This window comes from Thalia democratica, chromosome 1 (assembly GCF_965202585.1).
Source record: "Thalia democratica chromosome 1, ktThaDemo2.hap1.1, whole genome shotgun sequence".
Classification (NCBI taxonomy): Eukaryota; Metazoa; Chordata; class Thaliacea; order Salpida; family Salpidae; genus Thalia; species Thalia democratica.
The window spans coordinates 23,208,441-23,352,619 of NC_139165.1; the positions used below are offsets into that span (position 1 = coordinate 23,208,441).

Genomic DNA, 144,179 nt, shown 5'->3' on the forward strand with positions numbered 1-144,179 from the left:
TTTAATGTATACTTTTTGATGAAAATAAATCATTTTAATCTTTTAAACTAATTTTGTCTTTTTGCTAAGGTGACCGCTCGTGCAAAAGCATATTCGTGCATATTTGCCCTTCCTGCATTTTAGACTACTAGCCGTTAAATGAGCTGACGTCAAATAAATAAAATGTATGGCAGTAAGACATAAATTTACTTGTAAGTTTTAAGGTCAATACTTTGTATACATATTTAGTTCAGAGCAAATTGCATTTTTTTGTAATATACTAAAATCTTTCTCAAATTGGATAATATCAAACTAATTAAATATGTCATAGTTAAAAGACTAAGATTAGAAGACCGGAACTGAAATTTTATTTAACTTATTTCAAACTACAGTTTTTTTTGTAGATGCGAAAATAAGGTATAATATAATAATGCATTATATCCTAAAAGTTTACACAAGTAGAATCCGTCGAAAAACCAAAACAAATGTTTTTTATCCGCAAAATATTTATTGATTTACAACGTTTTGATAATCATAAAGTTTCATCATTATAATTTATTCTTTGTTATTCACTTTACAAAAATACTTTTTCAAAAAAAAAGTTTTATATATTAATTTTTACTGCTATCTATTTCAGTGGTAGTTCTTGTTCGGTTATAATTTTATCGTTGTGGGAGTAAAGAACAGTTGTCTTCAATTAACAAACTGTTGACTAGAGGTGTTAAACCTAATAAATTACTTTATGTAGACTGTTTTTGTTTTTAATGGTTTAGTATATGTTTAAAATAACCTTTTTTTAATTCCTTGAATAATAATTGGTAAAATACAATTTAGTTTTTTGATATTTGAAATTTTATATAAACATAAAATTATAATAACGTACTCTTACCAAAAAGACCTTGTGTTGTCAATACTAGATACTTCTTTTATTATAATTATTGTTAACCTTTTGCTTTAAATACAAGCTAAATTAACTAGTTTATATTTTTTTCTTCTAGAAATAACTATATTAAAACTGTAAATGTTCTTCTTTACTTGAAAAATATAAACAAATTCGTTGTGTAGTATGTAACTACAATATAGTATAGTATTAATTCCAAATAATTTTAAAATTACTATTTTAGGTGTTTCATACATATTTAAAATATAAAAACTTATGCGAATTTTAATTAGCGTTTAGTTTTAAATAGAAATTAATTTAAAAATTCACTTCATTTGTGTTTTTTTTTCGTAATTATGTTTTAGTAGAACCACCGTAAACAATTGAAGACAATTTATCCAATTTTGGTGACTTTACAAATAAACACATATAAATTTTGTGGTAAAATTTAAGCAAATTAGTATCATGTATTAAGCTCTTGTTACACAGTTCCAATTAAGCTGCAACTGCTTTATACTCAATAAAAACTTCACTTAAACGTTTAAAAATTACAAAAAGTCTAAATCATTGTTTTTTAATTAAAAGTTTGTATCACTTTATCCTTTTAATCTTAAATGAGAAACAATCCTTACAGCACTTAATTAAAATATTAAAATCTGAGATAGAAAATTGAAGTTACATTTTTCTGTATATTATCAAATTAATAAAAAACAAAATAATATTTTGCTTCTTACAAACAAAAACAAGTTACCATTCGCATTAATAGGTTCTTTAGACGATTAAAGCAAATACTGTTCACGTTAAATTTAACTATTTGAAGAAATAGTACAAAAATTTAGTTTTTAGCCGTAAAGCAATATATGCTTTAAGGTTTGTTCAACTTGAATTAAAAAGCAGTATTTTCACGCTTATGATATATCACTCTTCATTTTATTTTAAATACTTTTAGAAACCAAAGCTCTTGTTGCAGATAGTTTAATTTGTAGTACAAACAAATATTTAACTTTTTTAAAGTGTTTTACAGCAAATATATATAGCTTGTAAAAAGTATTAAAAAAAAAGAAATTTTTCTTCTAACTTGTGTGTAAAAATTTCAAAATGTCAAAACGTCACAATGAGTTCTTTGTACTTATTTAGTGTTTGCTAAGTTGTAAACACTGCGGTTTAATTTACGGGTACTAATACACTTAACATTTTTAAAGGTTTGTATTTATGGTTGCTTCTTAAAACTTATATTTAAATTGTAAACCACTGCTACTTTTAAATGTTTAGCACAAGAATGTAGTGGTTGTAGCAACTCTTTCAAAAACAACTTGGAATTTGGTAATTGTAGTTTATAATCGTTATCTAATTTTAATTATATAAAGTATTAGAGGTTTTTTAAATGGTTACCTTTTCATTGATGTTCCCCCTTTAAAAATTTTTAGAAGTTATAAGTTTTTTGTAAATTATTTTATTTGATAAATACTTATATTTACATATATAAGTATCATAACGTTAACAAAAAACTACATAAATTGTTGTATATGTGTTAATTTTTTCAATTGATTTTCGAGTTTTTGACCAAAGAAAGTTAAAACCAGTTCTAAAATATGGCTATTTTTCGTAACTATAAATTTTATTTTTTGGTAAGCATTGAAAAATTTTATACCGCCATAATCTTTTTAATAGACCATCAGGTAAGTTTAATTTTTTTTTTGAAGTTTTTTTCAAGATGTGGCCTTTTAATTTTTATTTATAAATTTAAACTGTCATGTAACCAATGTTTTTACATTCTTTATTAAATTTTGCTCTAAGTAAACCAAATGAAATTAAATTACTTATTACTTGATATACAAGTAAAGTTATGATTTTTTTTAAGTTTTATAAATTATAAAAGCAACTTACTTATTTAGTCCTGGACAAGATGTCAAAAGGTATCTGTGGTTTGCAACTCGATACTATGTGCACCAGGTCCAAGAACCAAATGTATTAAGCGTTTTTTTTCGTCATTGAACAAACTTTAAACTATTTAGAGCCCCTTTGGTTAAGCTTTATGAAAATATTTAAATTATGAAACATACAGTTTTAGCAAAATTAAGGGTTTTATTGACTGTTTTATGAGCATCACATTCCTTACATTATCTAAAGTGTTTACTTAGTTGTAGTTGTTTATTTCAATACAAACTAACTTATAAAAACTTTAAAGCTACTATTTTAGAAATATAAACTCTTTTAAAATAACTTTAAAGCTTTATAACTACAAATAGTAATAAGTTAAAAATTAAAATTGTTTATATACAATAATGTATGAACATATTTACAAGAAAACAGTAAAGATAATTCTAAGGTTGAACAACTTTTTAAAATATTTTAGTTTTTTATATATAAATAATATATAAATAAATAAATATATATCATATAATATATATAAAACTAATAATAATAAAAGTTTTAGCCTAAGAAATGTTGTTGTAAAACTCCACTTTTTACACCTACTTACTAAGTTTAAGTAAATTTAACCTATAGTTTTAATTGACTGGTTTTATAAACATAATGTTTTTTAAAAATAAATACGGTAAAAAACTTTTTATAGAAATTGAAAATATATTTAAGTATTTTTTTAATAGAAATCAGCCCTTAAAAATGATAGCTTAATAAATCTTAAAAAGTACTTCCTGATGAATTTAAATAAACGTTCGTTTAAATTATTTAACCAATCTGTAGCAATTTTAAATATAACAAGCACTTAACTCAAAACTAATTTGATATTTCAGATTTTTATACTTAGAAAATATAAGGATTGCAACAAAACTTGAAAGTTTTTTTTACAAATTGAACAATAAGCATATAAAAGCTTGGTACTAAAATAAGAGTATAAGTAGAAATCAGATACTTAAGGTACATATATATGTTAAAAAATTTAACTTAACTATTTTCCTAAGCTAATAAAACTTGTTTAAGTAAAACATATGATATATGTAATATTTTTTTTGATACTTGAAAACTTAGTAGATTGCATTTAGTGAAACTATTAAAATGACAAGTATTTAAACTTATAAGTTGCAAGTTTTTGTGCAATATACAATTATCTGTGTAAAATGAGATAGCATCTAACCAATTTGGTACATGATAGTTATATACCTTCTTCAAAACGTTATAACTTTATACGTGTTTAGAACTAAAATCTAAAAAAAAAGTTTGAGTCACTACAATAATAAATAGTAGTACTTTTTGCATAAAAGTAACACTAAACAATGTTTTACTTGTGTTACTTATTAAATTACTAATATCATGATACTTTAGTTAATTATCTCACAATTTACTTTTAAACTTTATTTTGTTGTAATTTGTATTTTAATTTCAAATTATCAATAAGAACGACCGTCTACAAATAACCAATTAAGAATATATAAGTTTCTAAAAAAGATTAATATAATAGCACTTGCTTTTTAATCACTTAAAAAATCTTCTATATTTCACTTAGTTAAATAGATACAAGAACAGAATTTTTTAGGCATCTTTTAGATTAAAAAACATAGATTAAGATTTAATAAACACTCTAAAAGTAGTTAACATTTAATAAATTAAAAATTATTAAAAAATAATAAAAACTTTTATATACTACTACCTTAAACTGTTTTTTTTTTAGTTCCTTTTTTTTCGTCTTTAGGTAAAACATTTTTTTAAAACAAAACACTAATTAAGTACTTTAACATATTTTAACTTTAAACATCAAGCATAGCTAAACGTATGTTTAAGTTTGTATTAAAAAAAAAATTTAACAATTTTTTTATAAATGTATGGTACTCTTATTATTTTAATGAATTTTTAAGAAGATTAACAGTTTAAAAGTGAAAAATACATCAAATACTAAAAAATATTTCTTCCTTTATTTAGGTATCTTGATTCATATATTTTCTGCAGCATTTTAAGCTCTTACTTACAGTTTAGCTATTATCTTTTACTATAATATTTCTAAGCTTTTTATAATTTAATTTTACTGTTTTACAATTGTTTTTTTTTTACTTTTTATTGATTAGCTTAACTGTTTTTACCAATTGTTCATTTCTATCCTTAAACAAGATTTACTTGTTTTTAGGTCAAGAAAATCGTTTTATTAATACCAACGTTTTGTTGTAAAACGCGAGTAATTTTATCACGTTATTTAATTGCTTCAAAATATTTAACACCTTTTCTGACATTCATAAACAGAAGTCGAACTTTAGTGGCCTACCAAATAAAACTATACATTTTATTCCTATACCAAAAAAAAATTAAAAGCGCTGTTCAGTATTAAAAACTAAGTAGTAAACTTCTTTAAAACTATATAGTATCACATCTTGTGTATATAGAAAAATCAACATATAATCTTTTGATTTTACTATTTTCATTTTACTAATTTTGCTTAACTTAAGAGTTTATCTAGTTTTTAAAGGTAAACTAAGCTATAAATAATCCGACCAAAATGTGTATAAGTAAACTTAATACCAAAATTTATTTGCATTCTGTCATGATTTAAATAAAATATTTTTTAAAATCTTGCAGTTTATTTGAGTTAAAGTTTTTTTACTTCAAACATTATATTTTTCTGTAAGCTTAGGATAACTAGTAGTTCAAGGATTAAGTCATATAAATTTATTTATCGTTGAAAAATTAGTTTTTTGACATGAGACGTGTATTATTTTACTTAACTTTTCTCACAATTTTTACAATAAGTAGATTAAAATTCTCTACAGGAACTTTCCTTTTTTTAATAAAATGTTTTATTAGGAGTTAAAGAAACCAAAAGTTGTGTTTTGTTTATATTAGTTCCTCCCAATTTCTTAAAAAAATATTTTTAATGTTTTTTTTTTTACGTAATATTGTATAATATTAAAATCACACTTTTGTGACTAAGGTTTGAATACTGCTATTTAAGACAATGAAGTTATAAATAAATTTCTGTGAAAAACTTTATTTTCGTAAATCTAAACTAAACAAGTATATTTCCTTTTAAGTTTAGTAACTTATTTAGTTTACAAAACTGATATTTGATAATTTATTTTTTAACTAAATGAAGCAAAAGGAGTTAGTGAAAATATAACTATGTTTTTAAAAGTGAACAACAATAATTTATAATGCAGTTAAAACTAATTAGTAGAATTTTTAATAAAAAAAAGCCTAACTATGACATAAATAACAAAACTTATGAATTTAGTTTGTACTTTAGAGCATATAAGTTTCCTATGGTGCTAAATGATAAATGTGAAATGTGAATCTCTGTATAAAGTTTATTTATGGGAAAAATCCACTTATTTAAATCCCTAAGAACTACTTTGGAGTTTATGTAACTTATTCAAAGTAGGATATAAATTTTTATAGGATTAAACTCAATTTGTATAATGTAAGGAGATTAAATCTACAAATAGGTAATATTTGAACAAAATTAGTGTTTATCATCTTTAGTTAAAAATTCCAATGTAAGGCGTATAGAATATGTGAACCAAATCTAGTATTCGTTTTAAAAATTAAAATGTATCAATACTTAGTATTTGCGAGGATAGCTTATTACAATGAAACTATTAAAAATATTAAGATGTTTAAAAAACGTTTTTTTTCACATTTTATAGTTTAAAACACAAACTTGATAACTAAAAAACAATAGGTGCCTAAAATTAAATAGTTGTTAAAAACTTGTAGACTAAAACGTATAAAGTATCAAAACATTTTCGATTAAGCAACTTTTATTTACAAAACTGGTGTGAAACTTATAAGTATTTTTTAGTCATATGTTTTATGTATAAACGAAATATATGAGTTAAGCTTAAAACAAGTTTCAAAAAAAGCTAAAATCAAAAATATATGTCTACACGAAATTATTAACCTTTTTTATAATGATGTGGTTTATTTATAACAAATCACTATAAAACTAGCTTCACAACTCGATCAATTTTACTATGTAAAAGCACAAAAAAAATATTTAATTCAGAAAAGTAGTGAAATTTTTTGTACATTTATAATATAAACTTAATAAAAATTAAATATTCTTTTTAGTTTAAATCGTTTTTCAAACTTATTTATTTGTATTCTAAATGTTTTTTTTCAGTTGTACAAAATAAACTTAGTATTTGTAGTAGCTTAAAAACAAAAGTATTGCTAGCAAAATTAAAAACAAGATATGTAAATCACGAATTTTAAAAGAAAAACTTATAATAATGGTTTGCAACTTCAGTACTAATTTTGTTTTATCAGTAAAATCTTAAGATTTTATAAACTCGCTTCAAATGACTAATAATTTTTTAACTTTTTGTCAATGTCTTAAAAAGTAAATAAACCACATAACTACTTTTAAATTTTTGATTTTCAGAGATTAACACGTTTTTATAGTTTAACAACAAACACCTTTAAAATTATAACTTGTATAAAAATTTAATGTAAAATTTTAATAAATTTTATACCGGAAAAAATGAGATGCAGAACTTGAAAATTAAACTTTAATCTTAAGATTGGTGTAATTGAGAGAAAAAATTATTTCGACTTGTTACAAACGCTAAAAAATTGTTTGAAGTAGATTGCAAACTAGGTTAATATCATTTTAGCTGGTTTGTTTAAATATAAATCGTTTAGTTTTAAAATCTGTTTATTAAGTCTAATAAAATTAGCCTCTGATATTAACCATTCAAAATATAGATTTAATTGTTTGTTAGCAAAAGATCTTAGTGTAACAAGTTCACTGGAATATATAGTAAAAACAAACTATACAGTATCTTCTTTTATTGCACCGACATGAATTTTAAACTGTTTAAGAACCAAATTAATTTAATAACTAAAAGAGTATTTAAGTCTGAATAGACAATAAAAAATTGAACTTAATTTTAATGTAAGTAAATTGAAATTCGAATTTGTACAGAAAATACTTTCACTCTTTAGAGATTAAATTGTTTTGTACGTAAGTAAATTTCATGTTTTTTCGTAATTGAAATTATTTAAATTAATCTTTACGAAGTACTGCGATCAAGAATGTATTTTTTATAAATCTTGTAGTTCACAATGACAAACTAATTGATTATTTAGCGTATACTCAAAAACTCACATTAATTGTAACTGGTTGTTAGCTTATAAAAACTTTTTTATTGAAATACTGAAAACTCTATCTTTTTCATAAAAGTTAGTCTTCTTTAAAATATTACAATCGGGATGTTTTTTATAAGGCCTAACAACTAAATTTCAATATAATAATAAAAAGTAAGCCACTCTACATTTGGGACAAGTTTATATATCTCAATAACAATAATACCTATAACAAAAACTTAACCGAAAGTTATTGCTATACATACGTAATACTGATTGAAAAAGTTTAAAGTTAAACAAAATATTTAATTAATAAAACTGAAAAAATATATTTCGTATTTGTGTGTTATTTAAAAAAAAATAAACTTAAATGTCATTCAAGTATAAGTTTTTAGTTACCTCAATACAAAAAGGTGTGTAAAAGTGATGTGTGTAAAAACATTAATATTCAATAAACTGTTTATAATGGTAATTGTATAATATACCACGAAACACGTTCGAAACACGAAATAAAGTTTATTAAAATGAATTTAAGTTATGAAAAAACACTATTCAAACTTTAAAAGTCAGTTTTGTTGTTAAACAAAATTGTTATAGTTAAGGTTTAAAAAATTTTAAGCTATTGGGTTGTTGAATTTATTTATTTTGCAAGTTAAACTGGTGCAAAGTTTTAAATAAGTTATAAGATCTGTACAACTACTCAACAGTTAAGTTTATTAAGATTTACAATTTTTATTACATGTTTATAAATTATTTTGTTAATAAGGTGTTTTAAATTCTTTTTTAAAATAACGAAACTCTATGTTCGAATTAAAGAATGCAAAAACCACTACTTTACTTGCTTGTAGGCAAAACTAAAACACGTAGATTCATGTGCATATACTGTTGTGTGAGTTGGATAGTCACGTAATTAAAATTTATTATTACAACGTAAGTACTTAATTAAACTTTACAAAATATTTTTGTTTTAAGTGACTTACTGATAGTTTAATACAGCTGTTTAACATAGTTAACATGCTGTAAATTGCGTTTTAGATATGCACATTATGTGAAAATGTTTTATTTACTTAGCTTAAAACAAAGATTAATGGCTGCAATAAATCATACGAAAACACGAACTTGAAAGTCAAACAAACGTTCAATAAAAACAGGTAAAGTCTATTATTTTGCACATGTTTCAATTCACTTTAATAAACTTTCCTAAATTAGTTTGATACTTAACAACAAAGTTACTTAAGTAACAATTTAAGACAAATCTGAATATATGATTGAAATCTAGAACTTTTACCCTAACTTTTGCTAAAAAAAGGGCTGATTAATTACTTCCAAATAAATTCTATAAACACTAGACTACAAAAACAAAGCTACTTTTAATGGTAAATTGTAGGTGTCAGTTAAAAAGTAAGTTAGAACACAACCATAATGTCTCACTATTACACTTTTGATAAGATATAAGGTAACACAAAAGTATTTATGAAACCATATTACAGAACTAACAATTAATTTTATTTTACCTTATTTTTAAGTTTATATAATTAGTTTAATTACTAAATTTGTTAATAACTTTTAAAAATAATCGTTTTTACTTTAATATCAAAACAAGAAAATGTTTTTGTAACAGATTGTTCAAAAAGTTTTTTTTTGTGTTATTTAAGTTTTTTTTTTGCTAATTTCAAGGACAATATTTATATAAGACGGAAACATTTTTATGTTATTTTAACTCTTTCTGTGGTTAAAACAGTTTAATTGTTCAGTTTAAATAAAACAATCGATAAATAAAGTAAATATTTTTTGAGAAAACCTTTATTTACTTATAGTTTAAAAAAAAAAAAGACTAATTTATTAAAACATTTCTAAAGAAGTCTTTCAAACTGCTGACAAAACTTCAATAAAAACATTTTTTAAACCATGTTGTCCATGTTGTCAAATACAAGTTTTTCTAAAAAAATTAAGGAAAGCATGTTTAAAACTTAAAACGAATAGTTCATTTAGTATCTATATATATATATATATATATATATTGTTAAGTACAAATATTTAATTAAAAATCAATCTTTTCAAACCCACAATTTTTAATCACCCAATAAACGAATGGTTTCTTTAAAGGTGTAAACTTTTGGCATTTTAATTCATCATAAATGTCAATACATAAATTAAACAGGAATTTTTATAATTAGATTTTACATTCCGGAAAAGCTACCAAAAATTTTACAATCCAAAACAAAATGTACAAAATTATTTAAAAGTAAAGCGAATGCAATCAATAAAATGTATGAAAAGAGCGGTTAAAGCACATTTTCAGTTAGAAATTTCAGCTCCTACATAGTGAGGCGGTTAGAAAAGGCGCTTCGCACATCTCAACGGATTTCACTGACTTCGCCCCGGGGTGTGATCTGACTTGGTATAAAACGATTGCACGGGGGAGTTGGAACCAGTCGCGTTTCTAGCTAGCAACTAGATATTAGTGACATAAAACTCATACTTGCTAGAACAACGGTTTTCGGACTGTTAAAAATTTTTTTAGGAAATTTTCCACTCAAGACTAGTTTTCGAATCTGGTTTTGTTGGTGATTTTAGACCGTGCTATTGGAGCTGAAATTAGTAAATTGTGAGTTGGTTTTATTCTATAATTATATGTAACAATATTATCTGTAATTAATAAGTTTTTGAATTAGTTAAAATATTAGAATTTTGCTGATAAAAACTAATAAGTACGTTACGCGTGTGCTAGTTCTAAACTGATCGTGACTTGTTATTCCGTTTACTTTGCGCGGGAATATTTTTGAAAAAGATAAACTTATATACATAAACTTAAATACTTAACTGTTTAGAATTATATGTTATAAACTTGTTGTTTACAGTTAAGTTTAACATTTTTTTAATAAATTAAATTAGCTTTAAAGTATTCAAGGGAATATAAAAGTTTAAACAACAATTGTCAAACAACAATGTTAAAAATTTGTTTACATTATGTCAAACAAAGCTCTACGAAAATTATACTGTTATATGATTATGATAATGAAAAATATATTTAAACACAGTTTGTTATCATTAAAAAACTTAATTAACAGTTTCTTTTATAACTTATTTAAAAGCATGATTGTATTAAGTTCTGTAAGTTTAATTATACAGTACGGTATATATATTAATTTTGATTTATTGATAAAATAGAGCAAAATTTTAAAATTTAGGTTGGCATTAGTTTTAAGCTATACTTTAATTTGTAGAAATACAGTTGATGATTTTAGACCATTGAGAACTAAACATTAGCAATATCAGAAATATTATTATGTGTATCCGTTGAGGAATACCATTGAGAACTAAACATTAGCAATATTAAAAATATTTGTATGTGTATCCGTTAAATAAACTTTCAAATTTATTAAGATATATTTTTGAAACAAACTATTTTTAACTCAAAACTGAAAGTAAAATAATAATAAAGAATGCAAATGTTTATGTTAAAAAGTATAAAGATTTTTTAAATCGTGTACGTTTAGACTTAGATCACTATTTTATCAACTTTAACGTTCAAATCTAATTACGCTTGTTTTCGCTCAAAACAGCTTTGATCTTATTATCGTGCCTCACAATCGCTTTCCGAAAGTCAAATTAAATCTTTATCTCTTTTCTACGAATTTTAGAAAACATAAGTTTGCGCTTGTTCAGTAGAAAGCAAAAGTTGTGTGGTATAAAAACTGACAAGTAAAATAGTGTGATATTTTAGATTGTTCTGCTCAAAAAACTGAAGTTTTAGTAAACTAATTTAATGTGATACAAAATGGTGTTTAAATAATGAGCGTAAATTATTAATCAATTTCATTAAGTAAATTATAAAGTTTATAAAAACTATAAACAAAATAAAAAACAAGTATGTGAAAAATCTATATTTACCTAAAGAAAAACTTATTTTCAAAGACAAATAGTTTGAATTTTACAAGCTTCGTTAAAAAAGCACCATGTGTAAAAAAATTTAGAGATAAGATTTAAGATATCGAACTTTCTGTGTGTATTTACTAATGTTTGAATAAAGTGGACCATTCAGGCATATAGTCAACACTTTCAAGTAATTTTAATGTCAGTATTTTACATCAATGCGTCTAAATTTAGCTCGATCGCTGTTACACCTTACTCAAAACCTAGCCTTGGAGCAAGTCTACATAAGCACGACCAATAATAAACAAGGAAGCAAATAAAAAATTAATATGAAAACTGCGGCGCTCAAACAATTAATCGGATTACAGAAGGTACAAGTCATCATACTTGTAAATATTCGAGCTCGCATATGTGTGCGCTTGTGCTGAGCACTCTGCCGATTTGCCCCGGGGGCGTACTGGCTACCGTCGCCTCGTGCCTGCCTGATATCGGTTTCTGACCGCCAAAATATTGCCTTGCATATTGCGGTTATAATGAAAATTTCAATACACAAGAATTTCTGTATTGAATATTCAATAGACATAAAGTTTTATGTACGTTTTTAAAACACAAGAATTTATATATTGATCTTCGAAAAAAAGAGCCAGAAAGTTTGAAAGCGATATTACATGTGAAATAATTCATCTAGTTCTATTTTTAGCATCTTATTAAAATTTTGTGAAACTATTTGAAAGCGCTATTACATGTAATTTATTCATCTATTTCTATTTTTAGTCTCTTATTTAAAATTTTGCGAGGGACAATTAATTGTTTTAAATAAAACAAAAGAACACGTCGCTCTGAAAAATATTACTATTTTACATCGTACACGTTCTCATAAAAACTTTAATATTTTGAACTGAACTTTAGTCAACAACTTTATAAAGTCTTTCTTCAATATAGAATTTTTTTTATGATAAATATTTACTTTATACTTTTCAACAGTTTTCCATCATGGATACACCTGCTATGTCAGGATTATGCTTTATAGCAACCTTGCTATTACTGTCTCAGATTACAATTGCTGAACACAACGTAAGTTTAATTACTTAATTATTTTACTGTATTAGTGTTTAGTACTTTTAAATCATTTTTTACTTTATTTATAATACCATGAGTTTTAGTAAATAATAACAAACTAAATCTTTTTATTTAACTATTAAATTTTAATTTTCTACAGGATTTGGAGAGCAGAGATGGTATGTTACGTTTTATTTTTTAATAAAAAACTTAAATTAAAATAAAACATATGGTTTTGTAAAACTAAAAAAGTTAAAATGCATTAAAGATTTTCGGTTAAAACAAAAGTAATTAGAACAACCACAAAAACAATACAACAATGAAAGCGTAATTAATCCGATAATTTACACAATGGCGTTTTGTTCAATTGACGTAGGTTGTTGATTAAGCCTTCAAAGCTGTCAAGTTTTCATACACAAACTTCCATGGGAATTTAATTTATTTTTGTTTATTCATCACGTGCCTAGTAAAACGTGCTATTTGAAGTAATTTGTCACAGTTGTAATCTTAATCTCTTATGTTGTTAGTGTAATTGAAAGCAATTTAGTATGCTTTGATGTTTTAGTAATTTTTTTCTTTCGCTTAGAAATAAGAAATCTAAATTAATATTTTTAAAATTTAACCACATTAAGTCAAAGCTTTAAGTAAATATTAATAAATAAATAAATTATTGCATACTTAAAAAGATAAAATTGACGTATACAAACTTAAATTTAAAAAAAGTATATTAACTTTTCAGAACTTTACATTCAAACTGAAATTATTACTTTTATTTATTTAACGTGTAAAGTTACTCATTAATCAAGGAATTATTAAAGTGCGATACCTTTCCAATAACTTGTAATATTCAAAAAATTTGCAGTACTGATTTCTTTTTTTTACTTATATTATGTTTAGCAAAAGAAAGTACAGCAATGATAAAATTATACAAAGTTGAAATAAAGAACTTAACAGTTTGATTTTGGAAAAGTATAGCAAAAAACGAACATTTTTTAATTTAAAAATTTGTTCTTAATTGTTACTCAGAATGCTTTATTTTATCAGTATACTTTTAAATTTCAATGAACAACATGTAAATGAACACGACTATTAAAATTGTACTTGTTCACATTTGCATATATATATATATATATATAAATCTGTATTAGTTCACAAAAATATAAATACAAAAATATATATAAACCACCCTTACAGTACACGCGGTGCCGCGCAACAACTCCTACTTCATCCTGGACACGACCCGACTGACCTACGACGACGCCAGGAAGGCCTGCCAGTCCCAGGGAGACGACTCCGACCTTGCCGTCGTCAGGAGCGCGGAAGACCTCGCGGCTCTCAAGGAGGAGATGAAGAAGCTCCTCGACGGCGAGATCTCGTACGTGTGGAGGGACGTCTTCGACAACCCCTCCAACATCGGCTTCTGGGTCGGAGGAAGGTCCGACGACGACTCCGAGGAGTGGAACTGGGTCGACGAGATCGCGATCCCCATCCCTCAGAACAACGACAAGGTAAGTGCAATGATTTTACTTCTGTGTATAAACGTAATAATCTTGAAAGTTGAAGTTCAACTTGTGTGCGTTTTAACTATTTTTTTAATATTGGCTAATGAACTAGTTTGTTATATAAGCTAAAAAAAATTTGCTTATTTAATTCAACATACACGTAAATGAGTTCACACTTATATTGATATAATGACGTAATAATAAATAGAATTTTCAAATTGTGTGTTCATTTTAACTAATTTCTATGTTTTATTTATCTTATAAACCTGACTGATTACTAGTTTTTTAAAATCAATCATCCATTATATTTAGTTTAAAATATACAAAAGGGTTTCGACAACTGGTTCAAGATCCCTCAGTGGCACTACAGCAAGCCCAACCTGTACAAGAAGGAGGACCAGTGCATGTTCATGTCGATCAGGGACAACATGATGGGGTACGACTCGTTCGGAAGCTGGTTCGACGACTCTTGTGTCGAGGAGAAGTACTTCGTCTGCGAGAAGAAGATCACCGTGCAGAGTTTGTTTTTTTATTTGTATTTTTCTAGATAGATCTTACAACGTTTAAAAACTAAATAAAGATCTTGATATTAAAAGTTATTTTGTTGCAACCATTTAATTTCTTTTTGACAAACTTTCAATAATTTTTCGACCTTTATATCAATGTTTAACAAACTCAAAGCTAAACAATTAATTTAAAAATAACTCGTTCGTTTTAAGTAAAGTTTATTTATTTTACAAAGACTTTTTAATTCATCAGTATACTGTTATATTTTTTATAATTTTTAAAGTTCTATTTTAAAATTAATAACAACCACCAAACAGGAGACGAGATGTCCTCGGGTCTTGACTTGGAAACGAGGAACCTCGTGCTGGGTTGGACCCAGTGGAACGAGTACGGAGCTTGTTCGACCACCTGCGGCAACGGGTTCCAACTCAGGTTCCGCGCCTGCCCCAACGGAGTGCCCGGAATCGGTGCCTGCGCCGGATCCATGGTCGAAGTAAGTTGTTTGAACTTTAACTATTGGTTTAGTATTGCAAATAAAATAAACTGAAACTATATTCAGTTGATAAGTTGAAATTAATTTTCTTTGAAATAAATAATTCCATGTGATTTTAGTACGTAGTAAGATTTTCAGAGTTTAATTAGAAACTAACGCTTTTACTATTGATAAAAATTTTCAGAGACAACCATGCTTGTTATCACAATGCGGAGTCGGCTGGAAGGCGTGGGGAATGTTCTCCGCTTGCTCAGTCACCTGCGGTAACGGAATCAGATCAAGGTAAGATAAAAAAAAACATTTTTAAATTACTTATACATACACTTTAGATAAAAAACTGTATTAAAAGCTTTAGTTTATAACTCGCTGCAAAACAGTAAATATTTTTCTTACCAATTTTCATTTTCAGGATTCGTGAATGCACAAACGTGGCCGGTATCGGCTGTGAGGGAGACGCAGTTGAAACTGAACTCTGCCAGGAATCTCAGTGCGCGTACTTCGGAGAGTGGACCGCTTTCAGCCCCTGCTCTGCTTCCTGCGATGGAGGTATGTTTTAAGTTTTAGATGAAAGTATCATTTGATAGTTATTTTTTAGGAGAAAACGAAGGCTCACAACTTTTTCTATCTTATAAAAATAAAACATTCCATATATTTTTTTAGTCAAACAGTTATTTATTAAAAAGTATAACCTCACCTCCCTTTTAAAATGATTTATTAAGATATTTAACAAGTGTCAAAAGACCTCAATAGAACAAAAATTTATAATACATATAATGATAACTGATCATTAAACACATGCGAACATGAATATTTTATGATTCTAATTTCTACCAGGAGTGCAAGTAAGAGTAAGGAGGTGCGTGAACGGAAACGTCGGTGACGCCGGATGCCTCTCGGAGGACTCCACGGAAAGCGCCGCCTGCAACGTAAACGTTCCCTGCCCCGGTTGGTCCGGATGGTCCGCATACTCGCAGTGCTCGGTGTCTTGCGGAGGGGGAATCACCGTGAGGACGAGGACCTGCAACAACGGTGTGGGAGGAATCGACTGCCCCGGAGACGATACCAAAGTGAGATTATTTTTGAAAATAGCTGTTTAAAGTTTTAATTGTAAACCTTTATTATTTCTTTAAGCAAGCATTTAATGTGATATTTTTCCAAGTAGGAGATAAAATTAAAAATGTGTAAAAAAAATGTATTTACAAAATAGCATACTGATATAATTTAAATAAAATAAGCATCTTTAAAATTCAAAACTGCAGAATTAACACAGTAATTACCAAAAAAAAACTGTTTCAGACCGAAGAGTGCAACTCGCAAGCTTGCAACGTCGCCCAGTGGGGACCCTGGGGACCGCTGACCATGTGCTCCGTCACCTGCGGTGGGGGCATGGTGACCAGGACCAGGATCTGCATCAACGGCGAGATAGGCGAGCCCGGATGCGACTTGCTGGAGGACGCCATCGAGCAGCAGGTGTGCAACGCCCAGGAGTGCGAGAGGTGGTCCATGTGGTCGGGATTCGGAGCTTGCGGCGCCACTTGCGGTTTGAGCGCCAGGGTGAGTGGTTTATCATTGAAAACATATATCACCTATATATGAAATAAACTTAAAATGTTTGGATATTAAAATTTTTAATGATATTTAAAACTTGTAAACTAACAACCATCTATTAAACTTCAAATGTTTCATCTCCAAATATTTTTTCTTCTTTTCTTTAAACCCTTTTCCTCATTGCAGTCACAAACACGTACCTGCATCAACGGAGTGGCCGGCAGCAACGGGTGCCCCGGCTCGTCCGTCAACACCGAGCCGTGCAGCTTGGGCGCCTGCCCCTCGTGGACTCAGTGGTCGGATTTCTCGTCTTGCACCACCAGCTGCGGCGGCGGTCTTCAGACTAAAACAAGGTAAGTTTCATAAGTTTAAAGTGTTGATTACTCTGAGTAGCTTTCAATGAAACTAAAGTGATTTGTAGGGTAAAGTTTAAATATCTGTCTTTTTGTTAGCTGTTTCTAATACCCCTAAAACTACCCTAATAATTATTAAAGAAGAAAATTAAATCTTTATCGTCAACAGGACATGCCCTGGAGGAGTTGCTGGAGTCGATTGCGCCGGAGACAGCGACATGACTATTTCATGCAACGCTCAAGAGTGCGAGAGATGGTCCGAGTGGACCGACTTCAACGCCTGCTCGGTCACTTGCGGCGGTGGAGAGAGGTCGAGGACCAGAACCTGCATCGGAGGCGTAGCCGGCATGGCCGGTTGCTTCGGTGCTTCTGTTGATGTGAGTAGAAAAAAAATAATCATAAAGTGGTACTTAACATCATAAAAAGTTTTTTTTTCTCGAAAACTTGTCTGCTGATTAAGCTTTTAAAAACTGTTTTTATATTTTGCCGAAAGACAAGTTTACTTCAAAAAAAATCAGTTCGAGTTTCAACCTATTATTTTGTATTTAAAACTTTTTTATTACAGACCATCGGCTGCAACTTGCAAGCGTGCGCCTTCCTCGGCGAGTGGGGAGACTACAGCTCGTGCTCGGTAACCTGCGGGTTCGGAACCAAGACCAGGTCCAGGATGTGCCTCCCAATAGGAGTGAACCCCATGCTGTGCCCCGACGGACCACTCGTTGAGGAGATCGGGTGTTCGGATAGGGTCGACTGCCCGGCGTTCAGCGTGTGGTCAGACTACTCCGAGTGCAGTGTCAGCTGCGGAGGAGGAGTTCAGACCAGGAACAGGTTCTGCGTAGGTGAGTGGCTTTCATGTTTACGTTCATATGTAATATAGTTATAGTTTAACGAACAATGATTACATTACTTTGCGCAAGTTAAAAATACTAAAAATCTCTAAGATGTGTTTTCGAGTCGGGTGACATTATTTGATGTTTACATTTGGAATTTATGTAGCTAACAAATGAAATAGCCTATTTGAACAACTTGAAATAAATTATAGTCTACAAACTAGGCTCATATTCAAATAAACAAAAATAAACTTACCTAACTAAAATAAATGTTAAGGCGGACTACAACATACCAAAAATAATTTTAACTTAAAATGAATGTTAAGGCGGAACGGTCGGCGAAGGAGACTGCGTCGGAGCAACCAGCGAGTCGAGAGCCTGCAACGAGCAAGTCTGCCCCGCGTGGTCCGTCTGGGCCCGCGGCGAGTGCTCCGCCACCTGCGGCGCTTCTTTTGCCGTGGAAACGAGGACGTGCGTGAACGGAGACGTAGGACAGATCGGTTGCGAGGGAGAAGCGTCCAGAACCGTCGCTTGCTCAGTCAAAGTAAGTGCAGTTTCAATACAAAAAAAGTTATAAACAAAGTAATAGTTAACGTAATCAGTTTTTCTTCTACATTTTCTAATATGTTTCTTATTGTAAACAAAATTTTTAGGAATGCGAATACTGGGGACAATGGTCTGATTTCGGCGTCTGTTCAGAAACCTGCGGCGACGGTCTCAGGACCAGGTCCCGCATCTGCGTCAACGGAATGGCCGGCGACAACGGTTGCCAGGGAGATGCCATGGAAACTGACATCTGCGTTTCCAACGTGGCTTGCGGATCGTGGAGCGTCTACGTCAACGTAGGATTTTGCTCGTAAGTAGAAATAAAAACAATTAAATTCTAAACTGAGTTAAAACTGTTGATAATAATAATATGATTTGAACAAAACAACTAAAAATATATATATAAAAAATAAAAAAATAAAAACATTTTACCCTACAGAGCAACTTGCGGAGGAGGCACCATCTTCCAACGCCGCACTTGCTTGAACGGCGAGGCGGGGTTCGGAGGATGCCTCGGATCCGCCACCAGGAACCAGCCCTGCAACGTGCAGGCTTGCGAGTTCTGGGGACAGTGGAGCATGTACGGAGCTTGCAGCGAAGCTTGCGACGGCGGTATTCAGGTTTGTGATGAGTTTGAACTGTTGTTATGTAAACATAAAAAGATAATCAAAAGTACAGTAAAAAACCAATAAAAGTACTTTTATTAACAAAAAAAATTTTCTAGGTATGAAATTGATTTTACTTATTTCTTTTATCTTAATAAACAACCTAACTCATACAAAAATAACATATTATTTTTTAAACAGTCAAGGACAAGGGAGTGCGTGAACGGCAACCAGGGCATGGAAGGATGCCTCGGCAGCGCCACCGAGCTGCAGAACTGCAACGAGGTGCCTTGCCACACGTGGACCCTGTGGTCGGCGTACAGCGAGTGCTCCGTGTCGTGCGGAGAAGGTTTGAGGAGCAGGGAGAGGATCTGCAACCTCGCGGAAGGAGCTCCAGCTGGTGAGTTTAATTTATAATTCTTACTTAAAATCGCGTCATCTGGCCGGATCAATCAACAAGTTTTAAGTTGAAGAATTAAAAAAAAAAATTGAAAATAAAACTTCAAAAACCTTGATTAAAAACTGCTAACTAACTTAAAGCAATACTGACTTTCAGCCTTTTTACCAACAGACTCCTGCAAGGGAGAGGCTTTTGAAGTTCAGGCTTGCAACAACAAGGCCTGCTCCAGATGGGGACCTTTCAGCGAATACGGTGCCTGCACCAAGTCATGCGGAACCGGATTCCAGTTCAGAACCAGAAACTGCATTGACGGAAAGGTAAATAAGTTTAAAGAACAAAAATTGTACTAAACCAAAAGAAATATTTTTAAATGACCATTAGCTTAAATGACTTAGACTCAAGTAATCTACAAAAATATTTTCAACAGTTTTTACGAAGGTCATTTTATTTTTCCGAACAAAAATAAAAATTTTAATTATAATCTTTTAACTTCAGCCCGGCGACGAAGGATGCAAGGGCGCGACCTCGGACTTCCAGATGTGCAACGAGCAGCCGTGCCCCTTCTTCAGCCAGTGGTCCTCCTTCGGCGCGTGCTCGGTGAGCTGCGGCGGCGGCGTGCACGCCAGGAACAGGGAGTGCGTCAACGGCAACGTGGGCGACCTCGGCTGCACCGGCATCCTCCAGGAGGTCGAGTCGTGCAACGAGCAGCCGTGCCCGATGTGGTCCGTGTGGGCCGAGTGGGGCGAGTGCTCGCAGAGTTGCGACGGCGGGTTCATGACCAGGAGCAGGACGTGCGTCAACGGCGACCAGGGCATGATGGGCTGCATGGGAGACGCGTTCCAGACCAAGCCCTGCGTCAACAGACCTTGTGGTTGGTAGCAGAGTTTTTATACTCGTACATTTCACTTTTGATAATAAATAACCCATCAAAATTTTATGAGAAACTACTTGAAAATCAACCACAAAACTTAGATCTCGCCATCACAATTCTGAAACTAAGTTGAGATTTATATAAAGATTTTCAACTAAAATAAAAAATCTGAAAAAAACTATATATAACCACATAATATAAGCGAACCTTAAATATCCTTCTAGTTAATAATCATTTTCTACAGACGAGGCTTTCAGATGGACTGGGTGGAGCAGATGCTCTGTTACTTGCGGCCCGGGAGGCATGGAGACCAGATCTCGCCCGTGCATCATGAGTGAAATACTCGACGGATGCACCGAGCTCATCATCGAAACCAGACCTTGCATGAACACTGTAAGTAACTTACTATATTTAAAGTCAATAGTCTTTTTAACTACTGTTCTTTTCATATTTGTCAAAACTCGTGTTGTTTGTTTAAAAGACTAAGGTAATTAAAACTAAAAAACTACATATCTAGGAGCAATTGTATTTAACACAGTTTATAATAGATATTACAACTAAAATACAATTAAATACACCAGTGTGAGTAAAATTTTAAAGCATTGTATTAACTATTAAATGACGTCATAATCAACAAACAGCCGCCGATGTGCGCCCAATGGAGCATGTGGGGAGCGTTCGGCGACTGCTCGGTCACGTGCGGCCAGGGAACCCAGATGAGGACGAGGGTTTGCGACAACGGCATCGGAGGGGTGGACTGCCCGGGGTCGGCCAACAACTACCAGGCCTGCCAGCTTGCGGCGTGCGAATACTGGGGACAGTGGTCGGCGTTCACCGCGTGCAGCGTCACCTGCGGTGGCGGAATCCAGGTAAGATAGTTTTGTTTGGTAAATACTGTTTTTATGGATTAATAAAAACACAACTTTTATTAAGTCACAGAAAAGAGATACTAAATGAGTTTAGTGTATTTGTTTTTCAATGAAAATTTGTTTTCAATGTTATCACTAAATAAGAACTGATTTATATTTAAAAAAGTTAGAAAAACTCTGAAAATTTATTGTGTACTGATATTTCAACTGTCATCAATTATTTGCCTATTTCCAGCAACGTGAACGTTCTTGCATTGGCGGAGAGGCCGGTACAGGAAACTGCATGGGATCAGTTGTCGACAGAAGACAGTGCGGACAACAGTCTTGCGGTGGACAATTTGGTAAGCTGACAATAATTGTATGAAAAGTATTTTTGTTGTCGAGTACTTGTTGCTAACAATTGTATAAAATTAAGTTATAAACTTCTGTTGTTGTTTTTTTTTTCTTACGCTTGAATCAGGCATCAAAATCCAAACAAAATGAAAGTCACAATTAAACACGACATACTATAATACACAGGATGCAAACCACACGATATTGGTTACGTGTTGGACGTCAGCTCCAGTATCCACTCGAAGAACAAGGAGGACTTGAGAAAGTTCGTCATTGAAATTTCAAAGAGAATCCCCATCAGCCAAGACGAAAACAGGGTAAGTTTTAAAATATTGTGGTCACTATTCGAATAAAAAAAACTAAAAAAACTTTCAATTAGTTGTTTTGTTTCTAGTTGATCACTTTAAGTATTTTACAAAAATATAAAATTCAAACCGGCTACAACTTATAATTTGTATCACAACTTAAACATTTAGTACATAGTTGTCTGTTTTATAAATAAATAAAATATTAAAATTTAAACGTGAAACTCAACTCTTACAATCTGCAGGTCTTCGCCTTCCAGTACAGCAGCAGAGTTACCCCCTTGTGGTACCTCTCGCGCTCCGTTTCCCAGTCCTTCGTCATCGAGGAGCTCGAGCAGATGGACTTCAGCTCGCTGTCGGGCACGTTCACCGGGTGGGCGCTCAACTACGCCGACAAGGTGTACTTCCACAAGCACAGGGGAGACAGGGCCGACATCCCCAACGTCGTCATCCTCTTCACCGACGGAAAGTCACAGGACGACGCCGTCGCCAAGGCCGAGGTGAGAATAAAGTTTTGTTTTCAGTTAGAACATTAATTTAAATTAAAAATCCAAGATATTATTTAGATATCTTTTTAAAAATTGAGACATAGCGTTTTTTTTTTTGATTAATTGATTCAATTCACTCATATTTAATAAAAATATTTTTCTATGATTTTTTTTTTTTTATAAGAAAAAAATTATTTACTTATATTAATCAACAAATAAATTCCAGGCGTTGAAAAAACGCGGTATCAGGATCATGGTGGTCGCCACCAGCAGAACTTGGAATCCTGAGGAAGTCAACGGAATCGCTTCATCACCCGCCTCAGACAACGTGTTCTCGTTCAACAAGTTCCTCGATCCAGCAACCGCTGACGAGATCGTAGACGAGTTGGTTGGACAAATCTGCCAGGAAGGTGAGAAAATTTGATAATAGAAGTCACAATGTAAAAATGATAAATCATAGCTCTGTTTTCTTCTTATCATTGTAACATTTTAATAAACAAACATCATAATTTAACAATTTGGGTTTCAAAAAAAAAATGTTTTAATCGTTAAACTCGCACATTCTTATTACTATAAATGATATTACAGTAAATTATCTTAGTTTTTTCAATAAAGAGTACGGAAAATGGGGAGCGTGGTCAACATGCAGCGTCACCTGCGGATCAGGACTTCACTCGAGATCGAGAGCTTGCCTCAGCGAGGTTTGCGCGTCAGCACTCGAAGAAACTGAAGTGAGTGTATATATATAGTATATATATACATCGTACAGTGTGCTTTGTAAAGATCGAGTTTTAAAAGTTTGAAATAAAAATTTAAGCTGTGCCTCAAGCATAAGCTTTTAAAAGTGACTTGAAAATCTAAGTAATTTTTTAAGTGTTTCAAATATTTTTCTCACAACTAGAAAATAGTATGCAGTAAACAAATGTTTAGAAAAATAACTAAAAAGCAACTTGTTAACCAACATCACCTATTGAAAGCTTTGACTTAAATTTAATTATTATAATTTTAAACCTATTATTACTATATAAGCTCCAAAACCTCTACATATGCCAGGAAAGTCTAAAGTATGTGGACGTACTAACAACAAAACTAAAAACTTATCTTTTTTAACCTAGCCTGGAGTTAGTAATTTTAAACTTACACATTATAACTATTTGATAACTTTTCACAGGAGTGCGTCGTCGGCGACTGCCCGTACTGGCTCCAGTGGTCTTCGTTCGGCGAGTGCAGCGACAGGTGCGGGGGCGGAACCCAGATGCGGACGAGGGAGTGCTCCCAGAGCGACGAGATGGGAGAGCCCCGGTGCGTCGGACCGAGCGTCGAGTACCAGAACTGCAACGAACAGGTATTTTGATTTTATTGTTAGTAAAACAGAGTGTATAGAGTATTGTTAGTTGATTGTAATACTTTGCAGAACTTAATTTCGTTCTAAGCTTAAACAATATTCTTAACTTTGTTTTTCAAACAGTCTTTTCTTGCTTTCGTAAGTCGAAGACTTGCAAATTATTAATAATTGTTTACTCTCAATAAAGCAGTTTTTGTTAACCATCACGAAATTAAAAAGCACTTTTTTAATTTAAAAGCAAGCCGCAAGCAATAAATATTTTATTCACAGGCTTGTGAAAGATGGAGCGAATGGGGAATGTGGAGTCAATGCGACGCCACATGCGGACAAGCAACTAAAATGAGGGCAAGGTCGTGTGTTGGTGGCATGCCGGGAGATCCAAACTGCCAGGGAAGCACCACAGATATGGAAATGTGCAACAATAACGTTAGTTGATTGAAATGTTAAAGAAACGAAGTCATCTCAAAACTATGTAAAAACTAAACAAAAAACGTTCTGTTGTTCCTTAAAACATATTTTCAATTAAGTACACACGATATACTTTTTATTACTTTTACTTAAACTTCTGTATTGACTATTGTTCTTAAACTACTAAAACAGTCTTATCATTTCATTTCACTGCAAAACTTGTCATTTATTTTAAACTTGTCAACTCTCAAACAGGACTGTCCACGATGGAGCTTGTGGTCTGACTTCAGCGACTGCTCGGCATCGTGCGGTGACGGCAACCAAGTGAGAACCAGGCAGTGCCTGAACATGCCCATGAACAACCAGGACACTACCGTATGTGGGGAAGGCCCGGTTGTAGAAAGACGTGCCTGTAACAACAGGGTTGGTATTTGTTAACAATAAAAAAATAAACACTTAAGACGAGATTTTTATTAGTTTCCGCATTATATCTAATTATCGAACTGATAAATTTCTGATTGAACTTATTAAGCACATAAATTTCTCAAATTTAACAAAAAGTTTACATAACAAAAGATCACAAAAAAAATAATATAGTTTTATTTATTTTACAAAATATAAAAACACTTGAAATAAAGTTTTAACTAGTATCTGTTCTCTCGTTAAATTACACTCTAAAAAACTTTATTTTTAGTTTTCTATATATCAATTATCTATTATATACATTTTAAACTCATTCCGTTTAAAGCTCGTTTAAAACACGTGGAGTATAGCAACTTAAATGATAAAAAAAAGCGAAACACTTTTTAATAAAACTTTATTTATTATAGTATCAAATTTTAAGATAAAAAATAAAGTGTACATTTTTGTTGAGATAGGTAATTTACTTAAACTTAACTTTGAAAAAGCTTTTATCAACAAGCAATCTTCTACTTATAAACTACTTGCAAACTCATGAAAATTCTTCGCAATACACTTTTTAAATTGATCACACGTTTTATTGAACATAACCTCGAGCGAATATTTGCTGCGGTTTTTGTTTACACCAATTTCGTTGCAAATAACACGTATTTCGCGCTAAGTATGATCAATTTTTTTTGCATAAGTTAACTATTTTGAAATTTTTGATTTATTGCATTTTTCACATCGCAACTGAAACACTCATTCTAGTTTATCTACGTAAGCACATGTTTTAACGCGGGTGGTAAAATTACCGCACAAAAGTATTTCAATTTTTCGCAGCTGTAGTTTTACTTTACACTGAAACGTAGAATAAAATATTCTAAATTTTTTTAGCTATTAATAACTTTTCAAAGTTTTCATAAACTTGATAAAAACTTACCAAAATTACACTAAAATAAAAACTAGAGTTATTAAATATTTTGAATAAGAAGAAAAAAACTATAATAATTCAAACAGGTACAAAAGTTAATTATGATACATGAAAAATATTTACAGTGCACTGTAGCGCAAAATAAAAAAAATCCGAGACTACTTGAAAAGTAAAAAACGATTCTATTCAACCAAATAGAAAATTTATAAATAAAACCAAGAAGTTTTATTAACTATAACGTCACACAAACGCTTCAACAACGACAGAAATGCGAGGGATGGAGCCAGTGGGCCGACTTCAGCATGTGCTCTGTCTCGTGCGGAGGAGGAATCATGGAGAGAGTTAGGGAGTGCATCGACGGACGGATCGGTGACGCCGGATGCCAGGGCGTCAGGATCGAACAGAAATCCTGTAACGATCAGGTAGGTTAAATATAATTTTAAAATATTTACAGGTAAATTGTTAGTATTTTAAAGTTGTTTGTGCAGATGTTTTTAGTATTAAAAAAAGTTAACGAACTTTTTATAAAAACTGTTTGAACAGTTTTTTGTTTTAAACAGCTGTTAAGCATGATTATAGTTGTTAAAAAATACACTATGAATGAAACTACTTATAAGTAAAACATCTATGAACAATTACAGAGACATTTGAAAAAAACAATAAATTACTTAAACAACTTTTTTTAAAAACCAAAGTCAAGCAAAACCAAGACAAATAAAAATCTAACAGGCTTGTCCGGCATGGGCATCTTGGGGAGCGTACTCCGCTTGCAGCGAATCCTGCGGTGAGGGCTTGAGGTCCAGGTCGCGCGAGTGCGTCGATGGGGTGGCGGGAGTCGACTGCGCCGGAATGGAGCAGGAGACGTCCACGTGCATCGTCCAGATGAACTGCCCCTACTGGTCGCCCTTCACCTCGCCCACGCCGTGCTGCGGTGAGGGAACCACCACCATCACCAGGTTCTGCATCAACGGTGAGGTGGGTCAGCTGGGATGCATCGGGTCCCAGTACAACGAAGTCGCCTGCTCGTTGGGAGTGAGTTTTGAGTTTGAAAAAATTAGTTTTGGAATAATTTACATCAAAAGTTTATTTTATTTTTCAACTTTTGTGTTTCATAGTAAAATGTTAATAAAAATAAATGAACAATATAATCATTTGGACTGAGTTGAATTTGAACTAACTAATTGTAGAAAATTTCACTTCAAAGTTGTAATTTATTTCTTTTTCATATTTCATAGAAACAAGTAAAGGTTTATTCAATATTTATTTCAAATTCAGCTTTTTGTAATTTAATTATCAAACTATTTTTACTTAACCAACAAATTCTCACACAGCCATGCGCAAGTTGGTCGACATGGCAACAGTGGGCCGACTGCAGCAGAAGCTGTGGAAACGGAATGAGGTTCAGGTTCAGGACCTGCGTCAACGGAACCATCGGAGACAAGGGATGCGACAACGGACCTAACTCAGAGGAACAGACCTGTAACTTGAGGGTGGGTAGTTTTAGCATCGTAGAGTGAAAACAAATATAACTAAATTATAAATTTAAAGTATTTAAAATAATTATTTGCTACTTAATGGCCGGTAGGCTTCAAGATTGCAATTTCCTAAAGATAACTTTTCAAGTTTTAGTTATACATAACATACTCAACTTTAACAACGTTATTTTACTAAAATAAATACCAATTAATACTTTTCAATAAAAGTAGGCAACTAGTTAACTCAATACTATTTTCAACAGCGCTGTCCAATATGGAGCCCGTGGAGCGACTGGAGCATCTGCTCGAGATCTTGCGGAGGAGGAATGAGGACCTCCACCAGGGTGTGCAACGGAGGAAGCAACGCCGAGTGCGGAGGAAGCCAGGACGTTGAGAGGACCGAAGCTTGCAACGAACAGGTATTGTTTTGATATATACTTGACTAGTTATAGAGAAAGTAGTTTTAAAAAATTAAATTTTTTTATAGTTTGCTGTACTTAAACTTCAAAATTTTTTTCAAGCAGCTCAGAATTTTTACAAACTTTTACACCTGATCATAAATTTTAGCTTTTCAATTATAAAAAACAAACCATAACGAACTATATAAAAAAGAGTTAACTTTAAACTTTTTGATATCTAACTCATTTCAGCATAAAATTGTACACTTTTAAATTTAAAACATGTTATAAAAAATACAAATCGCAGGCATGCCCCGGATGGATGCTGTGGTCTGATTGGACCGGATGCAGCGCCACTTGCGGTGGCGGAGAGCAGACGAGGGACAGGATGTGCGACGGGCAGATCGGAGAAGGAAACTGCGTCGGCGCGTCGACCGAAATGAGATACTGCAACGGACAGGTATGACGTCATAATTGATTTTGTGTGACTTTTTTTTATCAAACTTGAATCGAGTCAAGGTGAAAGCATAACTTCTCATTTTTATAATTTTTAGGCGCAATTTATTCGAACAGTTTACGTTTTTTTTATGGTTGAGGAATGTCATCTGTGCGTTGTATACAAAAGTTTACGTTTGAAACTTAAAAGTAGAACAAATTTTTTTGAACGTAGACTGTTTGCCAAAACTTTTTAATTCGTTTTGACTTTTGAAAAGTTCATGCAATCTCAAGTTACACAATTTCAGCTTCATTTCGTAATTATTTAAATAAAATTGCCGCCACTGTTGTGTATTGGCGACTCGCGCCAGTCGGTAATTTGTAAGCTTATACTCAACTTGTAAACATAAACATTTCTATCTAAATTTTAACTTTAGATGTATGAAGCATCAGTTTGTTTTTTATCTAAAAAAATTTCTTGCCTTCTCAAATTACAAAGTTTCAGTTTCTTTCGTAATTACTTTCAACAAAATAAAAACTGTTGCAACGCCGACATGCAACTCGACTACTGGTTTATTCGTAATGCAGGTGAAAATAATGTAATTGGCGTTCAATTACTTTCAGTAAACTATAATGAGCGCCTCTTACGCTTTCTGCTGCAACAGCATTAGGTATCGGCTTTCTCACGAAACTGCCGGCTTATTATTTCAAGTTTGAGAAATTTAGCATCGTACCACGCCCCTGTTTATGTGCACACATCGCGATAAGCCATAACAAACAGAACATGTTTATTTGTTTGTGATGACCAATTAAGCTTATGTGCGTTGACTATTTTTTGATGGTCGAACAAACTAAAAGCTATAATTTATAGAGATGATTAATGCTTTGTTGAAAATTAACGTAACTTTTGAGCTTAAATATTAGTTTAATTGACAAATTTTGAACTATTATGCCTATTTGTAAAGTTTAGTGAAAATAAGCTTAGTTATTATTTTTTTTCAAACCAGGCCTGTCCCAACTGGTCAGCTTGGGTTTCGTGGACGCCATGCACTCGCAGCTGCGGTCAGGGCACCCAGTCCAGGAGCAGGATCTGCATCAACTCAGACCTCAACTCCGTCGGATGCCCAGGAGACGCTTCTGAAACACGCGTCTGCGTCAAACCTGTGAGTTTTATTTGTTGATAGTTATTTAGAAGAATGACCCAAGAATAAAATAGTTTTAGAATGTTTAGTTAGTGTGAGTGTAGTATGTTCTTAATGAAGTATATAATAGAGCTTGTGTTTGAAATAACTAAATTGAATTTTAAACTCTTTATTTTGATTAAGTATAAATAATTTGAAATCATTGAGCTAACTTAAGTTATAATAGAAACTTTTCAAAACTTTTTTAACAGTTTTGATTTTTTATAACGTACCAATAATTTCAATAGGACTGCCCACAATGGACAGAATGGGGCAGATGGTCGGAATGCAGCGCCACCTGTGGTCAGGGCGCTAAGGCGAGGACGAGGGTCTGCATGTCCGGTGACGTCATGAGCTACTCGTGCCCCGGCGAACCGATTGAGAGAATGGACTGCTTCGTTGAGGTTAAAATTTGTTGAAATATTAATACGTATCGAACAAAAAGGTTTTACAACTCAGTTCAAAGCCGTTAATGTTCACGTGTTACATTAAAAACTTAACACGAGATGAACTGATTTCAAACTTCCTTTTTTGATTTAATTTTTGTCAAATTACTAAAATGTTTGAAGTTGCTTCAAGTTCACTTTCGTAAACAGACAAAACCACAAAAACTTTACTGTTTACAAACACATGTCAACTTATTCAAACAAAACTTCAACACAGGAATGCGCAAGATGGCTTCCGTGGGGAGACTACGGAATGTGTGACGTCAGCTGCGGAGGCGGAAAGAGGGTGAGGTCCAGGGACTGCCTCCCACTGAGCTCGGATTGCGGAGACTTGGAGGGATCCAGGTTCCAGGAAGACGAGTGCAATAACCACGTAAGTTTTTTGAATACAATTTTAAACGTTTTAATTTACGCTAAAACTTGTTTTATACCAAATAAATATATTTACTTATCAAAAATTAATGTTTTACAAGACAATTTTTAATTTAAAGTCTTTATATTAAGGCATACTTACGATAGCATGCGAATATTTTCCGTTAACAATAAACACCAACAAAATTAGATATTAAACTTATGAAAAACCACCAGGCTTGCCCCGGTTGGTCGACATGGACACCATACAGCGCCTGCAGCGCCACATGCGGCGGCGGATACAGGAGCAGGTCACGTGAGTGTTTGAACGGCGAAGCTGGCGAGGCCGGTTGCGAAGGAAACAGTGACGACCTTGATGTTTGCGGAAATAAAGTGAGTTGAGTTATTTTATAAAATTTGTCATTTGTTTAAAAATTTGTTATTGCAATGTTAAGGTTAAACGCTAAACACAACGAGTTTAAAACCTTTCAAAGTATATTTGCAAACGGCATCACTAAAAACGTTCTAGTTTTAAATGCCACACTTTAAAACTTAACAATTCTAGAAGTCTAAAAATTTTTCGGTTTAACGATCGTTCAACTTATTAAAGTTTATAAACTTTTTTCTTCCTAGTTTTATAACTAAACTATATATAATTCTAATACTTCTAATCTCACAGGACTGCCCGGCCTTCAGCCAGTGGTCGGACTGGTCCGAATGCACGCAGACGTGCGGCGGGGGACGCGAGAGGCGCAACAGGGTTTGCGAGAACGGGTTCGTCGGCGAGGTGGGTTGCCAGGGCGAGGTGTACGAGGAGCAGGACTGCAACGACCGCGCCTGCGCCACCTGGTCTGAGTGGCTCGAGTGGAGCGAGTGCTCGCAGACGTGCGGACCCTCAACCATGAGAAGAAGGAGGACCTGCTTGAACGGGGTGATCGGTCAGAGTGGATGCATGGGCGACGCAGTTGAGATGCAGGAGTGCATTACACCCGTGAGTATTTGTTCAAACTTTTTTTTATTCGTTTACAAATATAATTATTAATGGTCTGTTGTGTAAATTGAAAATGTTGTTAATTTTTTAAACTAGTTTCAAACTTATTTTTTTTTTTTAAGTTTGTTGGACGGTGTTAAGAAATAAACTTTCAGTTCAACCGAAAGCTGTTGTTAAACGCTTTGTTATTGATAACAAACTCTTTTTATTAAAGTTTTAATTCAAATTAAAAGTAAAAATTTCGATAGGTAATATTTTGAAGAAATTAGCTTTTAATGACTTTTATTTAGTTCCACGCTTTAAAAAAATTCGGAAAACGTTAAGTAAAAACAATTTTTTTGTTCACACACGAGCTTAAAGTAAGTACTTTTTGGACGCAGCTAAAGCACTTAATTTGTTGTCAGAAAACACGCATCGACAGCTTAAATTCATTTAATTTCCCCTGCCAGCTTTTTAAAGGTCCAATAAAAATATTTCGAAAATAACTTCACCTTATCTTTACAATAAAAACACGAAATCCGGCAATCTTGCGTGTCAGGTTCTCTAACAAAAAAAATATAATCTTCGTAACCGTTGCAACTCAAGGCGCCTTTTTCGTACTCGAGCCACGTACAGCAGAGATATTTTGCACATTTTTCATGAGCTAATCTCTCTTGCGTGCCATACTGACATACCCCCGGGGTGAACTGCTTACGAAATCACCTGCACATCCTGTCTTGTCAATTTTTAGTGCACGTGTAATAGATGAGCGTGTTTTCGCGCGCGGTTAGTAACGGTTTTTACTGCTACTGTTCGTTGCGGTTTGAGTTATGTAAAAACTTGTGTCGGTTTGTCGTAATGACTGCTTGGTTATACAACCGTCTGTAAAATTATGTAACGTTTTTGAACTTTAAACAAACTTGTGAGTAATGCTCAAGCAATTTCGAGTGCTTAATTGACTTAAGTGTATTAGTGGTATTAAGCCGCATAATTATGGCTCAAATTAAAGCTCAAGTTTGTGGCAATTCAGAATCTCGAGTTTGCCACAAAAACTTTAAAATAAACTCAAGTATAAAACGCATAGATTAAAATGCAATTAAGGTAGATTTCAATGTGTGGTAAAATCTTAAATATTTCAAAATAAATAATTCTTACTTTCCGCACAAGCAACAATTAAAGATCGATAGAAAGTTTTAATTTTAATTAATAAATAAAATAATTATTTTAAAACATCAAATCAAATTTGAGTTTATTCCTTAAAACTTTTAAACATACAAATATAGTTTAAAGTACAACACAAATTTCAAGTTAAAATCTAAATAAAAATAAATTTAAAACTTTAATGTTTTTAGGTGTGCTCGTTCCTTACCCCGTGGAGCCAATGGAGCGAGTGTACAGCCGAATGCAACGGAGGAACCAGGGAAAGAACCAGGCAGTGTGCCAACGGTGACGACTGCACTGGCGATTTCATCAACGTCATTCCTTGCAACTTGAAAGTAAGTACAAAAAGTTAAAATAGTTGTCGGTTTTATTTTTTTAGTACGTTTTAAATTATACAAACAATTGAAAAAGGTAAAAACGCTTTTATTTGTACAGAAAACAGTTTTAAGAAAAAATTTAACTTTAATACTTTTAACTACTAAATTTGCTTCATAAGATATAAACAGTGTTAATCAAAACAAAGTAATCATAAGCTTTAAAAATTTCAAGTCAAGGTATTAAAATAGTTTGTCAAGTAATGAAAAATGATTTCCTCCAAAACAGCCATGTCCGTACTGGAGCAACTGGTCGGAGTTCAGTGGATGCAGCGAGGACTGCGGAACCGGGTACATGCACAGGAACCGATCGTGCATGTACGGATACCCGGGTGCGCCGGGATGCCAGGGTTTCGAGATGGACTACTCGCTGTGCGAGGGCACTGTTAGTTTTGTAAAAATACCAGTTGTAATATGGCATGAAAACAATCGTTTTTAATTCGGTTGATTTTGTGAAAGAAAGTTAACTCAAAGTAAAAAGTTATTTTTTGTTTAGTTATTTTTGTAGCCGCAAGCCAGCAGAGAGGTGTGGCTGTTTGGTTAGCAACAATTTCAAAAAAGTTTACTAGTTTAGTTGCACCAAAAAAGTTAAGCTAATTCTTTTCTGGGTATTAAGTATTTGTATTTGGAAATAGAATAGCTTTGTATATGTGGCTAGTATGCAAATTTAACCTCAAATATTTTTATAGAGCTTAAAGAGCTTTTTACATTAGTATAATTATACCTTATAAAAAGCTTTAAACAAGCAACATAATATCAAGCCAAATAAGTAATTTGGAAAACTTTATACATCTTATCTAAAAATGAATTGCATTAAATGCTTAAGTAATCTTTAAGTATTTTGAAATACTTTTATGTTTAGAAATAGTACACTAAATAATCCTCAAAAATGTTTATTCAGTCTTAATTTATCTAAAAGTAACTAAACTTAGATTTGTCGAAAAGCTTAACTTTGCAAGACAATATTTCACCAAGACCAAAATTCAAGACATTTAATCCAATAATTATAAGTCCAAGTAAACCTGGTAAAAAAACACTTTATTTAAATTTATTGATGTTTTTAAAGTTTCAGTAATACTAAACCTTTTTTATTTGAAAATTATTTTGCAAAGTATCCATCCAAGTACTTTATTTACAAAGTTACTGATTATTTATAAAGCTTAAAATTGCAACACAATTTAAAAGCAAGACAAAAACTCAAGCTTGTTTTATACAATAATTCTAATTCCAAGCAAGTATCGTATTAAGAAAACTTTTTTTTACAAAAGATTAAGCTTAAAAAAGTTGTGTCGAAACGTTTATGCTACATAGCTTATGAATGATTTAAATTTAAATTTTATCTCTAATTGGCAAAGTTTTTTCAAAATTTAAACTGAAATAAAACGAATTATTGGGAATAGTTACACAAACCTTCATTGTTATATAACTAAACTCATACTACAAAGCCTCAGTTCAGCAACACAATACGAAAATGAAGCTAAAGTTGAAAAGCGGCCGTAGTAACTTTAGTAGGCGCGGCTTTAATCTTTTCATCTTAATTACAAATTTTGTCGTATTTATAGTCGCGTGTCCTCTGTGTCACATGGAAAAGAAGCACGAACATTTATAACTATTTTGAACTTAGTTTTTATTCCGTTAACTAGTTGAAATTACCCAGATCTTATCAGGTTTATTTCCACCCGAACTAACTTTTAACTGTTACGAAACTTTCAGTGTTGTTAACTTTGTTAACCTTCTAGTTATGTAAAACTTATTTTGATTTTAAAAGTACTCAATCTTTTTTTTAATACTGCAAAAAGTTTAAAACTAGCAAGACTAAAAAACATAAACGAAATACTAAAGCATACAAAAATATAATCCTTTAATTTAAAAATAGGAATTAACTTTTGAAATGGTTATACTAAGTCTATAATAAAATGTCCTTGTGTTATTATTAATTTTCATACAAAAAAACTATAGAAAGCAGACTTAAACAATACAAACAAGGTTAATAACATTCTAGTTTTATACAGTTTTGTACCAACAATTTGTTACAACTACTTGTAGGACTGTTCAAGCTAGAGTTATAGAGATCATATTTTACAACTGACAAGCTCACAAACATATCAATTATTATTGTAGGATTGTTCAAGCTGGACACAGTGGTCAGCATTCAGCATGTGCTCAGTCACATGCGGAATCGGTGTGCACATGAGAAGCAGATCGTGTTTCGACAGGAACGGAAGGCCATCAACCGACTGTCCGGGACAAGCTGAAGAAACCGAAGCTTGCTACGGTTCCGTAAGTGGATTTTAATAATAAAACATTTTTAAAAATGTTTGTATGAAGATTTACTAGACCTATTAAGTACATACGGTTAAAAGTTTTAAGTAAGTTATACTAAGATATTAAATATCTAATAAAAATCATTAGTAGCTTTTTTTGAATAATATGTGAGAAGCTAACAAAAATTCTATAGTTTTTAAATTACGTCACAATAATATTAATACTGTATTAAAAACTTCATAACATATTCTTTTTCAATAAATATTTGCTATTTTCATTATTGACCTATAAGTTCAACTAATCTAAATATTTAACAACTTCAAGGTGTGCCCATACTGGGGAACATGGTCGGTGTTCACCGGTTGCTCGGTAACTTGCGGCGGCGGAACCCAGACCAGGTCACGTGTCTGCGTCAATGGGCCGGCTGGCGTGGGTCCCTGCTCCGGACAGGAGAACGAGATCAGCTCCTGCAACATACTCGTGAGTTTTATTTAGTTTGTATAAAGTACATTGATTACATATAAAAAAATTGTTTAAGATTTAAACCAAATTTTAGCTATTGGTCTTTTATAACTTTAAGCAGTTATATCTTTATGTATACTTGAATGCCGTAGACTTACAAAACTATTTATAACAACAAAACCTTTTAAATAAAATTCAAAACACTTTTTTAATGTTTTATCTGCGTTATTGTCATTAGACTATTTATACACCATATTTTATATCAACAACTCCAACCCATACAGCCATGCCCATCATGGAGTAGCTGGAGTGAGGAAGCCTGCAGTGCAACCTGCGGAGGAGGAATGCAGATTTCAAGAAGGGTTTGCATCAACACCGACGGTTCTGACGGAGGATGCCCCGGTGCCGACATCAGAGAAGAATATTGCAACGGAAACGTTTGTTTATTAATTTTTTCAACTTAAATGTAAGATTTAGATTAACTACAAGATTAAGTTTCAACAAAAAGTAACAAAGGTTAAAAAATAAAAGTTTAAAAAAATGAACTCAGTAAGTTTATTTTTGTTGGATAAGCCTCTGTGTAAAATCCATTTAGTTTGTTAAGCTTTATTCAAGGTCATTTTTCAAACACATTTTACCACCGATGCTCTGTGAAAACATTATAAAATTAGCACTTGTTTCACAATAAATAAACGTTTCACACCAACAGCCGTGCCCGCGATGGACCGACTGGAACACGTGGTCCGAATGCTCATCCTCCTGCGGCATGGGAATGCGCATGCACACCAGGACGTGCCTGTACGGGGAGGACGAGCAGTGCGGAGGGGACGCCGTGGAAAGCGAGACGTGCATGCTGGAGGAGTGCCCGGTGTGGCTGGCGTGGTCGCAGTGGTCGTCTTGCAGCAGGTCGTGCGGAACGGGAATGAAGAGGAGGTCCAGGGACTGCATGAACGGGTTCGCCGGGCAGCTCGGTTGCGAGGGAAGCGCTTACCAGTCAACCGTGTGCAACGAAGAAGTTAGTTTGAAACTGAATCATTTGTTTCTTTTAAACTATTGTTGTTATATACAGTTATTAATATAATGCTATAGTATATAAAAAATAACATTTACTTAATTTTCAAAAACGTATTTATTATAAAAAAATTTTAAGGTTTATCAAAAAATTCAAAGTTAGGTTTATGAAAAATTTTATTACAGTTACTGTTTAACTTTTATCCTAAGCCCTACTCGTTATCTGTAACATATTTAATTAAATTTTTATACGAATTACAACAAACCATTAACTATCAACAGAGCTGTCCATTCTGGGACATGTGGACTGAATGGACTGCGTGCAGCGCCTCTTGCGGTGGCGGATTCAGGCAACAATCTAGAGTTTGCGTGAACGGACAACCCGGAGATCCGGGTTGCAGAGGTGACTCAACCAGAATGGACCGTTGCAACTTGCAAGTGTGTATACAATTATTAATTAGGAAGCAAACAGTAATGAAAATTGTTGTTTTAATTTTTCTTTTTGTTTTTTTTTTACATAATGTAAGTTTGTAACTTCAAATCTGATTCAAGTTCAAAAAAAATGCATCAGTAACATTATTTCAATAAAAAGCTGACAATTTTTTAAGTATTTTAACAAATTGGAAGAATGTTTTTAAATTAGCCTGAAAATGACTTTCAAATTTTCAAAAACTAGAAAGTCAATATTTATTTTTCTTCAAACCAGGACTGCCCAGCCTACTCCGAGTGGACTGAGTGGACTTTGTGCTCGGTGTCTTGCGGAGGAGGAGACAGGCTGAGAACGAGGTTCTGCGTCGGAGGAGTGACCGGAGACAACGGTTGCAACGTTGGCGACACCGTCGAAAGGGAAATCTGCAACTTCGAGGTAAGTGTTACGTCAGAACGTGTTGACTAAAATTTTAATGATAAATGCTTCATAAACACTTTCGCTTGATGTTTAAAAAGAAATTAAAAAATGTTAGACTTCTGTAAAATCTTACCTAAATTAGTTAGTTTTATATGTAAACTTGTATAAAATATGTTTACACAACTATAATTTTTATAAACTGTTACTTCAAAGTTTTTTATCTTTTTAGCTTTTTCAATATCAAGACAATAACTAAACAAAGATAACAAATTGTAAATAATAATACAACAAATACAAACAGCCATGCGCCATGTGGACTGCATGGGCTGAATGGACCGCGTGCAGCAAATCGTGCGACGGTGGAGTCAGGTCGCGTTCAAGGGCTTGCTACAGGGGAGACGAATTAGATGACAGCTGCCCAGGAAGAGCAGAAGAAACTGAACTCTGCAACATGGAGGTTTGTTATAAAAAATAAATAAATAAAACTTTAAATGATTACAACAATGAAAAGTATACAAAAAAAGTGATTAACATTTTGTTACTGGCTGTTACAATTTATTTATTACTTATTACTAATTTTTACGATTGAATTTTACGATTGAAGTTCTTTAACAAATTAATTTTTAAAACGTCATAAAAGCTTAATTAGCTTAGACTTTTACCACCGATGTGGTTCCCAACAAAAACTTTAAACATAAACTTATTAAATTCAAACTGGTTTTTCCATAAGTTTTAAGATTTAAACTAAAAAATTACCACGTGTAACTAAATACAACAAAACACGTTAAGATAATTATATTAAAACACGTGTAATAAATCAAACTTCACACTTTTTATTGTTTCCAATAAAAAAACGTGACAATAAAAAATTAACATTAGCAGCATTATTGCCTAAAACTTGTGAACGACGCCGCAATTTGAAACTGTTAATAAAAATTTACATATTCGAAAGTGAGGGCACACCTTAATAACATTTACAAGTTACAACTTTTGACAATGCAAGTCGAAACTTAATACTTTTTACACGTGACTAACATTTCTTATACTTATATATAAAAATAAATGACAAACATCTTGATAGCAACACGCGTTGAATATTTGATTTTAAACGTGGCAATGTTTTTTAATACATAATAATAAATACAAACATTTACGACAGCTATGCTCCTTGTCATTTTTGCTACTTTTCACAACACCAAGTATTAGCGAAACAAAATGTTTTATAAACGTGGAAAATATTTTTTTATAGATAAATATTTTACAAATACTTTTTTATTCCAACAACTTTATTCCATTAGTTCCAACATCAATGCGCATGTGTCATTTGTTATTATTTTTACAAAAAACAGGTAAAACAAATATTTTCTAAAAGTGACATATATTTGTAAACTTTTGTTTATATTAATAAAAACTTATAAATATTAATTCTACAGCAATGCGCATTGTGGAGCAACTGGGGAATCTTCAGTGAGTGCAGCGCCACATGCGGAGGAGGATTGAGATCGAGGGAGAGGTACTGCCTCAACGGTGAGGCTGGCGACGCTGGTTGCCAGGGACCAACCGCACAAACTCAAGCTTGCCAGACTCAAGTATGTTTGATAAAATATATACATAATTAAGTAATGAAATGAATTTTAGTGCAGAATTATTAACTATAAAGTGATAATTTTACAACTAGTTTCAAAAAACTAAAAAACCATATTATTTTTTGCACAGAAAAAAAAACTTAACTGTTTAAACTATTTTCAGAAAACTATAAAGCTAAAATTTTTCACTTTATTATATTAAAAATACACTTAACCCAACTCAACAACTCAGGCCTGCCCAATGTGGTCGATGTGGAGCGCCACATCTGAGTGCAGCGTGACCTGCGGTGACGGTTACACTTCCCGCACCAGGACGTGCATCGGTGGCAACATCGGCATGGACGGATGCGTCGGACCAAGAGAAGAACTGTTAGACTGCAACATGATGGTTCGTTTTGATTGCTGCTTAACTAGTTAACTTACGTTTAATCTTAAATTCAATTTGTTAAAGTCCTAGAAGCTTAGGAGACATTTTACAACAGAGCATAAATAAAAAAATTAAACCATTTGCTGAATTAATAAAGAAGTAAATTAATTAAACTTTTTCCAACCAAAGTTTTGAAATTTAAACGAAGCAAAACAATTCAAAAATGTGATAACTCACAAATTCAAGTATCAAAAACTAATCAAACAAAAAACTAATACAGGAATGCCCATACTGGATGCAATGGACCGAATTCTCACCGTGCCCTGCCACTTGTGGGCGGGCCACCAGGATGAGGACCAGGGAGTGCTCGGTTGACGGAGGATGCGGAGGAGCCACCGTCGAAATTGACACCGTTGACTGCATCAGAGGGGTTCGTTTTGATCTGGATTTTTTGTGGAAAATTTTGAATTTGAAATGACTTAAAGCTTGTCGCAAAATTTGTATGCTTTTTATTACATCTTACAAATTACAAATTTTGTTTGAATGATTTTTTTTGGTGACATGAAACAATAAATAGTGTTGCAACCATCAATATTTACAATTATATATTTTTTAAAACCAAAACAAGCACTTATAAAATATTTTTCCAACAGTCTTGTCCATTCTGGGGCGACTGGTCGATGTGGTCGATGTGCAGCACCTCGTGCGGCGACTTGGGCGTCCAGAGACGCGAGAGGACTTGCATCAACGGCGAGCCCGGCGCTGAGGGCTGCGAGGGACCGGACATGGAAATGCAGTCTTGCGGAGGACAGTCCTGCCCGAACTGGACCGCCTGGACCGCCTTCTCCGCCTGCAGCGCCTCGTGCGGCGGCGGAGTGAGGTCTCACAGGAGGTCGTGCGTCGACGAGCAAGGCAACGCGCACAACAGCTGCCCGGGTACTTCGGTCGAAGAAGAGTACTGTAACGCTCAGGTTAATTTGATTATATTTTCTCTATTTTTGATTTAATTGTTCAACGTTTATAAAACCAACTAAAAAAAACTCATCTAAAACTAAGTTGTATCGCAAACAGTTATAAACATGTAAGTATTTAGGTATAACAAATCAACGCCAATTAAAACTCAATTTAAGATTGTACTTACATTGCTAATTTATCAACATTAAATTGGTACATGTTTTCACAAAACTTAAAGAAGTCGATAAGCTAAATCGCGCTGGCTTAATTGTTTCTCATTTTTCACAATTAACTTTCTGGTTTTAGTGTCAAACTTTATTGAAAACAAAGGAATTTCGTTATTACTCTAAGGGCAGATCGTGTTTTGACACTTTTACTGTGTCGTCTTAATCACCTGTACGAAATTTGTCATTCCATTTTTCTTGTTGCGGTTTCACAGTGAAACTTGTTTAAAATTTCGTAACATTCTAAAAGTTTCATGTTATCAGATAATGACCTTGACGAAATTCGATTAATTTCTATTAATAAACCATAAAATGAACTTGAGTAGAATGTAACTACCACAAAATGTGAGTAAAAATACTACAAACTTAGTTAAGTTGTATGACAAAACATACTATATACTAGTTGGCAAAATTTAAAAACAGTTTAATTAATATAATAAACACAACTTCTATAGAAAAAAAATTAAGTTTAAACTAGTAAAAAGTTTCTAAAACTAGTGAAAACTTCTCACGATAATTTAAAACAACTAAATTAAAAACTTATTTAACTTGGAAATAATATCAACAGTCATGTCCATACTGGTCGCTGTGGTCGGGATGGGACCAGTGCAGCGCCTCGTGCGGCGGCGGAGTTCGCACCAGGTCACGTGACTGCTTGAATGGCGAGGTCGGCGAGGCTGGTTGCCAGGGCGACGCCATGGAAGCCGGTTCCTGCAACACCTTCGTTAGTTTTATTTCATAAAAGTAATTTTTTAGGTTGATTTTATTTTTTCTTAATTTCTTTATTTAATAATAAACGAGTTAAAATTTTACGTTTAGTGCTTAAATGTTTAAAATTGCTTATGAACGAAAAAATAATTTTTCAGAAAAACACAGCATAAAAGTATTATAGAAACTGTTTTGTATATAAACGTTTCTTAGAAATTTGTAGAAAGTTAACTTTTCCTGGTTGGCCACTGAACTGTTTTGGAAAATATCATAAACTTTCGATTAGTAAACCTCAAAAAAAAAAATTCCAATTTTTGAAACAAGTTAAACTGAATATTTCAGTTTTACTAGATATAAGCTTGATCTTGGAAAAATTTTAAACCTCAAGTTTGTAGTGTAACCTTACCAATTCTTTGTACTTGCTAGCTTGTGTCTAAACATTACTGTGTTAATATAAAACAATGTAGTAATGACCATAATAAAAGCTAAAACAAGCTACTTAACAAAACTGACTGACCACTAATGAGTTTTATTTTAAATTCACGAAATTAAGATTAAAAACCATCAATGAAATTTAATAAATTTATTAAAACACAAATACTCTTTGTCACCGAAAGACCGAAATTTAAAATAAGTATAAGATAAAAGCCCCTAGTTTCGTGGTAATTAAAGTCACGTAAACTAAAACCTTCTATGTACGAGTTTGTTTTGCTGTAAACTCACGAACATTTAAGGGTTTAACACCTTTCAAGGTCAACCTTGTTTCAACTAGTTTATGGAAACAAAGTTTATGTAAACTTTACAATAACTCATTATCAAAGTGGTTATTTTCAACTTGAACTACTGCATAGTTACATATTTGTGGCTTATTTCGTTAGAAGCTATAACACCTTTTTCAATTAACTTGTTTGTATCTAAACAAACTCAAAGGTTTACACTTTCAACAATTTTATAAATATTCGATGTAAGTACTTCATTAACCTTTAAATAACTTATTTTAAAACGCCCTTTTTTACATCATGTTATCACTTATACTACTTTGATGTTGTCTACCCTTTAGTATAAAACATTTTTAGTTTGAACAACTAAATTTGATAGATCTAAGCTATACAGCTTTGAGATAACTTTTTACATACTCAAAGATTAAATAGGTCACTTTTAAAAGGACAACTGTATAAAACTTCAAAATGTCAAACTAATATATGCCTCATATTACATGTAACACTTTTATAACAAACACTTTACTATAGAATTATGACGTAATTCTTGCTCTAAACTTATATTTTAAAAACATTTTGTTAAAAAAAAAAAAAAATAATTGCAACTGTTATTGTGTCTTATATAAATCATTTAACGCAATTAAAACTTCTATTTTCCTTAAACCAAACCCACTATCGCGTCATAAACGACATGTACCTTACAGGAAAACAAACATAAGGGCAAAAAGAATAAATATGATTTTTTTTATATTTCATTTAACGCAACTAAAACATCTGTTTTCTTATTTCAAATTTTACGATTATTACGTCACAGGAATGCGGTGTGTTGTCACAATGGACCGCGTGGGGATCATGCTCGGTAACTTGCGGAGGAGGATCCAGATCGAGGACCAGATTCTGCGACTACCAGACGTACTCCAGAGGGTGCGGAGACGGTATGCTGGAGGAATACGAAAACTGCAACCAATTGGTACGTTGTTTGGAGCTAGTTTGTTTCTTGAAACACACAATAGATCTAACCTTGTTATTTCTTAATATCCGATACATAACCGACAGTTTTAAGCTATCTCAGTATAAGTAAAAAAGTTTATTGCTTTCTTTAAAAAAGCAAACCTAAAAGATTTTTTATATCTTGTATGAATATGTATAAAATAATATTCTAATAAAACATATTTTGAATATTTTTATTTTTTACAGTAACAACTAAAATAAATTGCATAAAACATTCTTAATTACTAAAATAACCGTTAATTTTTATTTTTTGCTGAGTAAATTTAAAAACTTGATATTTTTCACGATACAATTATTCATATCACAATCCATCATAACAGCTTTACGGAAAAATAAACGCAAAAATACTCGATGACTCATATAAATTTAAAATTTTCACCTGTTGCTCTACAAGTGTTGTTTACTGTGTAAATTTGAGATAAAATTTGCGGTGTTTTCTGTAAACACGAGTAAATTCGAATTTGATTTATCGTCAAACTATTAATAAATGCGATACGAGCAATTTATTTCTGTTTTACACAAACGACTATTTGTCGTGTAAAAGTGATAAGATCTTCAAGTTTAAATACAAACAGTGAGCTAACATACCGTATAAATATTTGTCTGCTATAAAAATAAACTTTGAAAAACACCCTTCAAAAGTTTTTACAACTAAGTTGTGTTTTTTATATAAATTGTTTATACTTATCACAACAAATGTAAATGATCAATTTTCTTTTGTTATTGTAAACAAATGTGTGTTATTACGCTTATTTTATAACAATGTATAGGTAGATAAAATTATAATCTCTATTCAAGTATTTAAATTTAAACTTTCAAAATTCTTCAAAAATACAAAACTACTTATGTATAAAAGTAACGTAATATTCTATAATTGAAACAATAAAAACCATATTACTGCCGTACACAACTTTAAATTGTGAATAAAGCGGTGCTAAGCTTGTTTCAAATGAATACTAATTCTTTAAAACATTCAAATCAAACAGAACTTATAAAATTATAAATAAAAAAAACCTTGTAACACAAACCGTGTTGTAGAAAAAACTTTATAACGTCATACTAACAGCATAAAACAACAAAACAAAACCTTACTAACAATTTAACTAACCAGCCATGCGTGATGTGGATGCAATGGTCTGATTGGTCGGACTGCAGCGTGGACTGCGGACAAGGATTCAGGTCCAGGTCGAGGATGTGCACCGGAGGATCGCTCTTCAGCGAGATGGGATCCGGAGATCAGTGCGACTCCATCGGACTCGACGGAAGCGAGAGTTTCGAAACCATGTCCTGCGTTGAAGGAGTTAGTAATATTATTTTTATATATTGTTCATGTTTTTATTAGATTTTTTTGGATCAAAAGAAGTTTGTATAAATTTATTGTAAAAATATATTCTATCATTATGCTTAAAAACTACAGTTCATAAAAACAATCATTCTAAAACTTTTATTTTAAACCTGACTCTTTTAGACCTTCTTTTAATAAGAAAAAAAGTATTGAAAATTAAAAGGCTTTTACTCAGATTAAACAACTGTTTTTTAGCTTAACTAAACTAACATCTAAAACCATAGGAATGCGCCTTCTGGAACGACTGGAGCTCATGGACTGACTGCAGCGCGGAATGCGACGGAGGGTTCAGGTCCAGATCCAGGATCTGCTCTTTCGGAAACCCGGGAGACGCGGGATGCCTCGGACAGGCTTACGAGAGGCTCACTTGCAACAACTTCGTTAGTTTGATATTTGTGTGATTTGATAGCGAAGTTTGAAAATAAATCACAGGAAGCTTTATTATTTTCTAAAATACGATTTATTTAAAATAACTGAAAGTTAAGTTATTTTAAAAATTTAAAACTTTTAACGCTTAATTAAAATCGTTCAGTTTATCGTTTTATCCTAAAAAAGACAAATAAAGTCACAAAATTATATTAACTTAAAAACCTATTTATTTAAAATGTGTTTTCGGCACAAATTTATTCAAACTCCCACACTTTTAAAGGCATGCCCGATGTGGAGCGAATGGTCAGCCTTCTCTGTGTGCAGTGTGACTTGCGGAGGAGGAATGAGGATGAGGAACAGGATCTGCATCAACGAGGATCTTGATAATGACATCACTTGTCCGGGTGCAGCTGAAGAAGAAGACTACTGCAATGGAGATGTAAGTATACTTTGAAACTAAATTGTTTTAGTTAGTATTTTTTAACAAATCATGAACTATTTACTGCAAAGTTTAAGTTCTGAAAGTTTTTACTAGTGTTTATACTATTATGATTTGTTATATTATACTAAAATTGCTTTAATAAGAACCAATAATACACTTTAAAAACTTTTAAGCTAAAGAGGTTGATATCCATGCTTAAAAAGACCAAGTATACATACTAAAAAGCTAAATACACAAAAACAAATGAATCAACAGTTAACTTTTGTTTTATAATACTTAGGTCTGCCCATACTGGTCCGAATGGAGCTACTGGGGCGGATGCTCTGTGTCGTGCGGAGGCGGATCCAGGACCAGGGACAGGTTCTGTTTGAACGGAGAAGTCGGTCAGCTCGGATGCGTCGGACCAACCATCGAAGACGAGGGGTGCAACCTTGAGGTAAGAGATTAAAAAAAAAAATTTTTTTATTGAAAAATTGCATTTTAAATTAAAAAAATTGTTAGGCTAGAACTTTTTTAGAAAAATTTTTGTTTTCTTAATTTTTTTGTTCAGCACAACAATAAAGTTTTAATAGCTAGGTATGTTACAACTTACTTAACAAACAAAATATATTTTAAAAATTGTTGAAAACAATTTTACACTTTCAGGCTTGCCCCTTCTGGGACCAATGGAGCGCGTACGGCGAGTGTTCATCGCGATGCGGCGAAGGATACAGGACCAGGGAGAGAGAATGCAATGGGGGCATGCCGGGAATCGCCGGGTGCACCGGAGACTACAAACAAGTCATCGAGTGCAACAATGAGGTACGTGGTTTAAATGTAAAATTAATATATTTAACAACTTCTTAAGCTTTACACAAAAATTATACTATTATTTTTTGCTGAATAACTATAACTTTGCAAACTTTATACTAATAACCTTCTTTTACATATAATAGTTAAAATTACTGTTTTTAAGGTTGCTTACATTTCTAAAACCTTAGTACTAACCTTTTAAAACAACTAATCAACAGAAATGCGCTTCATGGGTGCCGTGGATGTCGTGGACCGAGTGCACTTCCACGTGCGGAAGAGGCACCAGGATGAGGATGAGGCTGTGCGAGAACGGAAACGCCGGTGACGTGGGATGCGAGGGAGACAGCAACGAATCAGAAGACTGCATTCGTGGTGTGAGTAGAGTGTTAGAAAATATAAAAGACTTAAAAAATAACAAATTGAAGACTACGATGAAGTTTAAACTTTGGTTTTTAAGCATTAAAAGTAATCTTTTTAATTTTTTCAAACTACTTTTTTGATAGTTATAATCAAAAAGACGAATATAAATATGCTGATTTTCTTATAAAAACTCTTTTATAAATTTGTTATAAAACTAATTGGTGAATTAAAAGTTTAAAAAATTCAATTAAGTTTTTCTAAAAGTTGTGCGCATTCTGGCAAGACTGGTCGACATGGACTAGCTGCAGCGCCTCGTGCGGCGAAAGTTCGAGGAACAGGTACAGGATTTGCAGGAACGGCGTGGCTGGTGACGAGGGTTGCGAGGGTTTGAGCGACGAAGTTGAACTTTGCAACGTTCCACAAGTAAGATTTGTTATTTTGTGAATTCTTATCAGTATTTATGTTAGATGAAGTTATTTTTTATTCAAATTTAGTCATCATAAATTTTTCTTCACAGTTTTGAACGAAAATCAATAGCTAACTTTACCAAGTAATATGTTCAAAAAATTTCATTAAAGTTAGACTTTTTAAATACAGTTTAAAAACTTATGTTAGAATTGTAACTTTATAAAAAGTAAAATGTAGTTGAAACCTAATAATTTTTGCTTATAAAGCTACAATTTAATTTCCAAACAGTTGTGCCCGCAATGGTCAGCTTGGTTGTCGTGGTCCGACTGCACCCAGATCTGCGGAGGAGGAATGAGAGAGAGGTCACGTGTCTGCCTCAACGCTCCAATGAACTTGGACTACACTCCGTGCCCAGGACCCGCGTCCGAAGAAGAATCCTGCAACGGAAGGGTGACTATTTGAAAATAAATTAAAAAAATAAAGATAATTGAACTTCTTATTTCACACATTTAATAATACTTAAAAACGTTAAAATTTGTTCGTACTATTAAAGGTTTAAAAAAGTAGTTTTTAAAACTTTTAATAACTTATGTTTTGATATAGCTTATTAGTTTTTTTAGGTTTAACATAAGTTCACTTTCTATAAAAGTTTTTAAGTTCCAAGTATAAGTTATGTAATTTTTTTTATTTAGATGTGCCCTTACTACACTGAGTGGAGCCCATACGATCCATGCTCGGTGTCTTGCGGAGGAGGCGTCCAATCACAATCCAGGATTTGTTTGAACTCTTACGCCGACTTGACCTGCGACGGTGACGAAATCAAAATCAGAACTTGCAACGAACAGGTACGAACTATTTCAATAGTTTATTACTTATCTATTTTGAATGTTCACTTAAATAAAGTATGCTTTTCAAAATTTTCCTACTTAACTAAAATAAAAACATTTTTTATTATATAAAATGTAATCGTTGACACTTTGTTTAAAGCTTCAAGAATTAAAAGCTAAGTTGTTTCAATTTCTGAATCAAAGTAAAAGTTTTTAAAGTAATGAATATTCTTTCAGGCATGCCCGTACTTCGGAGAGTGGACCATGTGGGAGCCGTGCAGCAAGTCATGCGGAACGGGAGTGCAGGGCAGGGAAAGGACCTGTATCGCGGACGACGACTTCAGCGCAACCAAGTGTGTCGGCGACAGATTCGAAGATCGCGTCTGTAACCAGCAGGTGAGAAAAAACTGTTCATTTGTTTGTATATTTGTTTATAATATGTATAATAATTTAAATTTTGTCACAATTTCATTATATTTCTTAAAAGTTTTAAGTTTGTCAGGTTTTTCTGTCATCAACAAGTGAGAATTGTTTTCGTAGTTTATTTAAGAAACCGTGAAATACTTTTCGGAAAATTCAATTAGCAAGCTACACATTTTAGATTATTTTAAAAACAGCGATTACCATAAATATATTATCTAAAATGTAAAAGTAAACATGTTTAGTAACCAGCAATTAAAAAAACAACTTCGTTTCTTGAGGTGTGTTTAATAAAAAACATAAGCGAATTTTATTGCAGCTTGATTGATTTCTCGGAAATTCGCAATTATGTCAAGTAAACAACATATCGCGCGATATAATTTGTAATTAATTAGTTAACATTTTGATAAATTATTTTATTAAAGTACCAAATAATTGTCAGTTAAATTAGCAATAAGTTGTCAAACTAGTTTAAGCAAACACTTTCCCATAACGTTTGCATGCTTTTTTTTTGATGAAAAAACATGTAAATAAACTAATCATAACCTATTTCTTAACGACATGCAATAATCTAAAAAACTTGAGAAACTTGATTTATTACATTACTGTTTAATATAGCGTCACAATTAATTGAATTACAATTACAAACACTAATACGCTTGTATAGCATTTTATTCAGCCTTTTAAAACCTACTGTAGAACATAAGTCTTATACAAACATTTAAACTAAACACATTTTACCAGACATGTACATCATGGTCAGCATTATCTTTAAACCTTTTTTTTCTGGAAAAAAATCTACACAAATTAAAATACTTGAATGTTTAAAGCTAAATTTAAATATTAAAGCACATTTGAAACTATATTAAACACAATTTATATCACTAAGCAATAATTTTATACACGACTTAAAGTCAATTATTCTTCCAGGCCTGCCCATCGTGGTCAGTGTGGACCGAGTGGTCGATGTGCAGCGTGTCTTGCGGACGTGGAACCAGGCAGAAGTCGAGGACGTGCACCAACGGAGCCATCGGAATGGACGGGTGCCCAGAAGGCATGAACGTCATGACCGAATCGTGCGTCAGAGGAGTTAGTTTTGAATATTATTTATACAATGCTTGTTTCAAACTATGTATACATTGATATATAGATTTTCACACACGTTATAAATTTTAAAACTTCTTTTGAATGAATTATAGCACAATAAAAGTTGTTTTTATTTTAAAACTTTTAATCCAAACTTTAGCAGCTTAATTTTACATAAGACTTCTTTTTACAAGACAGATTGTACTTTAAAGTATATTACATCAAAACAAGTAAAAAGCTAAGGAAGAGTTTTAAAATTACATAGTCAAAACTTTACGTTCAATTTTCATTATAAAAAAAACACTTTTTATAAACCAAGTACTAATACAAATGATCTCAACAGTTCTGCCCGTACTGGAGCGAGTGGGGAATGTACTCGCAATGCTCAGCTTCGTGCGGAGGCGGAGTCAGGATGCGCTCCAGGGAGTGCATCAACGGAGGACTCTTGCAGTCGTGTCCGGGTGACGCAACCGAGGCGACCACCTGCAACACCGAGCCGTGCCCCATGTGGCTGCCGTGGTCGGACTGGACCGACTGCAGCTCGACGTGCGGCGGAGGAGTGATGACCAGAGACAGGGAGTGCATGAACGGAATGGCCGGAAGCGACGGGTGCATGGGAGCCTCAAGCGAGTCCATGGCCTGCAACGCTGTTGTGAGTTACAAGCTGTTTATTATTTGTATAAGAAAAAAATATCATACTTATTTAATTGCATCAAGAAACTATAGGTTTTCCTTTTTTAAAGTTTATCATTAAAGACGGTTAATTATTTAAGAGAACGTCTGAAAAGAAAAAAACAAGGGAATTTGAGAAAAAACAGATGCTTTGTAGCAGTAAAGTGCACCAAGAGCTCAGAAAAAATATTAAACCGTTTAACAGGCTTGCAGCTTCTACATGCCTTGGAACATTTGGACGGAGTGCAGCCAGTCTTGCGACGGGGGAGTCACCTCCAGAATGAGGGTTTGCAACACCGAAGAAGGTGCCGCCCCTTGCGAAGGCAACAACATGGAGACCAAGTTCTGCAACAACCAGGTATTGTTACGTCATAATTAAGTCAAAATTATTTGTAAATTACTTAAGAAATTTTTTTTGATTGTTTTATTTTTAAAAAATAGTTGTTTAAACCTATAATTTAGTGCCTTGTATGTGTAAACAATTGGGTTAAAACGTAATTTTATTGATTAAGTTATTTAAGTAGTAATTTCTGTATCGCAATAAAAAAAATATTCTTTTTACTTTTCACTTAATTACTAACCAATCAACAGGCTAAACTAAAAAAACTAACTAACTAACTAAAAAACACATAAAAACACACTAAAAAACTGATATCTTTTAAAATCGATGAGTCTTGCAAAATATTCTTTTTACTTTTCACTTAATAATATTACCTACCTACTAACACAGGCATGCCCATACTGGGACCAATGGTCGTCTTTCAGCGACTGCACCAAGGAGTGCGGCGGTGGAGTCATCAAACGTCACAGGGAGTGTGTCAACGGTTACCCTGGCGACGCGGGTTGCCAAGGTGACAACATGGAATCCGCTAGCTGTCAGGACAGAGTTAGTATATTATTCAATTTATTTGTTCGTAATAACCATACAAAACACTATGGTATGAAAATATCTAGATTAATTTATTGTTACTGTATACCTATTGAAAGTCTTCTTTTTAGATGCTCAAATTACTTTGTTGTTAAATTTTCTTCAAACTAACACTTTTATTAGTTTTTTTCTCTTATAAATTCAATGGAGTAGATAAGCATATATATACCTTTTGACTACAGTGAATTATGTAAAATACTCATACTTTCAACAGCCTTGCCCATCTTGGTCGCAATGGACCGCTTTCACCGATTGTTCAGTGACTTGCGGCGTGGGACAGAGGACCAGAAACAGGTTCTGCGAGAACTCGTACGAAGACCTGACTTGCCCCGGACCAAGCTTTGAAACCGTCGACTGCACTGTCAACGTGAGTTAAGAAAATATAAATTAAATTATTTAAAAACATTATTTCAGCTTACTTTTTATGGCATTCTAAATGAACTTCACCATTTAGTTCCATGAACAAATCAAATCAAATAAGCTATATTTCCATTATGAGACAGTTAAAAAATGATAAAAAATTTAATCTATCACTAACAATTCACTTTGAGCAAGCAATGTTTAAAAATAAGTTCAAGCAAACATGTTTTTTAAACTTTAAAGTTAATACTAAACACAATTAACAAAACAGAACTGCGCTTACTGGGCCGAATGGGGCGCCTTCAGCGACTGCAGCAAGTCGTGCCTGGGCGGCCAGATGACCCGTTTCAGGTTGTGCATCAACGGAATTGCCGGACAGAGCGGCTGTGAGGGCAGCAACGAGGAGACTTCCGCCTGCAACATCAAGCCGTGCGCCACTTGGAGCGAATGGGGCAACTGGACCGACTGCAGCACCACTTGTGGTGGAGGCATCAGGAGCCACAGGAGGGATTGCATCTACGGCGAGCCGGGTGACATCGGTTGCCAGGGATCCGCTTACGAGCAGGGATACTGCAGCGAACAGGTTTGTATCTTTATATTAAAATACGACCAATTATGTTCTTTAAAGTTTTGATTTAAATTTAAAATAACGCTAAAAAGCATTAAAATTTATCGAAAAATACTTGTATAAAAATAATTAACATATCTTTAATTTAAAATATTTCAATTCTTATTTACAACAATTTTAACTTCTAACGCTAAACAATTATTTTTTACAACTATTTACTCAAATAACAGGTGTGCCCATACTGGTCTCACTACGGAAGCGCTGACGAGTGCAGCGTGACTTGCGGAGGCGGAGTGTCAGCCAGGAGCAGGTACTGCGTCAACGGAATGCCGGGAATGCAGGGTTGCGAAGGAGAAAGCATACTAATGAACGTCTGCAACGAACAGGTATATAAATAAAAAAACTACATAGAACTTCGTCATGCCAACTTGAAAATTTTTTATAAAACTTTTTAACTTTTTCATTAAATGATTTTTCCTACAAGCTTAATAAATAGAGCAAATAAAACATTTCATTACAAAATAGAATTAAATTTAGTAAACTTTTTAAACAGCACAAAAGGTTTCAAGCATATAACAACCTATCGTAAATAACTAAAACTCTTTACAGCCATGTCCATACTGGGAACAATGGACCGCATTCAGCCCGTGCTCATCGACCTGCGGTGAGGGCAAACAGTCACGTGGTCGTCGTTGCATCAACGGCGTGCCCGGATCCATCGGTTGCGAGGGATCCACTAATGACGATCAGTCCTGCAACCTTGGCGAGTGTCAGACCCCGTCCTGGTTGTCATGGGAATCGTGGTCGCTGTGTACTCAATCTTGCGGTGGAGGATACCAGCGCAGGGTGAGGGGATGCTCCATGGAGAACAGGTGCATCGGACCTTACCAGGAAGACAGGAGCTGTAACACTGACGTATGTTTTTCGTTTTTATAATATCTAAGAATAAAGATGATTTTGCTTTTATTTTTGGTTTTGTCCTATTAAAACGCTTAAAACAGTACTTTTGAAACTCAAACAAACAAAATTAAAAAAAATACCTCGACTAGACCAAAGTATTTTCACACTACTTTAAAATCACATTCAACCAACAGGCTTGCGCCAGATGGACTACCTGGACCGCTTTCGGAGCTTGCAGCGTGTCCTGCGGCGGCGGAATCAGCACCAGGTCAAGGTCCTGCATGAACGGAGAGGCTGGCGTCAGCGCCGGATGCCTCGGAGAGGCCATGGAAGCTTCGGGCTGCAACGTCAACGAGTGCCCCGCTTGGTCATCGTGGTCTCAGGCCGGCTTGTGCTCCGTGTCGTGCGGAGGCGGAGTCCAAAAGAGGACCAGAACTTGCGTTAACGGCATGCCGGGAATGGACGGGTGCAGAGGATCAAGAGACCTCATGAACGACTGCAACGAACAGGTAATGATTTTTTTTTTTTTAATAATACTTAAAACTTGTTTGAAAAAATTATAAATTTTACACATTGTTGTAAACTGTTATTGAATTTATTTCAAAGAAAAGTTATTGTATATATATAAAAGCTCCATCGACTAAATTAATACATATAATTGATTGCACACTCAACAACCTATTTTTTTGATTAAAATCAAATTAGTTACTGACTAAATAAATTTACACACAACTCTTAAACAGGCATGCCCAGTCTACTCAATGTGGAGTGCATGGGACGAATGTAGTACCACCTGCGGACTCGGATCCAGGAGGAGGTACAGATCCTGCTCATATCCCGATGACGATCTCTGCGTCGGACTCCCAATGGAAGAAGAGGCATGCGTCAGAGGAGTGAGTAGATTGATAATATTTTGTTAACTCAATAAAAGAAGTAACTAGTCTGAGTTTCGTGAAAATTTAATTTAGTAGCACAGTAAATTAAGCTCACTAAAACTCAACCAAAGCTTTTCTTCTTTTTTCAATAAATTTCAATAATAAGTAGCAAAAGGCTAAATGCCTCACATTATTTTACATTTATAATTATAACCTCATTACAAATCAGTTTTTAATTTTTAAACTCTCCACAGAACTGCGCATACTGGAGCTTGTGGGGAACTTGGTCCGCTTGCCCGGCAACGTGCGGCGGCGGAATCAGGACCCACACCAGGATCTGCGTCAACGGCGAGATTGGCGACGACGGTTGCCAGGGCAACGCCATGGAGGCCGTCGCCTGCCCCAACCCCGTCTGCCCCATCCTGGAGTACTTGCCGTGGTCGGAGTGCAGCGTGAGTTGCGGAGGAGGCAAGCAGGTCAAGAACCAAGTCTGCTTGAACTCGAACGAAGCCGAGTGTCCCAAGCTTGTGTCTGAAGAAAGAGCTTGCAACGAACAAGTTAGTATTTAATAATGTAAATATAGAAAGATAAATAAATATGAACCTATTTACTTTCAATATATATTTAAGCGTTCACAACTAATCTTTTTTTAAATACTGTTGATAATTTGTTATAACTTTTAATTACTTTTTTAAATTGATTTAAAGTTTTTTCTTAGAAGTGTAAAGTCAATGTTGTTATGCTAAAGATCTTTAACTTAAGACACTCTAAAAATTTTCTATTTCACGCAGCAATGCCCACAATGGAGCGCATTCGGACCGTTCGGAGCTTGCAGTGAGTCTTGCGGAGGCGGAGTGAAGATCCAGTTCAGGCAGTGCTTGAACGGAAACGCGGGTGAAGCCGGTTGCGAAGGTGACGACTTCAACAGAGCCGTCTGCAACATCGAGGTATGACGTCATAATTGTTTTTTGAGCATAATTTTCTAATTTACTTAAAATCTATTTTGAGAGAGTATTTTTTAAACCATCATAAGCACAAATTCGCAAAGTTTTGTTCAAGTATTGTTAATTAAGTTGTTTGAAGCATATCTCTACGCAGTATTATAAGGAAATTTTTGTTATTTTCTTTAGTAGACGTTAAGAACATTGCCTTTTACTATATCACTATAATAACCATTCTAAACACACAGGCCTGCCCAATGTGGTTCGACTGGGGACCATGGACCAGATGCTCGAAGACCTGCGGTGGCGGTCTTGAGATGAGAGAAAGGGGATGCAACGTTGACATTGACCTCTGCTTCGGACAATCCATGCAGAGAAGACCTTGCAATGTTCACGTGAGTTAACTGTTTTGAACAATAGATCTGTAATAGAATAAAAATAAAATCTTAAAACATTTAAACCAAACAAGGAGCTTTTCTGTTAGTCAAAGATTGTTTAATAAACTTTTTGAATTTATTTTTTAAGAAAAACTACAGTTAACAAACTTTAAAGTTAACCTAAACAAAACTCGAATTTAAACTGTTTTTACTTTGACTTTTTAAAAATGTACTGTTTTTTAAATTAAAATATAAAACTTTCATTTCAAATCATTCCAGGCTTGCCCATACCTGACCGAGTGGTCTGAGTGGACTCCGTGCAGCGCCATCTGCGGCGAAGGATTCCAGCACCACCACCGCATCTGCGTCAACGGAGAGTTTGGCGACGTCGGGTGCCAGGGAGAAGAGTCTGAAACAAGGACGTGCCAGGCCCAGGCTTGCGCATCGTGGGCCTCATGGACCATGTTCACTGGTTGCAGTGTGAGCTGCGGCGGAGGAGTGCAGACCAGGCAGCGCGAGTGTTTCCGCGGCAACGCCGGGGAGGCCGGTTGCGAGGGACCTACCGTGGACATGTCCATGTGCAATACTCAAGTGAGTTTGATATTGGTTGAATACTTACGCTGGAAAATTTTTGGCTTTGGACTTATATCTTGAGAAATATGCAAAATAGTAATACTAAAGTTAAAACTTAAAATGTAATATTTTGTAACTTCAAACTTATCAGGAGAAAAATTGAAAACTGCAATTTTAATATTTCAAGCTAATTTTAGCAAGTTTTGTACTAAAACTATAGTATATTTTTTTAACATAAAAAACTCTTTATAAAAACTAAAAAAAATATTCAGGACTGCCCAGTATTCCAGCAATGGAGCGACTGGAGCGCATGCTCGCAGACTTGCGGAGGAGGAATAATGAGAAGAGAAAGGAGATGCGACAACGGGTTGCCGGGTGAAGACGGTTGCCAAGGAGACGTTCTCGAAATCATGCAGTGCAATGATGACGTAAGTGACTTATGAAAAATAAAAAAAGCACATATAATTTATAATCACATGATCAGATTATTTTATTAGCTAAGTTTTAAGAAAGTAGTTTTACATTACAAAATAAAAAATAATAAAATCCTTAGTAGTATTTCATCTGACGACTAGCAAAACTTAATATTTATAATATTTTAAGTTTTTAAAGATACAATAGTGAACTTTGATGATATTTTAATTTGTTTTAATTTCCAGGAATGCCCATACTGGGGCGGATGGACCGCGTGGGACCAATGCTCGGTGAGCTGCGGAGCCGGAATCAGGATCCGATCCAGGGACTGCGTCTTCGGCAACATCGGCGTCGAGGGATGCCGCGGCGACGCCATCGAGTCGGCTCAGTGCATACAGGGCGTGTGCCCGTACTGGGAGTTCTGGTCGCCGTGGTCCGGATGCAGCGAGGTGTGCGACGGAGGCGTCAGGAGCAGGTACAGGAACTGCATCAACGGCGTCGAGGGACAAGGAGAGTGCCAGGGTGCCGCCAAGGAAGAAGAAACTTGCAACAACGACGTCAGTATTTACAAACTGTTTTTCCTTAAACTTAGAAACACCATTGAAACTTGTACTTAAGCACTTGAAAATCTTACTCATTATTTGCGTTATAAAACCAAGTCACTTAACTTTGTTTAAAATGGATTTAAAAACTATTTTATATATGTAGTTATATCCGTAATAAAGTTAATTTGTTTAACAGGCATGCTCAAGATGGACCGAATGGACAGAGTGGTCGATGTGCTCACTCTCCTGCAACGGAGGCGTCAGGTCGCGTGCTCGCTCATGTGTGAACGGCTTGCCGGGAGACCGCGGTTGCCGCGGCAGCTCCAGCGAGCAAGAGTTCTGCAACCCGCAGGCGTGCCCCTACTTCAGCACCTGGATGCCGTGGTCGTCGTGCAGCGAACCGTGCGACGGAGGCTTCAGGACCCACCAGAGGATGTGTTTGAACGGTGAAGTTGGTGACGACGGTTGCGACGGCAACATGATGGAGAGCCAGATGTGCAACAATGACGTTAGTGTTTGTTTTGTTTGATGTTGATTTATGAAGAAGCCAGAAAAAAAATACAATTTTTTTTATTAGTTGGTTCATAAACGCATAAAAGTGTCTTTGTTTTTATTTCATCAAAAGTATGACTCTTTCAAAACTTTGTTTTTTAAACTAGTTATAAATATCAAAGATTTGTGTTTCAAGTTGTTTACTTATTTTACCATAAAAATCAAAAGTAGTTCAACTTAAAAACAACAAGCAAATAAATTATTGCATAATTAAAATTTTCTCCTTACAGCCATGCCCAACATGGTCTGCATGGACATCATGGGGATCTTGCACCAAGTCGTGCGGAGGCGGAGTCAGAGGAAGAAAGCGTGATTGTCCAGCTGACGACGACAGCTTGCTCACTTGCGAGGGACAAGCCGATGACTACGAAAACTGCAACGAACAGGTTTGTAAATTTTTAGTTAGATTGCTATACTAATTCGAAGAGCAGGTTAATAAGGTTACTTGAAATGATCAAATTAACTACTCTTATACAATAACTTTTTGCTTTAAACCAATCATTCATTACATTAAACTTTCAAGGACAAATAATTCACAATTAGTTTTTTATAAAATTAAAATCTTAAAACAGTTCATATAATATTGTATATTAAACATCTCTTAGGATACTAATTCTGAATACAAACCTATCAAAACAGAACTGCCCGGCATGGAACAACTGGTCGATGTGGACCGAGTGCAGCGTGTCGTGCGGCAAGGGAGTGATCACCAGGGGTCGCGTGTGCGTCGACGGCGTCAAGGGCCAGTTCGGCTGCGACGGCGACGACTTCAACAGCGTCGACTGCGTCAGGGGCGACTGCGCCTACTACGACCAGTGGTCGTCGTGGGGCATGTGCAGCCAGTCTTGCGGAGGCGGAGTGAGGAGCCACGTGAGGAGGTGCGTCAACGGCATCGCCGGCGACGTCGGTTGCGAGGAGCCCGCCATGGAAATTGAGTCTTGCAATAACCAGGTATGTGAATGTTATCATAAATAAATATGAATTTATAACTAAATGTATAAAAATTTTTCAAATGACTCTACATCTAAAAACTTTTATATACACATAAAACAATTTATGAAATTTCAACAAAAACCTAAAAGTTTTTAAGTTTATACCAGGCTTCAAAATTGTTTTTATTTCAGTTATTGTTTTTATTTTTTTCTAACTTTTAAACTTACTTCTTTAATCAGGGATGTCCAATCTGGTCCGAATGGGGATTGTGGAGCAACTGCTCGGTGCCATGCAACGGAGGATACAGGACCAGGGAGAGAGTTTGCATCAGAGGAAACAGCGGTGACCTCGGATGCGGAGGTGCTTCCATCGAACAAGAATTCTGCAACAACTTCGTTAGTTTTGTTTATATAGAAAAATAACCAATTTTTTTAATTACTATAGTATTCGTGTTATTATTGCAAACAATAAACATTTTTGAATTAATCGATGTTTGACATAAACAACATCCTGCAACTACATAAATAAAATTAGATAGTTTCACTTGTACTTGCTACATAAAACCCTATTCTTCTAAATGAACATCAATACTTTTAACTGAAATATTTAATTAATAACAGAGATGCCCATACTACTCCGACTGGACTGCCTACTCGCCGTGCGACGTTTCGTGCGGAGGCGGAGTGGAAGTCAGGAGGAGGATCTGCATGAGCGACACCGAGGACGCGTGCGACTCCATCGACGGAGGCGAGTTCGACTTTGTCTCGTGCAACGACAAGGCTTGCCCCTTCTGGAGCGAATGGAGCGCATACGGAGAGTGCTCGCAGCCTTGCGACGGCGGCAGGAGGTACAGGACCAGGGACTGCGTCAACGGAGTGTCCGGAGACATCGGCTGCGACCAGGGATCGTTCATCGAATCCGATGGTTGCAACGAACAAGTTTGTTTTCACGCATTTGGAGAATTTTTTACTTAACAAAAACAAAAAATTAATTGAAACATCAAAAATTCATTTTAATAGTATAAATATAAAACCCTGTTGCTAAAATATACTTTAAGATAAAAATCACAATTGATAACAAATTATAAGAATTTTTATAAACACTTTTACAACAGCGATGCGCAATGTGGGACGGATGGACTGCATGGTCCGAATGTTCAAGAACTTGCGGCGAGGGAGTCCAGACCCACATGAGATCTTGCCTCTTTGGCGAGCAAGGCGACCAGGGTTGTCAGGGCGACGCCTTCGAGTCCAGGTCGTGCACCGTCAAGGTGTGCCCCTTCTGGATCCAGTGGAGCCAGTGGTCGGAATGCTCAGCCAGCTGTGACGGCGGCAGCAAGACCAGGTTCCGCCAGTGCAGGAACGGACCGGCCGGCGAGGGCAACTGCGACGGCAGCGACGTCGAGACCGTTGCCTGCAACACCCAGGACTGCGTCAGCTGGTCGCAGTGGACCGCCTACTCCGCTTGCTCCGTTTCGTGCGGTGTGGGCAGCAAGACGAGGCAGAGGTTCTGCGTGAACGGCGAGCAAGGAGACGCCGGGTGTTTGGGAGATGTGACCCACCAGATCGGTTGCTACGAGAGGGCGTGCCCCTACCTCACCCAGTGGTCGGCTTTCTCTGCTTGCTCTGTGTCGTGCGGAGGAGGTGTCATGTCAAGGAACAGGGAGTGCATGAACGTTGAGAACAACAACGATCCAATGTGCATGGACCTCAACGAAGTTGCTCCTTGCAACACACAGGTATGAATATCTAACATATACTTTATAACAAAACTTTAATTTTTTTTTGAGTTCTTCTGTTAGTCGATCTATTGTGATAATTGAAAAGTTGAAAATTTTTGTCAAAAATTACTTTATGATTAAACTTTACTTTAAAAAATAATTCAGCTAAAAGTTATTATTAGTACTTTACGTAATTAATTTCAAATAAGATAACACTGACATCTTATTTTCAATTCAGGCTTGCCCAGTTTGGTCAGTGTGGTCTGACATGTCTGCTTGCTCAGCATCTTGCGGCGACGGAATCAAGATGAGGTCGAGGTCTTGCATCGGTGGAGTCGCCGGTATGGCCGGATGCACCGGACCCGTCAACGAACAAGAAGCCTGCAACGAAAGAGTAAGTTACTTTTTATTGTTACAGTTTTTTTTAAATGTTTAACTGTAGAGTCTTGTATTACACACATGTTTAGTTCTATAAGCTTATTTGTAAAGTTTTATTTGTCCAGAAAAAAACTGTAAGCTTAAAAAGCTTTAGAACATAATAATCAAGAAACTTTAAAACTAATTAGCCGTAAAATGTACAAAAAAATATATAAATGACGTAACAAAGAAACTTGATGAAACAATTATAACAGACATGTCCATTCTGGGACAACTGGAGTGAATACAGCGCATGTTCTGTGACTTGCGGATACGGAATGAGAAGGAGGACCAGGGACTGCATTCTCGGAAACCCAGGTGAGGGACTCTGTCAAGGATACGCCACCGAAGAAGAATCTTGCACTCAAGATGTAAGTATTTCAACTACTACTTAAAAAAAATTAATCGAAGTAATTTAAAGAATAAAAAATAATATTGACTTCAAATTAACTTGTACATAAATTTATCTTCTTACTAACTACTTCATATCACAGTCTTGCGCATACTGGACGCAATGGAGCGATTTCGAGCCATGCTCGGTGTCATGCGGTGGAGGAGTCCAATCGAGAGGAAGGGATTGCAGGAACGCTATGGTGTCCGATGAAGAGTGCGGTGGAGGTGACAGAACCGAAACCAGATCTTGCAATGTCGAGGTAAGACTTTTTTAATTAAGTACATTTTTTTAGAAAATAACTTTACTTTTAAACTATTACATATAATAAACAACATTTTTTACTAATATCTGTTCAAAAACATTAACAAAAAAAATCTTTTTCCCGCCAAGGCTTTGTACTTATAAATGAATACTAATTACTAATATTTCCCCTTTCTTTTAGGACTGTCCATTCTGGTCACAGTACAGCGAAGGATCGGCCTGCACCGTTTCATGCGGAGGCGGAGTAACCACCAAATCCCGCCGCTGCATCAACGGTATCCAGGGCATGATCGGTTGCCAGGGACCCGAGCAGGTCAGCATGCCCTGCAACGAGGACCCTTGCCCGTACTTCGCGCCATGGCAACCGTGGGGAGCCTGCTCGCTGTCGTGCGGTGGAGGCACCAGGTCACGTGGCAGGAACTGCATCAACGGCATGGTCGGAATGCTCGGATGCATTGGAGAAGAGATGGAAATGGAAGCTTGCAACACTGAGGTATGGATTCAATTATATTTTAAACAGCTTTCAATTATAAGTATGTATAAGTGCTGAAAACTCAAAGTTCACTTTTTATGTAAATATGTTCGACGTTCTACCAGATCTAGACCTTAAACATAGATAATACATTAAAAATGAACAAACTTATTTGAAAAATAAAATAACGACTGACTTTAAAGCAGCTAAAAGGTATTAAAAAAGTTTTTAACAAATATTACCTTAAAGGCCTGCCCAATGTGGTCGATGTGGAGCGAATGGGACGAGTGCCCTGTCAGGTGCAATGGAGGCCAACAACGCAGAACGAGGTCCTGCATGAACGGTCACCCAGGAGAGCAGGGATGCGACGTGGGCAGCAGCACCGAAGTGAGGGCATGCGCCACCGAGGAGTGCGAGTACTGGGAGTTCTGGAGCACGTGGTCGGCGTGCAGCGAGACTTGCGGCAGGGGACAGAGGACCAGGTCGAGGTCTTGCGTCAACGGAATGCCCGGAGACATCAACTGCCAGGGAGGCACCTTGGACGTCGAACCGTGTCAAGAAGGAGTTAGTTTATTGTTATGTTCTGTTAAATGGTGTTTAAACATTTCTTTCAAGATTAAAGATGTCTTAAAGATTTTAAGAAATCAATCGATGTATTTTAAAATTTAAATTGAAGATTTTGAAAAACAGTTTTAAATGGCATGATCACAAAAATCAAGTTAAATAAGTTACGATCATCTCAAATATATATTGGAAACATATTTCTAAAGAAATAAATCAACTTTTAGGACTGCGCTTTCTGGCAAGACTGGACCGAGTGGGGCGACTGCTCCGCCACCTGCGGCATGGCGCGCCGCGTGCGCATCAGGTCGTGCTACAATGGCATGCCGGGCGACGAGGGATGCGAGGGACTGGACTACGGCATGGAGGTGTGCGACTTCAAGCCGTGCCCGGTGTGGTCGGCCTACGCCAACTGGACCGAGTGCTCGGTGTCGTGCGGACAGGGAACCCACATGAGGATGAGGGAGTGCCTGAACGGCGTGCCCGGTGACATCGGTTGCGAGGGAGTGGCTGAAGAACAAGCTCTTTGCAACAGCCAAGTGAGTATTTTGGCTTTTACAGTAAAAAATGACTTAATTTTTTTTTTTTTTTAATTTATTCTCAAAACATTTTCATGGATAGTTTTATTTAAATTTAAACTAAAAAAGATCTTTTTTAAAATATCTATAAACATTTAAAATGTTTATTTTTTCTTGTACGGTCTAAATACAAGTATCTAACTTTTTTCTTCATTACAGCCATGCCCACAATTTTCGAGCTGGTCACCTGAAGGAGAGTGCTCTGACACTTGCGGAGGAGGATTCGCTCTGAAGAAGCGTGTCTGCCTGAACGGAATCGTCGGAGAGGTCGGATGCCAAGGAGCGCTACAGGATCTCACCACTTGCAACACTCAAGTTTGTATTACATAATTTGTAGAAAAACTTTAAAAACATACTTATACTTAAAATCAATTATCAAATAAGTTTCTTAAACAAATTAAAGTGTTTATATGCGTCGAATCTTACAAAAAAGCATTTTGAAACTCAAGATATGTTTAACCATTTTCAATTACCTTTATCTGAAACGAGTTTGTCCTGAAAGCCACATGTTATTAATTATCCTAAATTTATACATTACTCTTTCATATTTTTAAATACTATTTCATAAACTCAGGACTGTCCAACCTTCACCAACTGGGGACAATGGTCCGAGTGCAGCGCCACTTGCGGAGATTCGCAGAGAGTGAGGAACAGGAGGTGCTTGAACGGAAACTCCGGAATGCTCGGATGCGTCGGAGAGACGCAAGAAATGGAAGCTTGCGCCTCAAGAGTGAGTTGCTTGTTTTTATTATTATTATTATTAAGTTTATTGTCCAACGAAGGACCTAGGCATTAAAACCTAAGCCACTTAAACTGAAAGACACTAACATAAAAAGAAAAAACAAATTCCGATTCCGTTTAATTACAATAAAGTTGGTTAAAATTGTACCAAAAAGCTACTTGTGTTTTTTTGTAATGACTTTATGTTAAACTGAAGTTGGAATTTTTGAATAGAGTTTGTTATATAGTTATTATAACTTTAACTAAAAGTTAGTTAAAGTAAACCATTAAAAACATTTTTGTGTTTTGAACTTTAAGTTTTTATTAAGAAACTTAAATCATTTCAGCTAATGACTAAACATGATACCAATGAACAGTACTTTTATAAATAAATTATCACAGGAATGTCCAGTCTACTCAACATGGACGGCATGGGGCAGCTGCAGTGCAACTTGCGGAGAAGGAGTCATGATCAGGTCCAGGAGGTGCACAGACTTCAACGGTTGCGAGTCACTCGGATCCGCCACTGAAGAAAAACCATGCGCTGTCGGAGTTAGTTTGACTTGATAAATATTAGCTAATAAAAACAGCTTTAATTATATAGTTAAAGATTAAAACGCTACAGTCTAAAACGATCGCATATTTGCACAATAATTTGAAAAATAACTTACATTTTTTTTAAATACTTAAATAATTGAACAAGATAGTTCAAATGTTACGTCATAACTGTTTAATTAAAATAAAGCTCAAAATAAAATGCGTTGGCTTTCCTAAAACTAGCAAACTAAAATTCAAGCAAATCTTAATAACTAAACCTCAAATTTACCAAAACAGAACTGCCCGTACTTCTCGCAATGGGCCGACTGGTCGTCTTGCACGGTCACTTGCGGCGGGGGAACCCAGAACAGGAACCGCAGGTGCGTCAACGGCAACGTCAACGAGATCGGGTGCTTGGGAGAAACGTTCGAGACGAGGTCGTGCGGCAGGGAGACGTGCCCGCTGTGGTCGCAGTGGAGCGAGTGGGGAGCGTGCTCTGTGACGTGCAACGGCGGAGTGAGGTCTCACTCGAGGACGTGCGTCAACGGCATCGCCGGACAGAGGGGATGCGTCGGACCGGAGACAGAAGAAGAACTCTGTAACTACAACGTTAGCTTGTTTTAATAATTGATAAATGTCCTAAGCAACATACTAGTACTTTTTTTATTAACTCCTTATAGAATACAGTATTAATTAATAATTTTAAAGTAAGCTTATTTTTATAAAATTTTTTTAACATTTAAAGCAACACATCAGTATTTTTTCACAACTTCTTTTAATACACAGACTTAAACAAGTAAATTAAATAACTATTTTAAGCAAGGTTGTTTGAAAATACAAATTTTGTACATATTTTATAAAACTCTAAATTATCAAAATTCCAGGCTTGTCCTTACTGGACCGAATGGACCAAGTCTGCATGCTCAGTGACTTGCGGAACCGGATTCGAAATTCACCAGCGTCAATGCTTGAACGGCGAGCCGGGACAAGTTGGATGCGAAGGAGAAAATATCAAACAAGCCACTTGCGCTACCAACGTCAGTTGAAACTTTTATTGTTTTTTTATATAGTTATAGCTTATGAAAATAAACTTAATCTTCAAATACATGCAAAAATAAAGTAAGTTAAAATAAAGCACTAAATTTTATTTAAAACATAGACTTTTTTTTAAGTTTCGTGTATTCTAGTTTGAAAAAGTAACTAAGTCATTTATAGAAGACAAAGTATAAATGATTTATTTTTATATCCAGCCATGCCCTATAAGCGCACCAACTCCGTGGTCCGACTGCAGCAAGTCGTGCGGAGGCGGAGTGCAGTACAGGACTTTCGACTGCACGGCCGGAGGAATGCCAGCTCCGTTCTACCAGTGCGAGGGATCGGTACAGAGAGAAGAGAGGGCCTGCAACACTGAACTGTGCGAGTCGTGGGCTTTCTGGTCGCCGTGGACTCCGTGCTCGTCATCGTGCGGACGTGGTTCGAGGACCAGGACGAGGACTTGCGACAACGGAGAGGCCGGAGATGCCGGATGCCAGGGCGAGAGCTTCGAGTTCGACATGTGCATCCACGGAGTTAGTTTTTTGTGTGAATATTAAAAAGCAGCAATTTTTTATGATCTTAAAATAACACCATACGTACAATTTTATAAACATCTTTTTGAAAACACAGCAATTTTTATGGCCTCAAAAATCTTTTTTTTGGTACTTATGATCGTTTTCAACTGACATAGGCTAGCAAGTTACAAGATTTTAAACTCACAACAATTTTCAGGACTGTCCATTCTGGGGAGAATGGAACGAGTGGGGACCGTGCGACAAGACTTGCGGCGCAGGAACCCGCGTGCACACCAGGTCGTGCGTGAACGGCGAACAAGGAGAAGAAGGTTGCAAGGGAGCGACGGCAGAACGCGCCGCGTGCAACACCCAAGCGTGCCCGTCATGGACAATGTGGTCCGCGTACGGAGCTTGCTCTGTGTCATGCGGTGGCGGAACCCAGATGAGGGGAAGGCAGTGCAACAACGGAGTGGCCGGACAGCCCGGATGCGACGGCATGGCGTCTCAAGAGAGGTACTGCAACGGACAGGTGTGCCCGCACTGGTCGGCGTGGGCCGAGTACGGAGCGTGCAGCAAGTCGTGCGACGGCGGCGTTGCCACCAGGAGCAGGGTTTGCTTGAACGGAGACGCCGGAATGGCCGGTTGCGACGGTGACGTTATGCAACTCGAACCATGCAACTCTGCTGTGAGTTTACGATCAACATAGCTTCAACAAATAGTTTTGTTGGCGAAAAAAACTTAACCTTTTGATAAATAAAACTACTTTATTAAAAAGATTGTTTTTATGAAAATGTATTAAACTATAAGTTCTATTTAACTCTAAAATATAGTCAACAAGCTATAAGTATGCATGAAATTTATACAAAACTAATTAACAGGCTTGCGCTTCTTGGTCGATGTGGGGAGAATTCTCCGAATGTTCGAGATCTTGCAACGGTGGAGTCCGTCGCAGCTTGAGAGAATGTCTCGGCGCAATCGGAAGCTGCCCAGGTAGCAACGAAAAAACCGAAAACTGCAACCAACAGGTAGAAAACAAAAAAAAATCATTACTGCTTTACTATTTAATGCAACTAAAAGCTAAAGCAAAACAATTCAATAGTTTACTTTGATTAAACTTATGATAAATAGCAAATGATTTTGATAACAAAATTATTCTTTATTTAATACTAACCGTACAACAACAAAAAAATCAACTTGAACAAACCAACGTAGGCATGCGCATCCTACTCCGAATGGTCCATGTGGTCATCGTGCAGCGTCAGTTGCGGCATGGGAGTGAGGACGCACATGCGCGCTTGCGACGGAGGCATCGCCGGATCGGACTGCCAGGGACCCCAGATGGAAGAGGAGTCGTGCATCGTTCAGCTGTGCGCTTCGTGGTCGATGTGGGGATCGTGGGGCGGATGCAGCGCCACTTGCGGCGCGGGCGTCAGGAGCCACTCCAGGGACTGCCTCAACGGCGACATTGGTGACGACGGTTGCCAGGGCAACGCGGTCGAGATCGCTCCATGCGTGCTTACAGTGAGTCAACAAACTTTTTTAAATCTTAAGCACATTGATTTTAATTAAACACTTTATACAACTTATAACTTTAAGACTCAAAGTATTAATTTTTTGTGTAGAAATGGGTAAGAGTCAAAACAATAAACAGTTTTAACTTATAAAAAAAAGAACTAATCTTAATAATAAATCCTAATAACCCTTTTCTTTTAGCCCGACTGTCCAGTTAAATACTCATGGGCCCAATGGAGCTCGTGCTCGAAATCATGCGACGTTGGAAAGAGAACCAGAGAGAGGATCTGCACCGATGAACAGACCAGAGACGAGTGCGAAGGACTTCCAGCTCAGGAAGAAGCCTGCAATGAACATGTAAGTTGTTGAGAAAGTAAAAATAAGTCTTCAAAATTTCAAAACCAAAGTAATGTTTTTTCATAGTATTTTTTTATTCTATTTATACCAGGCCAAACTTGTATACAGTTCATTAATATGCGATGTTAGCCATCAATTTTTTAAGCTTTTTAACAAGTTGTTATAAACTCTAAACATAAATATTTTTAGAAATTTAAACCCCCGTATTTAAACAGGCTTGCCCAAGATGGTCGATGTGGACTATGTGGACCGAGTGCTCGGCCTCTTGCGCCGGCGGAAACCGCAACAGGCAGAGGGAGTGCCTCAACGGCAACCCTGGCGACAGCGGCTGCCTCGGAAACACCATCGAGATGGACGTGTGCAACCAGCAGGCGTGCGCAGCTTGGACAATGTGGACCGTGTGGATGCCTTGTTCTGTCACTTGCGGTAACGGTTACGAGTTGTACAGGAGGGACTGCAATGAAGGAGTCGAAGGCGATATCGGTTGCGAGGGCAGCAGAGTAGAGTACAGAGAATGTGGAAACACTGTTAGTTTATATTCAATTAAACTTATTCACTACATTTTTCAACATTTTTTTGTGGAAGTTAAACATGTTTAGTTAAAACTTTTCAAACTTTTTAGCTGAAGCTTCAATTTTGTGAGCAATTTCGTTTTTTCAAACAAAACTCATAAAATGTGTTCAAGGGTAAATAAACTTAAAGCAAGCATAACACAACGATTATAACTAAAACTTATATTTAGCAAACACATAGTAACCACGTTAACTCATACCAGATGTCACTGTGCCCAATGTGGAGCCAATGGAACAGATGGACGGTTTGCACCGCTTCATGCGGAGGCGGACTTAGAACCAGAGACAGGACTTGTTTGAACGGTGAAGCCGGCGACCAGGGATGCGAAGGAGACTTGAACATGGTCGAAACTTGCAATGTCAAGGTTTATTGTTAAAACTTAATTGAGAAAATTTCACTAGATATATATTTTAATCAAGTACTTAAATTATGCAAAACAGCAACCATTAATTACAAACTATTATGTATAACGTATGTTTTAAATTTGTGAAAACATTAATACTAATAAGACATAAAATTAAGTTTCAAATGTGTTATAAAAATTACTTACAAATTTTAATCAAAGTACCCTAGACAAATTATTTTAAAACATTTTTGTTATAATCATTGACATAACCAAACAGAGTTGCCCAATGCTCTCAGCATGGGGAGAATGGGGATCTTGCAGCGTGTCGTGCGGAGGCGGATCCAGGATGCACTACAGAACCTGCTCTGAGGAGGGTGGTTGCGGAAACGTGGCCTTGTCCGAATCTCAATCCTGCAACTCCCAGGACTGCCCGCTGTGGTCGGTGTGGGGAGAATGGAGCGAGTGCAGCACCACTTGCGGACCGGGCGTGAGGTCTCACACCAGGGTTTGCATCAACGGAGATCCAGGAATGGCCGGATGCGTCGGAGCCTCGTTCGAAGAAGGAGAATGCTCTGGAAGCGTGAGTAGTTTGTCTAAAAAAAATTAAATATATTTTTAAGAAAAAGTTCAAGTAAAAGTATTACGATGCTAAAATAAAGTTTAATATATTGTATAGAATCATGATTAAGTCTTAATTCACTAAACAGGTTTGTGCTTACTGGAGCGCATACGGACCATCAGGACAATGTTCAGTTACCTGCGGAGGAGGTATGTCGACCGCGTACAGAACTTGCATCAACGGTGAAGAAGGAGACGCCGGTTGCGAAGGATCAGTAATGAGAGTCACCACTTGTAACTCTCAGGTAAGATATATTTCATTGATTTAAAAGTTCGACTCTCAAATGTATAAATTTCCTCCTGTTCGGTATATATCGAGTCTTTTTTTTAATAAAATAAAATAAAGTTTTTAAATAACTAATTTTCTTGATTGATTTCAAACTTTAGCAGTTTAAATACCTCAGTACTAGTCATTTTTATTACTTACTACTACTTTTGTAACAGCAATGTCCATTCTGGGGCGATTGGGAGAACTGGAGCGAGTGCTCGCACGAGTGCGGCGGAGGACTGCGCACAAGGAGCAGGAGGTGCAGATTCGGAGTGTTCGGACAACCCGGATGCACCGGAGACTACTCCGAGAGCGAAGAGTGCAACCAGGCGGCGTGCGTCGGCTGGTCCAAGTGGGGATCGTTCGGAGCGTGCTCGGTCACTTGCGGCGCCGGAGAGCAGTCAAGGACGAGATTCTGCCCGACCAACGACTGCCCGGGATCGGGAGTCAACAGCAGGGCTTGCAACATCCAGGAGTGCCCGTACTGGAGCAACTGGAGCAGTTTCGGTCCGTGCAGCGCCTCGTGCGGCGACGGCAGCAGATCGAGGAACAGGGTGTGCATTGGAGGGGAGCCGGGCGACGTCGGTTGCCAGGGACCCACTGAGTTCGCTGAAGCTTGCAACTCACTGGTTGGTTGAAATTTTTTTAAACTTTTTTCTCAGATAATTATAATTAGAACTACTTTTTAATAAATCTTAAAAACTTTTAAATTATCTTTTTCATTATTTTTTTTTACTATTTAGTTAACGCAATAGCATGCTGGTCAAAACTACTAAACTGTTTGTTACAGATGTTTATATTAGTTCGTACTAAAATTAAAACTATTTTCACAGAGCTGCCCAGCATGGGGACTGTGGAGCGAATGGGGATCTTGCACTGCCACTTGCGGTGCCGGATTGGAGCAGAGATCGAGATCTTGCGTCGGAGGACTTCCGGGTGACGCGGGATGCAGCGGAAGCAGAACCGAAGAAAGAGTCTGCAACACTGCTGTATGTATTTTATATTCTGTTCAAATTGTTTTGTATAGTGAAACAGATAGATGTATTTAATATCTATCTAAGTAGTTTTCAAACTTGTATTTAGTCAAGTATAATCAAAAATAAATATTTAAACCTGATATACAAACAATACATAAAAAAAGGTAGAAACAATTGACTTTGTATAAAACTTACCTACTTTATCTAAAATCATTGAGTAATGTCAAGACCAAAATATTTTCTGTTTTCTTTTTAAAAACCAGCTTTAAGGTTTTGTTGCAAAGCTAAACATAAAAAAAAGCTTGAAAGCCCAAAAACTCGTAATATAATAAAAGCTGTCAAGAAATACTCAAAATAAAACTTTACACAGATTTGCGCTTCATGGAGCGACTGGACTGGATTCTCGGCTTGCAGCGAGTCATGCGGAGTCGGAATGCACACCAGAACGAGAGCTTGCAACGGAGGAAGGCCAGGCGAGCCAGGATGCGAGGGTGAAGCCATCGCCACCGAAACTTGCAATGAAGGAGTCAGTGATATTATTTGTTTTATTTGTTTGTTAATGATTTTGTTACATGACTTATAAACTGCTGTTAACACGACTTGGTTTTCTTAGTTTTAAAAACTACTAATACTAAAGTATAGATATTAGTTATCTCTTAATGCACATTTCGTCATTAGTTAAGCTATAAAACTAATTATTTACCTTCTATTTGTAAAACACAAACTGTTTACAGGCATGCCCAATGTGGGGATTGTGGTCTGACTGGTCGTCTTGCGACAGAACTTGCGGAAACGGAATGAGAAGCCACGAGAGAAGGTGCTTGAACGGACAACCCGGAGATCTCGGTTGTTTGGGAGCTTCTGTTGAATTCGCCGACTGTGCTGAACAGGTTGGTATTAACAATATTAGATTATCAATGGAAAACTTTTGATTAGGTGTTTTTAGTTTCACTTTCTCAAATCGTAGAAACTAGACTTTTATAGTAATGATTACAATTAGAAACTGATAAGGTTAGCTTTTTTTTGCTTTTTAAGTGTAAACTATACAAAAACTATAATCAGATGAAAAAATAAAAATTAGAAATAAAAAAGCAAATAAAGTGTCAAGATTTTAACAAAAAACAAACTTACAGGCACCATGCCCGTTCTGGGACAACTGGGACGACTGGAGCCAATGCTCGAGAACTTGCGGAGGCGGCAACATGCAGCGCATGCGCCAGTGCGTCAACGGAGCGCAGGGCGACGAGGGGTGCATGGGCGACCAGATGGAGAACAAGGCTTGCAACACGCAGCAGTGCCCCTTCTTCTCGTCGTGGTCCGCGTGGTCGCAGTGCTCGGTGACGTGCGGCGGCGGCCAGCAGTCGCACTCGAGGCAGTGCGTGAACGGACAGGCGGGCGACATCGGGTGCGAGGGACCGGTGAGCGAGGACAGGGCTTGCAACGTGCAGCAGTGCCCGGCGTGGGGCAACTGGTTCGACTGGCAGCCGTGCAGCGCCTCGTGCGGAGCCGGAGCGCAGAGGAGGATGAGGGCCTGCAACAACGGAAACGCCGGTGACGCGGGATGCCTTGGAGACGATTCGGAGATCAGGATCTGCAACACTCAGGTATGAAAGTGTTTGTAGCAAAACAACTTCGAAAGTTAATAAAACACAAATAAAACTTTCCATTTTATATACTGTTTTTTTTATTTAGTTGGTAACTAATTTAGAGATTTTTATAACTTAATCTAAATTGGTCAGACACATTCAACTTTCTGTATTTCTTCCTAAATAAGACTGTTCAGGCATTACATGATAATTTGTATTTAACGTTATAATTTCTCCTCACAGTTGTGCCCAGGATTCTCGATGTGGAGCGAGTGGTCTGCTTGCAGCGTGACTTGCGGCGAAGGAGAAGAGAGCAGGTCGAGGACTTGCTTGAACGGAAACGCCGGCAGCTTCGGATGCGAGGGACCGTTGAACGAAAAGAGAGTCTGCCGCAACCAGGTAAGGGCTAGTTGAAATTTTAATACTTACTTCGAAATAATTGTTAACTAGTAAGTTGTTTTTATAAGTAGTGATTTTAAATTTAAGATTGCAAAATAATAAGGATTATTCAATTGTAAATTAACATAATTTTTTGCAATAATCAAAATAAAAATCAAAGTAATTAAAAAGTTTATTAGAAAATTTTTGTATTGAAATGTATCTTTTCAAGCGCTCATTGTTGATACTTATCTAAATAGTTAAAAAACAAAATTTCTACCAATTATATATCAAATATTTTTATACAGAACTGCGTGTTCTGGAGCCAATGGACTGACTTCGGACCTTGCTCGAGATCTTGCGGTACCGGAGGAGTCCGCCAGAGGACCAGGACTTGCAACGGAGGCAACCCGGGAGATTCCGGTTGTCAGGGCAGCGCGTCTGAGATCGTTGCTTGCGAGAACGCACCTTGCCCATGTGAGTTAATTGAAAATAGTTAATGTCATGTTAATTTTTTTTAATCATTGTGAAAAAATCATTGCAAATGTATTTTAGAAATACTTTAACTAAACTTGATAAAACTTTATTCATTACTATATTTTTTGAACAAGTAATAAATGCATTTTTAAAAATATGACACCTCTTGGTCCAAACCACTTTGAGTCAACAAAACAAATATATAAACAGCTTGCGAGCCTGACCACGAGAGACTTGGAATGCTGTACGGAATCGTGCAGTGCACCAACTTCAACAACTACCAGTCGTCGTGCGTGTTCCAGTGCAACAACGGCTACTTCATCACCGGCTACTCAACATTGACTTGTGAGTCCAACGGAGACGGAACTTACTCGTGGAACCACGAAGCACCTGTGTGTGTCGGTGAGTAGATTTATATATTTATATATTTATTTATTTAAAACACTTTTACAATCGAACTTTGTTGTTGTTTGTTTCACTCGTGGAACCACGAACTCACGAGTCGGTGAGTGCGAAGAAAATTGTTTGCGGCATTTAAACCAAGCTATATTATAACCAAGCTTTTTACAATCTTAAAAGCACAAGCTGCATTTTTTGTTCAAAAAGTTATACGTTTCAAAAGCGATCCAAGTTTAAATGACTATATTTTAAGAAAACTTTCAAGTCTGTCCAAATTAATAGTTTTCGGAAATTATATATATGAATTACTTTACGAACACATTATCTGAGCAAACTATGTCCAAACAGAAAAATGCACATCGAACAAGCTGGACATCGCGCTGGTGATCGACAGCTCGTCGTCGGTGAAAGCCAACAATTTCGAGCTCGTCAGAGGCTTCCTTCAGGTCGTCGTCAACAAATTCGAAGTCGGACCTGATGACGTCAGAGTAAGTAAAAATTTTGATTGTTTGTATATTAAAATTTTACGTTTTCTTATTACATTTTGCTGATTTTTGTAACAGGTTTTTTAAGTCAATCAAAAAATAAACATTTTTTTTTCATTTCAAAATATATTATTCAAAAAAAATCGAATAGTTTGGGAGAAAAATCCAACGAAATAAAATTAAAAACATTTTTAAACTTGATATTAAAACAAACTTTCTCCGAACAGTTCAGCGCGATCAGGTACAACAGGGACGTCGAGGAGCTGTGGAACTTCGGATCGTACAACACCATCCAGGAGTACGAGGGCGCCATCATGCGGATACCTTACGACGGAAGCGGCACGAGGACCGGACAGGCGCTCGACTACGTCAACAGCAAGAACTTCATGGACATGATGGGCAACACCAGGAGGGAATCGGTGAAACTGGTCATGTTGCTCACCGACGGTAACTCTCAGGTATGTTTACTTAATTGAATTTGTTCTTGGTCTTTCAATTCTAGTTTGTTGCTTTTGGACCTTGGATTATTAAATGGTTTATTCAAACCACTTTATTTTTGTTAATTTTTTGAAATATTTAAGATTAAGTTGTCTACTCTTCTAATAATATTATCGTGTATTTTTCTTTAATAGATAACTTATTCTAAATATTCATAGACAAAAATAATTACAACTTATAACATGACCAAAACTAATGTAATATAAAACTAATAAAGATTTTTACTTCGAATAAAACACTTTTTATCATGTAAACTAACAAACAACATCTTTTTCACAGGACAACAGCGTTGAAGCAGCCGAGAGGTTGAAGGCGAAGAACATCTACCTGACCGTGGTCGGCATCGGCGAGAGACTGGACAGGGGAATCCTCGGAGAGATGGCCTCAGCGCCCAAGGAGGACTTCACCCTGTTCATCGACAACTTCGCCCTGCTCAACGCCAAGACGGACGCTCTCGTCGAAATATTGAAACAGTGTAACGTTAGTATTGATTTGTTAAAGTTACGAACTTTTTACGTCTGAGCTGTTTTTAATTACATTAGCATATTGTTTAATTGGTGCTCTAAGGCTGTTTTAACCTTTTTTTTTTAGTTTAAATTATTATTTTTCTAAATTTACAAACTTTTAGTTAAATTTTAAAAAATGCCTTTTACTAAACAACAAACAATCAACAGAGCGTGAAATGTTTCCCGAACCAGTCTGTATTAGACCTTGTCCTGATGGTGGACACCTCTTCATCGGTTGGCCAGGCAAACTTCGTCCTCATCAAGGACTTCCTGGCCAACATTTTCGGCAACTTCCCCATCGGAAGCACGGAGACCAGGGTGGGCATGGTGACGTACAACAATGACGTCAACATCAAGTTCTACCTGAACACCTACACTGAGAAGCAAGACGTATTGAGAGGTTTGTTATTTTAAAGAGCAAAATTTGCTAATACCTTTTCAGTCTATAATCTTTTATATAATTTATAAAAATCCAATTAAGTTTTTAAAATCTAAATTAAGCAATGGTAAAATTTTAAGGCATATTTTGCTGCATTAAAAAATGATCACCTAAACTAGAAATAGAAACTAATCTTTTTATCTAAAAGCACAATTAGTAAACTTAACAAATTACAAATTTCAGCAATCACTGAGTTCGAGTACGAAGGAGTCGGAACTCAGACGGGCAAAGCTCTGATCCAGACGACTGCCAACATGTTCAGATCTGAAACTGGACACAGAGACGGAGTCCCATCAGTCACTATTCTCATCACTGACGGTTTGTTTTACTTGTGATTTTTTCAAGTTAGAAGTTATTAAACATACAATGATTTTTTAAATAAACATAATATTATTATCCTAAAATCAAGTATATATATAACTTCGCAGACATTTTATACATTTAAACAACCATTTTACCCCACAGGAATTTCGCAAGATCCAGTCAACGAGGCCGCCAAGTACCTGCAGGCCGAGTCGAGGGTGATCGCGGTCGGCATCGGAGCGACGGCGGACGTGGACGAGCTGCAGCTGATAGCGTCGGGCGAGGGAATGGACAACGTGTTCACGGTGAACGGGTACGAGACCCTCACCCAGATACAAGATCAGCTGGCGGTGTCAATAGCGAGCAGCTGCAACGACAAAAACTAACCGCTACGCGGCGCTGCTCGGATGAAACTGTTTTTATATGCACGCCTGTTTGCCTTATAGTTGTTGTGAATTAACATTTAATATTTTTTATTAGTTAAATTTCTATTATTAAAGTATGTGACTAAGTAATAACATGAACTTTTTATTGAATTTCTTAACGTTAGTTGATATATTGCACTTTTTGCCATTTTCGTTTTACTTTTCTTTTTCATTGAAATAAATTTTAAAAAAATACTTGAGTGTTTTTCATAGTGTTGTTAATGTATGATAAATGAAGCATTAACTAATTAATAAGTCTAAAAAATAATTTTAAATGTTAAAGGCTCTATTTCCTAAACACAACAAATAAAGCAATCTAACAAAGTTATACCTTAGGGTCGTAAAATTAGTACACAAAGGTATAAATTTGTATACGGTTGAAATTAAAAATGATTGTATATTGAAATGTCTACAACTTTTTAGTTAGTTGAATCAACCAAGTTTTTTTTTGATATACGTTGAGTTACAACTGTTTGAGAAAAAACTTATCAATTAAACTTATCTAAACCAGTATCAAAGCTTACCTAAAGGATAAAAAAGAGAGAAAAAGCTTTATAAAAGTTTTTATAGGATATCAGTAAACATATATACCTCGTATAACTAAGTAAACTAATAATTGAATGTATAACTTCAACTTTTATTCCTAGGTAAGCAAAACCAAAAACAATAATAGAACAATTTCCAACATCAAGCTTATTTAATTTTGTGTAAAAGTTGTTCTTATAATAATTTAGATGCAAGAATAGTACTTTATGTGAAATTTCGATTTTACAGATCATAATCAAATCATATGCAATACTAAAATAGAGATAACCATTGCAAATCAAAATGATATACTATTATTTCTTCTAAAAAATTTGTTTGTAGAAAACACTAAGAAAATCTATTTTTCAGATTTTTTACTAAATACCTAAAAATTAATTACAAAATTTTAAAATTCAAGTTTGTATATGTGTTTCACAGCGTTTTGTATATTATTAGAATTTTATTTATTTATGAGGTACATATCAATAATTATGTATTATCTTTAGTTGTAACTGTATTTACTTGTTTCTGCCCTGTTAAGTAACCACTAATAATTTTAGGTAGTTTATAATAAAATTTAAGGTATCATTTTAAATTATTTTGTAAAATTTTCAGCAAAAAACTGATTAAAATAATTGAAATTTTTAAAACTTTAACGTATAAAGCTATGTTGTTCAACCTAACTATTTTTGTCTGAATGTTCTTTTTTACAACTCATTATTATTCAAAAAACTACTGAGCTAGCTTTGTTTAACTTGTTATTTTGTAATTAATTATTTAAACTCATAGAATATTAATTAAACAACTACAAAAGTTTACTTATGTTATTTAGTATACTGATTAAGTACTTAAGTTTTATCATTGCTTTAGTTTGTTAGGTAGTAATTATTTTTTTAAAAGAATCAGTTTTTAAACAAAAACTATTATATGACTAACCTTATATCTAAACACTGTATCACTTTTATCTATTATTAACAAAATCTCATAAATTAACAATGGTCTAAACATGTTAAAAATAAGTAAATCACTTTTAATATTTTTTGTTTCAAATTAGTACTATTACCCTCAAGTAATGCTTTGTAAATTTTAATTTAAACAAAACTAAAAAGGAAAGATAAACATTTCTTTGTACTCTTTTGTTTTTGTATAGCTTTTTTCAACTTAGGCACTAAGCGTTAGCAACTTTAGGCAAACTACGTAAGCAACTTTAGGCAAACTACAATATTAAGATTAACAGTTTTTTTGTTTAATAATTTAGACATTAGAATTTTATTTTTAGAATTAGTTTTAAACATCAGTCGGATAAAAGTCCTTTTTGTAATATTATTGCAAATAATACAGTAGTTTATACTCAAGACAATATAGTTTAGAACACAACACAAACTACGTATTGTGTTTTTGTTATCTAATGATTTTTGAACATTAAATTAAATAATCTTTTAAAAAATATTTAGTTAAAAATCTATGATCGATTGGTCGATTATCTAAAAATACAAGAATAATTCAAGCGGTAGCGTATGTTTTTCTCCCAGCTAAAAATATAAGCAAGTAGCCTTATCATTAATGTTTTAGATTATAATAAGTTTTAAATATAATTAAATTATTGAAAGCATTTAAGTTGACTATTTTTGCTAGTAAAGAGGATATCTTCAAAAGCTAGTAGTAAGTAATATTTTTCTTAGCTGTTAATATTTTATTCTGAAATGTATAATGTGTGAAACTTTATTTATTTCCTTTTAAAATTGCAAGTATTAATAAAAAAATTATATTTAATGTGATATTCTTAAATAATGTAACAAATACTCTAAACTATAAGCTAAAAATAATAAATGAAAAAACAGATAAAGATTGAACGGCTTACTCAATATTTTTAGCTTTTCTATATTTGTCTAAATAATATTTTTTTAATTATTTTCTTTAAAACTCAGTCTAAAAAACATGTGTAAAACTTTCATTTAATAAAATAAATGAAATTGTTGTCATAAATTGAATTGTAGTATATAGCATATATATACATTAAACACGCCGAAATGTTCTTAAAACTTAAAAAAAGCAAAAACAAACCAAACAAAGGTATACAATTACAGTTATTATGGTATGCTGGCTGGTATACTATCAAAATCCACCCGCGTTCAAAATCAACTCGACTTTTTTTTCTTTATTTATCAATTTATTTTATACATTTTTTGAATTTTATATATTATCATTTATTTATCACTATCACTGCTACCCTCGATCGATATGCAGTCATTTAATTTGACTGGGTGGATTTTATTTGTGTCCCATTCTGGCTAATTAAAACTAAAAATTAGTTAAAAATGCGTTCATTGTTATTAAAGACTATAAAAATTTACTTTGCTACTTACTTAATTTAGTTTTAGTAAAATACTATTAAGACTCTAGTATAAATAAAGTAAATTAATATCTAGGTAAGTTACTATTTAAAGGATTAAAACTTTTTTTAAATCTATCAATACACAAAACATAAGAGTATTTTAGGGCATAAGCTTTTTACGACGTAGTTTTTCTACACTTAAAATACACTGGATTGTTTTCAGTTTTCTTCGTTTCGTAATGACTGCACAGTTTTTTAGTAACAATCTAAAAACTTTACGGTATTTCTTCTTAAATTTCCTTAACACACACAAACATTTTTCTACAATTTCAAATTTGTTTACTAAATCTTCAGGAAGTATAAGAATTCAAAATATCTAATTGTTAAAATTATTAAATAATACTAATGTCAAACATTTTCAAAATTATACCGACAATATGGATAAAAAAAATTAATTTTGTAACTTAGACTTGGTTGATGTTGAAGAAGTTTTTGAAATCAGTCATTTTGTCCACTTTATAAAGTTTGATAAAAAAATTGGAAACATTACTTTATGTAATTTGAATGTTGACTGTCAAAGTCTATTTGCCCAATATCAACCACCTGTTTGCTTATCTTGAAGTTGGAGGTTAGTAAGATGTTATGTGATAATAAATACCTGCTAGTTTGAAAGTAGTAATTATATTTTATTAATCCTATCCTATAAATCCTAATATAAGTTTTTATAAGTGCTAAATTAACAAATTTTGTGGTTTTTGTTGTCTAAAAGTAATAATTACCTTTTTGTACAGAATTATATGTATAACAATGTTAGATTTAAGCTATTTTTGAGTTAAAAAAGTTTTAAGCTTAAAAATAAGCCAGTTTATCTACAGTCTCCTTATAAGCTATTGTTGTTTCTAAATGAACTAAGTGTCTCCATTTATTTATCCTCAAAAAAAATCCTTAAGGTGTCCTCATAGAAGTTAGATTAATTTAAAATTAATATTACTATATCTATAAGGTTGTTAAAATTCTGTAGTTTTAATTTTTTTTAGAATTAAGTTTTTTCTTAATGATAATATTGAAAATAATGAAACCAACATATGATTATACTTAATAAGTATTTAGTTACTATTTGAAGTAAATACATTTGTTATGCTAATTTATGCTATTTAATTGGATATTCTAATTTGTAATAGGTATAAATTTTTATTTTTAATTATTATTTCTTCACTACTTGTTAATATTTATAAACACTCATCAATCTTATCCAGAGTTTATGTGAGGTTAGAATTAAAATTAAACATTTTGTTTTAGTTGGAATTAGCAATGTAAACTATATTAAAATGTGTGTGTTACATAGTAACTAATTTTAGTATAACAATTTGAAAATTATATTTATGTAATATTTTGATATGTTAAAATACTGACATTATTTAACTTGTTGAGTTAGTAAGTTGAAAAATGTAACTGTTCACAACTATAGTCAAAAACATATTTTTAGTCTTGAAACTAGTCTTTTTTTTTCATCCTTTACACATTTATATTTTTTGACTGTTTAAATTATTGTTTTTTTTTTGTTGAAGGGTATATCTTTTAGCAAGTAAAATTTCTACTATCTAAACTATGCTAATTTAAGTAACTTATAGCTGCCAACTATACTTATGTTGAATTTATAGAAGGTTAGATATGTTTCATATTTGTTATGTATCTCTAGGTCATAAAAATTAGATCAATACAGTAGGTGGATAACAATATACTCAACTAAAACTTCATAAAAATACTATAAAAGACTCAATTTTTAATAAATTTAAATGTTTTAAAACAAAAAAAGAAATTTATAGACGAAAAGAGCTACTATTTGGTTTTAAACTCTAGAAGTTTAAGTATCTTCAAAGTATATTTCAAGTCTGTTGTACTTTTTGCTTATACTTGCCATTATTTGTCTTTTTCTTCCTAATCATACTGAAAAAAGACGTTTATTAATGAAAGTTCTTTTAGGTTTATAAATGGTCATTTGCCATTAGATAAATTGTAAATTATTATGTGACATATTTTTTAGTATACCTGTTTTTTATAAAAAAGCTATGAATATTAATACTAACTCCCTATGTTTCATTATTTAAGTTTGCCACAAAACTTGTAATTTTGAACATAAATCACTAAAAAACCTGGAATTTTAAACAATGTTAAGTAGTAAAACTGTCATTTGATACATAAATCTTTGATATAGATAAAACTTTTTGTTATAATCATTTTTATCATTCATATCATGAAAACATAGTAGCTTTACAGTATCTTTTGGCTGTTGTAATACTAGAACACAGTTTTCAAGTTTAAACTTAGTTTTAAACCAAGTATAGACCTAAAAACATCTACTTTCATAACATTAAAGAAATTTCTCAAAACTAGTTGCCACCCTAATTATTGGTTTTTGCATAAGTATCAATTATTTTAATTTAGATTCAGATGATCAGCAAACCTATTGGGCATATTTAATGTCCCAGAAAACAATTGTAAGGCATATTAGTTTACTTCAATAATAAAATAATATTTTAGTGTAAATAATCTACATAGTATACAATCTAGATTAAATAACTTTATTCTTCACAAAACATGAAACAACTTTTTGGAATACTTATACTTGATGCTTTAACACACTTGCTGTATTCAGAAAAGAATTGTTGTATAAAATTGTGCTGTACTATATACTACATCGATTATTTTGTGACTGGTATGTTCACACAATACATAAAGCTAAGTTGTAATTTTTACAAGTTACTTAAATAGAATTTAATATTGGCCTATGTGGTACAACACTATTTTTGAATTTATCTAGGATGAAAAAGCCAACTTGGTGAGTTTAAGACCTATGAACAAAATATGACATAAACTTTTGGTCTTAAATCGTGTTAATGTTATTTGTAGTAGGCTGTAACTTGTTAATAAAAGGTTTAATGTGCATGTCAGTATTTAACATTTTGCTTGTGGTCTTGCTATTTATTTATTTTGATAAAATTTGTTCAGTGTATGGTTCAATTAAGGTTTTCCAAGCTTTTTTTCAAAAGCCACTTTTAAAAAATTAAAAAAGCTATGGCCCCCTCCAACAACTTAACTCAGAAAACTAATATCAAAAGACCTTGTTTTTTTGCTCTTTATCATCAATTTGGCTCCTTTAGGAAACCTTGGATTAGATTGTATGATAAAATAAGTTTGTCTTACAAGGTAACTTTATTTGTCTACATATTGTCACCCATATATTATATTCAAAATTAGTAAATGCAAAATTAGTTTGTTTTTGTATTTTATTTTTCCACTTATTTTGTTTAGAGCAGTGGTTCTCAACAGTTAAAAATGTGCACAGCAAAATACTGGAAACTAAAACTATTCTGTGTACACTTAGCTAAAATAAATTTTAAGATCAAACCATTAACTTTTATGTTTTAATGGTTCCATTTAATGATTAAACTGTTGGAACTCTAAATTTATGATTATAGAATTAAATTATAAATTGTTGTATTAATAAATAATTATTAGATCCTTAGCATTAAAAACTTAAGTATGTATATGTTATATTTAATTGATTTTATTTTTTCACATCAGGGTTTCCAAAAGTGAGCCATACGGCTTCCTTGAGAACCTTTTTAGAAATTTAGGGGGTTATAAGCTGTAAAAAGGATGGCAAAAAGGACATAGTTTCAAAATTATGCTAGGTATTCTGAGGTTGATCATAAAAATAAAAAAAGTTTTAGGTGTATTTATGGGTTTTTTTTGGGAAGTCTTGTTGAGAGCCCATAGCTTTTTTAATTTCATCAAAAGGGCCTTTTTTTTAAAGTTAGGAAATTTCTGTTTTACATAACTAAAATAAAATGTTAATCCTTATTTTTTTATAAAAACTATTTTACAAAAATGAATTTACATTATAATAAAATCAAAGTTTTACAAATAAAAATGTACATATTTAAAACAGCCAAAATATATTTCCAAGTTTAGTATTTTAAAACACAGCTATGTTACATAAAAAAGAAAAAATTAACTTGGTACCTATCAGATGAAATTCTGTAAAAACTTGTTTTTGTAAAACTATTACCACAAGTAGTCATTCTTATATAAGAAGTTCTCTAGTTTTCGTTCAAATACATTACTTAAACTATAACTTATAGGGAGATTTTATTTTCAATTAATTCTCACAAAATGCTTTGTATCAACCTGTATGAGTTATTCAAAATAGTAAATTAGATAAAGTTGGTTTTATTTAACACATCAATTTAACAATCTCCATTCACCGGTAATCTTTGTAGAGTATCAGCATAACTATAAAAGTGTCATAAAATACAAGTTCTCATTACAAAAAGAATTGTAATAGAATATAAAAACTAGATATATAAGGTTGATCAATAGCTAATTTATTTTAAATCTTAATTAATTTTTGTGTTCTAAAACATGTTTATATTTTCTTTGTATGATAGACTTTTAATAATAAATACTGACAAAATTTGTAACTGTTAATGTGTGGTTATCAAAGTTATCTTCTTAAATTAATTAAGTCAAGTTGTCATTTATTTTTTGTTTTAGTTAGACTAATTTATAAACATCAAATGGCATTACTAGCTGGTAACTTAAGTATTAGTTTATATTAAACTTTATATTTACACTTGTGATTATGTTAAGTAAAGACAGGAATATTGTAGTATTTGTTGTATTGTACATAATAAGGCATTTATCTGTTTTATTTTCCAAAATATCATAAATATGTTAAACATGATTATCTAAATTTTCAATTTAAGTACACTAATAACCACTGAATACTTCTACAAAGTATTTTTTTTTGTTAATTTAGTATGAAGTCTTGTTTAGTTATCATAAATATTTAGTAGTTTTCACTAAATTACTTAATGTTTCTTAGTTGATTTGTACATTCACACAAAAAATCTACGTGTTGTTTGTCATAATTAGTTATCAAGTACGTACATTTCAGTTTGGTCAAAGCTAACTATAAATGATTTTTTTTTAAAGTGACACTTTTGCTAAAATCTGAAGAGTTCAAAATTATTTTCTGTCAACCAAAAAATAATATAACCTTTGTATAGTAGGGGTAAGAATATGGGTATTTTGAATTAATACCAAGTTTATTTTTCTTAGAAATATTTAGACATTTTAACATATAATTTTTCTTGTCAAATAAAAGTTTTTTTGGATTCAAAAAAGGTTTTCTCAGTTTTACATTTTTATTATCTTCTATTTAGTTAAAAAAACATATCAACTTAATTATAATCATTTATTGTGATTTACTATCATTTAAGCTATTTTTAAATTGAACTAGTAGTGAATATTTTGACATAGATAACTGTCTAAGAAAAGAAAAGAGTATAAATGTGTTTAAAAAAGCAATAAATAAAATAAATTAAAATTATTAAGTTATATTTCTGTCAAAAAAGAAGTTCTTTTAAAATATTTTCTTGACTCTTCTTTGTTGCTACTAAAAGTTAAGCTACAATTTTAATTGTTAGCTTTGAATACTCCCTAAATTTAGGTTGAATTTAAATAAATTAATTTGTTTTAAAATACTATAATCACCAACTATAACAAATATTTGCATACAGCAAGATTTTCTGAAGCGGTTATACTGAATAGGCCACAAGCCTTCATTCAGTCATTACCAATCATGAGTAGTAGCATGGAGCTGTTGGCGGGTGGATGATATGTGACGTCGGGTGGAAAGCACGAACCTGCATCAATATCTGAAAGGAAAAGAACATCTTCAACGAGTTGCAAGTGATGAAAGGTTGTCTTGTTTATGAAGCATGTGATTTTTGAGTTTAAAACTGAAGCTCCAAAGTATGTTAAATTACTAATGAGCGTGCAAATAAGTATTTCTGATGTTTTTTAGTTATAATATCATTTTATTTCTTGCTTTTTTTTAAACATAAAAGAAACCATTCTTCGACCAGTGTTTCAGCCTGGTAAATATGTTATACCTAATACTTTTGTATTTATGAAAGTGTCCAATTGTTTACAAAGTTTTACATTGCCTTTTTACTTTTTCTCTTTAGTTTTAAATTAAAGATTGGTTTGGCACCATAAGTAATTTTAAAAGACATAAGGTAAAGAATCATTTTCTGAGAGTGAACAGTCGAATTTGCCCAAAGTTTTGTACTCCAAACGATTTTTTTAATTGGTAGTTATTGAAAATTCTTTACCTGTACATCTAAGTTTTATATCTTATAGAAAGAACCTTTTATTTGAAAAAGTTTACAATTGTGCAACAAAAAATTGAATTAATTGAAATATGCCTCTAGTCTAAATAAACTACCTTTATTGATAAATTTTAAATTGATGCTGTTTTTGTTTCTAATAAATAAAGTTACAAAAAAAGGTGATACATAATAAAATGGTGAAAATAATTAATCTTGCTAAAACAAATGTAAAAAACTTATAAATTTGAAAATTTAATTAATTTGATTAGAATAGTTACATTTTATTATTTGCATTTATCACAAGTTTTTAAAAACTGTTCATCATGTTTTAACTGTTCATTTTCATTATAAACACTCAAACAGTTGGTTAAACTTAAAAGTTGATATCTGTAAAGTGATCGTTCTGCTTGTTACTTAATTCACTTTTTAGTTTGTATAAGTCTTAACTTTATTTATATAATTTTCATCTTTCAAGTAAACTCACAAATTAGTTTATTTTTCTGCATCATACCCCCTTGACTCTCGTGTTTTTCATCGAGCTATATCATATAGAAAACCCTGGAATCATCTTTATATACTAGCAATATTCTTTACTTGTATACAGGCAGGGTTGCCTGTATTTTTGTTTTCATCTGATTTTCACAAGCACATACTTTTTTGATACTTTTCTTGATTTATCAGCCTTCTGACACTTTCAACAATTATGTATGATATATAGACCACATTATAAATACAAGTACTAAAACTTTTATCCAAATGATATCAGAAATTACCTTTAAGTTATACGAAAAAAAGGACTGAAACACTCTGCTTTAATCTGCCATAGTATCAGTAAATAGATCTTTAAAGCCTTGTTTCGAGTTTGTTTCAAGGGTTTGATTCATCAATGCGTAGCGTGGATGCTACTAACACTACTGAATGCAACTTAATTTCATTTTTCAGGATTTTTACTCTAATATGTATATTTTTTCAGCTGTTCCATTGTTATTGGAAAGCACATTCCTCATCATTCAAATTTTTGTTTCAAACAATTTTGTAATGCAAATAAATGTTTTTCAACTTTAATAACAATACTTATAAGAAGTGTCAAACGTTTGGTTTATGACTATTTAATTCAAACTTGAAACACAACCTCCTCACATGTATGACATAAATTTTATTTTTACTTGATTCATATACCCATAACTGCTGACATGTATGTTTGTAATCAATAGATAACATACAGGATTTTTGAGATATACTTTCTGAATGTTTTATATACAATGCAAACATAAAAGGCAGGTCCATTAGGAAATCCACGCTCACAAAACCCTTAGTTACCCATTAGTTTTGCATAAGCTTTTTAAGTGTGGAAACAAACTAATTTTAATCCTGAAGAACATAATTAAAAAAATATATTAAGACGTTTAGAAACCAAAAACTTTTCATTGCGAGTTAAATAATTTAAAGCATACTAAAGTAGCCAAGGCTTAAGTTCGTCGTGAAATCTAATTAAAACTTGGTGAAATGAACCCGGTTTAAATTATCGGTAACAAGCTGGTTTAGTACACAAGGTCTTACTAACTTTCAACTGCTTACCTAGTTCAACATCATTTCTTGCTTTTTTTTTAATAACAAAATTTCATTGGATTCTGTTCATAATAAACAAAAAACCCATCATGTTCAAAGGAATTTACATACAAAATAACCTGTGTTATTTGAAATCTGTCATACTAATTGATTTCAACTTATTTTACAAAAAATGTATTGTAAGCCAAAACACTTGAAATACAGTTTAAAAAGTCAACTAACATTATACTCCTGTAATGCTCTACTTAAAATTGTTTAAGGAAGTTCTTACTTTCTAATGACATCAGCATTTTTAAATTTTTTAAAATGTCATCAGCAGCTAAAACTCTTATAGGTTTAAAAAATCAAACTAAATTTATTAATTAAATTTAATTGGGTTCTGTTTATAATAAACAAACAACCCATCGTATTGAAAGAAATTTACATATAAACTAACTTGCGTTGTCTTGTTGTTTTTATAGTACTACTTGAATAAAACTTGTTTTACAAGAATTGTACTATAAGCTAAAACAATTGAAATACACTTTAGAAAGTCAACTAACATTATACTCCTGTAGTGCTCTACTTAAAATCGTTTTTAGGAAACTCTTACCTACAAGCTAATATTCTAATGACATCAGCATTTAATTTTTTTTTTAAATTTCATCAGCAGCTAAAACTCATATAGGTTTAGAAAATCAACTGACGTATACTCTTAGCGTGCTCCACCGTAAAATGTTATTTAGATGTAACGAAATAAACATTTCATTTTATAATTTTTTGTGTGTAAATAAATATGTAATTTTTGTAACAACAAAACCAATGATAAGCTTTCTCAAATCATTTTTTTCCTAAAACAACATTATTTTGTTTAGTTATAATATATCTTCGTGCTTTTGTAGTTTATGTAAATAAAAGATTAGTTTTTATTAGTTCTGTATATTAATATATATATTTCTATTCCCTTTTACCCCTTAAGTATTTCTCTTTTCGAGATATAGGGTATTTTTTGGTTTGGGACTTTTGTATAAATTTGTTTTGAAAATTTTATTTATTTGACCTTTTGTAAAATTTATTCAGCTTTGCTTGATCTTCAAGTTTGTACAATATAGTGTTTTTTTCAACCATCGAAACCTTTTACAAAATGGAGACACTGTTTCTCAGATGTTTTTTATAAAAAAAAACTAATAACCTTAACTTATTGAGAAATAATTAATTTAATTAATAGTTTTTTTTTATTTAATGTTGTTAGCTTATTAACAAAAATACATTTAACGTATCCTTATGATAATCTTCTTTTAGTATAATATCAAATGTTAACTAGATTTTAAGTTGTCTTTCGACAACTTGCATTATTGTTTCTTTTATTCTTTTTATCGGAAACAAAAATTTTTATTTATCATTCTTGTAGTTGTTCACGTGACGTTGTTCTTCAGCAAATTCTTAATTTCAATAGATCTTTTAGTATGTATAGGCCATTTAGTTTATATCCTCTCACTGTAAAGCTGGCTGTTGTAAAAATTAAGTATAGCTGGTTATTTTTAATTTCTGTATATATACTTTTTAAATTTATTTATACAAACTTACTTTTTTTCTTCAAAAGTTTAATATATTTTAAATAATTAAGATACCTCTTATTTAAGACCACTCCTCTTCAGAACATTAATACACAGCTGCAGAGGCGAACCCACACCATTTCAGAAATTCAAGATTTAGGGTAGATTAGGCTTCTTGTATAAACTGAAGTGTGATGTTATATTTTTATTAGTACAATCATAAAGGCTATATAGATCATAAATAATTGTCAAATAAAATAAAGCTAACCTAGTTATTCACAAAGCTTTCATCATTTATCTGACAATATAAATACAATAAAAACATCATTACAATATTATTGCGTGAATTATACTATTAGTACATAAATATTTTAAGATACAGTATGTATAAGTTGATATTATGTTATTTATAACTACAACTTTCATCTATCAAGTGAATTCTTGTTTCAAATCGTTTCTCTGCATCATACACCTTGATTTATATATTTTTTAAGCTATAATAAAAGAAGTGACCATCTTCATACACTAAAATAGTCTTAACTTGTTTACACAATGCAATTTTGCATAAAGTCTTTCAAAATCTTTCTCAAATTATGTTTATTGAGTTTTACCTAGTCAGAGTTGTTTTTTTTCTTTTCTTAATTTTAAAGGTTTCGTGAACTATAATGATCAAAAGTGTTTAATTTTTCAGTTGTCTGGTCTTTTCAGCAGGTTTTGGAGGACTTTCAATATTTATGAACTCTATATACACAGCCTTATATTTACTGTTATAAGTTTTGAAGTTTTGTAACATTTTTATTATTTATTCTTATCTGCTGGCTCTCATCTAAAGTGAATGTTTTGATATTGATCGTTCACACTATAAACTTAAAGTACTTTGTTTTTTTTTAAATGTATCATATTCAGCTTCTACTAATTTAAAAGGCCTTGAAAGAATGATAAATGTTTTCCTTTTTAAGGCTCATCTGTGCTTCCGGCTACTTGATGATCAAAACTTTTAACTTGTTCAAATTATTTATTTTCTCAGATTAACATGCAGTTTTTATTCAGTTTAGTTTGACTTAATTCCTGGAGTTTTTTGTGAAATTCTACTATTTTTTAATTCACTTTTTCATGGCATCTTTCATAACCCATTGTATCCGCTAAAGTTTATTTAAACGCTACGACGTTTAAATTGAAATGGGCTGGCTAAATAAAAAAAGTTATTATAGAGTAAATATATATTGACAAAAAATACAAAGAGTAACTTACTTAACATTTTGAAAAAAGTAAAAAAAAAAGAGAAAAAAAATCAATATTTTAGTTTTAACAGTAACAATTAGGTCTTCTTCTTATTTTATAATTTAAGCCATCAAGTCAGTTATTCTTATCTTTATTTCTTGCTTTCAGTAGGATTGCCAATAAAATATTTACATTTTTATTGCTGTTCTTTACAATTTAACTTCTTAAAGCCACAAGTAATTTCGGCATCTGTTTTGTTTTATAGTTTTTATTGAATTGCAAAAACAACGATACAGCATCTAGTTTATCAATGTAGCAGTTTTTCAACTAGTTATAAATCTCTGTAAAGAACATGTCTGTCTCACATTTATTCACATATAGCAAACACGTTTTTGAAACAATAGTATAAATGTATGCATTGCGTGACAACTGAGTCTGATGCTATACTAACACAGATGTGACAAATGAAGTGGTATCCTTTGATTCCTTATTTTTGAGATAAAGTTTGTAGCAGGCCATGAAAGTAGTGCAAGACGTACTTTAGACTAAAGGTCTTTGGAAAACTTGCTTATTTGATTTTTGTTGCACTGTACCCAGGAGTCTGCTTCTTGCAACACCTGTAATTCCGAATCGATGTTCTGAGCTGGCGAATATCTGTTTCACGCAAGCATAGTCTATTTGTGTAAAGTATGACCAAACTAAAATGGTGTTCAATGTAGTGCAGCGATATTTTTTACATTTTTAGTTTTAAACTAGCTGGAATACTGGAAGTAGCGTGCCACGTTTTTAACCTTTACAGTGCTATCAAAACGTTTGATGATTCTATATTTGTTGTGATTATAGTCCATAAATTTAGCTGACTTTATGATTGAAGTGATTTTTTGGTCAAACATGTTCGTAGTGTCTGAAAAAATGAAAATAAAATCTATATTGTAATACCATAAGGATTCACAAAGGAACTAGTCTCTTGTAATGAGGGCAGTACTGTTAACGCCGACAGAATCATTGCTTAGCCATGAAAACATTTACCCTTCATATCTCATATCTAACAAACTGGCAGTTTATTATATTAGTTGATTTCTGTTATAGAAATAAATAAATATACTTACTACAAAGCTAAGGACCTTCAAACGCTTCCTTTTTCAAGCCATATTGGATTTGTGTTTAACTGTTGCTCTCGAGCTTTTAGTTCTTCATTAGAAAGTATTTGTAGTTACAGGTAAAGTCGATACGTGGTTATCAATGTTATAAATGTTTTAAAGTTTTAGCCAAGGGTGAAACTTTAGTTTAGAACTACGGGTTCGCCCGTACAACAAAACTCTTCATATTCGCTAATATCCCTACTCGCTGTGAAGTAAGGGTGAGAGCTCTGTAGTGCAAGGATACTTTTCAGTATCCAAGCCAGTTTCACTTGGCAGTTTGGTGCTACTATTATTGATGATCCTTCCAAGCTGCCATCTTACAGCGTGGCGTCTAAACCGATCCAGTTACATTTACATAGAGGGTAGACCAGATAAGTTTGCTCTGATTCATCAGGATTCAGTTCTTTCTCGCGAGCTTTTAGCTCTTTATTAAAAAACATTTGGTGATCGTAAATACAGATTAAGTCGCCACATGGTATATCATCATTTTCGTTAAAGCTACGTATTAAATTAAATTTTCCATAATTCCTATCGCAAGTTAAATCGTGTAATTTTCTCATTGTTTTTGTGTTTATAGCAAAAATTTTGTTTGTAAAAAACAATAAACTCTCATATTTATAAGTGCCGTAGCTTTTGCTTGTTTAATACAACGCATAATAGTATAGTTTGTTTTTAGTTTATCTTTTTAACATTCATATATAAGATGATGTAATGTTTATCGGCACAGAAATGGCGTAGAGTTAAAAGTTTTAAAGACATTTATTTTTATTATTTATTCTACCATAAAACTTCTGATTCCATGCAAATTATTTTTAAATTCACATGTTTGTGTCTGATTTCCTATTAACAAATGCTTAGTTATCGTTTTCAAATAAATAAGATATTTTTTTTTTACATTAAAGTTTATTGCAAACAAAATACAAAATAGAAGTACTTTTCGGACACGCTCTTCAGTATTTTTTCGTGTCAAAACAAGCTGAAATAATGATTTACTGATAAAAACTAATAAAACTAAGTATTTAAGAAAACAAATTAAATTTAACACAATAGTAATAATTAACAAATTAAGGCAATCGTTTAATCAGAAATAATATAAATGTAACACAACTTTACTAATCAACTAATTTAAGTTCAACGAATTAAACAAAATGGTCGAATAAACAAATTTCTTTTGTTTACAGAGATCTGGCTTTAAGCTTAAAATGTATATAGCTTCTAAAGTTTTTAGGTGAAATTCATTACGAGCAACTGATATTATTTTGAAGTTATCCACTTTATAGTTTTCGACACACTTAGGACTAGTAATCAGGTGTTGGCCAATCGCTGAACTACTATTTAGTTTTTTCAAATCATCAAATTTCTTTTCCTCGTTACATGACTTTATCTTGTTTAAAAGGTTTTTTGGTATGTGTTGGTTAATTCTTGAAATCAAATTGTTACTCGTTCTACCCACGTATGTTTTTTACATAAACATACAAATTTATAAATTACATTGCTGGTGTTTAGGGTGGGTAATTTATCTTTGTTTTTAATCTGAAACAGTTTATTGGTTGAGTATACTATTCGTAAATTAACAGATCTATAGCCATTTTCTACTATTTTCTTCAAATTATTATGCAAAACTGTATTCTGATTGAATGGCAACTTAAGGTATACCGGACACTTTTTTGGACCAAATTTTATTGACTCAAACCTTGTCTTTGTTTTTTGTATTGTGTTCTTTATTATGTCTAGAGGGTAACCTAAAGTCGCAAAGATTCTTTCCACATTTGATAATTCTGTTTCTAAATATTTTTTAGAAGAAATTTTCATTGCTCTATATGTAAGGCAACTGATTAGATTTAGTTTTTGTCTCATTGGACTGTATGAGTTATAAGGGACATAGTCCCCACTGAAGGTACTTTTTCTAAAAATGTTCGTATAGAACATTTGATTCTCCCTATTGACCATAACATCTAAGAATGCTAAATTGTTTTCAGTTGCTGTTTCCATAGTAAATTCGAGGTTTGCATGCATGCTATTCAGTTTTAATAGAAATTCATCTCTGTCTTTATCGTCTGTAAAGATGGCAAACGTGTCATCTACATAACGTTTGTAATAAATGGGAGAAATATCTTTTATGAGTTGTTGTTCATGGAAACCAACAAAAATGTTTGAGAGAATAGGACCAAGTGGCGACCCCATTGATATACCGTCAATTTGCTTATACATATGATTATTAAAGCTAAATTCTACTCCACAACATGCTAATATTAATAATTCTTTGAAGACTTCTGGTTTTAGGTATTTTGGAGCTAATCTGTATTTAAATAGTTCATTCACAACTAAATTAATGCTCTCCTTAATCGGTAAGCTGGTAAAAAGAGACTTGATATCGAAGGAACACATACTAATGTTTTCCTGACTGATTTTTAACTGTCTAATATCATCAGCAAAACTGAATGAGTCTTTAATACAATAGATCGAGTATACTGATTCTAATGGTTTCAACATTTCTACACACCATTTAGCAATCTTATGTTGCGGTGAATTAATCATTGAAAGGACTGGTCTCAGAGGTACTTTTGCTTTGTGTGTTTTTGGCAACCCATACAGTCTGGCTTCACGTGTCAAACCATTCAGCTTGTTTTGACACGAAAAAATACTGAAGAGCGTGTCCGAAAAGTACTTCTATTTTGTATTTTGTTTGCAATAAACTTTAATGTAAAAAAAAAAAATGTGATTTTTATAATGGAAAAACCATTATTTCAACAAATAAGATATTGTTTTATATTGTTTATGGTACAAATACTTTCCTACACTACTTAGCAAGTTGTATTTTTATGTAAACTAGCTAAATTATTTTTGTATTTACACAATTTTAACAATTTTTTTTAGTAATTTTTCCAAACTTAGGTTCAACCCAAACCTTTCCCACGAACCCTACATTTAAATATTTATTTTAGGTTTGAAAAAATATTTAAAGAAAAATACTTTTTAGATAGTTAGGTCTGAATAGGTCAGAATTCTTTCTAAATAGTTGTCACCATAACAATAGAAAATTTTGTCGCTACCATTAGCTTATGTACGTACTGATCTTATTAACGCTTTTTTAAGGCCATTAGATATTCTATTAAAAGATTTCATTATCGTGTAAAGTACAATTTTTATCTAATTGATTAAAAGTATAAAACGATTTTTCACAAAAAAACAATGAACATTTTTATCTTTATGTTGAACGGAATGATTAAGAAGTCGGTCTTTTGTTTTAATCTTTTTCTATAATAAGTTGTACAGTCATGTATTTTGGTAGTGCTGTGAGTTGTTCTATGATTATTTAGATGTTGCTTGGTCTTTAAACTTTCTTGTAATCCAGGCATTTGAAAGGTTTTTTTTTATTCGAGTGTTTGATTAACTGTGACTTGTAACAAAATTCTTTGAAGGAACACATCACAGATGCACCTTTCTTTGGCGCTGTTTGAAGAAATGTCAAATACTAAAATTACAAACTTATTTTTCTATAGATTTTCCTTCAATTTTAGCTCTTTAATTAATGTAAATTAAAACAAAGTAGTAGCTGAATTTACAATGTTTGTATATCTCTCGCTACATCGCATGCAATAAAACTTTATTTCTAAATTTATACCTGTACTCTACAATTCCACTCTAGTTCATGGCGTATGAAAAATAAGGGAAAGAATACCACAAACTATGTATATATTTGTAAGAAAGTATTGTTAGAAAAATAAAGCCTCCTTTTTAACCGGTTTGTTTGTAAGTGACAGTTAAAGACTTCTTCATCTTTGAACAAGAATTTATCCATTTTCTTAACTCCTTTTTTTCTGCGAAAGACATAACATGGAAATTCACTTTAAGAAAGTTAATAAAATCCCTTAAAGTTTTATCAAAATATCTACCAACCAATTTTTTATTGTTTTTACATTAAAGGCACTTCATAAGTCAGCATTTAATGACCATTGAAAAATTAAAGCAGCTATTTACAAACTTAAACCTAATATTTACATAAGTTACTAAATTCTGTTGTTAAAACTATATGTTGTTTTCTAAACCCATCTTTTTTGTTAAAAAGTTTTTCTTGATTTTTATCACTAAATGTATTCTTTTTATTTAAAACTTTTTAACCCAACATGTTGTTTTTTTTTTATTCCTGTGAATAGTAGATGATTAAATGGTTGGTCTTCATAGAAAAAGTGTTTTTTACAAACTGTAAAATTTACAAGACTTTTTTTAAGAGCTTTTAACATTTTTGTAGTTTGTAAAACTTGTCTTGGCTTCTAACCTTTGCTTTTAATTGATTGGAAGTCTAAAACGATTTTATTATTATTATTAAAGTTTATTGTCAAACGAAGGACCTAGGCACTAAAACCTAAGCCACTTAAACTGAAAGACACTAGCATAACAAGAAAAAAAAATTACAGTGATTAAATAAACATAAACATTAAACTTATACAAGGCACAAACCGAATAAACTAAAACTTTCATAACTAAAATATTCAACGGTTCCAAAGTCACTAATCTCTACAAAATTTGCCACAAAAAAATAAAGAAAATTTTATCTTTATGTTGAACGGAATGGTTGATCTTTTGTTTTAAATTTTTTCTGTAAGATGTACAGTCATGTATTTTGACAGTACTGTGAGTTGTTCTGTGATTATTCAAATATTGCCTGGTCTTTAAACTTTCTTGCAACCAAGGCATTTGAAAGGTTTTTTTCGAGTGTTTGGCTAACAGTGACTTCTAACAGAATTCTTTGAAGCACCACATCACAGATGCACCCTTTCTTTGGCGTTGTTTGAAGAAATGTCTAATACTAAAGATACAAACTTATTTTTCTATAGATTTTTTCTTCAATTTTAGCTTTTTAATTTCACTTTAGGGTTTATCTAAGATAACTTACAACAGAACGAAACCATATTGATAATTAGACCATTTTCATTTTCGACGACATATGTACTAATGACATTAGACCTCGGTAGGAAGTAATGCATGAATTCTTCTTTAGTGAAAACGGGTGAGAGCTTGAAATGCTTGAGGTAGTCGTACAACAAAACTCTTCATGTTCGCTAATATCCCTACACGCTGTGAAGTAAGCAGAAGAGCTCTGCAGTGCAAGGATACTTTTTCGGATCAAAGCCAGTTTCATTTAGCAGTTTGGTTCTAATATTGTTGATGTTCTTCCCAAATTGACATCTTCTATCATGTAAATCAATACAGGCACCTTTACACTGAATGTAGACCAGATAAGTTTCCTATAATTTTTCAGGATTCTTTCTTTCTCTCGAGGTTTTAACTCTTCATTAGTAAACATTTGGCCATTGTAAATACAGATTAAGTCGCCCCATAGTATATCAGTAGTTGCTTTAAAGCTATGTGAAAAATTAAATTTTTCATAATTCCTATCTCAAGTTAAATCGTGGACTTTTCTTATTTTCTTGTGATTGGAGCTAAAAAATTTTTTGCAAAAAACAATAAACTCTCATTTTTTAAGTGCCATACTCAAGCTTGTTCAATAGAACACATTATAGTATGCTTTTTTCAAAGTTTATTTTTTTAACATTTATTTAACAATTTAAGATGATGTGTTATCATCTCAATAATGTTTATATGCACTGAAATGTCGTGGAGTTTAAAAATTTTAAAGACATTTATTTTTAATAATTTTTATAAAATTTCTGATTCCACGTGATTCTTTACTAAATTCACATGTTTGTGTCTGATTTCCTAATGATGTTTTAGTTATCGTTTTTGGTTAAACATAAAATTGTTTATGGTACAAATACTTTCCTACACTATTAAGCAAATTGTATTTTTATGTAAACTAGCTAAACTATTTTTGTATTTACAATTTTTTTTTATTAATCTTTCCAAAACCTCATTTGATTAGGAGCAGGTTCAACCCAAACTTTTCCCACAAACCTAATATTTAAAAAGTTTTTCTTTAGGTTCAAAAAGATTTTTCAACAAAAATACCTGCAAGCTAGCTAGGTCTGAATAGGTCAGAATATTTCCGGAATAGTTGTCACCCTAACAATAGAAAACTTTGTCGCTACATTCAGCTCATGCACATACTGATCTTATTAACTCTTTTTTAAGGCTATTAGATATCTTATTTAAAAACTTTCATTATCATTTAAGTTATTATGTTTATTTAGTTGAAAAGTATAAAACGATTTGTCTTAAAAAGAACAATGAATATTTTTATCTTAATGTTGATCGGAATGATTAAGAAGTTGATCTTTTGTTTTAATTTAATTTTATATAAGATGTACAGTCATGTATTTTGGTAGTGCTGTGAGTTGTTCTGTGATTATTCAAATGTTTCCTGGTCATTTAAATTTCTTGCAATCCATTTGAAAGGTTTTTTTATTCGAGTTTTTGGCTAACAGTGACTTGTAACAAAATTCTTTAAAACACACATCATAAATGCACCCTTTCTTCAAAACTGTATGACGAAATGTCTAACACTAAAGGTACAAACTTAATTTTTCTTATAGATTTTATCTTCAATTTTAGCTTTTTAATTTATGTAAATTTAAACAAAGTAATGGCTGAATTTACAATACTTGTATTTCTCTCATTATATCGCATGCAGTAATTTTTTTTTGTAAATTTATTGCTGTAATCTACAATTTTACTTTAGTTCATAGTGTATGATCAATAAGGAAAAAAATTACCTGTTTGGATCATTTGGTGATGAAGTGTATTTACTAGATACTTTTTTTTAAAATCGGCTATTCTAACGTTTTACTCACCTTTCTTCTTTTAATCATGATTTTAATATGTCTAGTATCGTTCTATAGTTAATGTCCGATTTTTAGATTTTTTTTGTAGTGTTCGTTATTAATTGACACTCCACTACTGTGAACTAGTTTATCAATGTCCTCGTGTGCTCCTTATTTGTTGGACATTGTAACAGTGCCTGACCTATTATAAGTGGATCTAATTCAGTATAAAACGAAGTATCTATTTACGTACATATCTATTATATCTTCTAAAGGCCAGTTGTAGTTCGTCGGAGTTCTTTTATTGCTGTTTTTTAAGTTATTATCATCGTTAAAATCAATTAACCCTATAGGGAACTTGAATTTTATTTTTCCCTCTCATTTTCGCAACAATTAAACAAAATTTCAGGCGCGCTATTAGTCATCTTGGTACGTTGCAGGACGACGCCCGCGCATTCTCTTAACTTTAAGCTGATATTGAGTTAGTTAAATATGATTTGCTGTCGTTATACTTGAATTAAATCTAAATGAACTGTTTGATGATTTTAATTTGCACGTTCGGAAAGTTTTTGCTATAATTCCAGTTAGTTAGAAAATAGTTACTTTCGCTATATTAAAGTTTGGTTTTAAATGAATTATTTTTTAATACAGTTTGCGTGTTCATGCAAAAGATGTTTAATTTTTGGTTTAGCATAACGGTCTATTTTTGTACTTGTTAACAAGGTTATAAGAAGCTATGAGGATTTGTGCAGACACATGACTGAACCTTAAACGAAATATAAATGAGATTAATACACAAAGAGGAAAGTACAGCACTTACAGCTAATCTCTAACAAACAGTTTACTCTAGAATGAAATGCTATGTTAATGTACATAAATTTAGATATTTTTTAAAGCAGTCATAAATTTGCAACCCTAAAGAAGGAGCCTCAGGGCTTTAACAAATTCCAAAGTGTCTCGCGTGAAATTCACTGCAAAAGATTTGCCGCTTTCTATTGTTTCCACAATTCTCTCAACAATGGTGTAGACGTCATTAATTAATGGTAAATTTTCAGTAAAACTATCCTGAGTTCCAATCACAAGATCTGAAGATCTTAAAGCTTCAAATTTCTGTGAATTGTCTGGGACTCTTTCTAATTCCTTTTTTTTTCTCACAAATCTGCTCGATGGCAGAGCGTTCTTAACAAATTTGTTTTTCTCTTTATCATAAATTAAAGTTTAAAAAGTTCTCAGTAAAAGTTTTCTTGCTATAAACAGCTGTCAAAAATAAGTTCTTGTGTCTTTTCTAAAACGTCAATAAAAGCCAATTCCTGGTAATTTTTCTTTTCTGATGTAAATGTTTTTGACGAATGTGTTTTGTTCAACACATTAAAAAATTCATCAATCTCTTCCTTATCTTTTCCTAACACAAAACAAGCGTCGACATATCTATAATAAGTCACTTTGTACTAAGAGATCCACTTTCTTTCTATAAAGCCCATGAATACATTTGACAAAGTCGGGCCTAATGGGAGCCCATGATTATTCCATCCTGTTGGGAATACATTTGTGTTTTTTTCGTAAATTGTACACTACTAGTTGATAACTTTAAAGTTTACGAAAATTATTTTTACTTGTACTGGGTGTCTCAAGTCACGTATCAAGTTGTTAATTACCCTTTGCTTTATTAGTATTACTTTTACGTTGATTACATTTTCACTATATAGTCTAGATTTGAAATTTATTTATTTGCTTAGATTTATTGCTTAGTTTACAACTGATGAAATAAGCATGAAATACATATTGTTTTGAAGTTTGAGTCTTATGTATACTTTTAAAGAATTTATTAAAGTGTCAAATGTTCTTATCATCCTTAAAGTCAATTATCCACATAGGGAAGTTTAATCAAAGATTCCAAAAAAAAAAGTTATACTCTTCTTCCAAAAAAAACAAAAGTTCACGGTTCGGCGCGATCACGTTGTTACTCGATTGTTAAAAGATTCAAATTTAAGTATTGGTCTTAACGGGTCAGCTGATGAACTACAAATGAGCCAAATGTCGGGTTTTTAATGTTTCTTCTACTTTTAATTCAATTTCTTCAGCAGCTTTCCATGATACTTACACAGGTAAGTATTCTTTTGATCAAGGTTGCGGCGCGTCTACAAAAAACAAATGGAAGTTTAAATATTTTTTTTCTTTTTATCCTCCTTAAATATGTGCATTTTACTATTAACTTTGTAATAATTTAATTTAACGTGAAACTAAGTATCTACGTACACATTTATTATATCTTCTAAAGGTCAGGTGTAATTTGTCTCAATGCCGCTGTAGTTAGTTATTTTCATCCTTTAAATCAATTTTCCACACAGAAAATTAAATTCAACTTTGCCAAACTCTTCCTCCAAAACAAAAAATGTTTCATGCTTTAGCGCGATCATGCTGTTACTTGGCTGTTTACAAATAGGCAAGATGACGCCCGCGCATTTTCGTAACTTTAAGATGAAGTTTCAGTTAGTTTAGAAAGAGTTACTTTCGTTGTATTTGAAACTTATTTTTAGTAAAAAAAATTTAAATATAGTTTTGCATGTTCGTGCAAAAGATAAAAGAAATTTAATTAAGCACAACGATATAATTTAAAACTTTTTGTTAGCAAGGTCATAGATTTTTGGCTCGGATTTGTTTTAAACGCGCAAATAATCATAAGGTGTTTACCTGACATGTGAATTAACAGATTCAAAGCCTATAACTATATTTACTTGCTTAAATTTATTTCTGCAAGCATTTAGTTTCTTAAAGAGATACATATTTATTAATATTATTTGAATACTGCCTTAGTTCTTAAAATATGTAAAGTAAGTCTAAAAACTTAGTTTTAAACTAAACTTTTTATAATTTTTTAATGAATAAATGAACACTCAACTTTTTTCTTTCCAATATTATATATTTCGTTAAGTTCTTTTTAGGGAAATTACAATTGAAAAAATACAATAAAACACAACAAGTATATATATATACAAAAATTTTTGCAAGTTAATTAACTAAACAAATAAGTAAATGTAATCAACAAAAATGTAAACATCAAGAACTTTAAAAATCAACACCAAATGGTCTTAACTAAATAAGGCTAAAGTGTAGTCAAATTATTTCTTTTTACATAAACTTGGTTTGTTTAAATGTATTAAAATGGCTTCAAGTCTAATTAATGCCAATGTATTTGAACATTGTCGCATTACACTGAAATTAGACAATGCAAACTTTTTTCCACAACTTAGATTATTCACAAGGTGTTCTGCTATCCCGGATTTTTTTATTGCATTTTTGACTGCAACACTCTTTTCGTCTTTTTTGTCTTTAATATACGAAGTGATACACTTAGGAACATGTTTCTTTATTCTAGTAGTAAGGTGTCGAGAAGTTTGACCAATGTAGTTACTGTCACAGCAACATTTAAACTTGTAAACTACAAGACTTTTTTTCTTCTGGTCTCATTAGGTCTTTTACCGAACGTTGAAGTATTGGTTTGGACATGAAGAGAACCCTATGATTCACCGCATGATATGTTTTACTTGTAATATTCACTATTTTTTTCTCAATTAATTTCGATTCAGCGCCAATATATGGAAGTTTCATTATTATTATTCAGAATTTGACGAAATATATTGGAAAGAAAAATTTGAGTGTTTATTTATTCATTAAAAAATTATAAACTATAGTCTGTCGTTTAAATAACTAAAAACTTTTTATTATTTTTCATTTTCTACTTCTTACCTAGATGTTAAAATAAATGTTTATGTTGAGCAACTTTCCACTATACTTACACAGGAAACTGTTATATTTGAGCCAAAATGTATAAAAAATCACGTCCTGTAAAACAAAAAATAAAAACATTTTATTTTGATCTTTATTATTGTTGCTTTATTAAATATATAAGTGATATATCGTTTCTTTATAATCAGACATCTAATTGAATTTTTAATTTTGTAGGTTTTAGATGAGTATTTTTATTTTGATACTATGTGGTAAACATCTCACGTTTACCTAGAAATTTTTGAAGAAATTCTGTCCACAAATGTAAATTTTTAGACTGCTGTGAGTTGTGCTGTGATTACTTAAATGTTGCCTGGTCTTAAAACCTTCCTTTAAAATCTTTTAAAAGGTTTTTCACTCGTGTGGGTTCTTGTGGGGGTAGTCAGAAGTGAATTGTAAGCAAACATAGCAAGTGAAGTCTTAATGTACTTTTTAAAGATGTATACAACTGTCATGTGTCAACTACTATTATACAAACTTTATATACTTTAGTACAATATTATTGTTTATCGAACGAATGAATGCTTTTCCAATCTTCTAAAAATATAACATTTGGTATACAAATATTAAAAAGTATAAAACAGTCTAAATTTTTTGTGATAGTTTGATAGTATTTCTCTTTTTTTCATGAGAAACTAACAGTAGAACAAAACATAAACTTATGAGTATTTTTTTTAATAACAACCAAAAAAGTTCAAGCTAATTAAGTAATTAGTACAATAAATAACCAGTATAAATTAATTTTAATAATAATCAGTTAAACTAATATACTGCTAACAAAAACAAAATAAATAATTTAAGTATATAAAAACACTATGTAATCAAATCCCTTTTGTTTGCATAATTCTGGTTTCTATAAAAATATATAGGTAGCCTCCAACGAGATCAAATACACAATTAAAATGATAAATTTTTTTAAATCTAAATGTTTTATATCTCCTTGAACAATCTCTATTGTTTATTAAATGTTCTGCTACTGAAAATATTTTAGCTGCGTTTTTGGTTGCCGCTGTCTTTATCAATAAATTTCAACACGCTAAATGTTCCTTTATCCTTTAAAAAGAAAGTAAATGTTCCTTTACTCTAGTTTTGAAATGCCTCGAAAATTGACCGATATGGCTTCTTCTGCAAAAGCAATTAAAATTGTATATTAAACAACTTGTGTTTTGGTCTGGTATCTGATCCTTGAACTGCACTTTTAATAAAGGTTTTTGAGAGAAATATGTTCTTGAACTACCTTTATTGTAAGATGTTTTTATTAATTCTTTTACTTTATTCTCAAATACACCTGATGTTTTTTCAATATATGGTAGTTTCAAAACTGCTGGGAATTACTCCAGTCCAGACATCTTAAGTTTATTTAGGTTATTGTACTTTATATAACCCTCCTTATCAAATATGTTGGACATCCATTTTTATTAAAATCTGTTTTATTCTCTCCACCTCTAAATGAAGTGGTTCTTTAGAACAAATCGTGTAGGCTTTATGACATAGTTTTTTATTTTGTTTACTTTTTGTTTCTTACTACAAAATTATTTATAGTTTAAGTACTGCCCAGTGAAAGTTGTTTTCCTATAGACACTCGTTAGAAAGTTTGTTTTAACCATGTCATTAATATATCTAAAAATGGCATTCGGTTGTTCTATTTCACTTCTCTAATAAAAGAAATCTTTTAATGTAAAGAATTAAACTTTTGAAATATAGCTATGTTTTCACTTTTTGTTTAAGAATCGTCAACTTATCCAATGTAGACAGCCTGTGACGACAGATCTTCAACAATTTTGGATTAAAGATATCCGATAAAAATATTAGCAAGTCTTGGGCCCAACGGTAATCCCATAGCCACGCTGTCTATCTGACTTTAAAATTTAATTATTAAAACTAAACTGTACATCGCTTATTGCCATTTTCATTAGCTTAATAAAACTATTTTTCTCTAAGTTTGGTTTTACGATTTTATATAGTTTATCAACACTTACCTTTATTGATTCTTTTAATAGTACACTGGTGAATATTTGGTCTACATCAAAAAAATATTAATTTATATTAGTTGATCTAGCGCTTCAGATCACTTTCAATAACCTCAAAAGAGTCCTTAACAGCAAACAGTGAGTATTAAGTTAAAACCGACTCTTTTAAAAAATTCAGAAATCTGGCTAGTTTGTGCTGTGGTTACTTAATCATCGACAAAAAAGCTCTGAATAAAAATTTATTCTTTAGGCAGTTTTGGAAGACCGTATATCCTCGGCTTAATCGAACCAATTAGTTTATTAGCCATAAAAACAGATTATAAGATCTCATTTTTTAATTATCATCTAAGTTATTATGTTTATCTAATTGATTGGAAGTATATAACGATTTGTTTAAAAAAGAACAATGATAATTCGTACCTTGATGTTGAACGGAATGATTAAAAAGTTGGTATTTTTTTTATTAATTTTTCTATAAACTGTACAGTTATGTATTTTTTCAGTGCTGTGAGTCATTCTCTTTTTTTTAATTTCCCTGTTTTACTGTAACCATATATTTAACATGACCACATATTTAACCTGACTGATTTTAAATCTGCAAAAAAACAGGTAGTACGAAGTGAAGGTAATGAAATTTAAAAATTTTTTATTACTCAGCAAAAGAAAAAAAAAATCTGATTAAAAGTTTGGCTTAGAACCTTGCTGAAAGAAACGACCAATCGTACAGCTTCCCAAAATAACAAACAATGTTTCGTGCTTCAGCGCGCTATTACTCATGTCAATGCGGTGCGGCATGACGCTCGCTTTTTAACATTAAAACCAGTTAGTTATAAATTATTTGCTGTCGTTGTACTTGAATTTAAACCTATATGAATTGATTACCAAATATAGTTAAGCGTTTTAAATCTAAGAATTTTTTTTTATTTTAATAACAGTTTAATTTTCATATTTTTTGTTAACTACTTCATAGACTTTTGTCAAAAGTTTGTTGCTCCCTGTGCCTCTTACAATTTAAATATTTATTGTGTATTGAGATAGAGACCCTCTAATTTCCCATCAAGCAAATATATATTTCTTTCTTACCACTGTGTTGTTGTTCGTTGAACAGATCTACATCTACCCTGCGCCTCAAACAACTCAAATATTTTTTGTGCATTGAGAGAGACCCTTTATTTTCCCATCCAGCACATATATTTCTCTCTTCCTCCGTTTTGTTGTTTGTTGAACAGATCTACATCTACCCTGCGCCTCAAACAACTTAAATATTTTTTGTGCATTTAGAGAGAGACCCTCGAACTTCCCATCAAGCACATATATTTCTCTTTCCTCCGTGTTGTTGTTTGTTAAACAGATCTACATCTACCCTGCGCCTCAAACAACTCAAATATTTTTTGTGCATTGAGATAGACCCTTTATTTTCCTATCCAGCACATATATTTCTCTTTCCTCCGTTTTGTTGTTTGTTGAACAGATCTACATCTACCCTGCGTTTCTAACCACTCAAATATTTTTTTGCATTGAGAGAGACCATTTATTTTCCTATCCAGCACATATATTTCTCTCTTCCCTCCGTGTTGTTGTTTGTTGAACAGATCTACATCTACCCTGCGCCTCAAACAACTTAAATATTTTTTGTGCATTTAGAGAGAGACCCTCGAACTTCCCATCAAGCACATATATTTCTCTTTCCTCCGTGTTGTTGTTTGTTAAACAGATCTACATCTACCCTGCGCCTCAAACAACTCAAATATTTTTTGTGCATTGAGATAGACCCTTTATTTTCCTATCCAGCACATATATTTCTCTTTCCTCCGTTTTGTTGTTTGTTGAACAGATCTACATCTACCCTGCGTTTCTAACCACTCAAATATTTTTTTGCATTGAGAGAGACCATTTATTTTCCTATCCAGCACATATATTTCTCTCTTCCCTCCGTGTTGTTGTTTGTTAAACAGATCTACATCTACCCTGCGTTTCTAACCACTTAAATATTTTTTGTGCATTTAGAGAGAGACCCTCTAATTTCCCATACAGCACATATATTTCTCTCTTCCTCCGTGTTGTTGTTTGTTAAACAGATCATCTACCCTGCGCCTCAAACAACTCAAATATTTTTTGTGCATTGAGAGAGACCCTTTATTTTCCCATCAAGCACATATATTTCTCTCTTCCCACCGTGTTGTTGTTTGTTAAACAGATCTACATATACTCTGCGCCTCAAACAACTCAAATATTTTTGTGCATTTAGAGAGAGACCCTCTAATTTCCCATACAGCACATATATTTCTCTCTTCCTCCGTGTTGTTGTTTGTTAAACAGATCATCTATCCTGCGCCTCAAACAACTCAAATATTTTTTGTGCATTGAGAGAGACCCTTTATTTTCCTATCCAGCACATATATTTCTTTCTTCCCTCCGTGTTGTTGTTTGTTGAACAGATCTACTTCTACCTTGCGCCTCAAACAACTTAAATGTTTTTTTCGCATTTAGAGAGAGACCCTCTAATTTCCCATCAAGCATATATATCTCTCTTCCCACCGTGTTGTTGTTTGTTGAACAGATCTACATCTACCTTGCGCCTCAAACAACTCAAATATTTTTTGTGCATTGAGAGAGACCCTTTATTTTCCTATCCAGCACATATATTTCTCTCTTCCTCCGTTTTGTTGTTTGTTGAACAGATCTACTTCTACCCTGCGCCTCAAACAACTCAAATATTTTTTTGCATTGAGAGAGACCATTTATTTTCCTATCCAGCACATATATTTCTCTTTCCTCCGTTTTGTTGTTTGTTGAACAGATCTACATCTACCTTGCGCCTCAAACAACTTAAATGTTTTTTTCGCATTTAGAGAGAGACCCTCTAATTTCCCATCAAGCATATATATCTCTCTTCCCACCGTGTTGTTGTTTGTTGAACAGATCTACATCTACCTTGCGCCTCAAACAACTCAAATATTTTTTGTGCATTGAGAGAGACCCTTTATTTTCCTATCCAGCACATATATTTCTCTCTTCCTCCGTTTTGTTGTTTGTTGAACAGATCTACATCTACCCTGCGCCTCAAACAACTTAAATATTTTTTGTGCATTTAGAGAGAGACCCTCGAACTTCCCATCAAGCACATATATTTCTCTTTCCTCCGTGTTGTTGTTTGTTAAACAGATCTACATCTACCCTGCGCCTCAAACAACTCAAATATTTTTTGTGCATTGAGATAGACCCTTTATTTTCCTATCCAGCACATATATTTCTCTCTTCCTCCGTGTTGTTGTTTGTTGAACAAGTCTACATATACTCTGCGCCTCAAACAACTTAAATATTTTATGTGCATTGAGAGAGACCCTTTATTTTCCTATCCAGCACTAATTATTAAAATTGAGTTTAGCAACTTAATATTTATGCGATTTTGTAAACGATTATTTGCAACTGCCATTTGACTGAATAATCTTTAAATTGCTTCATTTGAATGTTGTAATGTAAACAGTTTTAGGGGAAATTTAGCAAGGTTTTTGTAAGAGCTTGTTTCTCTTTCAAGCTGATTCAGCCAAAATTTAACTCTTAATTCATCTGCTAGTATCTGATACCTTGTTAAACTAGTAGTACATAGTTAATAACATGTAGTTTTATTGTATTTTTATTGGAATAACATATAGTAAGTGTCTGTTTAAATTGACAATTCTATGTATAGTATTAACAAAGTTTATTAATAATGATACTCTAGAAAATGTATAAACATAATAAGTGACATCCTGTCGCTTCATGAAATTCAGCAGACAAGAAGGACCATTAATTTTCAGTGATGTCACGTTCTTGTTGTAAAGTCATATTCAAAATTATTTCAATAATGAACTAATTTCAGGCCGAGGAAATTCAAATACCTATTTTGTTACAGTTTAGATCAATATAACTTACAGCTGAATTCTACTAAAAACTAAAAAAAGCTCACTTTATTTAGTACTGAGATACTTTTAATTAATTCCAAACACTTGCTTAAAGTTCTTTGACGAGGCTAATAACATACAACTTGCAAGTAGATCTGACCTTTAGATACTTTAGAAACAATATTTTCATTGAAACTTGCTTCTAAAAGACTATACTAAAAATAGGTTTGAAAAACTTGGAATTTAGTGCCAACCCTTAATGTAATTAGCTGTTAATGTTACAAAAAAAAATACTTGATTTTAGAAACCAATAAATGGACACTCTGTTCTGCTGGACGACACCTAATTTTATTAACTCTTGCTCTGCAGGTTGTCTGAGAATTATAGTTGGCCTTTCAAGTCCCAGTTCATACAGTTATTAAAAATTAAGTTGGTTTAAGTCAACAGCACTTTTTTTAAGGTGGAGTAAAGAAGAATTTTAAAAAAGAACTACTTTTACTTAACCTCAAACAAAATTGGCAAAAATAAAGGTATGTCTTGTTTTATATAAGTACAAAACTTGTTATTTTTGTTTTACCTGATGTAGGATCAACATAAATAAAGTTAAGGTGCCATATGCATGTCTCAAGCTGGCTATAAAGGCTCAATGGAACTATCTCTTCTGATTGAAGAATTTTATTGCAATAATTAACCTTCGAAATACACATATTGAAATAAACTCTTCATTATAATTAATGGTTTTAAATATACACTTACTTTTTGTAGAACAAGCAGAAAAAAATAAATGTATATAAATACCTCTGTCTTTTTAAGCAAGCTGGCTATTCAATTTGGTTGTGAGCATCTTTCTGTCTCACAAAACTGTTTAAAACTTTTAGTTAGTTACAATTTTTTAAATTAAATAAAAATTTAAATGATTTAAAGCCTTGTTGAATTTTTAAACCTCTTCAAAAAACAAATTAAGGTCTCCCCAGTACTCAATCAATCTTTGACTATCCTCATAAATACTGAGCCAGCAAGTTGACCCAGGAAATATGAGACGTTTAGGAATTTCTCCATGTATTCTTAAGTAACGTTTTTCATATAAAACCCGCCTGTGTCGTGAGCTGGAAAAACAAATTGTATATACTTGATACCAGATCATGGACCTTTATTAAATTGAAGTATTTATTTGTATAGCTTTACAATGTTTATATAACAAGATACTAAAATAAAAAGGTGTTTTTATCTCCAAAAAAATAAAAAGCTATTTTCAAAAACGTTTTCAGGGTCAAAGTCACACATACTTATTTTTTGAAAACAATTCACAGGGTTGCCACACACTCAGGGAATCTCAGGGAATTTTCAAACTGTAGAAAATCTCAGGGAAATTCAGGGAAACTCAGGGAATTTTGGCATTTTTCTTTTAACTCAAGGAACTCGGGGAAGTTTTGTTTTTTTCCCTAAGTTTCAGGGAAGTTTTTGAAAATCTTAGTGATTTTTTTTTCTAGATTTAGAATGAGGTTTAGTTAATCCAGTTTCAATACTTTGTTCAAAAGTAGTAATTTTTATTATATAAGTGGTTATTTAGAATGTTTTTAGCCTTGCGGCTAGTTCTTCAATATTCTTAGTATTAACATTGTAGTTTTTTTAAGTTTTAAATTTATATTTACTTAAGTAAAATCAAACAGTTTAGAGAAATGAAAGTTGTTGTTAACTATTTATTGAAAAGTTCTAATAAACTTTTTATTTTTAGTTACTTTACTTATGTAGTTTAAGAAACACTATGTTGTACTATTAGTTCTTATTTTTTAAATAATAAAGTTATTTGTTATTTGTTTACAACTACTTGTTTTCAGTAAAAAAAATTAAAATGAATACAGATTAGTGTTGTATTACTTTTGTTAAAAAAAATAGAGGTTTAATTTTTGTTTATAAATAATAAGTTCAAAAGTAGTAGCAGTAATGGTAATTAATTTTTTAGTGTGAATGTTTTAATATACTTTACAACTTTTTTGCAGATTTAATTTAAAAGCTTTTTTAAGTATTATGAGTAAAGTACAGTTTAAAACCTTGTTTAAAAAAAGTTGGCTTAACTATGAAGACTTCAAAGATTGGTTACTTGAGGATGTAGACAAAGAGAAGTTTAAATGTAAGTGGTGTGGTATTGATACACCAATGGCCTTATCCAACATGGGTATAAGGGCAATGAAATCGCACAGTATGTCGAAAAAACATCTTAAATTGAAAGTCTCTAAGAGTAAAAATAATGCAATTACTTCTTATTTTCGTGGGGCTAATAGTTCAACTAGTATATTAGCCCCACCCCAATTGGTTTAAACCTTTTAAGATTGAGTTTTTGAAAACAGTATTTTTCATAAATTTAATGCAGAAGCATACACATACAACCTTCCTTTTATTAGTAAAGAAGAAAAATGAGAATGAGGTATTAATAATTTGTGTTAGAAGAAAAAAAAAATTTTTAAGATTTGAAAAATACTCAGGGAAACTCAGGGAAATTTAAGGTTACTCAGGGAAATTTTTGGTCACTCAGGGAAGATTTTTTGGCTCAAAGAGTGGCAACCCTGCAATTCAAAAAAGGTTTTGTACAAATTTTTAATTATTAACATTGGCTAGCCGGATTTCATATAAACTTTGAAAATGCTTAGCTGGCAGGATAACCCTCTCGCGGGCCGAATCAAATTTTTATGCGGGCTTGATTAAAATTAAATTTAAAAAAAATTGGGGGCCGGTCATTTCACTCAGCGGGTCGTAAGTTGCCTAGCCCTACTCTAAAGTAAACTATTGTATGGTCTATTAAATAAATCCTATCTAGTATTCTCTTAGTAATTATTGCATCAAAATTATAGCCATATTCCTTTTCTCTAAGCCGGATCATATTTCTCTGTCATTATATTCTTATCCTTAAAATATCTAACATAATAACAATGATTCAAATCTTTTAAATTGTCATGGAAAATAGAATGTTTAGTTTTTTTTTCACATCTTCTCTTCTTTTACTCTTAGCTTCTACCAATTTAGAAGCTAACTTATGCTTAGAATTTTTTTTCTCAGTTTTCTGGTTCTTGTCTTTCAAATATCTACAATAAAAAGAATCAACGTGAGCTTGCAAGTCAATCTGTCATTGAATGAAGGATGTGTCAGGCTTTGGTAGAATTTTCTGTCATATGCCTTTTCATTTACCGACAACTTTTCATCGGCAAATATGGCTAGCTTTCTACTAATACAAAGCTCCAGTCTGGGCTTTGTTTCTTATGGAAATCTCTTAAGGAGACTTTAGCACGGTGTGACACTTTAGCACAGAGTGTCAATTTAGCACAGCGTCACTTTAGTGCGGAGTGACACTTTAGCATAAAGTGTCACTTGGGCGGCGTCACTTTAGCACGGAGTGACACTTTAGAATAAAGTGTCATTTTAGCACAGAATTTATTTTGCATTTTTTTTCTTTGCTTAGATCACAATATTTTTTCATATACAATTCATATACAATTGTTTTTTACAAAACTAATTTGTTAGTTCTTATATATATGTTAAAGTTTTATTATCTTGTCCTTGACCTGAATTTCATTTAAAAATTGTTTAAGTGGTTATTTAGATCAACATGTTCACTTGCCATTCTGTCAACAACAAAGGCATACTATGGAATGTTTCATCGTCTGATTAAATTTGCCAGATTAATTAGAAAACTTTCACACTGTAATGACAGTGCAAAATTCCTTGCATTGTCATTTTTCAGAGAGTGTTTAGAGTTAGATATGTTTGAATGCACGAGCCAATGAGAAACATCTGATGTAATGTTTCAAACTAAATACTGATGCAACAAAACATGACAGGCAGTGTCATGTAAGCAGTGAGTCAGTTAGTTTTGGTGTGCAGCTGAGAGCAATAACATATCTTGAACTGATTTGTGAATGTTTATTGTTAGTATTGTTTTAAAGTTAATATTTCATTTGGTGTTTAATTGTTTAAATATTTAAGACAGGTTTATATTTTAATAGTTTGTTAAACCTTTTAAAGTTTATTGTTTACTAAAAGTTTTATTTAATTTTTAGTTTATGGTTTTAAGTCTTTTGATATAGATTTAAATAGCTTCCAGTTTTTAAAGTGTTATTTTAGTAATTTATAATTTTATATTTATTGTTGTGTTTTATATAAAAGATTCATCACTCTAAACTATCTTGTCTAATTTATATAAAATAGCTTAGAGTAGCATAAAGTATTTTATAGATAGAATCCACTGGTAATTTACAAGTTAGCACTTACAAGTAGTATAAAGTTATTATTTCCAATTGAGATAGTATTAATGATAAGTTGCCTGCAGCGGGTTCTGAACATAAGCCTGTTAGAAGGTCACTCCGATTGCAGGAAAAGTATGAACAAAAAGGCCAGGTTGACTATCTGCCTACAGTAAGTCAACCTGACCCAATCTGAGGCTTTAGATGTTGGCCCACCATCATCCGTAGCCCACAACACTACTAATAAACCAGGACCTGCTTCTAGGTTGTTTGTGTTCAAAATGTTCGTTCTTTTGTGACAAACCACAACTGTATAAAAAAATTCGAAAATTATTTTTTTTTCCAATTTCTATCAAAAAGTAGATTTACAAGATATTTTTTCAGGAGCCTAAGTTTCCATAATGCATGCTGTAAATTTTAGTAAATTTTATTATTCATATGTCTAATTATTTTCATATATTTTTTTGTAAATGTTACACAGCCTAATATACTGGATGGTTTTTTTGAGACAGACCAGTAATAGAATAAAATTATCTGTATAAAAATTGTTCGTATAAAGTGATTAATGAGCATGTGTACACCTGAGTTTCTCAACCATTTTATATAAACCGCTTTAATTCGTTGACAAGACGTTTAAAGGTGTCCGTGGTGTGCGACTCGATAATCGAAAGCTTTTTCGTGCACTAGGTCTTAAGATCAAATGCTTTGAGCGTCTTTTTCGTTTAATAAACTATGTATATATATATATATATTTTACTTTCCAACTTAACATATTATTTAAGTCCAATTTTAGAGAAATATTAAAAATTTTTGAAAATATTTTCAAATTTATTTGATTAAAAAGATTTGTGTAACATTCTTTATATAAAACCATAAATTTTCAACAGATATGGAAAATGTTCAATGAATATTCAAGGAGTGTTATTCAGTGATGCAACTTCAATTATTCGAATATAAAGATTTTATTTTTCTTTTTTATTTAGTTTACGAACTACCTGTGAATAATTGTTTTTTTATATTTTAATAAATTACTTATAGTTTGTCTAAATACATTGTTTTTTATTGTACAAATATTTGAAATATAAGCAAATAAAGTATTAATTAACTATTTTATAAAAGAAAATCTTACTAAAAGTTTAGCAGTCTCTAAAATAGATATATATATATATATAGGTCGTATTCCTACGCAAATGTTGTACAAATTGAAACAAGTCAACTTGAAAACTGCCTTTCCAAAAACTGACACAATGTTAAATTTTTGTTTTGTGAAGATCAAAACGAATGAAGACTTTTTACGATTTAAAATAACAAAACAACCCATGGTGTTTTAAATAACAAAACATAATTTATTTTCAAAGTTTACATTAAAAAAATACTTTTAATTGTAAAGTTTATACTTATCAACTAACTTAGGCTTTGGGGTAAAAGGTTTTCAGAACATCCTCCCAAAATTTTTTTTTCACCTTCTTATAAGCAACTTTATAATCAAATTTTCAGTTATCAGTGAGTTCTATAAAACAACAAACACAATTGCACCACATGCCATTTTATTATCAGCTTTTAACTTCATGCAAACAACAAAACTTCTTTGCAAAATTTGACTAAAAATTATAAGACGCTTAAGTCAACTATTTCAGCGAATTGGATTCAAATTATGTTATTAGTGGTTTTTTTACTTTACAAAGAGGGTAAACAAACTTAATCAGAAAAAAAACACACTTTAAGTTAATTTCTAATTTGTTATTTTCAAAAAACAATAGTTAAAGCATCGAGCATTAATAAACTGCAATGAACAGCACCCTGTAACAGGATATCAAATTTCACTTGATTACTGTTTAAATTTAATGGAAAGTTTTGAGCTAAAATCCATGTTCATCCAAGCGTTTAAGAGAAAGCTCGCAAGGTCAAGTGTTATACTGATGCAAGTTAACATAAGGAAAATAATGTAATGTTGAATAAAGTTTATAACATTGCTACATAAACCAGCCACAGAGAGTGGTGGGGTCATTCTAGCCACAGCCTGCTGCAGTAAACATGTTATTCATGTTGAATAGACATTTATATAATTTTCTTGTTTTATTTAAAGTGTTTTTTTAACAGTGTTACTTTTTTTTTTTTGTTAAATCCAAAGTAGTTAAATCTTATTTTGTTTTATAAACTGTTAAACTATATTCCTGTTAGGTTTATTCCTCAGGAAAGTTTTGATTACATTTAAAGTAATTTCTAAAGTAAGATGTTTTTTTTATTTTTTTTAGTGTTTGCAGTTGTTCTTTACTACAATATGTTCATTCATTGTCATGCCTAGTTTTATACAGAGTAGCCTTAATTACTATTTAATATCAACATTTAGTATATATTTAATTGTTATTATGTTTTTTATGTACATTACACTATTACCCTACCTGGGGTCTTCCAGGTAAAGAATAACCAGTCTTTTAGGTGACAGTTAAATAAAACCAAGACAGTATTTTACCATAAAAATCTTTACCAGTATATTACCTCTTATATTTAACGTAGTATCTATCATATTTTTATGTCACGTTTTTAAGGTTTGTGTCATTTTTATTTCATAGTGGGTTTTGTTAAACACTAGATTTAGATAAACTTTACAACAAAGCTTGCATTGAGTTTTTAAAAAGCAATACTCACATTTAGTATCTGCCCTTTTAATAGCCCTTTAGGTTTAAGCACAACCAGAAAGACAGAGGCTTAAAAATACCAGGAAATAAGGGGTTATACTTATAAAATACTGCAGGATGAACAAAAAGTATAAAGCTCAGAGGGTATTGACATAATTTAAGTCTTTAAATCACGGAAAGTAGGTGACAAAATTTGATCAAATAATTCACAAAGGGTATTATTTCATTTTTAGTTCAAAAAGTCAAATTAGAACTGACAAAATTTAGTCCAAACATTCAAACAGGGTTGCCACTTTACCTGGAAACCTTGAAAAACCTTAAAAAAACCTGGAATTTGAAAGTTTAGCAGAAATAAAAATGGAAAAACCTGGAATTTTAATAAATTAAAAAAAAAGCCTAAAAAAACCTGAGATTTAAAAATTTTTTACATTTTCAGTAGTATAATTTTAATTTAACTCGAAGAATCTAATATATATAAACAAAAATTTTGTCATCACCAAAAATTATTCTACTAAAAAATATATGTAAATGCTTTACAATATCTTTTTAATGTTTTAATACTATTTAAAACAGTTTCTTACCTTAAACTTAACTTTAAACTAAAATAGACCCAACAACGCGTAAATTTAAAAACGTCGAGTAACTTGGAAAGCCTGAAAAATTTTTCTGAATAACGAGTGGCAACCCTGATTCAAGGTAGAACTGACAAGTTTTTAAGTCAACAAAGTCAAAATAATTCTGAATAAAATTTAGCCCAAAAACTTAAAATGAAACTGACAAATTCTAAGTCCACAGGTCAAACTAAAACTGACTAATTTTAAGTCTTCAAGTCAAAATAAAACTGACAAATTATTAGTCTATAAATCAAAACATAACTAAAAAATTTAAAGTCTACATAGTCAAATTAGAACTTACAAAATTTTGTTTCATTAGTCAAAATAGAACTGAAAAATTTTAAGTCCACAAGTCAAAATTGAACTGACAAATTTTAAGTCCACACAAAAGTATTGGCAAATTACAAACCCAAGCCAAAAATTACAGGCAAACAATAAGCATAATTCAGTATTAGCAACCAAAAGCTTAATCCAAAAGCATTGGAAAACTATAAGCCCAAATCAGTAACAAATTTTTGGCAAATATAACTCCAAATAAATAAAAAAGGGTTGTAAACCAACTTAAGTCACAGTGAGTAATGTTAAAATCTATGAAAGTATCTTAAATCTAAATTACGTATTAAATTAAGACAGCGAAGACCAACAAAACACGCTGAAAAATTTTTAGGAATTTGTATCTTAAGGGATAAGCATGACATTTAAGTTAATTTTTAGTATTTTTTTTATTTATCTGTTTTTAAAGTTCTGCAATCTTTATAGTAGAATGAGACACATGTTTAATATTATTTCGAAAGTTAAAATGAATTGTTGAAGCTAGTAAAACGCATAAGCTTTTTTTTTTGATTATGAAAAAATATAAAAATTTTATAACTGAAAGACCGTTTGTAAAAATTACTTAGTTATTTTATTTTTAGTTTGCCTAAATCTTTGCATAAAAAACATGAATATTTTTGAGACCAGTTTAAAGTTTGATATGTTTAACTTTTTTCTTGTTTATGAAGAAAGGGTATTGTATATCTTCCAACGAAAATGCAGTGGATAAATAGAGTGATGATTCTCTTTCTAGCATTCTAGCCACAGCCAGCTGCAGTTAACATATCATTCATGTTGAATAGACACTTATATTGTTTAATTGTGTTATTTAAAGTTTTTTTACAATGTTGCTTTTTGTGTTAGTTTTTATTCAAATTCTAATTAATTGAATTTTATTTAGTTTTATACATTCTTAAAATATATTCCTGTAAGATTGTTTTATGTGTTAAGTTTTGACTACATTTAAATTAATTTCTAAAGTATGATGTTCTTTATATATTTGTTAGTGTTTGCAATTGTTCTTTAATACAATATGTTCATTCATTTTATGTAGAAGAGCCCTTATTGTTTTTTCAGTATCAGCATTTAGTATAATTTAAGTTTAAAACTAATTGTGGTTAATAGTATAATTGTACGCTATAACCCTACAACCCAATTCTCTTTAAGTACTCAGACTTGGTTACTAATAACTTTTTTACAACATACAGCGCCTTATAAACTTTATTTTTACATTTTTATTTCGTGTTGTTTTTTTATGGTTTCAACATTTCAGCTTACGGGAGATAAAAATCTCCGATTAAAAATTATAAACTAAGTTGACTATACAAAACTAATACCTAATAAGAGCACACTAAGAGTGCTAAATTATAGTAGGTATCACAGACTATGTGAGTAGTTTGTTTGAGTTTGTTAGACGTGAGCAATGTAAATAAAATATTTTATCTATAATAAAAACAATACAATAAAAATACTATTTAGAAAAACAAATAACTGATTAATTCTCCCATCATTTTGTTAAAGTTTTGTAAGTTAAAACAAACGAACTTTTATCAGGCTTCAGCTTAAAGTTTTTGATCGTGTGACCAGTTAAAAGTGTTGGGTTGAACTAAAACTAGTAAGCCACTAAAGTACAATTTAAGTATAAATATATTATAGTATATTTAGTGATTTTAGTAAGCCATTAAAGTATAGTTGCTTGCTACTTTTGGAACTTTTTAAAATCAAGCTGTTGTTAGTTTTATGTTTTTTAGCTTTGATCGTCATGCGACCTTTATATATATATATATAAAATATTTAAAACTTAAGATTTAGTAAGTCTTAGTTTATAAACTATTTGCATTGAACATATTTATACTTTTTTAATCATATAAATAAAAAGATATTTTTCTAACCTACACTTTGTAAGGGATTTTAAAAAGTCAAAGTATTAAATTTGTATTCTATTTAATAGTCGTAAAAATAAGTTTTTTAAGTTATTAAATATTTTTTTAACTTTGTGTTTGTTAGATAATAATTGTTAAATATTTTTTTTCTTTACTTCATATATAAAGTCGGACATTTATTAGTAGCAAAATCTTTCCCGTTCATATCTGATGAAGTTTTTTATACTTTTAGTTTCTTTTTTTTTGTAACTTACACAGAAACTAAATCAAAAATTTTAAGTTTAAAATAGTTAGAAAATATGCCAGACGACTTTACAGTTTATTTTTTCAGAAATGTTTAAGCTTAACATAAATAAACTACTTCTAGTTTTCTTAACTTTGACAGTGCTGTTGTCAAATAGGCCAAGTTACAATGGTGTTCTTGCAACGGATTCACGTTACATTGGCCAAAGTTATGATGACGTCATCAGCGAGAAAAGCTTTGTGCAAGGCAAAGTTTTAGGAAACTGCTGTCTCGTTGCCTCAATGGCCACGTTGGCGAGCAACGCCGAGTTGTACAACAAAGTGGTGAACTTCAGACGAGGCGACGAACAGTTTGAATTCAACATTCACAAGCTCGGAAAACTTCATCGGGTCGCGGTCGACGTTGACAGTTTGCCGAGGACAAACTCAAAGTTGGTTTACTCGACGAGCGCGAACGATGACGTTGTCGGCCCGCTGCTCGAGAAAGCCCTGGTCGATCTGCACTTTGACGGCGAGTACGAGTCCTGCAGAGCGGTGCCCGCCACCACCGTACTGACCAGCCTCACCAACGGCTACTTCGAAGAGTTTCCGGTTTTTTCAACCACGCTGCCGTTCCAAGCAAGCGACGTTGTCAACCACGGTTTAAAGACCAATTCTCCGATGCTGGTCACGTTCAAGAAGCCAGAGAACTCGCACGAGTATCATTGTTACACTCTGCTTGACGTGAGTGACGGTGTGGCGAAGGTTTACAACCCGCACGGCACATACCATAGCACTACCGAAAGCGGCTTCTACGATAATCTGGAAGCGCTGTACATTTCTTACAACGAAAGCAGTGTATTCAGAATGGCGCAAGTTGAAACTTCTGTAGAGATCAACGAAACTTGGCCTGCGCTGAAACCGCGGTTTGAAATAAATTTCATGGGTTACGACCTGGTGGTTGATGAGGACGACACGGAGGTGCTGATAAACCTGATCACAATACACGATCTCAAAGTGGACCCCACAATTTTTATTGTCAACTATGACAACGAAATTACTTTTGCTTCAGTGTTTTTAGAAACCAATAAGTCCGGCGAAACATATAACTATGGCACTTATTCTCTGAGAGCGACTTTGAAAGGCGGTAAGTACAAGGTGTTGGTGACGCTGTCCGATTACGCCGGGATCAGATTTTGCGACCATTGCGGTGAGTTCTTGGAAAATAAAGGCGATGAGTTTCAGTTCCGGATGGCCGCCTCTAAACACTGTTCGATAGAAAAGCTTTCAGAGGAAAAAAGGTGGAAAGCTCAGCGAGTGTTCCTTATTGGATAAAATGACTTTAAACAGTTAAGGTCTCTCAGAGATTGAATTTGATGAACTTTTTTATCTGTCTGCTTTACTCACTAATAAAATTTACTGAAAGAAATGACCTTACGTTTGAATGTTTTGTTAAAGCAGGAGTTGATCTTATGTAAAAACTTTTAATACTTAATAAATTATTTTATTTTAGAAAGTAAGGTCTAAGTAAGTCAAAAATTTGCAAGTTTATTTTTATTTGTTTTAGTTGTAAACTTGTTGTTATATGTTTTGATTATTTATGTTATTGTTTTGGCTAAAATAATTTTATTTAAACAATTAAGGTAAATATAGTTAAAGTTGTCCAAACATAATAATTATCTATTATTCGATATAATAATAATTATAAACATAGTTTTCTAATCGCTCAGGCCATTTTTGAAAAAGGTCATATTAGTATGTTTACGCTTAAATCTCGCTTTTCTGTACAGAACCCTGGGATAAAAATATATGAGAAAGCAAGCCTAAACTAATGTGGTCATGATTTGGTGAGCATGAATTCTTTTTATTTAACTTAAACCGGAAAATTTTGGATGAGTCAAATGTTTATAAACTTTATAATATTTTTCTTTGTTATTACTTCTTTTTTACTGATATACGCACAAAATCATACTATTTACGCATTATTGACAGGTTTTAGTAGTATTAAAAAAAAAATTGATCGTAAACGGTAATATTCAAGGCCACAACTCATGTCATATTTCTTTAAGTTTGTGTGTAAATCGTTTCTCTTAGGGGTGTAAGACTATTTAAATTTGGATACTTAAAATTCTGACAATTCAAAATGTCAAAGAAAAGTTAAAGGGCCACAACTTAAAAAAGTGTACATTTAGAATAAATAAAAGTTTGTATGTAAGTTTTATCAATATCTACAAGCCGTTTTTTATTTTTTGTATAACTTTAAATAGTTTTTAAGATTAGGCTAAAATAAGTTGTAAAATATGGTATTTTACGATAGTTTTTAAATATCTCAACAATTCATTAAGTTTTATGTTTATTTTCAAGCACTTATGTTTGTTATTTTTCTATTCTACAAGTGTAAGGAAGCTTTATTTCATATTTTTTATAAAATTAAGTTTTAAGCAAAAGTGTATAACTTGAACAACAAAGATAAGCAATTCAACCATTATAATGTTAATTTAAGAAACTCTGCTGATTTATTGATAAAGTTATACAAATCATTAAAATGTATCAAAAAGGTAATAAACCACCTCGCAATCGGTCGCAGATCGAGGTATCAAACAAAAATAAATATTTCCTAGAAACTACTGCAAATCTGGCTCCTGTCGAGACTGCAGAACCAGTAAGAAAGGCAGTTCACATAAAGCTGAAGACCAAAGTAGCCTGCAGAGTATCCGTAAAATCGAAACAGGGTCCATTTGAAGAAACGTTTATAAAGGTTAAGCTATAAAACGTAAAACTTAATGTAAATTTTTTATTTAGTTGAAGCAAAAGCTCTGGTTGTTTGACCCCAGGTAGTTCCTGATTTAAAATTAGTTTATCCTTTGATTGACACTTAATTATTGATCGCTAATAGAAAAATGCGCCTTTAAACACCATTAATATACTTGTATAACTAACTCTATCAAATTATAGCATAAGAGTGTTTTAATTAAATAAAATATTTAAATAAAGTATAAAGTCGTCTGAATAAGCCGGTTTTTAATAGTAAACACAAAACGTATTTGTAAGAATTCAAAAAACCTGTGAAAATGTATAAAGTTTTATAAAATTGATTTATTTCTTGTGTTATCTTTATCTTGGCATTTTAACATTTTGTTTTTGATGTTTTAAGTTTTATAAATTTGACATTCGTTATAAGATTATTAAAATTTTATAATTTATAAATTATTTACGAGTTATTTAAATTTAAACGATCAGTTTGAATATTTATGTATTATATTTTAAAAGTTTAAATATTCATAATAAAAGCTTCATAAACAAATTATTAGAATATTTATAGATCACTTTCTTTTTAGAAGACAAAATTTATTTTTACGTTTGAAAAACAGAGCTGGACTAAAAAAAAGGCTACAAAAATAACATACAGTGTATTTAAGTGTTTTAAGAGCTATAAAAATTATTTTTACACCTTAAACTAATTCCATTTTTTCTGAATAAAATTTGAAACCAATTTTTATCTAACAAGTGAAAGATTACTAAATATTTTATGATATGTCAGTTTTATAATGTTTTTGTTTATAAACAGTTTTTATCTATATTATTATCATTATTATTGGAGTTTATTGTGCAAAGATGGACTCGGGCATTAAAACCCGAGGCGCCTAAACGATACACACGAAAAAAGAAACAAACTAATTACTATCAATGAAAATTAAAATCTAAAAACAACACAGTAAAAAAAAAAAATTACAAACAAATAGTCCTGTACGATAAATAATAACTTAGTATGCACATAGAACAAAACGAAATAAATTCTCATATAAAAACCTATGCATAGACTAGAAAAGATTACACATTTACTAAAATTGTATATAAAAACTTATAATCTGTAGGGGGAAGGCGTAAGGAAGAAAAATTGATCTTAGTGATACTAATACTTTAAAATGAATTTTTATTCGTTAATCACTGTATTTTACTTGTGTTTATGTTATTTAAATCGAATTTTTTTAGTTTCAATCGAAATTATAAAAAAATAATGTCGGTATTTTCACAAAATGTTTCCATAATATTATTGATATGACACTATTAAGGCTCAACTCAGAATAGCTGATGAAAAAATGAATATATTTAATTATTGATGCATTTATAAACGAGCTTGACGTTTGAAAATTTTGTTTAAATATTTACAAACATTAAATTTAAATTTTTCACTTCTTTTCGAACTTAAGCGTCATTTCATCTACTGTTCAAATACACATAATTTTTTATTCATCAAAATTGTCTATTACACTTCTCGGAACTCTAAAACTTAAAATTAATCTAGCTTACGTTCAGCACTATTGCCTATTTAAAATTTAAGGTTTTAAGCCGTTCATTTGCAAAACTTTAAGTTAATAATTTAACTGTGTTAGCTATTTAGTCATTATAATTTAGTAAAAAAACAAGCTCATTTTTGCATTTTCAAGTTTATTCATTATCATATTTTCACAACAAATTCAAAAAAAGGAGCACATTATAACGAAAATAAATATAAAAAATAACACAACTAATTAAAATAGAAACGTTTTATTACGAAACTCAGAATTCAGAACATAATTTATAGCGTATTCGAAAATAGGAATTTCTTACTCTTTTCTTTTAGAAACCCTGTGAAGATCAACTAGCTTAATCTTATTATAGTACTTTAAAAACAAAACGTAATAACAATATAACCTAAAAATAAAGTAAAAACGAAAGTTTTAAGCGAAATTTTAAAACAAGGCTAATTTAAGTTATTTACTTATTGTACTAATTTTGAAAAGTTACGTTTAATATTGATACACAATATGAAATTATATTTTAATAATAGTTAGGAGCTTTTTATTTTCTTTGAAATTTAGCAACTAAAGTTTTGTAGTTGATAAAACATTTATTAGGACTGCATTCAAAATTGTTAATTTCAAATAATATTAAAATCAACTTACATCGGACATCGTAACAGATGAAGATTTTTGTGGGCAACTAAATTCCATCACGTCACAAAGAGCTAAGTTTTGGATCACGTGCTTACTTCCGAGCTCGATCGATGCTTTATTGCATCCGAAAGGACAAATATTGTTGCAGAATTCTCCTGTAAATTTTATTATAGTTAAAACTATTAAGAGATCAAGTGCAAAAAAAAAAACTAATTAAAGTGATAAATGCTCAAACTAAATGTAACATTTAACATACTTGCTAAATTTGATAAAAAAAGACAAATCTGAAATTAAATAATTAAATATTATTTATTAAACATACCTTACTGGTATATATAACCTAGAAAAGTATATTTGTTTTAACTTACGGTCTGTAGGATACATATTTATAATTTTTCCGATTAAGAAGAAGAATTCCCGTCCATTATTGATTTTAATGCAAAGCTCGAATGGTGATAAGCCGTTTTTCTTTCTACAAATTTCTGTAAAATATTTTATAAAAATTATAGGCTTAGTAAAAAATTGTTTTAATTTATTACTCACCTGAGTTAACGACAGCTGCTTCCAAACAATTTTCATCTTGCGGGCTTTGACACGCCTCGAATATGTCTAAATGTTAATACAATAGTTAGTTTAATTTTTATCGATTAGCTCCTGTTAGACTGTTTTAATACAACAACTAAAACAAAAATAACTCAACTTACAGAATCCATTTAACTGAAAATTCTTGAAAAAACTGTCTTCCTAAAACATAAATGTAGTAAGTTTTTACGTTCACTAACATATTGTCTAAATAAAATTTTAAAATATTGGGTTAAGTTTTTAATTGTATTTTATTGAAACAAAATTAACGATAATTTATCACCAGACATTTAGAAAATATATAGTATGTAAACTTTTTTTGATAATAATGAATGAGATAATATTTTGTATTTGTTTTATTGATTTTATATTAATGCATCATAAACAATGCAGTTAACCTTTTTAGAATATTGATATTTATTTAATAAACAAAGTTAATATAACATATTGTAGAACGTTTGTGACAGCTAGTTAAAATTAAAAACTTTTTTTCGAAGGTTTAATTAAAATCTGTTAAGTTTAATAAACATTCAAGTTAACTAACAAACAAAACAGGCATTGTTGACGATGTTGGTTTGCTTGGAATCAATTCAGCTGGTACCGCACTGTTCATCATCAGTAAGTAGAATGCAACAAGAAACAATGAGAACTTCATTTTACCTGCAAATTAAACAACTATACTTGACTTTATATCTAGATAAAAATCTAAATTGAATTAATTAATTTAGTTTCATTGTTTTGTCTTAGGCAAGCATTAATAAAAATAAGTAAAAATATAATTTAGAAAATCATAAACAATATTGACTTTCCACTAACACTTAAAACAAATGACTTCACTTTTTAAAAATACTAATGTATTTTAAATAAGCAGGTTTAATTCATTCAGCAATAAAACGGATACGTTTATGTACTCTGTTTATCCGAATTAAATTGAACTACAAAGCATTTGTGTCAATTTTACTTAGGTTAAACCTTTTTATTAGTTTTCAACTTTACCTTCATTAGTGAAACACTAAAAACATTTAGTTTCAGTCCAATACACTGAAGCACTATTATACAAAACACCCGAAAAATGTACAACTATTTGTACTTCCTTTCATTATATAATTAATTGATAGATAGTTTAAAACGTTCACTTGCTAATAAAAGAGCTGAATAGTTTTTTTTAGCATACTAAATATAACTAACACCATAAGTCTGTTTAAATGAAGTTCATTGTTTTTTTATAATTTAGTCTACCATGAACTAAAACTATGTTTTTAACATTAACTACTGATTATAATATTTATAATTTTGATAATAACATTTACCTGATATATTTTTAGTAACAACTTTTGACAGTAGCTTGTAACAAGTAATGTTTTCAAGTGTTTCAGCTTATAACATAATTAATTTTCTAATGCCAAATTAGTTAACAGTAATCAATCATTTATAATTGTAGTTTCATTCAGTAATAGTTCTATTACCTGTATCGAAAAAGCAATAGCACAATCTTAAAGTTCTAAAATATTCTTATTTTTAAATTACTTTTTGTTTTTTTTTTAACCTGGTGATCATTTAAAATTTCGAAATATTACTAATAAAAAAGATATTTATAATGGTTTATTTTAATTTTAATGAAGATTAATATACAGGATCTAATAACATTAATTTGTATTAATGAATAAAGATATATAAAAATAGATCTCGATTTAAGTTTTCTTTTTTAAGTATAGTATTCTGTCTAAAATATTATTTCATATAAACTAGCACATACTTCTTGCAGACATATCATTTTGTAAATTAACTGTTCTTCAAATGCTTAATCTTCAATATATCGTTTGATTTTTGCGAAAGTAGTCACCATTTAAGCTAATTTTTTCGTTGTTATTAATTGCTTATTCTAGCCCATACTTATGAATTTTTTTGGTCTTGTTTTAATAAACTATTAAGTGTTTAAAATGTCATTAAAGTTAAATTAAAAAAGCTTAACATATTCAAGAGATTAATTTTGTTGAAAATTTTATAGCTGAAATTTATTTTATTTTTTTTGATTTTGTTGAAAAAATACAGTAACTAATTATTAAGTTGTTTAAAAAGTGACTAAGTCGAATTTATTATTTAATTTCTAATAATTCTTGTTTTTGTTCAAAAATGTTCAGGCAATTTAGTAAAGCAAGTAACTGTATTTGATTCTTCTATAACAAGACTTAATAAGAAACGTCAAATTTTTGATTGGTGAATATTTAGTTCAAACTTATTTTTCATCTGTTTGAATTTTTTGAGTGTTTTAACTTAAAAACTTGAATGACCTTTCCTTTCATAAATTCAAAGTTGGTTTCTAGAAAATTTCAAATTAATCTTGTGTTTTTTTTCGAAATTTCTTATTTTGTTTGTTTTTATCCATAACTAAAATTTGGTTTAAGATAAAAATAGTTTCTTTTGTTATTTTTTTTTTATGATACCTTTTTCTAACAAAGCAAAAACTTGAAAGTTCAACTGTACATCATTTTATAAAAACGTTTTAGTTAAAGTATTCTTTTTATACTTATTATTAATGTTTGTTATGAAGCAATTTTCATCAAAATTATGCTATAAAAAATCGCTTGTTGGTTTTAGTACTCTGGTGGAAAAACTAAACCTAATATATCAGTGTGTAAGTTTTCTTTTTTAATAAAAAGTAGTAATTGTTATAAAATACCTATTACTGCTGACATACATGTTTATGCGGTTCGTATACAACAGTTACAACAGGATTTTTAAGTTGTACTTTCTGAATTTTTATATGCAAACAAACATACCCACTTTCACAGTACACATATGATTCCATTTAATTTAGCGTGAATTTTTTATGTAATTAAATCAAACTTATAAGGATTTGTTAAACATAATAAACAAATAATAATTATAATAATATGGGAAGCAATATACTTTTAAGTTAGTGCATATTATTTAATTTGCATTGTAATATTTACATAGAACTCATAAAACTAGTTTTAAATTTTGACTAGTTATCCAAAAGTAAGCGACAAAGTAAAAAAAATCATGTTTGTATGTGTTTCATATGCTTTTGCATATACTGCAAGTTGTTTATTTATGAACTTTATGCGTTAAATTAAATAGTGTATTACGGTTAAATTTTTTTAACTTCTTTTTGGCTTGTAAAGTAACCACTGCACTAACTATATAAAAATAACGAAATCATTTACTAATGTCTAATTATTTTGTATAAGTTTTAGCCATGGACTGATAAAAGATTTGTAATTTACTTAAGCTTAATAATAAAGATAAAGTTGTTTAACTTCGTAGTTTTTATCTAAAAATATTTCCATTCAGTATAGTATTTTTATTAAAAAAACATTCTAAGGCAGGTTTATATTACCTAATAGGTTTTGTTTACTTAATATTTTTATAATAGTAGTATAAATAATTTCCTGAACAATAAGAAAAAAGCGCTCAAAAAGTTTGGTCTAAGGACCTGGGTACAAAGGAACCTTTCGGTTGTCGAGTCGTACACCACATGCTTATATACTTTCTTACGAGCTTTTACACATAGTTTTTTTATCATTTAAATATTCAAATTTTTAGTAATAAAACAATCTATTAAACGAAATGAAAAAAAAACTAAAAGATAATCATCAGAATTTGTGTTTAATAATGTACTGTGAATCTTGTTTAGTAACATAAGAACTAAAAAAACATGTATAAATTTAATATAACTTTTGAAAGGAGATAAACAACACTAATAACAAACGTGTGAATACTTGAATTATAGGTCTCTTTAAAGTAAGTAAAATGTAATACGCTGAAATATTTTTACGAATAAGTTTTATATGTATTTTGTGCTAAAAAAGGAAATTTATTTAACTTAATATTTTAACTTGAGCTGTAAATATAATTTTACATTTGAATAATTAAATAAACTGTTATAATATTTTTAAGAATCTTAAAGAAGTGTTTTTTACAATAACTGAACTTAACTTTTATAAAAGAAAACATGAATATAAGTACTGTACAATATGTGCTTTTAATAAGAAAAAAAAACAAAAACAATAATAATTTAACGATAATGATATTAAAAACAACACATTTCCTTCTATTTTAAAACATACTTTTTTTTTGAATACTTGTCCAAGTCTAAAACTGTAATATTAGAAAGATTTTTTTTCAAATGCTTTAGTTAGTTCTATATATTTAGGTAGTAACTATTTACTACAGGGAACGAATGCTTAAAACAAAATATACTGGGACTAAAATTATGTTTTAATATTGTATTTGTAACTTTGTTTTTAGTGCAAATGTTCATAAACTTAATAATTTTTCAGAATTCTAGAAGGAAGTAAAAGTTTTTTTAGTAATAAATTAAATTAATAAAAAATTATTATCAAGACTTCCTTGTACTCAATTTTTTAAATGAAAAGTAATGTTTATGAGCGCCACTAATATTTACAAATAAAAAATTTATTAAAATCTGTTTTGAAACAAAAGAAAGCAAACCTAAAAAAGAAACATGCTGCTTTAAGTTATACTTGAAAAAAAATAAAGAAAAAATTAGATGGTTACTGTATTCTTTTTAACGTTTACATATATGCTTAGTTAAAGACAAAATCTATTTTTTTAAATTTATTTCAGATTTTTACTAAAAAACAAATAGTTAATAAGCTAACGTTTATTGCATAATTTTTTATGTAGACAACACTGTCGTTAAAAATAGCAAAAAGTTTAATAAATTAAAGGTATAAACATGAAATAATCCAAAATATTCTGAATGCTTTAATAAAACAAACACAAGTTAAAAAAAGCGAAATTGCGGCAATTATGCTATGGGTACTAAATAAAACTATTAAAAGTTAAAATGTGTGCGATGTTTTATAAAAAAAAAATCTTTTTGCATACTTAAATTAATTAAAAGGAAACTTTTTAGACAACTATATACGTTTAGTGAGCTGTTATTTATACAAACTTTTATTTTTAGAAGCATTAAATTTAAAAAATCCAAAAATAAACTAAACAGAAAAGTAGTTTGCGAATAAAGTTCTGACGAAGTAGCCTTTGAACATATAACTAATATTGTATTTATTTCAATTTACTTCTGTGTTTTAATGACATTATAGTTTTTAAATATCAATTAAAAACTATATGGATTTATTCTAAAACTTGCTTGCTACTCACGGACATTTTCTTATAAATTAAAATATGTTTACTCAGATTAAAATAAGCAAAATATCAAGTTAAGCAAAATCAAAACTTTTTGCAAGTTTTTTAAAGTATACGTATCACGTATACTTGATTAAATGAAAAAAAAAAACGATTTTTAATAACTTTCTTAAACTAAAAATGGTAACAAGTAAATAATTAATCATTTAAAAACTACAGTACTTAAGTAACTTAGACTTGATATTAAATATATATGAAAAAATCATTTTGTTTCTCTCTTTAAAATTTGAGAAAAAATTTAGAAACACCCTTCTTTGTAATGTGAATTTGCACTGTATAAGTTTACTTGCCCAAAGTCTCCCAACATGTTTGCTCATCATGAAATTAGAGATTTGTCAATTATTAAATATTTGAATACATACTTCTAAGCCTAGTGTAACTTCAACTAATTTATAAATTGCAATTACATTGCTTAAAAAAATTATCTTTGAAAATTGGCGTGCATAGGAATTAAGTTAAAACGCACAAAAAACTTCCAAAAAATCAAAACATGTCTAAACCAAAATAAAATAAACTTTATTTCTTATTATTATGTTACTTAAATATTTTTGTGCATCCTCAATTATAACTTATTGTGATAAAACATCTACAAAAGAAACTTAGGTAAAAATACGGGTATCTGTCAAACTTGCACGAGCGTACAAATTTGCACGAGAGAACGAAATTGCACGAAGATAAATTTGCACGAGTTAATTTTTTTTTTTTCATTTTTTTGTTAACTTTACCTATTTTTATTTTTTTATTTTTTTATTTTTACTATCACTGACTGTTACCCCTAACTTTTACACTCGATTGGTAAAATAGTTTGTTTTTGTTTTCTTTTTAATTTTTTCCTTTAACTTTTACTTATATTTTGTATTTATTATCACTGTTACCCCTAACCCTTACCTTCGGTGGGTAGCTTTCTTTTTTTAATTAATCTTTTTTATATTAAATTTATATTATTTTTCTTATTTTTTTACCACTGTTACTCCTAACCCTTACCCTCGGTCAGTACTTTTTTATTTATAAAATTATCTTTTAGTTTTTTTCCTGATGTTTTCTTTTTTTTTTTCTCTATTTTTTTACTCCCGTGCAAAAATATAATTTGTGCAAATTTTGCTTCGTGCAAATTTGGCTCCGTGCAATTTTGTTCTCGTGCAATTTAGTAACCTCGAGCAATTTTATCTTCGTGTAATTTATACCTGTTCCCATAAATTACATGTCAAACAAAATACATAGATTGTAAGAAAATTACATTCTAAATAATTACAGTGCATTACTTTTGCACACAATCGGAAATATTTGCGTTTAGTTTATTTACTAAATAGGTATGTAAAGATAACTTACTGAATCCAAGCTCTTCTCACATTCTTTTTTCAGATAATTACTTTCAGTTGTAAGAAGAGTGTTATTGTGAAACTGATTAAAGTTCATCGGTGGAATGCTAATCTGTCTTTTTAACTTTTCTAAGCTAAAGCAGTAAAGTGTTTTAATTGTTTTAACTAAAGTTTTAAACAGGGACTTAAATAATCAAATTTAAAAAAATTTCCGAAAAAGTTTAACTTATAATATATTTTTACTTAGCTTGCTATACTTACAAGCTCGCAGGCCGCTGAATTTTCTGTTGCAGGTCGCATTCTATTCAACAAAAACAACGTGCTCGCGGGCCGCTGTTTGTCGACCTCTGGTTTAAGCAAAAAAGCTATTTAAAATAACCAAAAAAAAATTTAAAGTATGATTAATAAGCTTTTTATTTAACACAAGTTTTAAATAAAACTTTTTTGTTCTTATCTTAAAAAATATAACAAATAAGATGATCATAACTTTTAAAATTCATGTCAAATGTTTGATTTTAGTAACGAATTCAGGAAACCCTGCTTTGGTATTTATCAATTAGAGAACATTTAGAATCAAATTTTGTAAAACATTCTGTCAAAATTAAAAAAGCCAAAATGTCCAACTTATTGTATTGACACAAAACAGCCAAACTATATTTAACTAAAAAAAAGATATTAACTACTCAAGCTGTAAAATAAAGCTACGAATTACTGTAAAAAGCAGTTATTAAAAAATAAAATAAAAAAACAGTTGTGTATTGAAGTTAGGTGAAGAAAACGTGCTTTAAAATTTTATGTTTTCAAATTATGACTGTATAAATTATTATGTGTATTAGTTAAACAACAAGTAAAGTTTTTAGATATCGAAATTTTAATAGATCTAGATCTAAATTTACTTCTAAATCAATAAAAAAAGATTTTTTTATGTTTTTATTTTTACTTTTAACATTTTTATATAAAGTTTATAAAAATGTACAACTACATAAATTAGAAATCAACTAATAAATGTACTTTTAAAAATAAGTGTATTTAAAAACTTAAAATATTTTGGTTTAGGTGCAAAAATTTTGGTTTTTGGACATAAATAATTTTATTAGTTAGTATTTGGTCTAAATTTAAAAACTATATACCACTCACCAATATAACTTGAAGGATAACAAGGGTTTTTAACTAAGTTTTTTCCTTCTAAAAAAATTTATTTTTTTTTAATAAAAGATGTTTTTACTTTGTCAAAATACAAAAAATAGCATACAATAATTCTAAAATTTCATTATTTAAAAAATGTCTAAATTTAACATTTAGTTTAAACGCAAAATTTTATAAAATATAAACAGCCGTCTTTCTTTTATCTTTATCTTTTTTTATGTTTTAATAATGTTTATGTGTTAATGTTTAGGATAAATGTGATCTATGTATTTTATTCTAAAACTCCTTTATCTAAATAAGCTAAGTTTTTTTTACTGTGTTAGGCAGTTTTAGAAATTCAAATTTTTTTTAAAGAATTATGATTATTTGAATTATATTAAGTTAGGTTTTACTTAACTAGTTTTCTGATCTTTTTCATCTTTTTAAATAGTTAGTTCTTACAACTACTTTAAGTTCTACAACTTGTGTTAATTCATAGCTATAAAAAAAACTATCTGTCTAATATTTATAAGTTTAAAAGTTTGTTTAAAAAAAAAATTAAATTAGAAGTCTTTTAAACTAGCTTTTAGTATTCCATCCGTGTTTAAAAAATAAAACTCTAAAAAACTGAGAGAGTTATTACTTCTACATCTCAAATTATTTTTACATTAGATATGCTTTTTTTATTATTCACCGTAACTTATACTTTTTATAGTAAACCCTAATTTGTGTTTACTATAAAAATAAGTACGTGTTTAAAGCACAAAATTTCTATTATAAAATTAATTATTCATACCTACTACCATTATTATTAAACTAAGGGTTTTACTTTAATTTTACAGTATATAACAAGTTTGACGTTTTTGTTTTACTTGTAAAATCAAAAACTCTTAATTTCACCAATCAACTGGTTTTAACTGAAATCTTTAACAATGTTTCAATACAGCTGAAATATAAATGACTTTTTGTGTTTACATGTAAAATTACTTTACATGTAAACTTGTATACAAAATGTTTATTATATCAGGTACAATGTTTTAAATATTTTAGTATAATATCAGCAATACACCACGAGTTTTACTTCAGTAAGATTGTTAGTCAGCTTAAAAGACTTATTTCAAATGTTAAAAGGTAAACAAGTATATTTTATAAGGTGTACTCTTCAATTCCCACTTCAAGTCAGCCTTAACCTGAATGAATTTAAACCCTCAAAATTCTAACCCCATCAAATCCCACTATAATTTTTTTATTAGTTTATTTTATAATTAATATTACTGCTTTTATTTATTTTTTTTCTACTATTGTAATGAAACTAATGTATTTTACTTGTTGTTTCATTGTTTTAATGTCAAATATCTAGAGTAAAAAAGACCATATGTTGAAATAAAGTCTTTGTGCAGTCAAGCGTAATATTGAATAACTATTTTTATTTATATTTATGTTTTGTCATTGTTGTTTTTAATAGCAACTAGTGACTGAGAATTAGACCTATACTACAAAGTAAAAAATGTATGCAAATTTATTTGTGTATTCTTATGGTTTAAGTATACGAATTATTATTTAAACAGTATCTAATTCTTCTACAGTTCTTTGAACACTTCATAGTACACATTAGTCATAATTTTAAAATATTTTACACTTAAACTTAAATTGTTTTAAGTTTTATACATCCAAGCTGTTTTTTTAAATGTAATTTATTTTTTTGAAATAGAGGTTTCATAATTGTGATTTTGGGTTCTTTTCTTATTGTTAAACATTACTTAAACTGTCTGTCTGATTTGTATGGAGAACTAAATAAGCAACTAGTATTCATAAGGTAATAAGTAAATAAGTTCCCACATATTTTTAAGTAATAGTACTAATATGTTAAGTAATTCACAATTTCTCTGTGATTACACTTTCACTACTTCTCCTAACTTTTGCCTTTTGTCGGTATTTTTATTTTTAGTTTTTCCTTTTATTTTATAATTTTTTACTTTGAATTGATCGGGTCTATTTTTTTGTTGGTAGGAATTGGTTGTGTGAGAATTGTGCGCGGGTTGGAACTTAGCGTGTTCCATTTTAAACATAGTGTTTACTTTAAATTTGTTTTCAACTCATTTATTATGAACTGATAAAAATGTTTTGAATCTTTATAAAATAAATGTTATGTTCATAAACTAAGAATTTTTTATTTTATCTTTATTATTTGAAGTTATTTTAAATGATAAGTCTGAGTCCGGTAAAGTTTTCAATCTTCTAATTTAAGTTTACTTCTTTATGTAATTAAAATAACCTAAAAAGTCTAACAAATTTTAGAAAAGTGCATACATCACTTTTTTGTCAAACAATGCTATACTTAATTTATAGCTTATAATTTCTTAAGTATATTTTACATTTTTACAGTTTATCGGAACGCAAAATGTCGGGTTCAATTGATAAAATAATAATTAAAAGATGTAGCTTCCGGGGCAAACACGGAAAATTCATTATGTGGCTTCGCAAAGACGGAAAGAAATCGTTTTTGCTTCACGGGGGCAGTTTTCAAATTTACTCAAGAATCAAGTTCAGGCATCCCACCGAAGAGAGGGGGGCGTTTCAAATCGCGAACATGTTCGTGCGTGGTACGGGACTCGTCAGAATGCGATCTGAAATACTCGAAGGTCTCGAAGAGTTACACGACGACGACTTGATGGGCGACTGTGAGCTGTCAATGAAAATTCCAGTGCCTCCTGTGATGACATGTGGAAAGTGCGAAAATGTACCAACCGGAGAAAGTGCGATTGATCAGTGTGAAATAGCACGAGAGCTGACGGAATACGACAAAGACAGCAAGGTTGTAAAGTTTTTTGATGAAAATAACTGTCCCGTCTGTCTCAGCACTTACAAAGAGATCCTTGATGAAGACCTGCATATCGTTGCCCCACCTTGCGGACACCCGTTGTGTTGCAAATGCGCTGACAACATTGTTGGGGATAGATGTAAACAATGTCCGTGCTGCAAAAAAAACGTAGCACCTGATTCGTACAAACTTTTAAAGTTCAACGCTGATTTGGAAATAGACCAACGAGATCAAAGAGTTTTCTTGTAGAATTTTAGAACATTAGATTTTCAAAGTTTTTTTTTTGTGTCACAACTAATTGCGTAAAATAAATTTCACCACTCTCAATCATCTGAAAAGCTTTATATGTCTCGTTTTTCTTTCGCTTGATCTCTTGGAGTCTCTCTTGGTGCATAGTTTCCTTAATTCAGTTTCCTGACTGAAAGTAAATCTTATAAAAGTATTAAAAAAAAACTTTCAAGATAATTTTTTTACATGGTAATAAAACTATGATACTGAAATTGAATGAGAGTTGTTTAGCTTAAAAACTTACAAAAAAGAAGATTTAATTTTGTCAAATCCAAAAGTTTGAAACAATAAATTACACAGTTTTTTTGTTAACAGGGTTTTACACAGTTATTTTGACAACACGTGTTTAATAATTTAGACTGCTACAACATCTAATTAAATCTTTGTTGCATGTTAAACTTTTTGGTGCGATCAGACAACGGTATACTATTTTATAACATAACTTGTTAAATTAATAACATTATACCTCCATCCATAATAAGCCATGTATTTATGGGCTGGCTTTGAATTTCTCAATACATGCAATTTGGCCTGAGGTACTAATCCTACAAACTTTTGTTCAGTCTATTTTCTAAGAAAATATAGACCAAATACATTGTACAGTTAATATGATACAGCTAATAAAATTTAACTTTTTCTTTTTAATTTTATACAAAATGTTACTTTATTGCATGGTTAAATATGAGACTAAAAGGTATCAAGCTTAGTTTAATTCTCTACCAAGGTCTTTTAAAGAAGTGTCATTTTCGTTGAAAACTTTTTTAGCATAATGAACAGTGAAACGAGTACCTTGTTTATTATTAATTTTCAAAATAAAACACGAACTGCAGAAAAGAGCTTATTACTTTTGAAAGTTTTTACCAAATTTGATCCGTCCAGCTAGACAGTGAATCTAAAGAAACAAAAAATGTGAATGAAAATTGAACTGAAATAAAATGTTTTTAATCAGAACCAAGTATTCATTTGTCTAAACATACTAAAACTTATCTATTTTGAATCATTATTATACTGCTATTATACTATTATTAAGTTTACAATTGAGTATCTATTAACAAATTATTTTAGCACTTAACTCGCAAATTCTGTATAGTATAATATCTACACAAAAAATGTTAACCACTATACATTACAGATTAACGGACAAGTTTAATAATTCTCTATCTTGATACCATTCAAACTTAAATACTGAGGTTTATTTTGATTAAAATTTTATTTCTTAGGTAGGTTTTTAAACTTGCGTATACTATACTACATGACGATATAACAATGAAAACTTACTAGTTATATTAATGTATCTTGTTTAAAACAAAACTAAACTTCTTAAGCTTAACATTGGAGTGGGTAACGAACACATTTATTAGCTATAAATTATCGTCCAAAAAAAAAATTTAATTCAAATATGAAGTGTTAATTATATAAAAATTAAATTATAATAATTTTATTATTGTAATAAATATAACTCTTGATTAAATATTAAATAAATATTTATACTCGTTTCATGACTTTTTGTTGAAAAATCTAACGTCTTTAAATTTTTTTAAACAATACTGTTCAAAGTTACCTGACTCAGTAAGATATTTTATTAACAAGTCTGATCGGCAAAAGACTTCTTCCTTTAAGTTTCATAACTATAATGTTTAATATAACGAGCCTAAACTACTTACTAAATTAGTCTCTGATAAAGTTCATTAACTAAAAAAAGTACATTTTGTTATAAATCAAAGTTGGCGCTGAAATTCTGAAAAAATTAATTTATTAATACGTCATAAAACAAACGCGCTTTTTTTCAAGTAAATTTTCATAAGTAATTCATTTGATATGCGCTTGTTAGAAAGATCTGTTGGAGTGGAAAACGTTAGTTTTAATTGATAGATTATTTTTATTTTAACAAATGGTTTAAATCCATTAAATTAGTCGTATTTGTCTTATTTTATCTCCTATAACTTTCGAAATAGTTAAATCAGATTTGTTTACATATAAGCAACTAAGTATTGTGTCTTGTAAAGCTATTGTTCCTGAAAAGCACAATTGTCAAATTTAAACCAGCTGGAAAGAACACCTACTGAAACAAACAAAAGTTTGGAATAAAAATTTGAATGTTCTGGTAATTTTATAAGAAATTGGTGGTTAAGAATTTAGTATTTAGAAGTTGTAGTTTTTTTTTGATAATCATAATCAATACTTGTTAATTTTTTTAGCAAAACTGATCTTGGACTTTGTAAGATTTGTAATAGATAGAAGATTTTTCTAATAAAGAATTTTTCCACTATAAGTATGAGTCAGCTAACTTTTTTTGGAATAAATTTCCCAACTGATCTAAATTCTTAGAATCCTCTCAATGTAATCTAGCAAAAAATTTGAGCCTTTTGTTTCTTCCTTCATATCCTTTAACAAGTAGTTAAATCTTTCATTATCTAATCTAAAAGCGTTTACCTCTTTCTAAAGTTTACATTTTCCATTCTAAAGTCTTCAAACTCCTTGTCATTAAAGAAAGTAAATTCTTCAAAGAGTCTTAGTGAGACCCCTATTAGATTCGAACAATGTTTCTATCAGGCATTTTTATCATAACATATTACAATGATAGATAGTATTCCATTTTTGAAGTTTTTCTAATCTATTCTTTTACTTAATTATTTTCAAATACTCCTGAAGTTTGTTTACAATAGCACATCAGAGCATATAAGCAAGTTCAATGTCTTTGGTTTTTCTTAAGCTCATTCCTTTCTGCATATAATTTGTTTTTTGTTTGTTAAGTTCAGTTTTCTTAATAGAAAACTTTAAGTGTGTGTGTTAAAACAAGAGCTTACTTAAATGATCTATAAAAGTTTGGGTTATGGTCGGTTTTAGGGGTGCGTATTTTACTTATCAAATTCATCTTTTTAAATAAAATCAAAGTTTGAAATAAATATCTTAATTACAAGCTTGTTCTTCTTTACTTTAAACAAGGAAGTATATATTGTAATTACTAGATCTTTAGCAAATGATGAATTAATTTATCTAGAGTAAATTTATATGTTGCCAAACAGTCTTTGAAACTGCATTTGAAATTAATTACAGCTAAAGGATATTTTTCTTTTGTGTAATTGCTATAACACACAAGATTACATAGTGTATTAATTTTAGATAAAGTTTTATTGAAATTTTCAGTCAAGTTTTTATCAAAAATATCTTTAGTCAAAAAAAAATCTTGAAAATTGTATTGAATTTTAAAATTTTTAGGAATACTCAAGTTTAGACCGTCGAAGTCTTTGCTTCTTAGCTTGATTGTGATTTGGTAATAAAAAAGTCAGACAAAACCTGGTGTATCTTTACTAAATTTACAAAATTATCTCTTTGGTTAAGCATTCTTATTATTTCTAAAACGTGGTCTGCTGGGTTTTTTAGGTACTGAAGAATTTAACAAGCTACTTTCGTTTAACTTTCTTTTTAACTTATGACTTTCCCTAGGGCAAACTGAGTTATATTTATGACACCACCAGGTAGTTTTAATATTTTTATTGTTTTTAATTATTTCTACTATTGTCTTAGAACCCACATTGTTTTGCAGAAATGCCTATAAATTGAAAAAGACTTACTAGTTAAATTTATTGTTGCTTTTAGCTCTATATTGCTCAATATAAGCTTAAAACACTGCTTATCATTAGTCTGACCAATTTACCAACATAAGTAGCCTGCTACTTAACACCAAATTTTTCGAAATTTGTAAAAAATTCTATGACCTGCACTACTATTAACTGCTGTCAACTTACAAGGGATTTACTCTTTTTCAAAGTAAAGTAAGAGTTGGTGAATAATATAGATTGCTATAAGTTAACTCAGAGTTAATAAATATTTTACTTACAGTTAGATAATCAAACTTACACGCCAAGAAATTCTCCTCCAAGAAAGTTGAGCACCTGTTTTTCTAGCTAAGATAGAATTTGATTTGTATAAAAAGCAAGACAAGTAACATATAGAAATATTAAAGGTGTTGTCAAAATGTAATACTATTTAGTTTTTTAAAGCACTATTTAACATTTCGCCCAAAATTAGTTCATTATAACATATCATTTATGGGAGATCTGTCCATACACCATTTAAGAAATTTTTGTATTTTATATACATCTTTAACAAAAATATCCTAATTACTTATTTGACATTCTATATTTTGAATCTCATCTGCAATATTTTAAAAATTTTTTGTAGTATTTTTGTCAGAAAATTTATACTTATTGTAGAAAATTTTTGTGGATCTTTGAATAAATAAGTTTAAAAAAAATATTGGCTTGGAGACTTGTCTTTGTTCAATAATACAGTTGTTGATTGCTTATTGATGCTTGTGCATAGACAATTTGGTTTGTTACCTATATAATTAAATACCTTAAATTCTTGTGTTTAAAAAACCTGTAACAAAAATTTACAACCACATTTAGGATCATAATTTCTGCTAAATAGTGTTATTGTTGTGGGATATACATCAATCAAATCTTTTTTTGGCAAGTTTAGCAACAATTTTTGTTGTATTTTGGTCAAAGGTTTTTTCAAAAATATGTTTTATCTCCTTTAAACTTAAACCATTTACAATAAAATGTGCGTCACGTATCGCTCATGATCCGCTCTCTTGTTCCTGCACTTCACCAGTCTCTCCACAAGGATGCCATTTTACCAACAAATTTCGAAGGTCGTTTCCTCTTAAGTATACGCCTTTGTTGTGTAGAGGTTGTACATATTTTAGCTTAGTAGGCGTCTTTTTAAAGCTACGCGGATGTTTCTTTGCTTTAGGCCTTTTTTATCCTCTTATGTATTACACTCTGTCACTAGAGTTCATCGCTATACCACCTATCACTACTTGCAGTGGACTATCCTCTGGACCTCCAGGGTTCGTTCACCTATTCCAACACGAGGATTATCTTCTAACATGCTTCTAACTTTATATAATCCTTCGTCAACAAAACATCATCTTGCCTCTGACAAAACTGTCTCGGCTCTACTTTTTTTAATAATTTTTCAGTATTCTGTCCAGGCAAAACTTTTACTGCACTCTAGATTTATGTGTTTTCAAAGTTTTTTTTTTAGTAAACTCGTCTTCATTTTTATATTTTGTCTAGTTTTTGAAAAACTTCATCAAGTTTTTATCTTTTACTTGTGATATATCAACTGAGACAACCTAGAATGCGGCAGGAGACGCTGCGTGTGAAGAACCGGAAGAAAACGAACTGAAGAGAATCTGTTATGTAAATTTTTGGCGCTGAACGAAGAAGTCATGGGACTCTAGATGAGACTTACCCGTGAGAGGTGTTAAATCATTGTCAAATGTATAAGTAAAATCAAACTACAAACATCTCAGTATGTGTGAGGTAAGAGTACATTTTTTTGAGTTAAAAAAACACATAACACTTTTATTATAAAAAGATGTATTTAAAAATACATTTTTTAATTCGATCAAGAAATTAATCAAAGTCATTTATAAAAGCACTGTCAGAGGTTTTTGCATCAAAAAAAAAAAACTACTTTTGATGTCGAACAAAAAAGCATTATTTAATATTTCACAAAATGTAAGTAAACTTTTAAATAATTACTTTTTTTCAGTAAAGAGTGATACCACATGGTATTTTTTTTAAATATTAAGCCATTATCAAATCGCGTCTAATAATCCTTCTTCTGCAAAACATCATCTTGACTAAATATTATTTTCAAGTATTTTCAGTATCTGTCCAGGCAGAGGTTACGTTGCATTCAAGATTTTTGTGCCAAATATGATAACAAAAATAACTTAAGTCTAAAAAACTTTTTTGCTATTTTACATTGTGTCATGGCATGGTAATCACTTGAATATATACTAGCATAATATGATTTTTTTTTCAACAGAAAGTAAAGTAAAGGCCCAATGATTGCTTTTTAAATTGATCGGGAAAAAAACTAAATCAAAGTTTAAAAGATTCGTTTTATGTTTACATTTCCTGTCTTGATTTTCTGAAAACCTTTCAAAGACAAAAGAATCCACTATATATGTCTTATATTTGCTCTGTTGCATAATTAGTTTAAAATATTTATTTACAATGTCCCCATTAAGCCAATGGTCTCCTTTCAACGTGTTCAAAGAAGTTTTAGGTATTGTACACCATTTTATTTTTGGTCTAGTTGGTTTATTGCATTTCTGATTGATATTGTGAAAAAATAACAGTTTTTTGATTTTAAGTAATTGTGGTCGTTATGTAATAACTCGTAAAAGAAATCATTTAAGAACGATTTGTCTTTATTTGCACGTTACTTTTTTAAAGGTAAAACATAATATTTTGTTTTAATCTTATTTGGGACGACCGCAGCTCTCTTCTTAGACCACATCTCTGCAGCTAAAGATGAACTGCTGTCATCTAGTTTTTTTTAGCAGTCTTAATTTTATACCTAGCAATGCTTTGCAAAAATAAAATATTTTTTCTTTCAATATATGGACCTTCTAAATTTGAATAAAGTTTTTCAACAAAATTTTTAAAATTGTCTTTTTTTTCAAAAAGATTATTTTTATCATTCAAAATTCGTTTTAACGAACGTATTGGTGTCTCTGTTCTTTACAGAATGAACATCATGAACACTAGACCACATTGAAAAAAGAGCTAAATATCTATTTAAAAAATTAAATACTGCTAGACAAAATAAATAATTTTTTACTATATCTTTATTAAAGTAAACTTTTTGTACAGAACTCTTTGCTGCAGAGAACACTGAATTAAAACACTTTAAAAAAGGAGAGCCTTTTGCAAACACCGTCATCAAAATTACAAAAAAAAACTTAGATTTGTGACGTCAAATTTGGCTAAAACTTTTCAAATATCAATCAGGATTATTAATTTTATTATCTATTTTTTTAAACTCTTTTTAAAATTTCATCTTGATACTGAGATAAAAGAACTAAATGATAAAAAAATTCTTTTGCTCTTCTTAAGTCATCGCAATTTGAAGACGTGCAAACCAAAAATAAGTTTTACTTTCTTACTATTATTTATTTTTGCTAAGTTATTACTTATGGCTTTAAATATATGTGATGCGCATAAGTGAATAACTGTAAAATAGGAAAAATTTTATACATCTTTTAAATTCATTAATATATCAAAGGACCGTTGAATATAGGTTTTTGTGTCACACTTATTAAAAGTTTTTATAATTGAATTAATAAACCCCCAGGAAAAATCACACTTCACCTTTTTGAGTTGATGTGACTTATTGTTATGTTTCTCTAGCAATTGAAGGAACTTACCTAGAAAAGTTTAAATTGAGGGTGTAGTTCGATCTGTAAGGATTGCATCAGCCACTGTAATAGGTGGAGCACTGTCATTAGAAATAGGACTTTTTATACTAGGTAAACAAATGAAGTAGTAAAAGGGAGACTTATCTTTATATTTTTTAAATAAACTGCCAGTACAGTCAATATGTCTTAAAAAATTACCATTATTCATTTCAGTCTTAATAACATATAAAGCCTCTTGATGAATTAAAAGAATTCTTAATAGAACACACGAAATTTGTCTTAAAAAATTAATTTTTTGGTACACTTGTACTTTTCTAAACTTGATGACTTCAAGTAGTGGGCCAGGATCCAATTGTCATATAACTTTTCGTTGTGTTGTATGTTATTTAGTTGTACATTTTGAGCATTTAGACTGTTTTTTGTAAGCAATATACATTCAAAGCTACTTTTTGTTTAGATACTTTCAATTAATTGTTAAGTAAAACTGATTTTCTTATTGAAATGTGATCAAAATTAATGATATTTTCTTAACTTTTGTCATTTAAAATGTACAATACTTAAATATTTTTATTGTACTGTTTATTTAAATTTATTTTATTATGCTAGTTACATAAAAGCTCAGCGTAATAATTTATTACAAACTAGGTAATAAAAAAAGGTCAAACAATAGTAACGTACTTTGAAACTTTACTTCGTTTAACTTCAAATGCATATAGTTTATTGTAATACTATTCAGCGCTACCAAAAAAAGAATAATAAAAGACTAAAAAATAGCCTAACACGAAAATAAAAAACAAAAAACTTTTATAGGCTCTCATATAAATAAATCAAAACTTGTTGATATTTTCTAATTTTTCTTGTTTTCTAAACAGAACACTTTTAGTTCACCAGGATAAATGTTGTTGTTTTTAGATTGACAAATATTATTTTCTTCTACAACTGCTTTTCGTTTTCTGTTCCTTTCGCTACCTGATGTGTTTTAAGGGTCAGCAGTTCCGTAAATGCTGTTTCTAGCTTGACCAAGGACATGACGATCAAAATGTTTCGAAAAGTTATCTGTAACAGTACAAGATATCAATTCGTTTTTGTCATTAACATAATGCAGCTTAACAGTATTTCCAGCATCTTTGCTGACTACAGTACAACCTGATGGTACTGCATGGGAAGTTACCAAAGTGTTTTTGCTTACAACACTGTTTGTTCGAGTGGTACCTTTTGGTTTCATTAAATTACGATAAAGTTCATTTTTGCTAAATGCAGCATTAGAAATAGCAATTGACTGTTTGTTCAAAATGTTCGAGTTACTAGTAGTTTGGTTCGTTTTTGGAAACAAATGTTGGAGAGAATGAAAGAAGAAATCGTTGATAAAATCAAAAGTTGCTTGGAAGTAGAAGAAGGTGGCTGCTGACGTTTTTGCTAAATCATCGCAAATTAGCTTTCTGTTTGAATTAGTCAAAGTTTCAATATGTAAAAGCTGATTAGTATAAATATACATAACAAAAAATTGAATAAAATGTTGGTTAACGAATAGGAGAAAAGATTTATTAGTTCGAAATATGCTCAAAAACAACTTTATTTTCAAATCTAAACTCCATAAACAACAACTTAAAATAAATTAGTTCTATGCTAAACTACGAAAAATAGTTACCTTGTACATTCCCAGAAATAGAAGAAAGTGTTTACAGAGCCATTAACAAATACGAGCGCTTTGTTTTCAACAAGACGTCGTAGCGAGTCAGTCAAACTCTTCAAGTTCAGCTGATTGCAAATAAAACCTTCTAGTAATTCTTTTATAACGCTAACATGTTTTGAGAAAGATTCAGACTTGTGTTCTCTCTATAAATTTAGATATCTTTTTTATACAAAGAGATAAAAAAAGCGTCTTAGACATTAGAAAAGTACTTTAAAGAAACGTTGTTATGTTTTGTTAATTTAAACAAAAGTGGTTATAACGTAATTTACTCATTTAGTGAAAACACTTACTTTAATTTTTGCAAAATTTATTTTACGGAATCCAATCATCATTTGTTCTACAAGCTTCGCATCATCAAAGTTTTCAGGTACATTTTGAACTTTATTTAAAAAGTTAATGAGCATTTTAAGTCTGTCGGAAAACTTGGATACTTCCTTTATCTAAAAATTAATTGTAATATTAATTCATATCTATAATATTTAGCAAAAATATTTGTTTCTATGCATATGCAAATAAATTTTGTTTGTACACCAAAAACTTTACTATAAAAAATAAATATGAGAAATCAGGATTTAATAAGTTATTATATGCGTTATAGCATTAGTGGTAGCAACTTTATGCTTTATATGGTTTACAGGATAGAGTAGTTTTGTTAACAAATAAACATTAGTATTCTATTTCATATACATATTTTTTGGGATTATACAGATTTATGTTTTGAAATTTTATAAAGTAACCTTCATTTATAGCTTTTTGTATCGTACATGTCTTATAATCTTGTATTTTCAATTTAAAATGCAGTTTAAACATTTTCAAAGTACAGTAACCTCTCGCTTATTTACGCACATGCATTGTGTCTAAGAAAAACTGCGTAAAGATACGAGAGGTACCAAATGTACTTACTATAATGGCTGTTTTTTTGATACTGCTTCTAGTTAAAAGCAGACTGGGGACTTTCTCACTTTTAAAAAATTTGTTTAACTTATTTAGAAATATGGAGACAAAAGATAAAACTAAAGATATATTAAAAAAAATGATTTAAATTGGTATAAAACAATAATACTTTTAGAAAAATTTTACTAATTTTAATAATAACAAGCAGATTTTATCTTTATTTATATGTGATTTATTTGATATTAAACATTTATATCCTATTTTACTTGCAAATTCAATTTATAATTACGCATTTGTGTTAAATGTAAACTCTATATTTATATATCACTGCTACTTTTTGCTAGGAAGTTTCATAAGGTTTCTTTCTTAGATGTTTGTTCATATATAGGACAAGAGTTCTGTATTATTGGTTTGTGTTTTAAACTTTCATGATTTCATATACTTTTATTATTTAACACAGTCATATTACTTTCAGAATTTTAATTTAAACTCTTGTTGTTTACAAAATTTCTAATATACTGAGGTATAACTAAATGTTTATCAATTAGTCAAGGAACATAAATTTACAAAGTCTATAGATATAGTGAAGTGAGTAAGAATTTAAAAACATATTTTACATCAAAAATATAAAATAAACTTAATTTAAGCAGTATTAAAAAATGTAAATTTTTTTTTGGAATTTTATAGAAATCTAAAATACGTAGCTAAACGAGAGTGCGTTACGTCACGAGTGCGTAAAGATGCGAGAGGTTACTGTACTGCTTATTAAAATGCGTTAGGGCATTTTTAACATTTCAAAGAAACAAAATGCTACCACAACGAGAGATAAATTTACAAAACTAAACTTAGTCACTAGTATCAATAGAAAAAAAGACAACTAAAACTTTGAAAACTAATAACTTTTATACACACAGACATCAAATACTAACCTTTACTTTAAATAAACCAACTGGAACTTGCACTTTTCTCAACGCAGCCATCATTTTCTCCTTAATTTTATCTGCAAATTCCCACAAATCTTTCAAGTGATCAGTTGGCATCGGTTGCAGCAGATCGGGAATCAGTTTCTCAAGAAGCAGCTCATACATTGCACTGTCTTTTTCTCCTATCATTTTCACAAATTCATCATGCCCGCACATTGAAAAGAACTTGCTGCGTTGCTCCTTGATCCAAGTCCAGAGGTTGAACAAAATAATTTCAATCACGTCAAACTGGTTGTTCAGAACATGTGATGAAAAATTGAAGCAGTGCGAGCAGTAGATTGAATTGAAATGTTCGATGTCGTGCTGAAAATTTATTTAGTTTGATTAAAAGTTTTTAGGGGAAAAGGATACATTACATTTGAAATGTATTTAGTAGAAAATATTGCATGTAGTTAAATCTTGAAAAAAAGTTTAGTGATAAAGTCAAAAGTTTTATTATATTACCGTTGAAAAATTAGTGCAAGAGAAGAAGGGTTGAAGTATACTGATTTTTTTCATAAATACTTTTTCAAGCCTAAGTTTTATTTCCTTTGCATCGTCCATATATTGGTTGTTACCTGGACCTGATTTGGCTACATATTCTATTGCACTCGGTATTCTGAAAAAACATGTTCATTCAAAATTTGAAATCACCAAGTGAATCCAAAATGATAAAAAAAGTAAACAAGTTATTTAAAAGTTAAACAATTTCGTAACTAAAAAATCAAAAAAACTCACAAATCTATTCCGCCGTACGTAAATTTCGAATGATTTCTGTAAAGTACAAAAGTAATTAACAGTTATTACAACTATCAGTATAATATTGTCAAACTAAAGTATATCAAAAGTTTGCTCAAGAACAATTTGGAACGAGGTATTCCAAGCTAGTATACGTTTTAAAATTTATTTGATAAGTACTTGAAAAAAAAAACAATGTTTTAAACATTTTAAATAAATTTACCTTGCTCCGAGTCTTCTGTCCTTTAAATTCCCAAACACGGATCTGACGCATTTCCCGAAGGTTCCATTATCCACATGATTCAGTTTGCGCTTTTCGCAGTGGAACAAGTACACGTTGTAAAGGTGTTCTCTGCAGAGAAAATTACCATCTTTTACTTCGACGTTGTTTCGCAGCCACCATTCTGTCATCCTTTTTCGGTATTTAGGAGAATTTTGTGTTCTGTCCATGCGGAAACGCTTGGCTGTTACGTCATTAAAGTCAGTAAAGATATCGGTTTCTGAAGTCGGCTTGAGTCTAGGCAGCAATGGTGAATTTGCTTTCTGTGATAAAAGACTTGATAAGTTAGTTTTTGCATTAAATAAAAATAAAGTTGCACATGTTTTTTTTAAGTTTCATCTAAAAAGACTAAAAAAAAGTTTCAGTAAAATATAATAAAATTATAATAAATTTAAATAAAGTATTTAGCCTGTAAATGTTCTAATAGTTTTAGTAAAAGTTCAACTTAACCAGTTATTGTTTTTAATTTGAACATTAGTATGTATTATTGAAATTTAGTTTACACAAAAGTTTACAAAATTTAATTCACATTATTATACTATATGCATCATTATATATCTAAATGGTATAATGTTTTTTATAAATTAAATAAGATTAACTTACTTTTTCAAATGTGAGATTGAATTGTTTTTCGCAGATTTCGTCACTCATGTTTCTGCTTTTTTAATATTTATTTAGTTTAAGTATAAGTCTGTAAAAGTGTTACGCTTGACTATTTTGCACTAACTGACCTAATAGTAATGAGTATTTTAAATTAATGATAATTTTTAAACTTGACATACTAAAAAAAAAATT

General features: G+C 31.5%; 2 protein-coding genes across 2 annotated transcripts; one reads left to right on the plus strand and one right to left on the minus strand.

Annotated features, from left to right (window-relative positions):
• The first annotated feature begins 10,345 nt into the window (after positions 1–10,345).
• Positions 10,346–74,746, plus strand: LOC145829224 (uncharacterized). The gene is made up of 120 exons (XM_082937001.1): positions 10,346–10,499; positions 12,752–12,841; positions 12,987–13,005; positions 14,021–14,334; positions 14,658–14,847; positions 15,153–15,328; positions 15,513–15,610; positions 15,738–15,874; positions 16,163–16,395; positions 16,625–16,882; positions 17,063–17,229; positions 17,399–17,606; positions 17,795–18,068; positions 18,386–18,603; positions 18,713–18,915; positions 19,045–19,225; positions 19,412–19,610; positions 19,782–19,927; positions 20,106–20,481; positions 20,726–20,874; positions 21,123–21,350; positions 21,586–21,691; positions 21,870–22,000; positions 22,234–22,488; positions 22,703–22,886; positions 23,092–23,207; positions 23,648–23,821; positions 24,092–24,247; positions 24,485–24,652; positions 25,829–25,984; positions 26,292–26,594; positions 26,894–27,052; positions 27,301–27,456; positions 27,743–27,895; positions 28,878–29,033; positions 29,300–29,455; positions 29,715–29,870; positions 30,086–30,241; positions 30,528–30,839; positions 32,171–32,314; positions 32,583–32,738; positions 34,475–34,633; positions 34,943–35,098; positions 35,365–35,517; positions 35,790–36,095; positions 36,374–36,529; positions 36,798–36,956; positions 37,240–37,395; positions 38,372–38,527; positions 38,757–38,912; positions 39,172–39,321; positions 39,545–39,862; positions 40,638–40,793; positions 42,311–42,466; positions 43,619–43,807; positions 44,077–44,232; positions 44,502–44,660; positions 44,944–45,099; positions 45,309–45,464; positions 45,674–45,829; positions 46,080–46,238; positions 46,512–46,673; positions 46,916–47,068; positions 47,288–47,446; positions 48,401–48,559; positions 48,900–49,208; positions 49,434–49,586; positions 49,959–50,114; positions 50,371–50,523; positions 50,788–51,099; positions 51,315–51,470; positions 51,694–51,999; positions 52,179–52,493; positions 52,728–52,877; positions 53,114–53,416; positions 53,651–53,806; positions 54,049–54,195; positions 54,457–54,768; positions 55,023–55,178; positions 55,410–55,721; positions 55,906–56,217; positions 56,492–56,647; positions 56,901–57,212; positions 57,434–57,589; positions 57,815–58,132; positions 58,309–58,932; positions 59,153–59,308; positions 59,547–59,702; positions 59,826–59,984; positions 60,168–60,479; positions 60,708–61,022; positions 61,247–61,558; positions 61,757–61,912; positions 62,172–62,327; positions 62,720–62,869; positions 63,152–63,463; positions 63,739–63,891; positions 64,105–64,422; positions 64,622–65,089; positions 65,283–65,429; positions 65,617–65,925; positions 66,118–66,273; positions 66,489–66,800; positions 67,049–67,210; positions 67,470–67,772; positions 67,900–68,055; positions 68,255–68,707; positions 68,912–69,067; positions 69,426–69,581; positions 69,790–69,945; positions 70,189–70,659; positions 70,885–71,040; positions 71,328–71,496; positions 71,707–71,898; positions 72,244–72,383; positions 72,608–72,838; positions 73,158–73,358; positions 73,553–73,784; positions 74,007–74,141; positions 74,289–74,746. The coding sequence occupies exons 2-120, from the start codon at positions 12,761–12,763 to the stop codon at positions 74,510–74,512; spliced, it is 24,423 nt and encodes an 8,140-aa protein (XP_082793127.1). The 5' UTR covers positions 10,346–10,499; positions 12,752–12,760; the 3' UTR covers positions 74,513–74,746.
• Positions 74,747–136,177: 61,431 nt separating this feature from the next.
• LOC145834569 (DNA-binding protein RFX2-like) lies at positions 136,178–144,035 on the minus strand. Its single transcript, XM_082942029.1, has 8 exons — positions 143,988–144,035; positions 143,328–143,647; positions 142,892–142,985; positions 142,334–142,690; positions 140,801–140,950; positions 140,466–140,653; positions 140,123–140,256; positions 136,178–136,275 (listed from the first exon to the last, which is right to left on the minus strand). The coding sequence occupies exons 1-8, from the start codon at positions 144,033–144,035 to the stop codon at positions 136,178–136,180; spliced, it is 1,389 nt and encodes a 462-aa protein (XP_082798155.1).
• Positions 144,036–144,179: the final 144 nt, after the last annotated feature.

What these genes read in the sequence shown, in the direction of transcription:
- LOC145829224 (XM_082937001.1), top strand. Translation starts at nt 12,761, where the DNA reads ATGGATACACCTGCTATGTCAGGATTATGCTTTATAGCAACCTTGCTA. An exon ending in TCCCTCAGAACAACGACAAG is followed by an intron (nt 14,335 to 14,657) that starts GTAAGTGCAATG and finishes AATATACAAAAG; the next exon opens with GGTTTCGACAACTGGTTCAA. An exon ending in ATCGCGTCTGTAACCAGCAG is followed by an intron (nt 47,447 to 48,400) that starts GTGAGAAAAAAC and finishes TTATTCTTCCAG; the next exon opens with GCCTGCCCATCGTGGTCAGT.
- LOC145834569 (XM_082942029.1), bottom strand. Translation starts at nt 144,035, where the DNA reads ATGAGTGACGAAATCTGCGAAAAACAATTCAATCTCACATTTGAAAAA. An exon ending in TTGGTTTATTTAAAGTAAAG is followed by an intron (nt 140,951 to 142,333) that starts GTTAGTATTTGA and finishes ATTAATTTTTAG; the next exon opens with ATAAAGGAAGTATCCAAGTT. An exon ending in TATTTCTGGGAATGTACAAG is followed by an intron (nt 140,257 to 140,465) that starts GTAACTATTTTT and finishes TAATTCAAACAG; the next exon opens with AAAGCTAATTTGCGATGATT.